Consider the following 143282-nt stretch of genomic DNA (forward strand, 5'->3'; position numbering starts at 1 on the left):
TCTGACTTGGTTAATGTTTGTTTTCTCAAGTAAGATTATGCATTATTTCCATCCTCTTTTACACAGGCAGGTATGGTTAACACATCACCTCAGTCTCTAAATGTCCTGAATTTTTTCAGCCATTTCAGAGATTAACAGAATGGGTAATGTTGGAAGAGACCCCAGGAAGTCATTTAGCCCAACTTTCCTGATCAAGCAGGGTTCCCTACATCACTTTACTCAGCACTTCCTAGAACTCTGACTGCAGCTGTTTCACTGTTCTGGCTTCTCTCTGGTTATCACTGCTGATCAAGACAGATACAAAGGAAAAACTGGATGCAAGTCTCCATTTTTTTCAATTTCAAAGAGAATGGCATCCTGTATGATTCAATTAATGAAGCATACATGCTACAGATCCCATTCCCATTTATTTTTTCACATTTACTTATGTTTTCTCTTTGTCATGCCATAACCTCACAATTACTTTCTACAACAGTGGATAAGCATTCCCTACCCAGTATTTGAGGAGTCAGTTGGTTGTGCCTAAATGTAGCCCCTGCATTGAATTTTATCTTATTTTTTTCTGGAGTACTTCATCAGTTCACTACAGTGCGCTGTCAGTAACAGAAATATTGACATTTCAGACGTATTTTTACCCACTTTTTTCCGAGGACACAGAACTTACTCAATCATACTGCTTGCTGCCACCTCCTTCCCTTCCTGACAAACATCTTTTGAACCACTTGGTTAGCTCCATCTAAATATGATGAAAGAGCCAGTCTCAAAGTTTGACTTCAGCAGGTGGGCAGAGAAGCAGGCTGGAACTGTTTCTGTTCCCCAAGGTCTCTGGCAGAGCAAGGCTGCCAGGTGCTGTTTGGCATGCCAGCTGGTCCATCCCTCCCCAGGAGCTCACGGGCCCCCTGCACACGTGGCACTGCCGAGGATCAGAGCCCGGGCCAGGCTTTGCTCAGCCCGTCCACCCGGGGAGGGGCAGCGCTGCGGAAGAGCCAGGATTACACAAACCAGGGCTAGGAGCTACAGCTGCTGCAGCTGCAAGGGGCCAAGGGCACACACAGACAAACGGGCTTGGCTCCTTGTGCTGCTCAAGGCAGAGCTCGCCTTCCGACTCCAGCACGGCGGCACTGGGATGAGGATATCCTGTTCTATTGTCTCCCTCCTGACTGACACGAACAATGACTTACCCCGAAAAAGTTGGGGTGTTTTCTGAGCTGCTCTCTAACATGTGTTTTGCTGTTGTGGGTGGGATTTTTTGATCATAATGAGTTGTGCTTAGATATCTACTGTACCTTCTCTTTCTCTCATCTGCGAAAGGAAGGGACTCAGATTTTCTAAGTGTAAGTAACTTCCCTTGCATTTTACAAAGGATTAAGAACTCTTAACTCCGCATTTGTTAAAACAGATTGCTCCATCACCCTATACCAACAGTAGAAATGCTTCCCTTGTGACCACAAGGGAAATAAAGTTTAACTAGAAAGAAATATTGACCCACACAAGGACAAGCTGAAGTATTTGAAAAAGCATTATTGAGCAGCATGCACTTTGTCCATACTCTCTGCAAGCCTTTAAGCAAATACCCTTTTTCAGTTTTTTCTGGTCCTCAGAGGAGTAAAATACTGTCTTTTTAAAAGCAGAAGCTAAAGATATAGTCTTATTTAATGAACAAAACACTTTTATTACACCATGCAGTTAAAGCACCCACAAGCAGGAAAGAATGTGTAACTACAGAGGGTAAAACCAAAAAGACTATTGCTCTAACACTTACTACTAACTTCTCTAGTACTAAGTACTTGAGAAACACATGAATGCAGGGCACAGCACAATATATTCCTGGAGAGCCTGAAGGTAGGGCAGCCTTGAGGCAGATAGAAAGGCATTACCACCACCTCCAGAGTGCTAGATTCAGAAAAGCTACACCCACTAGTTGCACTCTTCCCTAGCAGAAACAGTCCACTCTGATTTCTAGGACATCTACCACGTACTTTACAGAAGCAAATACAGAAGTGACTGTAATATTTTAAAATTACTAGATATGGACTTACTTACTCCTTTGGAATTCCTGAATTAGATTTCTCACCAAAGAAACAAAACAGTTTAAAGTGAAGGGTCCGAGTTCACTGTTTTTCCTTCAAGACTCAACTTTCATACCCCATTATCCGTGCTCACTTCATGAAAATGCTTTTGGAAACAAAAGCATTTAAATATTTCAGAGGGGAAGAATACCATACAGAATATACAATATCCCTTGCCCTCCACAGGCAGGGTGGCTGGTACGTCAACTACCTGGTAAGTCAGGAAGTGCAACAAGCAAACAGTGCTAGGTATCTCCAGTCATTTTACCTTTGGTTGCTGAGTAGTGAATTCCTCAGGGGCTTAAACTCAGGACTTTGCAAAATGTTTACAACTGAGTAAAAAAATGCAGTGAAACCATCATATAGTAAATTGTGAAGGGACTTCTTCAGTTTAAAGTAGTATTCTTTACCTATTAAACACACAATACCCATTCACTACTTTTTTTCTCTGTACTTCTATATTTACAGGGGTGGATATGTGTACCTACATTTTCAAGTCAGTATTCTAACACTTGTCTTAATTTGCAAGTGGCAGTCAAAAAAACAAACATTAACAACTGGGGACAAACTATAAAGGTCTGTTTCTAGGAAAATCTTAGTTCAAAGAGGAATCAGTTCAGAGAGTTCCTAGTGAACTAATGCAACATTCTTCTAAAGATCAATCCTTTGTGCAAACATATCCTAAATACACAAGGTCAGAAGCAGTCCTATATGAAATACTCTGGGTCTACTTGACTACTAAAACTTGACCACTCCTAGACCTAGAGATCTCATCTACAGGTTGCTGCTACAGAAGGCCATCATCTCAAATCCAGTACGGTAAAGATACATGGCAAGGTAAAATAACTTGCTTTCTGTTGCTCAGCAGGCCAAGACACAAAACTGTTCTGTGGCCAATGTGAGACCCAGGCTGAGGTTGCAAGACCTTCATCTGTTGTGTCTTAACTTACCACTGTGGGTGGTAAATAAAGAGCAATTCATCAAAGAGTTACAAGGTCACCGAAAGATCTTAACTACATTTGTCACTTGCTTCCTCCTCAATGCTATTTGTGCTTCATGGCAGTTCCAACCCATCATACAAAAAAAGCTTTCTGCATAGGATCCAAGCTAAGAGTAGCATACCCAGATACCCACAAACAGAAAAATAGAGGCCAAATAAGTTTTTATGCAAATTTATTAATTAGCTTTAACAATAGTAATACATAAATCAATACTATGTCCAGCATAAGGTTTTATAATAAAATATTCCGGTAAGATTGATTTCTAATGCGTACATTTTTAAGGGCAGTTTTCATCCAATTTGGACATTTTTTTAAAAAAATAAATAAATACAAGGCCAAAAATGCTTACTTAATGAAAGTCCTGCTAAGTAAGACTTCAGGCTCCACACTGCGTCAAAGCACTACTGAGTACAGGTGTCTGCACACATCTTGGACTGGCACACAAACGGGCTGTGCTCAAGCAGCATACATTTTTTGACATCCAACACAGACCAACACACAAAGTTTTGCAGTTGAAACCTCCTTATTCCTCTTCAAACTAGCATTCACTTTTCTATTTTAGGATTGTCTTGCCTTCCAGCTGTGATATGCACATATGAATCCTAACCATATAATGTTTACCAAATACAAAGCTCCAGTCCTCTCCTAATAGTACTGCATTATCTAGTGGAACTATTTATGAAACAAATTGCTACTCAAATTAAACAAGACTAAACTGTTCTTGGAGGGGAAAAAAAAGCCTTTGGGAACAGGCAGGAACATGGCATGCTGCCAGCTCTATTTATCACATTTTTGGAGCTCTCTAGACTTCAGAAATACATCCTCTCTGGGATATCTGGTGCTTAGTGCTACAGCATTAAATTTTAGGCACCCTGGGTTCTGTGCACTGTAGACAGCACAAAAAAAAAGCTGCATTTTCAGCTTTGTTTCCCTGATGGCCAGTGAGTCCAAGATATACAACGGCATTCAAATGTTTTTCGAAGTGCAGTATAGAGGCATTCACTGACATTTGGACTACCTTTATTTGTATTTAACAATATAAAAATCTGGTCCCAATTTAAATTTGATACACATGAGAAAATATATTTGGCAAATCAGAGCTATTTCATTTACTGATGTGCTTATCATATACCACATAAGGCTATCCTTTGGACATATTTACAAATCTAGATAAGCTTGTTTTATTTGTCTTCTGACAAATTCTGCTGATGGCAAAATTCCCTTTTCCTTAAGTTACACTCAGGATTGAGTCACAAACTTTAAATCTACTCTAAATTACATATTTTACTTTATTATATCAAAACAAAACTCAAATTCTTGGTCAAAGTACAAACACTTATAAACCTAGTGAAAACATCCCTGAGAAGCTTTCAGCAACATAGAGTAATTATTAGGTTTGGTCCATCAGAGGAAAATTGTTACATCCAGTTATTGAAAACTGTGGGCCACAAGTCCATTGGTTGTACATTGGATTCCCATTCATTCCATTTCCCACCTCTTGCACAACACTGCATCTGAGACAAAAGCCACTGGTGGTTCTTTACATTCTTTGATAGACAATGTAATTGTTATAAAATTTGTGATGACTGGTCTAGATTCAGCCCTGGTGTAACGCCTTTAATTTCAATGGAGTTCACACACATTCCAGGGTTGAGTCTGGTAACATATGACTGTGAAGGACAGTACCTAAAATTAAAAAAACCCTTAGAAGTTACAGAGGACACTTTTCACAAGTTGCTGACATTATGTTTTCGCATACTACTACTTTTGTGAACCAACATTTTATCAATATTTAAATTTAGAAATCAGATTGCCAAGCCAGAAGAAAACTCAGAACACCACCAGGTTCAACTCTACTGAGAAAGCAAAGTGCGTAGTTTCCACAAAAGTGCACAACAGGGTTAATGACTATGGAAGTACTGTGTTAGTACACATGCAGGGTAAAAAAAAAAAAAAACAAACAAGAACTTATTGGACAGAGGGGATGTATCATTTCCATTGCTCTGAAGTGGCTTTAGAGGGCCTCTCAGTCCATCATCTCATTGGTTTAGCAGTATTTTAGAACAAAGTCAAAATTCACATACACATCAGATAAATGCAAGTAATCCACCTTTTGCATGAAATATTAACTATTTCCAAATGCAATTGTTTTCAGAAACCCTATTAAAGCCTGATATATTGGAAAAGTAACTAAAGCTGTTGTATTCTGAGGCAAAAACTAAGTTAGCACTAGAATTTATCTTTCTCTACCAGTACTACTGACCTTAGCACTTTCTGCTACACCAAACCCGAGCAAACCTGCCATTTTGCAATTTAAAAGCCATGCTCTGTAATATTACATCAATAGCTTCTGCTAAATGAGGCTGTTTTACTCTAAGAAGTGCAACAAAAGTGTAATACAATATCTTGTACCTAACAGTTGTCTAATTTGTAAGGAAACATGCAAAAAACCTGCAAAGGTGTTTCCATAAAGTTAAACCAAAACATAAAATACTAAAAAGGTTTTGGGAAAAAAAAACTGAGCTTACTAGAAGAATCCAAGAAGGATCATAGAATATTGTAAGTTAGAAGGGACCCACAAGGACCCTCAAAGTCCAAAGAAAGGATGTTTATAATAGTTTAAGAACATAGGAGAGCAGAACTGTTCATGTAAAGGAATATTAGAGAAAAACTCCAACCAACCAAATACTGTATAAAAACTTATTCTGAACTAACTAAGAAGGACAAGACCTCACTTTACTCAATGAACACAAGAATTAGTCAGAATTCATGGTAAATTGAGTATGTATAACAACCACTTTACTGTGGGGGTCAGCAGTGGAACTTGAACAGTATTTTTGGGATCAAACACCAGACTTTAGACTTGTGGGGAACCCTTGATACTGCAGCTGTCAAGATGCAACCAGGCTGTCCTCTGCCAAACATGAAACATTTACAGGGTCACTGTAAAATGAATTGTCTCTCTTGGGACAGCTTCCCCAGACAGCTAAGTTATGCATTCAACTCTAGAGAAACACCTCAAACAGGGTCATAAAAGGAAGTATATGTGCTTAACCATGGTATTTGTGAAGCAAAGTTAGTAAGAGAAGTGGATCCTTTCAGACAGTAGATGTATTACCAGGTGGTGAACTGTCAGAGGCTGCTTTGGGATCAGGAGTGTGACAAACAAAAAGTTGTTTTCCCAAGCTTTTTTGGGCAAATCTGAAGTACATTATGTGGCCCATTGCAACAAAAGACACAGAAATAAGCACCAATAAGCCAAAAGCTTCAGGGTTTGGGGCCAAGATGACCATGATGAAGTGCAGCAAGTCAAGAAGGTAATTCATGGAGTTTTGGACACCGTTTATGATGCCTCTTTCAGATTCTATGACATTTTCTTGGAGTAACTGTGTGACAGTCAAATCAAAGGACCAAAGGCCTATGGAGAAAAAAAAAAAAAGTTATCCATACTGCTAGGCTTCCCATGGCAAACTCATCACTGGCACAATTCAACTCATCACTTCTGCCAAAAATGCATAGGATAAGATATCCTCTTGTCGACTAGAACTGATTTCACACTCACAGTCAGAGCAATTTACTTTCCTTTTACAAAAATTTCCTGAAATAATACATAAACTTGACACATTAAGTTGCCTGTCACATTCTGTTTCATCATTACTATCAAGCCAATGTTTTACTCATCCTTTCCTTATTTAAATACCTGGCTTACAGCTATTTACAGTATATTCATGCTAGGCACAATCACTAAAATTCTGCAAAGGAAAAAATCAAGCATCTTTTAAACTACGCAAAATACACGACTTCAAATGGTTGACATTAGCTTCCATTATGGCTTAGTCTGTTCATGATTCAAGTTTTAGAAGCTTATCTTGCAAACAAACTCAGTATATTGTGAATCAACTACTTTATTCCTCCAGAAATCATCAAAAGTTACAGAAACTGAGGATAATGATTCCACAGATGACTATTACTGTTCGTTACATTTATATGAGACTGCCTATTCTGTTATATATAAATATATACAGACACCTAACACTACGCTAACCACCAATGCCTCAAAAAATTCAGCTTCCCACCAAATCAAAGCTTCCCTTTCTAAACACCAAGACCCTTTTAATAATTGGATTAATTTAGTAAACTGGGAAATTTAAAGGTTTTCATTACAGATGTGTTTACTGTCATTTCCTAGTAACAAATGTTTTCATTTGGTTGTGAACAAAAATTTAGAGAAAGCTTTCCAAAAATACATTACAATCATGTCCAAGTGTGGTAACTTTTCTCCTGTTAGTGACATAAAATATTCCTGGAATTAGTGCTGCAGTCTTCACCCTAGTGATACTATCATAGGATCATTTCATTTTCATGTGAAGTATAATCAGCTGGTCCCAGAAACAAGATCTAACATTTCAATTTTTGCCCCTAATTCTACAATCAATTGTATTTAGTTGACAGGCAGTGTAATTTTTAGAATTAAAAGCAGATAAGCCAGATTGTAATAGAGACGTAATACTTACCAACTCTAGCAGCAATGACTCCTGCAAACAGGAGACTAACAGAGATTAAAGGCACGGGCTCAGGACTCATCTCTGGGTCACTGTCAGCAGGAGCAATAGACCCGTTTAACAAGTTGGGCATTCCAGTTGCAAAAATCATTTCAGCTTCTGGAGATGCTATAGTAGGCAGTGGTTCATTCTCAAACAGCCTGGCACTGATGTCAGCAAATGGGGAAACAGTCAAATCCATAGGACTTCCAGGCATAAAGACAGAGATGACGCATAAGATCAGACAAGCCAACTGAGCAACTCCAGAAATCAGGCCCGTGCGAATGAGGCCACATTTGCGCCGAAGCCAAGTGAAAGCTACTGTTCCCATGATTCCAGTGATTGCTGAGGCACCCATGAGGAGGCTTAGCACAGAGCCACTCAGCCCCTGAGTGTATGCATAGCCTGTAGTGATACAATCGAATCCCAGAACAGTCATATAGAGAAATGCAAGGCCCATGCCTGCAAGGAACACCGGCTGGTTGTAGTACGCAACCCATCCGTCCCGGAACGTTATGAAAGGTTCGGCAATCCGGGCAGCGCAGCCGACTTCCTTCTCCTGCTGGGGCTCAAAGGCTGTTACATCTTTCTCAATAATTAACTGCACTCCTTCAGCAGGTTTTGTGTCACTCTCTGTAAACAGAAATGGAGCTGTCAGATACACTCCTGCCTGCAAAGTGCACAGTGTAAAGCAACAACAGTTTGCCGTAAGTTCACTACTGCAGAAGTGCATCAGTCAAACTCCACTACCAAGCTTCCTCTTAATTACCTAAATTAAAATCATCTAAAGCACTCTTAAATCCTACCTGGGGAGTAAGATCAAGTTTATCTCTATCCATTTAATCAAACAGTGATAGGAGAAAACACTGCCTGCTTCTAGACTTGTGACTGAATGTTCAAGCTCCACACAGAAATTATTTGGCTAATGAATGCCAGCATTTTAACACAGCTTTGTATGCTAAAAGGCTCTGACTGAAAAAAGAAGGGAATATTTAAACATCTATCAGTATGTCATGTCATGGCAGAAGAACCAAGGTTAAAGTCTGTCCAGAGCAAAAAGTTCCCAAAGCCTGACTTAAAAAAAAAAAAAAATAGCCAAGAAATCCCACCACTGAAAACCTAGGCATTTCTACAATTCCATTCTCACGTAGTAAAGGAAAAAGGCACTTCCACTGATCACAAACAAAAATCCAAAAACTCACAGCAGTATTTACACTATTAATGAGGACAGAAATTCTACAAATATCTGGATGACTGAGCAGTGTTTTAACACTATTAAGTTCAAAGTTCCACATACAGCAAGCGAGACACATGAAGTAGTTCAGCAACCTTTAAAACCACAAGTCTTCTAATGAAACCAAAATACTGCAACAGCAAAGATTAAGAAGTGCTTCCTAAATATTGATATTTGCTAAATGCTTCATTCTCCAGAAGTATTTAAGAGCCTATGGAGCCTTCTACACTCTCTAATACTAACTCAGTTCTCTAATACTCAACTGCCATCAGCCTGGTCCAACAGCTTACTGGATTGGCTATTACCACCGTGGATCTGATGGTTGGGAAGATAGATCTCTTCAAGACTTTTAATAGCAGCTAACTCACAATATATTGAGACAAGATTGTGAGTTAGCATTTAAACAAAACCCAGGAATTCTTCATCTTTAAAAAATATCTAAAAATGCCAACAACAAAACCCAAATAAAAACCCACCACCTATTGTAGCTGGGAGGCCATAACATGAGCTTTCAGTAGTATCCATATACTAAAAAAATGAGGAAACACTTAAGTTTAGTATTTCAGCATCTGACATTTCTGCTACTTCACAATAAAAGGTCCGCTTCTGAATTTAAGCTTCTGATATTGAGTCTAAAGTAATGTTAATATTAAATTTAGTGCTACTTATAGTAATAGCCATAGTCATTAACACTGCAAATCCCACTTATACTGCTTTGCCAAGGAAGCAGAGCTGAAGGCCAAAAGAGTTGTTTTTTTCCTCCAGCACTTCCTGGAACATGTAAAAACCATTCAGTCACACCAGAACAGAAATATGACCGTCTATTCTATGACCTCCTGAAAGCCTCTTAGTACTATGTGTAAGGAGAGATGAGTCAGCAAGGAATAGTGTTACAGAGGCTGCAGACACTATAGAGCCAAGGGCCTGGTCCAGCTTATCAGCTATAGTATAGATGGATAGGAAGATTCCCTATGATCAGCCTGAAGTTACAGAGAAGACTTACTCTAAGGAGATAATGAAGAGGATAGAATTCATTCTTTGGTTGCATTTTATAGAATTCCTCAAAAAGCTGCACAAAGTATTGCTAGATTAGATTTGAGTCTCTGGTATCTATTCCCCAAAACTGCCATCTCCAAGCTAGGAGCAGAAAGCTACTTAGCCTCAAAAGCACTCAAAGCAGCGCCTGTGGAAGACAAAAGTCAACACTTGGCTTGACTGATGCAAAGAATATACAGTGAATTTGAATAGTCACTTCTGTGTTTTCAATACCTTTCTTTACATTCAGCTGTTTCAGTTCCGATGCTTCAACTTTTGCAGATTTGCGAGCCAGAGTAGGGGTTTTCTGATAAACCTTCCAGAGCAGCAGATATTCCACACACATCGACATCAGGTTCCAGCCAGAAATGAATCCACAGCCAATCATTGGGGAGCCAAATGTCATTATCTGACCAACAGCCATTGGGGCCAAGATATTGGTCAGCTGATCAATTCTTCTTATTGTGGCATTCATATCTGTCAGAAATTATTTGATGATATGAAATGACTGGTGAACACTTACAGTGACATATTCACTAACACAGTTGTGAATTGCACATGCATAAAGGTAAAGCTACAAGTCTTGCTCCAACTGGAACTGGTTCCAGGAATAACCAGAGCCACCTTCAGACCTTTTCAATGTTTAAGTTCACTGGCTTTCAAACACCTTGGTTGATTGCAATCTCCTACTCCTGCCAGTTTTGCCTGCATGAGGTCTTCCAGGTTTAGCATGCTGGGCTTACTGTGGCAATATAGTCCTGTTCAGCATGAGATCAGATCCCTTTTACACAGCACTGATACTGTAGACTCTGAGCTCTATCCCTGTAACACTCAAATCTAGCATGCTCAGCTCCAGGACTCTCATAAGGGTGGAATTGTGTCTTGGGAAGATAGTAATTTATCTCCCAACATGTACTTCTTAGCCTCCTCCATTTACTTCTAATAACTGGTGGCCATAGAACCACCTTGATAGCAGCAGAACTTTGAAATGGCTTTTACATTTCCTTTTTAAGACACATTGGTTGATAGCAGCTGTGGGCATCCTTAGATCTTACTGAGCAAAGTCCTCACTCCTTTCTGGTCCTTTGATGTTAACAGTCAAAACACGCAACCCTTTCTCAGCACAAATGCATCTTTGATTTGCTGCTAGGGAATGGCTCACCCTTCTCAGTCTTATCTACTTTACTGTCATTAAACCATCTGAGTTCCTGTAAGTTTCCAATCAGTAGTGCCACTCTTCCACTCCTAAAAGTTGCTAGACAGTGTTTTCACACATGAAGCCCCTTTTAAAGTCCTGTAAAATTCAAGCTCTTGAAGGGCAAGTAAGAGTCTATGTCAGTGTGAAGTTGCTTTATTGAATCCATAGAGAATTACTCCTTACCATTCAAAGAAACAGTTGGGTCACTATTTCAAGGTCAATTCAATGTTGACCTAGTTAACCCTCAGTCAAACAGGTTAGATACTTGCATAGTATTCGGCCTTAAAAATTCCAACTAACTCACCTTTATTTTTTGAGTTATTTGAGGAAGGCTAATAATTCCACTCAGAAAAGAGTGAATAGGAAAACTAATCAAGGGCAACAAAGGAGAAGTCAAGGTAAGCTTTTATTTCCCTATTCCACTAACTTGCATAATTAAGATTTCTCTTTGAGGAAAGGTAACCATGCAAAGATGGACAACAGTACTTGCTTCAAAGTCAGCATCAGCACTTTTTTTTTAAAGTTAAGGAATTACAACAGTCTCCAGGTTACATCATGGTTACACAGCAAACAAGGCTCTTCAGCCTGGAAAGGATGTTTCAGATAAATCTGTTGAACTAAGGTGCTTAATCCAGTGGTTGTTTGCACTCTCAATCAAGTCATAAGAATTTCCAGTAACCTCTTGCCTGACTTCTCAGTACAAGATGTTAGTGGTCATACAATTATGCCTGAGCTCATGAAGCAGTAAAGAGGCAGGACTGACTCCCAGGTAGCAGTTCTCTGCAGGTGTGGTCTGTACTTTACCTCATGTGTGCTATGTGGGCCAGGGATGGGGGACATTTGCTGAGTAAGATCTGACATAAGAATAAAGTTTTAAGAGTTCTCATTAACCTAAGACTTCTAAAGATAGCTGCTATTTTTCTACCTGTGATTCACATGGGTGAGTAAAGTTCACCTGTATTGCTGCTCTACAAAAGGCATGACCTAGAAAGGCACTGCAAGGTCAAAATAAAAGACTAATGAGGATAATTTGTAGACTGGGAAATAAAAGTATAACACTTTTAATGCACCTAAAAATTAGCCTTTCCTGGATGAAATACGTAAATAATATTCCTTCATTGGAGACAAACATCAAATAAAAATCTGGAATGCAGGATTGAAATTTCCAAAAGGATTCTGAACTTTATGGGCAGTTTAGGCAACTTTATACAAAATTAGTCCAGAAGCTGAAGTGCTGTCTAAGTCTGAAGGTATCCAAACTGTATCAGACTTAAACTTCAGTTCCAAAGTTAGAAAGTCTGGGTAATGTTAAGCTGTTCTGTGCCTTGTTTACAGTTCAGTATCAGTTCCTCTGTCTGAGAAGGCTTAAGTCCCCTTATGGGGTTGATTCAGAGCCCATATAGCCTGACCAAATTCATCACAAAAAAATGCTGCTTCCCACACTGTGTTACAATCAGAGGAGCAGCACAGCCAAAGATTTTTGTACGCCCTTGGTGTAAATGTGCCTTGTGCATCCTTGGTGAGAGTCCCAATTCCCTCACATCCAAAAAGTGTCATGACTGCCAAGCTGCAATAGGATATGAATGGGAATGAAATATCTCTGCTAATAGTATCAAGGTCACTGTGCAAGTGCAGGGTACAGGGGAGAAAGCAAACAAATATTTCCTAGGCAAAAGATGGATTAGTCTATAGTCTATGCTGAAAAGCACCAGATGTCAAAGGAAAGTGGAGCTTCCAATTCCAACTGAAGCAAAGTGTTCACAGCTCTGAGTAAGACATCTAATGCTAAGAAATGCAAAGTTTCAAATGTGCCTGCATGCATAGTATTATCTACTGACAATTTCCTAATAGACCTACTTAACTGTTCTGGACTTCATTCTCATGCATCTTTCTTTGATCCCTATGAGAGGAGCTCAGTTACGCAAGAGTTGTTTCATTCCAGGGACCTAAAAATAAAGTATTGCAACACTTGGCTTGTCAGCAAGACTAGTTTTCCTAGCAGAGCTGCAGAAGGACTAAGAGGAGAGCAAAACAAATTTGGGATGCCAAGCTGAATTGTGAGCACAACAGTAATTTGTGATCTCAGTAGCTGTAGTCCAGAAAGAGGAAGAGCAAAATAAAGGCTGTCTCTTTACTTGATATTTTCTCATAATATCTAGAAATCAAAGATGCACTAATCTCCATAAAACTCTAGTGTTAAAACAAAAATAAAATCAAGGCTGAAAAGTAAGACATGCAAGGTATTATAAAGGCAATATATTTCACCTGCCAGTTTGCTTCTGTCTTCCCCTGCAACCACAACAATCCAGTCCCTCTGAATTGTGATCGCTGTGGCAGTGCTGGCCAAATTGGCAATATTTGCTATTGTGATAACCAGGATATAGCACAATGTCTAGAGAGATGAGGGGAAAGAATTATAATGTGAGAAAACTGATTGAGATCTCCACTTTCTACACAAGCAGAAAAGACTTATATTTGATTCCAGACATTTTAGCATTATTCTTCACACAAAACAAAATCAAGTCTACAATTCCTGGCAGAAAAAAATCATCATCTCTGTTTACCTAAAAAATGCAGTTTCATTTGCCAGTTCTGGCTCCCAGAAATGTCTACACAGATTGGAGAAAAAAATAAAAATTCATCCATCTGCCATGCTTCCCGAAGTTTCTTCATAAATTAATTTCTTATTAATAAGTTGAAGTACTCACAAGGAGCCATCCATGGTATAATGTCAAAAGCTGTGTCTTATACAAGAAGATAATCATCAGGATAACACCACACAGGATGACAGATGAATTCTGCACAATCAAGGATGTCTGGGCCACTGTTTTAAACCAAACAGAGCAACAGTTATAAACATAAGAATGAGCTAACTCTAGCATTAAGGTAGACATAATTAAGGAACACAGATTTAACAAATAACTAATTTCCCAGTATCCCCCAAAATACAAGTGGCAAAAGTATACTTCATAGTAGATTCTGAATCTTGCATTGTCTTAGAGAAACAAAATAATGTCTAATGTAACTTTTTAGCTCTTGATTTACACTCAAAGTAGGTCTTCTCTCAATCTAAGTCCCTGTTTAAATGCTGATAGTATGTTTCAAGTAGTAAAAACCTAGCTCAAGCCTCCAAAATTCATCTTCAAACTACCATGGAAGGCACACTATTTTGAAAATTTTTGGAAAGTAAAAATTCATTTGAAGAACTTGATGCCATTTTATTTATAAAACAAACCAGAGCATATATACAATATGCATAATGCAAATGCAGTGTGTTTACACTTAAGTGAAAGATATTTGTATCCAGCCAAAAGACAACAAATGATACAAGTTTGTTAGTGTTTTAATGTAAAAAAGTTTGGTCTGTAGTCCTTAAAATTACATTTTTTTACCTTTTGCGTTTCCATACATCTCTACACACCACATGGGTTTAACCTGAGTAATAGACATCATGACTTAAAACTGTTTACCTCCTGTCATTGAGAATATTTTTATGTAACCACCACCACCACCACTCTGAAACCACTCTGCCCTTCTCAGAAGAGATAAGCAAGCCCCATTTTGATATTTGACTTGAGGAATTAACTCTGTCAGCTTCACCTTTTTAACATGAATTTGATCCATCCTTAAGTAAATAAGGTCCTCTAGGCATCTAACCTTTGAGCCTGGAGTTCTTGTCCACCCAGTCTCCAATAAGGGCTCCCAGGAGAAGAACAGATCCTGCCACAACCAGGCCATAGACTGCAGTCAGGAGTAAGCTGTTTCCATAGAGTTCCACCAGGAATACAGACACAGCAAAATGCCACATACGATCTCCCTTTAAGAGTAAGAACATACACAACATTACTGGTTGCTCTTTAGAAGTACACAGGTTAACTATTTGACTAAAGCTCTGTCAAAAGTCTTGACTAAATTAGAGGTTTGTTACACATAGAGAGGTGGTGTAGGGGTTTTTGTGGTTGTTGGTTTCTCAGAAGGTTTTTTGATTGCTATATGCTGTCACCACTGATTTTATCCCAGTATCATTAAGCTCATCTAGCCTAACCAAGTGGCTCGTTACAGCTTGTAATACCACAAATCAAGAACCCCAGATATTTTCTATTAGCATATTACTGCACAAAGTCTATCACAAGCCTCAAAATCTTACACAAATTCTCCGACACAGATCAAATATTAACAACAGACTTACTGATCACTATTTAAATAACTTTTCAAGGCAGCAGCGTGCTCTTAGATGATCAAAGCTTAAGTGCTGCTTTACAACACAGGAGTGAGTCAAGTAGAAACAAGTCATCATGCAATTCAGGATAGATATGGGTAAATGTTAACTGAAGTTTCTGAAATCAATGGACTTCAGCTGCTTTTAGTTTTCAGCACTGGCAAATTCCTCAGAGGAGGCAGAATAGTAATAGGTCATTTAACCTGTTCAAACTCACTGCTAGATCAGCCTATTTAGCTTATTGCTAATTTAACCTAGTACCTAGAACAAAACACATTCATTTTCTGATACCACTTGCTACAGGTACAAAGAGGACACACAAGTTGTTAAACACATCCAAGTGAAGTAATTTTAATTCTATTCAAAACATTTTTAGGTTTGCTAATAAGTACATGGAGGTTATTGCCATCACATCTCCCATTACTTTTAAACATATTGCAGTAATACAGAAAATGCTTTCTGTAATCAGTAACAAAGCAGATGAATAGAAATCATTCATAACATTCTAGGGCACACAGGTTGTTTAATCAGGGTCCCTAACATTAGTCTTCTACAAACTAAACATGAAACTGTTTTCTTCTGCTGCCTTATCTTAAATAAACAATTGCTATGTGATACAGCAAAGAGTACATTCAGAAGAGCTAGGGGAGGTATAACATAAAAGTACTTTTAAAAATCAAAGCCAGACAAATCTAACTTACCACGTAGCACAGCAATGAAGAGATACATAAAGCATACTATCTGGAGGGTTAAAATAACTGCAAAGTGCGATTAGTCTTCGGTATAGTATTGACACAAAAAGCACTTGTCTTTTAATGTTATTTGAGTTCACTGAAGGAGGTTTCTGTAAACATTGTAACATGTAAACTTTGATACTTGTTTCACACAGACTGAAAAAATTATGTTCTAATCATGGAAAAAATTATATCTGTTCAAATAAAAACCTCTGGGTATTTTGTATGCTTTTTAACTAAATCCAATGACAAATGCTACTATACGCATGATCTTATATGTCTCCTCACACATACTATAAAGCATTTTTCACTTAAGACTCTTAAAGCCTTCTGTAAGTATGTTCCACTTACATTCCATGGTTAGTTAGTAGAAATATATAGAAAATATCCCAGCAATGAATCCACACTCAATTCCCCAATTCCAGATTTCACTTAAAATTAGTATGACCTGAGGTGGTGCTTTATAGAATTTCACTTAAAATACATGCAGGTGAATTAACCCAGATAACTGTTTATTAAGCTAGAAAAATGAATAAAAAAATACACTCATATTAAGTTTGGGTTTTTCTTGATGCATAGATGTTTCAGTTACTGAATTCTGACAAAATGAAAACAGCATTTATAAAAACTGAGCATGTGCAAGTCAGTGCCAGTTCCCACTGTCAGAGTGAAAAAACAATCTCACTTTACACTCATGGAAAGGTTCTTTGGCCCCAGAGATATCATGATTTTGCTGTACACTTCATCTAAGAGCCTGTGTACACTGTTCAACTTTCTCCAACACATTTACCCAGAGTACTTTGATCAGGTCACCACAGAGAGAATTTTTGGGGAAATCACAGCTGTTACAACCTGAAAGTGTAATTTTCTTTCAATTTAAAACCATAAAGAACAGGCAAAGATAAAGGAGAAAAACAATATTAGTGAATTGCAGGGATTTGTAGCAGGTATGTCATTTCAAGCTAAGATCTATTGAAATCTGAACAGCAAATACTGTCTTCAGAAACAGCCAGATCCTTAATTACATACACTTAGTCCCACCTTAAAATGCCTCAAAATGTGGGTATTTCAAAACTTCTAAATAGCTACAGCTGTTCAGCATCACTATCTCTTTTTAAGACAGCTCCTCCCCTTCTGCAATTATAATTACCCTTATAATCACCTTACAGTGAATGTATACAATCCTACGTCAGAAGTGAAGCCAACAAGTTGATGAATAGCCAGGCTACCACCTACTGACAGCCTCCTGAGGCACACAGATAAGGCTAGGAAGTTAGAATCAGCTATCTCCTGGGAAACATTAGGCCTGACACCAGCAAGGTGAACCCAGCTCCATGCTGTTCCTCCTTTATTGCTGAGGGATAGACAGCAACAACATAAAAGTCTGAGACCTCAGTTCACCATTGCTGTCCAGCCTATTAAAATCCCTGAGGCCAGGCACACACACAAATACTTTACTGAGCAAGGGCCCCACAGAGTCTAGACTTTGCTCAAGTCTCAGTATTTCTGTAGATGTGACATGTTTAATCATTTACAGCTTTTCTTGGCATTTGGGAATGGCACAGTAACATAGAAACCTAATTAGCTCTCTCAGTTACAGCAAAACCCCATTTCTCTCAGGTTTTGTAGTGTGGACAGAGCCAATCTAAGACCAAGATGATCTATTACCTGGTGTTCTGAATATTCAGGCATTTTTTCATCATTCCTGGTAGCAAAAACTTTCACACTACAGGAACACCAAATCTTAGGAGATATAAAAGGTGAAGTCCTGCACCCAGTTCTGTCAAAATAAGCTGTTGCAGAATAACTTCTGTTGTTTGAGCAGATTGGCTGGGGCATTTTGAGGCAAGACTTTCAGCACAAAACCCACCAGGAATGACCAAGAGTATTCCATTAATATTGCTAAACAGACATATTGTAGTCTACCATTTGTTACTATGTACAAGATTGTTTTCTAACTCTGCTTTGTCACCTTTACTCAGGGACTCCAAGCAAGTTCATGGCATCACTGTGAAGCACTGGTCAGAGAGAAGTAAGCAGGGCTGGCCAAACCGCCAATGAGGCATTTTGTGGGCATGACTGACAAAAACTGGGCATACAGGCAACAGCCCTGACCTCTGAAGGAGCTGTTCAGCTCCCTTCTTTTCAACGTTAACAACTGCCAAAATATTGCACTTGTTTAAACAAACATTTGATACTGCTCAAAGACTTCTTTCACTAAGAGAAACATCAGTATGACCTTCCAGGTTAGCAAAAGCAAGAAGCTCCAGATTTAGGCATGCGCTGCATTAAGTGTAGATCAGCCATTTGTTTAACACATACATCAAGCCAGTCTAAACACAGGACCAAAACACAAAACAAGGGGGAAAATTTTCCATTTATCTTTGAACCAAGCCATTGTATGGAGACTTGTGATACACACATATTCTTAATTTTATTCTGTAGTACAGAACCAGACTGTCCATTTTTTAGTGCATATCTTAAGGAAGCTTTTTTTGGTATTCTTCATGTGAGTAAAAGCTGGTATAGTAAATAATATTAGCACAGAAGGAAAGCATTTCAGGAGGCAAGCGATTTTACAGAGGACAACTCCTTATGCTTTCAACAAGTTACCTAGTGAGTGGCAGTACTGAGTCCATTGTAAACATTGAGCATTTCCCATTATTAAGTATGTGAGTTCTTTACATAAAATGCTGGAATGGGCTGTCTCATTCTACTCCTCTATACGGAGTGTCAGTGGTTCTAGCTATTTAAAAACATTAAAAGGTACAGAATCAGTCCCTCCAAAAGTACTACACTACTCTGCACTAAAACTAAACCTACTGCAACGTACCTTGCAAAGATCATGAAGGTTTTTAATAAGCGTTAAAGTTAAGGTGTCATAACAAGACCTTTATGGTGGTGTAGCAATTTGTGAAGATTTTTGGAAAGTACCTAAAAAGCTCAGGTAAATCATAACCAGATTAATAAAACCCTATTTCTACCAGGTCAGTATTTTACTTACCCAAGTGGACAGTGCATGTCCAAGATAAAGAAGAAACTTTGCAGACGTAAAATAGGCAATCACAGACCCTAAATGAGAAATAAGAAACAGATGCTAAAGCAGATGCGGGCACATCCACCGCATTTCGGTCCAGCGGGCACAGTTCGCTGCCGCGGACACCGTTCTGAGAGCGGAGGCGCCGCCGGGACCCGGCGCGACTCGGTGCCCCCCACCCGCGGGCAGTCCCACCCGCTCCCCGCCTGGGAAGCGCTCCGGACGCGGCCCGTCCGCACTGACCGCCGCGCCGCCGGCCCTCCGGCTCCGCTGCCCGCGCCATGCCGGCCCGCTCCGCCGCTGCTCGCTGCCGAGAGAAGGGGGGACGCGCGGCTTCACTCCGTGTTGCCTTCCCCGACTTAGCTAGCACTGTAGCTGAAGTCGGAAAGCCTTGGCCTTATACGCCGCGGGCGGCGGGGACGCTCCGCCGCGGAGGGGCCGAGCGCCGCTCGACGCCCGGCTCGCTGCTCGAGGCTGCCGAAAGCGTCAGGCTGCAAGCGGCGGCGCACCGCCCTTTGTACGCGGCGGCGGCATCGCCCCGCCCGGCCCGCCCCGGGGGCGGCCCCGGCCCCGGCCCCGGCCCCGGCCCCGGCAGCGCCAGGGCTCGGCGGAGCAGGAGGGGCGGCTTCGCCGCTCCGGGCAGGCAGCGCCTGGTGCCGCAGCCTCGGCTCCCGGGCACTGCTGGTGAGACCCCAGCAACCGTGAGCTCCTTAGTCCTGCCTCTGGTTCAATGTGCTGTTGCCTTTTTGTTTTCTGGCATTTAAAAAAACGTGACGTCCTTGAATATGCAGATTCAAGAGGCTGGGGTTGTAAGAGGAGCGCCAAGTACCACCAGCCTGTGGTGAAAACACTGCCAAGGACAGTGCTCTCAATTCCAAGAAAAAAACCCTAAACAGGGTACCAAAATTTAAGCTATTTAATTGAAACAGCATTTCTATTCTAGTAAAGATGATGTAGAATTGACCCAGTTGCTGCTGGCTCAGGCTCTCTGCTTCAGCTGAAGCATCCCAGTTCCTACCATAAATACTTTTTTTTGCACACTGTGTGACCTACTTTTGCTATTGACCACTACAAAAATCTGCATGTTTCTAGAGCTTAAAAACAGTCTAAATACACAATAAGCTAGATCTTTTTCAGGATACTATGAAAATATTTAAGAATTATCTGTCCTCATGCGTTTAAATCATAATGATTGTTCCTGGCTGCCAGAGCTGAGATTATCTTTTCATTGTGTAATACTGTGAAGTTCCCTCCTCTGTGTGTAAAATTGCTTTTCGTTTGGGTTGTGGGGTTTTTTGTTTCTTTTTTTTTTTTTTTTTTTTTTTTGGTTGGTTGGTTGGTTGGCTGTTTTTTTTCCCCCAAGTATATAGGCCACCCCAGAAGCAAATGCCTGACATAACAGACCAATAACCTGTCCTGGTGTTGCCCCTCCTGTGATCTTGTTCAAAGTATTCTTACATTAATTAGATGAGTTTCTATGCATGAATCATGGATTATACTTTGCATAATGGGAACTATACCTTGGGAAAAAATAATACAGAAATAAAATTTCATATAAACATAGGAAGCTTAATATTGCTATTTTAATGGGATTGGTTACCCTAGGTGAGTTAAGTGTTTCTGCTTATGGTATATTCCTTAAAATTTTGCAGAAATTATTTTCTCAGATTGGCATCAAAACCAGAGTAAATTTTCTTGATATTTTTTCTTATAAAACCTTATTGTTTAAACTGTACTCTTCTTTACTAACAACTAAAAGGATAATTAGGATAATTTTCCTAAACCTTAACTATTTTAATATTATTAGCCCATGTTAAATAAAAAACCTACAGCATATCAAAACTGATATCTAGTGGTTTTAAGTGTCTTAACTGTCAGTTCTTTCACTTCTACTGACAAGGGCACTGTATTCCACAGGTAGACACAGAGGTGATCTCGGATCTAAGCCCTGGTTGGTATTTGTATCTCAGCAGGAAGGCAGCACAGCCTGGAGGAGCTCTGTGTGAGGGATGCCTGTCCTGCTCCACTGCAGACTATCATGTTGGACTCACATCTTTTGCAGCCCTGTCCCTGGTGGCACTTGTGGCTGCTGTTATGGTTTGGTTACTGGATTGATGGGATCTGATCTGGTCTGTCAGCTACATAATGCACACGTACATACATGTGATGGAGCAGCAGTTCATCCAGTAACACCAGCAACACTTACCAGCACAGTCCTGCTGGTTAGACCTTTTCTTGTTACTAGAGAACGATGTGGATGGATTAGAGTTTGAATAATCATTTCTGATTGAGTGTTCACTGAATGTTATACAAGTGCATTGGATTATATAGACGAAATCATCATCTCTGCTATTTTTTCTGCTGGTAATCAATTGGGTTTGGGTGATATTTCAGCTATGACAAGAGGCAAAGAAAACATGGAAAACATACTTTGAAATTTGAAAAGCAATGCTTGCTATATCTCTCTGGGATTTCTATCATGGAAGAACATGTGCTCTGTACAGTATGGCACAGAGTGAAGCCAGTGTGTGTCTGGATTGCTGCTGTATGGGATGTCAGGGGAGGCTGCATTGTGTGCATACAGTGAGGTCAGCCTGTCCTCAGTGCACAGTGTGTGACTGCTCAGTGCAGATAAACCATGCAGTTTGTGCACTGCAGGTCAGACATGTCCCATCCGCACCAGAGTCACTGCACACAGTGACACAGTGTGTGCACCTCAGTGCAGAGTGTGTGACTGCACAGTGCAGATAAACCATGCAGTTTGTGCACTGCAGGTCAGACATGTCCCATCCAAGCAGAGTCACTGCACACAGTGACACAGTGTGTGCACCTCAGTGCAGAGTGTGTGACTGCTCAGTGCAGATAAACCATGCAGTTTGTGCACTGCAGGTCAGACATGTCCCATCCACACCAGAGTCACTGCACACAGTGACACAGTGTGTGCACCTCAGTGCAGAGTGTGTGACTGCTCAGTGCAGATAAACCATGCAGTTTGTGCACTGCAGGTCAGACATGTCCCATCCAAGCAGAGTCACTGCACACAGTGACACAGGGGACTTGCTGCCTGCAGGTACCAGCCAGAATTCCTTCCATCCAAAGACATGTATGTTATATCCTTTTCTAGCAATTTCCCTGCCAAATGTCCAGAGACCGTAGACATACAGCTAAAAGGCCATAGCTGATTTGTGAGGCATTTCCAAAAGCAGGGGAGTTGCTTTAAATTGAAATAAATTCACATATTTTTCTCCTGAATTTGCCACACTTTGCTAATGATCTTCCCAATATGCTTATTAAAGTAAGTCTGTGCTCAGGATTTTTTCCCTTACAATAATGATGTCCAACATAATACAGTAGCTTAAGCACTTTGATTTTTATGTCTAAGATGCTGCTAAAAAAATACCTCAAATATTTTTATTAATACTCCACTAAATCCAAATTTTATTAGATTGCTTTGTGAAGCCCTTGTAAATATATTTTTAAAGATGCAGGTCTTTTTTCAGGTTGACTGGCTCACCAGAGTCTTTCCAAAACATTTACAGATTTCTGATGCATTTAGGGAGGAGTTTAATAGCTGGAAGTTGTACAAGAGGAGTTACCAGTTTTACTTGGTACACCCTCCATTCAGCAGTCTTGCAGCAACAATTTACACAATGGCACAGCACAGCAGCCATGGATTTGAGACCAGGCCTGACTAATGGTCACTGGCAGAATGAACATGGAGATTAAAAAGTGGGATTTGAATTAACAAGATATATATTTATGTTGTAGTCTTCCCAGCTAAAGTTTATTTCAGTGGATAAATTCCATATGCTTTCTTAAAAAATATTACTAATGTAATTTCTCTAGTTATTATTTGAATGAAGAAATATAAATACTAAATTAGTTTTTGGATTTTTAAAGTTTCTGATTAAAATATAAAAATTATTTAATTCAAAAGACATTATTCAAAGTATTTCTAATAAGACCACTGTCTAGAACAAAAACTTATATTTAGTTTTTCTGGCAACAAGGGCAACAATTAAACTATAAGATGTAAACAACTGAAAATATTTTCATTATTGGTAAGTGCATAACTATGATGTCAGTAATAGTCAAAGATACACTTCCAGGAAAGACACAGATTGAAAAATAAGAGAGGATACATTTTGGCTTTAAACAACTGCCCACATCAGTGGCAAATTCTTTAAGCACTGTGCTTGTAATAGAGCTGCTGAATGTAGAACAATAGCAATTTTACCAAATAATACTCACAATTGTCATCATGGTTTAACCAAAGAGACATGAATCATAGTGAGAGACCTCATGCACACTTGGATCTTTCACTCAGCCAACAGGTTTCATGAAATTTAATTATCATGCTGTTGCCATTCTTCATTAAGACACACCTCTTGGTGGGCAAAGTGGTTTTTTATTCATTTAGCTCACATGAGACCTAGCAAAACTGGAAAGAATATATATAATCTGTGCCTTTTGAAGGGTGACAGTCAGAAGCCTTTACAGCACTGCCCCCTGCTATGACTTAGGCATGGGAAGCTGTGGCTCTGCTGCTCATAAAAACCCCACACATTCAACTCTCAGAACTGCCATCTCTGTATCAACTGACACTCCAAGTTTGCAATGCTCTTGCACAGGGAAACAGGCAGAGATGGGGTAGAAAAGTCTCTCAGATTTTACTCCAGACCTGTTCATGTGACTTACATGTCAGCAGTTTGAACATCTATACTTACTAATGGTCATTAATTAAACATCTGCTCCCTCCCACTTATCGCTAAGATCCACAGTGGGATGCTCTTACAGCATTTGTTTCATTCAGACTTCGAAGTGACACCTCCTGTCTCTCAGGGCTAGGTGACAGATCAGTCATTTTAACCTGAAACAATGATTATTTTCAGGACCAGAGCTAGGCTCCTGTGACAAACTCTTGTGAGAAAATCCAGAACCTCTAGCAAATTCACAATTGACAGGGTTTTTTGAGAAGCTAGGATAATCTAGCTTATCCACAACTCCAGTTCAAGGAGCTGAACCAGCTCTGTGTTTACCTAAGCAAGCTAAACGTTTGTAACTGATAAGCAATAGCCTGACTAGTGACCAAAACAACTTCAAATCATGTTACATGTTATGCCATATGTTATAGGACAACTGGTTTCAAGAAGAGACTCCTTTTGTCCAATCTTTCTCAGTCATAAGAAAACACTGTACCCTAAACTCAATTAAAGAAAACATCTTGTGCCAAATGAGAAAAAAGTAATTAAAAGAAAAGAAGACACGACATCTACTTAGGGACAAGTGGATGTTTTGCACCCAAATATCAAGAGTAAAATTTCTGCAAACTGCCTATACCATACTGCACATTTGTTCTCAAGAGAGGAAATTATTTACTTGAACTGGAACACTGTGCTGAGGAAGAGACCTAAATGAGTCTGAAGGGTAAGATAACAACCTATCTTCAATTTAAGATCATTTGGTTTGTTTTCTTCATTAGAACTTACTGCAGTTTGTCTCCTATTGGGTGTCATTGTTCTGTGACTAAACAATGCAAGAATGCTTAATAAACAGTATTTTGTTTCCTGTGTGTATTTTAGTATAAAAGATGAAAAAACTGGGATTTGTTATTTTTCCCACAGCCTTCTAATACCTATAAATTTTTCCTTTGTTCCTTAATTCATTGTTAAGAAATTTTGATACGTACAATAAAATCAAATATAAAAGCAATTCAGACAGTATTTTTGTCCCTTAAAAAAAACAACTATTAAAAGTAAAAGGTATCCCTGTTTTAAATAACCCCTGTTGGAGGTTATGGTTGACCTCTTTAAGACAGTCATGTTTTGATATCCCTGTTCACCTTTCTGCAAATGTTTTATTCTGATTCTATGCCAAGAAAATACTTAAAATCACATTTTTAACTTCAGACACATGTTTAGTATCCCTTGATTTTAGTGAAACAAATAAAAACATTTCTAGATTTAAGACAATGTTGAAAAACTTCTTGGAATAGAGGTGAATCAGGGAATACAAATTCCTTTTGACCTGCCACTAGCTTGAACTGAACAAGCTGTTGTATCAGTGATCCCACAGCAGGAAAAGGGAAAAGCTTCAGTTGCTCTATCAATTTCTGCTTCTGGGTGTCTCCAGAACAGTCTTTATAAAAACATGTTTGTCTTTGAACACCAAGATACAGTTATGTTCAAACCAGCCACAACTTGAAAGCAATTTTTGGGAAGGCAAAGCATGAAGTACAAGATGTACTTAGAATCACGTGATGAAGTAAGCATATGCCAGCAAATAAAATCATTGATTTCAACTGTTCTGTGGTTACACAAATAACATGCACCTCAACAGCCCTCAATTGTGTAGCCATCCATCTTGCTGGTAGAGCCCTTCACCCATTTACAGCACCCTGTGTGAACAGGGCTCTGCACACTGAGCCAAATAGATCTTTAGAAAAGCCTGCAGAGGTGAGTTTGACACAGTTTTGAGTACAAGAAAAACCTCATACTACCACTTGCCTGCATTTGATGTTAGACAGTGATTAACTAAGTTGCCATATCTTATTAAGAATAATAAGTCAGTCTTTTTCCCTTTGCAATGTCATTATCATAACCCTTTGGTGTTAGTGCTATATTGATTATTTACAATAATAATAACATAATGATCTAGTAATTAGTCATAATTGTACACTTCAATTCTCATAAATCCTAACCTTAGCTTTCAAAGAACAGTTTACCCATCAGACTCAATCAGATACCTTCTTGTCACTGATGGTATATGCCTCCACTAACACAGCAAACTTCAACTTGTTTCAACTTGTTTCAGCCAGGGAAAGCTGTTCCCATAGAAAGCTTTGCCCATCTTCAGGTTATTTTCTTTAAGGGTGGCAAGCATAATAACCAATTTTAAAATTAAAAAAAAAAAAGCAAAACAAAACAAAACTTGAAAATTTAAGTTTGTTCTGAAGTTTCTTTTATAAGGGCTCTAATAGCAACATTCATATTAATATTGTTTTGTTGATTTTCTCACTAATCTGAAGTGAAAGTTAAGATACTACCTCAGAAAGCATCCTCTCTGTTTCATTAATGACACCCAGGGCCTGAATCATATTCCAGAGATATCGCCAGGGAGACCCTGCAATGTTCAAAATGGAACATGGAATCTTCTGGAAGCAGTATAATTATGTAGTGTGCTCAGGGACAGCACACAGACTCCTCTGCCTTGGAAAGTTTTTCAAAGCCTTTGGCCCTAGAGATGGTCTTAGCCCTCAGTTTCAGCTCTGTGCAAACACTGTTCTGTCAGAGCTGGAAACGTGGCTTACCTGTTTCTGCAGAGCTCTTATTTTTTGAAATATCTTAAGTACAAATCTACTCAGTACCTTTAATCAGCTAACAAGAAAACACAAACGTGACTGATAGCTTGCTGTTATCTAATATTTCTCCACCCTATTATTATGGCTAGCACTCCCAAATGGATGAAATGATCATTAATAAATTAAGGGAACTGATATGGAAAGCAACATCATGAAGTTCTGGTCATATGAAACCTGGCACGTGAGTCTTGAGGTAACAAGAATCCTTTCCTGACACATTAATGTCAGGGAAAAGGGAAAATATTTTCTAACAACTTATAACAACTATGAGAAGGAAAAAAATCTGAAGAAGACTGCGTATTACTGGAACTGCAAAGAACACATGTATAATAACTAAATTCTTAAACTACACCCCATGGGTTCACACACAGAAAATGTAAAATCAAAGGATTTCAAATTGTCTCAATACAGTACATTGATTTTTTTTTTTCTGACCTCAGCTGAGGCTGAGGGAGGGCTCTTGCTTCACTGCAGAAGAGGTTGACTTAAGTTGCTTTTCAAGGTAAATTTCAAGTAGCCTTTTAAATCTATGGGCTGCTCACTAATTATGCCTTCAGTCCTTTAAAACATATAACTGCCCATTACTGTATTCAGTAGAAATACTCAAACATTAATTATGCACGTGCTTCCAAGTGTTTTCAGGATGAGAATCCATGCCAAAGTCAATTAAGTATAGGGCTCCAAGGTGGTTGGGAAATTATAAAGGATAAACAGGCAGAGGATGTTTCTTAAGTGAAGGTGCAATTCTGGATGTCAGACATGGTCAGAAGCATTGTTGTGATGTGTTTAACCTTGCGAACAAACATAAGAGTTGTTCTAACCTATAATTATGAGAGACAACGTTGTCACAATTAAACCTCTAACTAATGTCTATTTACACAATATTCACATCCATCCTGGGGAGCACAGGTTTTTCATTTGTGAATTCCTTTCTTCTGTAGTCTTTCTATTTTGACCACATTCTTATTGCCAGCAATCGATTTCATCCCTCCCCTTGCAAAACAAGTGTTTTGTTTATGCTTTGTCTGTAACAAGTTTCAAGACAGTGATTAATTTAGATTAAAAACTTCACAGTGACTACATGTTATGTAGGGTCAAAATAAGTTGCCAAACATAGGCATCTAGCTCAAGAGACCCTGTGAAAGTAAAACACCCAAATGGCAACTACAACATAGGTCCTGTAGGAGACCTGAGCTCTCCAGGTATATTGAGTGGCAGACAGGATAACTTCTATAATCTCAGATGGTAGTAGATGTCTAAATTTAGAAAAACAGATCAAATTCCTACTCTATAATAACCTTACTCAGGCTGTGTATCTTTAGGACAGTATGTGTTGTATTAGAATGGCAAATTTTTGTCTTTTTCAGAGTACTTTGCCAATCTTTCTATGCTGAGACTCAGCAGCACTTCTGCATTAGGTTTTACACACACATTTCTGCACTAGGTTTTACACACACACTTCTGCCCTAGGTTTTACAGCAACACCTGGGAAGAACAGGTTCAGGGAGATTGAGAGCCACCTTCAGTTTTCCCGAATTTACTTCAGCTTTTGTGTCCAGTATTTTCCACTGGAAAACCCTACACACAACCAATTGAAACACTATCATTTAGTTGCAATTTGTATGGTCTGAGTTTGGCCAGCTTTCTCCGGGATGATCCCTTGGAGCCAGGAGAACCTTTGGAGGGAATTTTAGTGGGGAACCTGACTGTTTTTCAGGAGGCAGTCTGAGAGGTGAAAATGAGCTCTCTATAATATATAAGCTTCTGCTCTTGTAGTGAATTGTAGTTGCAACCAGATAAGGTACTGACTAGGAAGGTGAGAATCATCTTAAATTGCCCTAGGAAACATGCCTGTCTTCACAATCCTTATTCCTTAGATAGTTAAATACATGGATATAGGCTGTGGGAATCACTGTTTGGCTTAAAATAGTTCAGATCCTTAACATTTTGTACAGGAACCTAGACTTAGAGATTTATAGGAAACCATCAAAATAAGTATTTCATCAACTGATTCAAGACAGGAGATCGATTCTTGTGATTTTTTAGGTACAGCCATTTAATTAGAAAAATTACATCATTATGCTCTGGTATGTCAAATTAACAAATGTAAGATTCAGTCAATTCAAGATTTATTACTTTCTCTAAAATGCACAGTCTAAGAATAGGACATAAGGGGACAAGAAGGCTGCACGTTTACTTAAGTAGGAAGGATGAAGGAAGAAAGAAAAATGAAAACTGTACCTGCCAATTTGCACATGATCTGATCTCCAGTGAGGCCTGCAGGAAGCAGAAGGCAGATGGGAAGAAAGTAAGCAAAACAAAAAATTCAAGTCTTTGGCACACAAGAAGAAAGACTGAGAAAGAGACTAAATCCAGCGACTGACCAAGAGAGAGGGTGCCGGGCCCTTCTGGATTTTGATCTTAGATTCCGTGCTGACTCACCATGTGGCCGCCAACCGATGGCTCCACCTTCATGTTTCAGTTTCTCATAAGCAGGCTGGTATTTATCTATTAGCCTTATGGACTGTTGTAAAGATAATTAATAAATGTTTGGAAAGTACTTTGAAGATGAAAGGCCAAATTCACAGTAGGAGGCCATTGAACTGATTTGTTTATTCCTTTGCGGCAAAAAACTGTCTATGCTTAGAGAAAGCAAGCAAGAAATCACCATTTGGTATTGCCATCTACTCCCCTCCCTACCTATTTTCACCTATTATTATACTCAGTGTTTAGCTAATGTTTGATTCAAGTAAATCATTTGTGTACAACTATTTATCAGCTAATCATGTGCCCAACTGATTGTCAGATTGGATTCCTAGTATAAATGGTACAGACAGGATTTTCGATTATCCTATATATGACAAATATGTTTAGCTTTGGTCATCAGCTCTCTGAAGCTGGGACCATTTTTAAGGATTTTTCTACCTCAGCATCAAAGTAAACTATTGATGACAGGTGTTTGTTAAAATTTTGTATTATTAAATATATTTATCGAAATCACCACAAACTGACTTCCCCTAACGATTCCTCTGCTCAAGACTGAAGTCTTTCAGGAAGCCAAACAATCTTATCTGTTAGGCCATTAATGTTTTATGGGTGCCATAAATTGACTGCAATTTCTATCCAATTTAATATGCCTGTCTTTTCTATGAGTCTACTTAAAGTTTTGTGTGTCGGGTTTTATAGATTCAACTGTCTATAAAATCAAAACTTGACCTAATTTGGTAGTGTTGCGTAACAGAAGAAAGCTCACTTGAGAAAACTTACTAGCCACCCTGAAAAAAAGTTTATTTCTAAACCATTCAAACAAATGATTTCATAAATATTTTGAACTATATTTTTAGTTTCTTGACAATTAAGATTTGCTGCGTTTGGTGAGGTACTGCCACTGACTAAAGTATATTATCATGATCTAATATAGGAATAGAAAAGTCAGACATTCAGTGTGAATTAGTACATGAAATACCAGATATGTCACACTAAACAAGTGACTAGTCCACTTCTGTTTCTACTCTACATAATCAGTGAATAAGCCATATTTTTAATTCTAAGGAGAACTAGAAAACCTGATGAAAGGCCAAAATATGATTAAATTCTGAGATAAAATTTACTTATATAACTTCATACATTTATAGTTCAAGGCAACCCAGTGAAAAATAATTTGCCATCTCTGCAAGATGTTCAAATGGGAACACAATCAAGCACACATATAGGTTTTGTAAAAAAGACAGCAAGTTGTAGTTATTTAACAAACAGAATAACTGGCACTTTAAAAAATACAGGCTGCATTTCCCAACTATAGAAAACAATTGCTACTTTTCAAGAACAACACCTATAACATGACTTGAGAAGTTGCAGAAAGTGACATTACATCTAAACCTTCACATGTGAATAGGAAAGAAAAACAAGAATATTTTTGTGGCTTAACTGGTTTAACTGAAAGTTGGATGGAAGCACTGATAATTCACTGCTTTCTCCCTACTGATACCAAAATGAATTTATGCAGCAGTGTGCTAACCAGTAATCCCAGTAATCTTGGATTCCTTCTGCCTGGGAGGGTCTTGTTACTGATGCAGGGGACAGCTATAACACAGTCTCCTTCCAATCTTGTTCTGGCACCATGGAGTTGAGCAACAGCTACAGGGCCTGACTAGGGAAATAGGGTACACACTCAGAAAGCTCATGGTAAGATTTATGCTGCCAAACCTACTGGTACCAATGCTGAACTCACGCTGCACAAGCTACCAACTCCAGGAAAAGCACATCAATATCTTGTCGTATTTTCCTTTAAGTTTTATCAGCAGCTCAGTGTCTGCAGAGTGAGAATCCACTGGTCAGCCTACTTTTTGTTTCTATAACAAGGGTTTTTTGTGTCTTTCCAAACAAGTGTATGTTTTGTCTTAATTTCCTATGCTATAAAAAGAGAGAGATTTTTCTAAAGTCTTCTAAAATTTGCGGGTGAAGTGTCCTGCACAGTAAATTCAGAGCGCTGTCATATGCAGGCATGTCTAATTTTATGTCCTCCAATGTCAGTCAAGTATTCTGAAAACTTAAAATTTAAGATAGTATTCAATTAGCTTACTAATTAGTTTCACCACATGCACACTTCATAAAATTTAACTCTGCAGAGAGGCCAGGGAGCAGGAGACTGGGAACAGGGATGTTATGGTGAGCACGGTGATATTAAATTAATGACCATTACAAGCAGATGTTGTTGGCTTACAACACCTGTTGTTGGCTATTTGTTGAGAATTAGTTTTATGGGAAATATGTAATTCAGTTTACAGATCTACTGTATTAAAAATGAGCTCCTCCCCCAATGGTACCAGTCAGGATGCTGAGCCCTTCCTAAAATCCAAGCCACAAAAAAGTTTGCAGGCAGTTTGGGCAGTTTGCAGGATTGACATGTCATGATTCGTCACACTGTTAAAACCTAAAACATATGTTTGCACACTGTCCACATTACTGGGTGCTCCTCAGGACACAAAGCACATGGACAAAGTATTGGGGCCACCACTGTATTTTTCCTGACCTACTTGGTTACACAGCAACCAAAAACTACTGACCACCTAATATCCAGTATGTCTGACCTTATTGTAGTTCCTCAAGGAAAGAAGATCCTTGTGTAATGAGTAAAGAGGTGCTAAGTTTAGTCAGAATCACTTTCCCTGAAGGTTCTTCAGAGGCTTCTCCCCACTGCATGCCTTGCAGGTGTTTGCTGCATGCTTTCTGATATGCAACAGCTTTTAGGTGGGCAATCTGCACAGGAAATGTGGGATGAAATGCAGCTGCTATAGCAGTGACTGTGCAGCCATACTGCAAAGCTCATAGCTGCAGGATCAGTGGGGACAACAGGGAATGTGGAGTGAGTAACAGTAACATCTGAAATGCAAGATGCAAGCCATTTATTTTAGGGATTAGAAAAACATGGAAATTAAATAATGGCTGGAGTAGAACAATGGAAGTGGCTTCATCGGCCAGGTCAAAGCAAACAGTGTGATAAAAGCATGAAAGGAAGAAAAGCAGATTAATTGATCTCAGTAGTATTGTCAGCATGGAAGAAGAAAGGAATTACATTTTAGTAGTTAAGCATGCAGAAGAAAATAAGACTTAGTGCAAATAAAATGAATATGGTACACACTGTCCTTGTTCTCTCTCTCCACTATAACTTCACAGAAGTTAAACAGAATTTTTGTTGCAGCCTTGGGACCAACTGATACGTGTAATCTTTGTACTGGAGTCTGTGGCAGATCATTAAATAAGGCAAGTGGAGTTTAGGTGGCATTCCACACAGGTCACCTCGCAGAAGCAGGAGATGTGAGCAGGCTCATTGGAAAGAAGGGTCATCCATTAATGGAAGATCTTGCTGGTAAATGTTAGCCTACATTGTGGCAGGTTTTATGGACCTTGTGAGATGCTAGAAACTCCCAAGCTTTTCTCGAGCTCAAAAAATTTCAATACCATTCATATTGGAAAGAGCTCAGAAGGTCTCTTCCCTATTCTCCTGCTCCAAGCAAAGTCAGCTATAAGATAGGTTACTCAAAGCTTTATCCAGGTCCAAGGCTGGAGACTGCAAAATCTCCCTGAACAACCTGTTCCACTGCTTCTCTGTCATCATCTGCATCTCCTTTTATCTCATCTGAGAAATTAATGCTTCCAGTTACCAAATATCACCTATATCTGTTCCTGGTTCATCCGATAGTGACACCTTAGAATTTTTTATACTGCTAAGGAAGCACAACTAGCTGAATTTTTTTTAAGCAGTTCCTACACTATGGGCTGTGGCATTGTGAGGAGAATAAGAGCCAAGGAAGATGATGCTGTGCTATAAACTTAATCCCCCACCTTTGTTCAAGAGTAATAAAGCATTAGAGGATGACCATGTTAAAAACAGTCTCACAGTTGGTATATTTAAATTCTGTAGGCTAAAAGGCTCTAGTGTAGAGCTCTAGTGTAGAAGAACTACCTGAATTCTACACAAGCTGAAAATATTCTCACTGTCATCAGAAAAAAGATTTCAGTCCCCAGGGATGTTTTATGAAAGAAAAGAAGCAGCTGTACAACCATTCCTGCCAAAATAATCAACAAAACATAACTATCAGTAATTGGAGTACATGGCTGTATATTTTGCACCCTGAGAACTGCAGGGAGTCAAAATGAGAGCAACAGCTGTGGAAGAACAGTTAAATCATAAGGGAAATAGAAAAGGACAGCAAGATACTCCATGATAAAGATTTTTATTAATTTTGACATATGTCTTTGTGCCCTCTGAGACAGAAATCAGGCTGCTCATCACATCAACAAATTAATAATCGGCAACGTCACTTGGGTACCAAACCAAACAATGATAAATGTTCTTCCCACACCTATGCACAGGGTGTGGCACTCTGATCTTTCATCAAATCTCAGTTTGCAGGAAAACAGCTTGCTAGATAAAGCTACTGCCTAGTAAGGGCCTTTCATAATGTCCACTCTAAACCTGGCCACGTTACCCAGCAAATTTCCTCCAATGAATAAACCTTCCTGTCTGAAGTTGGTATGTTTTGTATAATTCTGCAGACACTGCAGGGTGCTCAAGGACAGAATATTGGCCTGATTACACCACACTCCCTCCTCAGACATAATGCAGAATTTTCAGTCAGGATGTTGCAGCTGTTCCACTGCTGTGCACTGCAGTGTTAGGCAACAATTAAGGCCAGGAAATGGAGATTACTTCATACCTAGTGCAGAGTGGGTGATGACTTTTAAATATCCTCAGAAGTAAAGTTTTATTTTAGAATTAAACAATAAGCAAATAAACACAAGCAATGGCACTGAAGTCAAGCAGGAAGGCTGCTTAATGACTTTCAAATATGAAGAACTGAAAGTACAGTGTAACATCAAATTACAGTAACACATGGAACATAAATTAACCAGAGCTGAGTTTACCAGAATATTTCACCTCTTGGGTCATACAGAAGATGCTCCACAGGCAGGGAGAGCTGCTTGATCTAAACACACAGTACACTGATGAGAAACAAAGCATAAAGAATTAAACAATAGAATGCTGCTAAACAATTTTGCTATGCATGAGCTCTGTTCTGAAAACCAGAAATTGACAGATATATAATAAATAAACCATTGCAAAAAGACCTATTTACTAGCTACAGATATATTGCAAAATCTTACTTTTAAAGATGGACTGGTTAGAAAAAAACAAGAAAAATTAATTATGTTAATGTCTAAGCAGAAGTCCCTGTAGTTGTATCTCAGTAAAAACCCTAGTAAATGCTTCAGTGGAAGAACAATGTTCTAATGCTAAAAAGCAAATGCAACAAACCTCAGGGAATCCAGTTATTTTTAATTAGTCATGCTAATTAGCACAGTGAAAGCCTCAAAAGTAAAGATGATAACCAAAGCTTAGCATTGCCAGCTGCCTATCTTCTGATACAAGACAACTGAGACTACCCTGGCATTTGTGCAATTGCTTGAATACTGAACAGCCAGCAGTAGTTAGTACAGTGCAACACACTGTGCCTTTTTGTTGTTGCTGTTCACTTGTTAACAAGAACATTTGACCCTGCAGTATAAGATCTCAGATTCACCTAAGTTCCTGACATTCTGGCCTGCCCTACAACAGCCAGTAGTACAGAGCAAATTTCACTAGCTGTGCAAGTCACTGCTCCTTTCGCACACACAACTACAGGAGACTTAGGGGCTTAAATTAATTCCCTTCTGACAATTATTGAAGCGTGAGATTTCATTCTCCTTATTTAACTGTAATCTATGACAAAAAAATACCATTAGTGCTCAGATAACTAGTCTATTTAAAAAATTACCATTTCAAAATTAGGAATTCCTGTGGCATTACATTTCACATACCAACCATGGGGAACACAAATATTTTCAGTTCTAAATATATTCAAGCCCTACCGCTCTGTGCTTTTTCTGTTATAAAATTAAATTTAAAAGAGGCAATAATCTCTACTATTTGGATATCTCTTTCAACCATTTTTCCAGGTCTGATAGAGTTGTAAATAATTTTCCCACATGTCAAACACACAGTATCAGCGAAGTGTCAGATCAGAAAGATAAATACTGTCAACACTGTCAGCAAACATCTTGCCAATCATCTAGCAAGTATTTCCTCATTTTTGTTCTGCATAGGGCTAGATATGTAGGCAGAATGGATGGTGCAACCTGTCATTAGAGGCTCTGCTGGGAAAAGGTTGAATACTACAAACCTTCTCTTCCTCCACTCCTCCAAATCACTTCCCTATCTACGTGTTAGAACACAAAACCTTTACCCTCAGTCGCCTCAGCTTTGTCCTCAGCATCAGAATATGAGACACACTCAAACTCTGCAATGGTTAGAAACTGAATTGTTCAGTAACTAGAGTCAAATGTTCAGTTTTCTTCATCAGCTACATGCATGATGCAGCCTGGTCAAAGAAAAATACCTTCAGTTTTGAAACTCCAAAAGCAGCTTGAACACTGACTATACTGTCAAGATAATATATTGAGGTATTCATTTAATGCCGAATATGCTTGCCAAGATAAATACTAAGATATCCTGCATGGTTTTGGAGTGGAGTAGTGCCTGAAAGAAAATAGCAAACTGCAGTGGTACCAGATGTATATTTAGGTCTGATTCATTACAGGTGAAATTTCTCCCTTTGCTGTTCTGTTTGTATGAATTTTAATTTTGTCCAAATGTTAACTCACCTGAGTTTAGGTGTTAATGACTTCTGTAAACTTGAAAAAATACTATTTGAGTTATCCATGATGACCTAAAAATCCTTTTCAAAACAGCATCTGGCATCCTCAGAGTAGTATTGGTAGGCAATTTTGTATCAGTAAAGATACCAATGTGGACCGATCAGATGTGGACCAAGAACAGCATCTCTTAAGGTGTAAAGCTATTTAAAATTCTTTCTGTTCTCCTTAAGTGTTACTGCTATTATTATTATCATCATCATCATCATTATTATTTGTTTGCAGGGGTTTTTTAAGTAGCATCTAACTTCTGTATTTGTCCTTATTCGACAACATAAATACATAATTCTACAATATAAAGAAATGCTACTAACAATAAACATAACAGAATCTAGGATTATTATCTAATAGAGCAGGTTTATGTGCATATATATAAACTTGTATTTCTGTATTCACAAAGTTCCACACAGTTAAATTTATACAGATGAGACCTGACATTTGATTAAATCTAATGAAAATCCTCCAGCAGCAAGATGTTCAAGACTTTGCTGCTTAAATTCCCTGCAAGAAGAATGCAATAACCCAAACAGTTCTTCACCAGCTAAACCTTGCTCATCTTGCTTTGTAATCAGGTCATTTGATTCAAATTACCTACAAGAGGAAATCAGCAGAATTTAGCTTTGCAGGTTAGTGTTAATTTAAACAAGCAAGATGCAGATCACATATCCAAGTTCTTCTATGATAACATTATAATGACTTTATTACAGTTTAAAATACTATATACAAGACTAAACAAAAAAAAACCTCTTTACAGCTATTACTCAGAACAAAAAATGCATTTCATTTCCAGTGTCATCTCTGAACAAAATTTACCAATTTTTCAGTCATTCAAACAACATATTTTATTCCCCAAGGTGTTAGCTGTTTTATTAAGAAGATGAAGGCAGAGCAATAATGGTGAAAGCATATGGTCTGCTGGTGTCCAGTTAAGTGCATGATTGAAAATAAGCCTGGCAAAGTCTCCTGGCAACACTTAATGGAAAACACAGTAAACAAATAAGTGTAAGTTACATGAACAGTAACTGAATGTTAGAGCCTTCATTTCTTAGCCAAAAATACTTCCAATGTCTCTATGTGCAGCTGAAGAGCTGTTGCATCCATTTCAGTAGGAAACAATATATGTTAGGCTGTATACAGTGGACTTACCTAACAGAGGACTAAAAGTCAATTAAATACTTCAGATGAAAAATAAAATTTAAAAAAAGCAATTATTGTCTTCCTCTGATTTTTAAAGAAATCATGACCTCCTTCTAGTTAATACAATTTTTAATCAGATACCTTAATGTAATCTCTGCAGTAGCTGTGTAAGTAATAGGGTAAATCTGATAGTTGCAAGGACTATGAGAACTTTTCTGCAGGTGTTGGCCAAATCTCTGCTTTAATTGTGCTAATTACTGTATAAACTCCAGATCAGTTGTGACAGATTTATCACTTTAACTCTGCTTTCTATTAAGCCAAGCACAGCATGTGACACCACTGTTCAGGGGCTCAGACACAGCGGTTTTTTCCTACTTGGACAGAGAACTCAAGAACCCCTACAGTCAAATCTTAACCATACTCTAAGAGTTGCTTTAGATTTTGAATTGTCTTTTGAGCTCTGAACACTGGCCATAAGAGGATTTTGACCAATTCAGTATCTCCTGGATAATAATTTTTCAAGACTTCATTGAAGGTGGAAACAGCAGAGAAGGCATAGAAGATACAAAGAAAGTAAAAAATAGTTGCCTGTTTTCCCTTCTTTAGAGAAAACTTTTGTCCTTTTGGACTGGAATAATTCCAGAAATGTATGTTCCTTCATAACAATTTATTGTCATGCCTCTCTGTTCTGGTCTGGAGAGAATCAAATGTAGTCACATCTTGTCCATGTTGCTTGTAAATTTACCATTTTGCTAATGGCCACTCTAAATTGCCCTCCTTAATGCCATGTAAACTGATGCTGACAGGACTGTCACTTCAACCTATTGAGACATATAATCAACTTATAAGCAAAATTTGGCAAAGCTTGTTTATTCTAAATTCATTATTTTTATTTCTTACTTTCACTGCTAACCAAGGTCTCTGCTTCTCAGTAAATTTGCCAAGTTACACTGATACTATCATATTTATAACCTTGTATAAAGGTTTTAAAAGTTTGCTTTAACAGTATTAACTGAACTTACATTGTGTCTAGGCTGAGACATCAATTTCCAGGTACCTAGTTTGGAGTTGTTTTGTTTTCCAGACAGCTACTGTACTGATTTCAGAAGTGCCATATACCACTGCCTTTCTTTAAAGATATGTCAGAGTATTAAAATAAAGGATGTTACTCAAATGTTCAATGCTACAAAATTGTAAGATTTATCTAGGCTACCTCTCTCACATGTGATAATGTATGTCAGTGGCAGAAAGACCTTAATTCTATTACCTAAATTAGTGTTAAATTTAGAGCCATGGGCAAAGTTTAGATAAATATTCAACAATCAAAATACATACCAGGAATTATGCAATGATACCTCTTCCTTCCTTGTGATTATTCTTGCTCCAAATGATGAATTAACATTTTAAAAATCAGCACTGAAAATACTAGGAATGCAGACAACATTACAGTATTTTAAGTAATTTTATCACATACAAACAAGGTAAACATTCAAAGCCTACCAGTATTTTCATTGTTGGTTCTGCCTTGAAAGAGAAGGAAATCTTTTGAGGGTTATTACACTACCTAAAACATTAAATTCTTACACCTCACAGTAGTTACAGCCTGCACTTTTTTACTGCAATTTTCCTTAATTGCAACAGCTGTAGTTACTCCAAACACTGTGTTAAAGTGGGAAAGAGTATAGGATCACTGATGGTATTTCACAGGAGAGTATTAGGGGAAAACAGTTAAATCTTAGTGATGTTTAGATTTTAAATAAGATGACAATCACAGTAAAGGTTAAGGCACAGCAACTTGCAACCAGGGAATTTTTAAATTTTATGTCAAATAGAAATGTTTTGTTCTGTGATAACCCAAAATAAATGTTTAATGAACTCTTTTCTGTGACCTTTTCTGTCAGAGGTAACCTATCTGTGGAATGCTTAGTCTGCTGCTCCATGAGAACTGGATCAGAATATTTTCTTTCCAGCTACAGATATAAAGGGTCTAGGTTGCCAAGAAAGCATGAAGGTTTAAAACAGTCAACATAAAAACTGTGATGAAAGTAAAATAGATACCCATTTGCCATTCAGTGCAGTGAATATTTCTGCAATGAGTTGTTTCCTGACTGTGACTTCATAAAGCAAAACCAGCCCAATTTTAAATATGGAAATAGTAATTTAAACATGGACATACTAATGCTCAAAGGTGGAATGTGAATAAAAGCCAGGACCTCCAAGTTCTGTTCCTCACCTGCAAACTCACACAGCTTTGGCTTAGGTTTCCTCTCAGTTTTCATCAATCTCAGTCGGGCATTTTGAGTTCTGTGGACTCAAAAGCACTAAGCACACATTCATGATAAAAGGATGGTAAACAAGTATAACCCTCAAGACTGAAAATCCTACTAGGGGTTCAGTTTCTTTGTGTCCCAGGTTGTTTTTCCATGTGTGCAGGCTGATTTGTACCAAAACTTCGAGTAGAGAGAAGAAAAATAAAAACAAAACTGGAGAGGAATAAGGACAGTGGGTAATGGCATAAGTAGGAAGGCCTCAGCACACCTTAAGACAGAAAGAATGAAGTTTAGAAATAAATGAAGTCCAACAAGCTGCTTGATAACATGGCCTCTGGCATATGAGAATTTGAAAACCTTAGTGCTTTCTTTCAAGTAACTCCCATCTCCAAACCTAGAAAAACAATCTCTCTTGTGGCTCTATTTGCCCAATAGCAGGAGCTAAGTCCAGATGTATGTGACAGTGAAAAGAAAGGCACAAAAAGCACATGACAGCAACACATTTAATACAATAACCTATGCAAGATCCTAATCCAGCTGGGCATCTTAGAGCAAACACCCTTACCTTCACTGTTGCCTCAGAGAGCCTTGCAACGGTATCATGCATTTCCCCCTTTCTCCAGCCTGCTCAGACATGTTCTGTTCTGCCCAAGCTCTCACTTAGGTGTCTGTTGTGTGCCTATGGAACATGCTTTATGGGGCTGTAACCTATCTCAGCCCAAATTACCAAGTCCCTGATTCCAGGAGACCCGTATCATGGGAGCAAAAGCAGGTTGCCACTTCCATACCCTCTGCCCATCCTGCTCAGGCCTGCCTACTCCTCCAAAAAAATCTAATCTCTGGGTCTTATCTTCCAGAAAATATCAGTTGTACATAGTATTAAACACAGTACTTACTGTCATGGAGGCACTCTCAACAGGAAAGAGAAGCAAGGTCATAATTATCCCTCCAGTCTTCTGTAGACTTCCTAACTCAGCTTCCAAAAAGCAGAATTACTGGGCAGGCTGACACTTCACTCAGCATGGTTTTGGTGCAGTTCTCCTTTCCTTTTCTCATTAAGCAGAAATATTAGCACTAATCTGATTTTATATCAAGATGTTCAATCCAGGATAATCCAAATGAGGCATCTGTCTATCCAGTGTTCCTGAGCAGTTCTAAGCCTCTCCTATACCTGCTCTTTGGCGGCACCAACAGAACAGCTTCCAACAACCAGGCACCAAGCTTCCATCTTCATACTGCAAACAAAATGTTTGTTTTGTAAGACAGAGCACTAGATTTTCTAAGATCCCTGAACATTCACTGCTCAAAATGTGTACCTGGGACTCTGATCCCATACTCAAAGTAGTTACTGCAGTAAACCTGTGTATTGATTATTCAGAGCATGTGAGGGACTGCCCTGCAACAGACAAACCCAAATCTTTTAGTTCCGCATGTCTAAGTGAAACTAGCACTAACACGAACTAAGCTCTTTTGAAGTCTAACAAATCATTCTGCACTAAGGAAGAAAAAATTATGAAAATTGAAGGTCAAACTGTCTTCTCAACTACAGCAACGTAAGACCTTGAAAAGGCTCTTGAATTCATTAGAGTTACTTCAGTTTTACATTGAAGAACAGAGTGAACTTGGAAAAGTCTCTTTTTAAATCCTCTCAAATCATCAGATGAAGGACTGATGGAAATATTTTACAAACAAGCTGTTTGGTTTAGCACTTTTAGAAGCTTTGAGCTAGGCAATCAGATTGTAAAGAACTAATGAGAGACTGATGATAGTTCTCAGCTATTTTGACAACAGCCTTAAAATCCTCCATGTGAAAGTGATAAAATTTTGCTTTTAATTAGAAAATTAATAATTTTATGCTTGTGAACTAAACAATTTTTTTTGTGCAAACGAGTTCTCAGATTGCTTTAACAGTGTATCAGAAGAGCTGAAAAAACTGACTGTACTTCAAGACCATAAAAGTGCTCAGACTTCTTGTTCTACTTGCAGTGACAGGACTTTTAAAGTAGAATGATTATAGGTTTTGCAGGGTTTCTTGTGTAATTGACAACCTAGGTACTTAACCTAAGGAAACAAACCACAACTCTGCTTAGATTCCTGTGTATATATCCAGATCCCTAGCTGTGTAAGTTAACCTAACTCCCTTCAAATCCTGATGTCTCAGACAAATTAGCAGAAGGATTACCATAAATCAAACCCAACAAATTTCAACAATTTGAATTTTCTTAGACTGGTATAAATTAGTAAATTATTAAAATCTAGGTTCAACTGTGAAAATAACACAGAGATTGATGTTACATCTCAAAATCTATTTATGTGGATTATGATGATATATGTGTGTGTGTATGGATATGTCTGAAGACAAAATAACCCAGGATGTTCCAAAACAGACAAAACTCTACATAAATACAATATCCTCTGACTGTGCTCTCCTCTTTTAAATAACTCATCCATCTTACATAGCTCATCCCACGCTCTCCTTGACTGTCTCTGAGCAGCCAGCGCAGTTTCGGCTTGCTCTCTTGTGGCCAACATCAGAGCTACAATTATCCTGGTGCGATTCCCCTGTGAGGACCTCTGTGACGGGTTCTTCTGAAGCATGACAAGTTTCCTTACAGCTGAACCTCATAAACCACTCAGACTTGAACCCACAACCGATTTATGGTGGCTTAACATGTTAGCAAGCGTCAGCTGTGAGATACAGAAGCGAGCACACGCAGATTTCCAGCCCGCAGCAAAGAACACGGAAACTTTGAGGCTGCTAAGCCTCCAAGGCACTATCAGTCCTACCCTGTGACTCTCACAGCTGTAAAATCCTCCAACACAAATGTACTGCCAGCATCATGAACAGAGGTCTTCAAGATTTGACAGTGTTGCCACAAGGATGGCCTCACCTCTTCAGCGTGGTTTTAACGGCAGCCTTTTGGAGCTTGAGCTTGGTTATTTAAAGATTACTGTTTTGGCCATGCATTTGCTAACAGGTGACAGCAACTTCAAAGACTTTCTGGCATCAGTAACTACTTCTGGCTTTTAGCTGTTTCCATTACTTGTTGGGTAATTTGTGTTATTTTTTATATTTTTAAAGATGCCAGATACTGAAAAGGTGAGGGCTTTAAAAGACTGAAATATTCTTTGATACTTTATTAACTTTGTGTCAAGTATTATTAATCTCCAGAAATAGTTTTATGCCAGTAAAAAGAAAAATAGTTTAGAGTACCAGAGCTGGCACAAGTGCGCAGACACAATCAGAATGAACAGAGATATGTCACTGAATGACACTGCCCACTTAGCTGTCAGCCAGATGAGCTCTAGGTGCCCTCCCAGCCCTCAGGAATCACCAGAACTGCAGCAGCCCTGAAATGAGCTCCAATGCAGATGACATTGCTCTGCACAGAGAGTGAAAAGGTACCAGCCTTTTCCTTTGCTGAGTTGCAAACACACTGCTCTCATTGTAGGTATGACTGTTATTTCAGGAGTGATCTTGTCACAGGAATTATTTCATTTTTAAAAGGACCTATCAAAAGCCCGCTCCATATCAGCAGAAGAATCATCAGTTTGTAGTAAGACCAGAAATTAAAACCATTCTACATTTGCTATTAGTCCTCAAAACCACTATCATCACTCTTCTGAAACAATCAGTAGCACGGAGTGATGGATTTTTGATTAATAAACATTAACTGCATTTATTACTGAACATAAAAAGGCTAATCACTACGGAAATTATACTTTGACTACTGGCTTACTTGATCATCAACCTTTGTAACATATGAACAACAGATAAAACACTTGGGCAGCAGAGGGTTGGGAGTTACTCAGATTAAACAAATTACTCAACAGAACAGTGACAAACTACAAAGCACGCTAAGCAATAGCACCAAAACTGATCTACATGACCTGGATATGTGTATTTCTTCTAAAATCCAAAGGACAAGAAACCAGAACCACTCCAAACCCTGGACAACAACTCCCCAGCAGCTTCAGCTGCTCTGCTTTGGGGCTGCCAGAATCACAGCAGCCCTGTGCACTGCAGAGAAAAACAGATCAGCTCCCTCGCCTGTCCCACCACACAGCCCCACGTGCAGCCATGGTGGGGCAAGGCTGGAGGCACAAGGGTGTGCTTAAAGGTGGAGGGACAAGCAAGACTGACCTTTCAGGAAAGTGTAACCTCAGTTTCTCTTTCTGTTAAAAGCAGATAAGCACAACTTTTTCAACTTAGTGGACTGCCAAATATACTTATAGCCAAATTGTCTTTTTCCATCCTTCTACTAGGAGCCAAAATCTTTGTTCTTCCTATACCGCTGCCAAAAATTTTGATCAACATCACAGGCATTCCAAGCTCATGGATACAACCAAGGTGCAACCTTGCTCACAAACTCCAAGTATTATCAAAATATATAATATGTATGATTATGTGAGCAAAAAAGTCAACATTCCTACCTCTCTTACTAAAGTTGCAAATATTTCAAATGGTTCATGAAGATTTAAACTACATTTGCAATGCAGTGAGTACCACAAGGACCACAAGTGGGCTAGAAATCTCATAAAATCCTAAAACTGAGCAATCAGTAGCAGTGTGTAAGTTTGGATTACTCTTGAATGTTTAGAGTAATTACACAATGTTTAAAAAGAAGGGATAAGAATGAGACAATGGTGTATTTCTAAAGATGGGTAGACATATGCATCACTGTGACACTTCTATAGTATAACAGAAGAGAAAGAGAAATGTTAAGATCATCTTAGGGGGCTGGTCTTAAATATCCATCTTGTATAATAATAAAATCATAGAATCCTAGAATGGTTTGGGTGTGAAAAGACCTTAAGGATCATCTCATTTCGACCCTCTGCCATGGGCAGGGACTAGACTAGGTGTCTCAGAGCCTAGTGCAACAGGGCTTGAACACTTGCAAAGATGGAACTGCCACAGCTTCTCTGGGCAACCTGTGCGAGTGCCTCACATCCTCCGTGTAAACAATTTCCATCAACTATCCAATTTAAACCTGCCCTCCGTCACTTTGAGGCCATCCCCCCTTGTCCTGTCACTACATGCCCCTGTAAAAAGTCCCTATCTTTCTTGTAGAAACATGTCCTAATAATGAATATAATGAAACATATGATCCTAATATCCGTAAATAGCGTATGATTCATATCTCTTCTGGAATACCTTTAAGCAAACCGCTTAAAGGAGTTTGAGGGCCCGCTGCCCGACAGCAGCCCGGGATCACACTACACCAAGCCGCTCCTTTCCTTTGCCGGGTGTTCCGACACACTCCACAGGGAGTACAGTTTCCGAGCCTCATTCCAAAAATCTTCTCCATCCTGGGCCTGTCCCGATGGCCTCCCGCACACGGCTCCCGAGAATTACAGCGCAGTCCCGGCTTCTCCCGGCCGGGGGCGCGAGCCCCCTCACGATTCGCGCTACCCGCCCCGCGCCCCGGCGCGTGCTCGGCGGTGCCTGCTGATTGGTGGCCCGTCAGGTGCGTGCCCGACCGCGCCTGCTGATTGGTGCTCCGGCAGGCGCGCGCTCGATCGCGGGCCCGTCGGGCGCATGCGCTCTGCTGCAGCTGGCTCCGGCGGCTCTGCTGTCCGAACGTGCGCGGCTGTCGCCGCCGTCGGGTGAGAGCGCCCGGTGCCCGCCGCGGCCATGTCGGGCCGCCCGCCGCGGCAGGAGGATGGCGAGAGCGCGGCGCTGCGCCACAAGGAGGAGCTGAGCCGGCGGGTGAGCGGAGGCGGCCCCGCAGGGCCCTGTGCCGGGGTCCGGGCCGAGGCGCGGGCGGCACCCGGAGCCTGTCGCCTCGGGTGCGAGCGGCGTGAGGAAGAGGAGGGCGGGTGCTCTCTGGGACCTGCATTTAGCGAGCCTGTGTTGGCTCGCTAGTCAGATTGGTATTTTGGGTCTTACTGCTTCAAGTTGAGTTTGAAATGTCAAGTGAGGCGCAGTGGGGTTTTTCGCTCAAAATCACAAGAGTATCGTGAGTTTCAAGAGACCCCCAATGATCGAGTCTCGCTCCTGTGCTGCACAGGACGCCCCAAGAATCACATCATGTGCCTGAACGTGTTATCCAAAAGTTATTTGCACTCTGTCGGGTTGGTGCTGTGATCACTTTCCCTGGGGAGTTCAGTGCCCATCCACCCTCAGGGTGAAGAACCTTTTCCTGGTGTCCAACCTAAACCTCCCCTGATCCAGCTCCAGGCTGTTCCCTGTGGTTCTGTCTGGTCACCGGGGAGAAGAGGTTGTGTCTGCCCCTCCACTTCCTCTCATAAGGAACTTTTAGACTGCTGTGAGGTCTTCCCTCAGTCTCCTTCAGGCTGGACAAACCAAGAACCCTCACCTGCTTCTCATATGGCTTCCTTTTAGTGCCTAGTTCAGCTTTTTCTGCCCAAAATGTCCCAAGGGATTTCAGCCATAGAGGTTGGTGCTCCTCATGTATCCGCTCCCTCTTCCCTGGTGCCCACACCTGTGTTCTGCCAAGCCCTGTGGAACCTTCACTCCAAAAAACCTCATAGTATCCATATCCCAATGGTGCCTACAGGGAAGCCAGAGAAGGGGCTCTTCATCAGGAACTGTAGTGATAAGACAAAGAGTAATGTGTACAAATTGGAAAAGGGCAAATTTGGGTTAGATACTAGGCAGAAATTCTTTGCTGTGAGAATGGTAAGGCACTTTAATATATTGCCCTGAGAAGCTATGGATGCCCCAACCCTGAATGTGTTCAAGGTTGGATAAGGCCTGGAGCAGCCAGGTTTAGTGGCATGTGTCCTTGCCCATGGCAGGGGGCAGGTTGGGACTAGATGATCTTCCAACCCTTTAACATTACATGATTATATGAAAAAAATTACTTCTGCAGGGCCATGTTGTATAGACACAGTGATGGTTTTGATTGCCTGGAAGCTGCAAAGCTGGGACATCACAGAGCTACAGGTTGTCACTTCTGTGACCTGGCGTAGTCTGTAGCAGAGGGTGGCTCTGCTGTTTTGCCTTGCTGGTGTTGTAGATACAAGAGATTGATGTAGCTGCTGGATAAGTTGTCTTTACAGTGTGCCATATTCAGTTTGGCTGACCTCACTGTGTGGCAGTTTCCTACTGTTGCATCAGTTCCAGGAGACACAGAGGAAGAGCAGAGAAACCCTGTTTGCTTCTAACAAAAACCATTGTGCCTTCTGAGCAGATTTTGTTTCAGTTTTTGACTTTTGCAACAGTCCTTCTGATTACTCTTTAGCAATCACAACTGCCACTGTAAAAGAAAGTAGGAATATCTGCCACATCTATCAGTGCAGAAGAGAGTGGTAAATTCTACTAAGGAAGTTAATGTAAAAACCAAGAGCAATAGAAAGCTCCTAATACAGTTCTAGAGTATTTGGATTTTCATTAATTTCATTTTGAATCTGGAGCATACCTGTGAGTATAAAGTGTATTCTCGATACTATGCTAATTTTTTAAAATGTTATTTGATGTTGTATTAGTTGTGTACATGTTCTCTTCTGAGGGGGAAAATGTGCTTTCTGATTATAATTAATACATATATATATATGTAATATTATATATATTATAATATAGTGCTCTGGCTTCCCAGCAGCTTTTGAGGGTAGGAGAAGTACCAATGCATGCAAAATAGCCTGTTTCTAGAGAAATAAAGTATGTAATTTTAAAGACTACATTGTCTTCAGTGATTCATTTGGAGAACAGCAGCTATACATGCTTGTTGCTGTCTTAAAATATCAGTAGACATGCTCACCACTGGAATTATAAATTATGTCTTGTTTTTATCATTAAATTTAAATGCATCCTTTGCCTTTCAGATTAAAGAGCAGAAGGTTGTAGTCGATGAGCTTTCCAATTTGAAGAAAAACCGGGTAAGGTTTTACAAATTTGCTTTTAACTATTTCATTTTAGCAGAGAAGTAAACATAGAGACAAAAGGGGCAAAAAAATCAGAGCATGCTGTCTTTAATTTGTTGTAATACAGATTTTAATAAACATGTGGTCTGCTGTGCTCAGAATAATTTGTCCTGCAAATTATTTGATTATGTATACTTGTGTAGGGTAGGGGATTTGCTTTTTCTGTGTTTTATTTATTTCATTAAGATGTTTGAGTTGATCACAAGGATTCATGGGGTATTCTTACTTTTTCTGTGGCTTTGTTTACAATAGAATGTTATCCCTTGTGGATGAGGAAAAGAGGAATTCAGAATTGTCTTAGGTTGAGCATTAAATGCTTTTGATGGTACAGCATTAGAATGCTGGTGTTGGCAGGGCAGAACTTATCCCTTCACTTTTATACCAGGAGTGTCTCTTTGGACTTACACCGACTTCTGCTGCAGTGTGGTTCCTGATGCTGCTGCTTTGACTTAAAACAGTGTGGGTTTTGTTTTACAGAAAGTTTATAAGCAGCAGCCCAATAGCAACATATTCTTCCTTGCAGACCGGACAGAAATGCTGTCTCAGTGCAAAAGTAAGTTTGCAGTGTAACAGTATCTCAAATGGTTAATGTTTAAATGCTGTGTTTGTAGCAGATTTCAAAGGTATATTGAAGTGAGAAAATAGCAGTGTCAAATACAAAGTAATAGGAGAATGGCTAATAGAGGTGATGATGGAACAAGCATTAGAAGAGTATGAATTCAGAAGTATAAATTTAATTTTCTGGAGTGAACAATTGCTACTTGTCTTTGATTTGGGTTAATAGTGTTGCCATTTTAATTGTCAGTTCCCTTTTCTTACTACAAATGTTGAAGTCATATTGATAATATAGGCAGGAGTTGGCCATTCCCCTACTGCACTGTGGCTTTCTTTGGAAAAAAAATTATCATCTTTATATAATTAAAGAGGAATATGCTACAGCAAGTTTAACTAGCTTGTGTTAGTAATATGGAACACAAACTTAGCACTTTGCTGAATTAGTGTTTTATGTTTATCATTTTAATTGAACAATTGGCTGGAATTTCTAATTTTGTAGATTACTCTTAAACTTGTCTATGCATAAACTTACCTTTTTATGAAACTGATTATTTGTCATTTTCTCTTACACAGACACATTAGATGAATTAAAGAAGGCACATCAGGAGCTGGAAAATTCAGAAAAGGCTAAAATCAAGAAGTAGTTCATGTGAATTCCCATTGCAATGTGTGGTATTTGCTGTGTTGTTACCTTGTGCAGCCAGCGTGCGATTCATGATTTCCTCAGTGAAGACATCTTCTGCCGTCTGAGAAGAAGAGGACCAGACAGTAGCCAACAGTTGATAAAAACCGTGTCTGATCTCTCTTATGAATGTCTCTTTTCAGGCCATGTACTTCACTTGAGGGGACTGGTGACTCCTCAGCCTCTGGAAGATGCCAATAACAATATTTTCCTTTGGAATGGAGAAATTTTCAGTGGAGTGCATGTAGGAAATCTAGAGAATGATACTGATGTAATGTTTCATCATCTGGCTTTATGCAGCAGTGAAATGGACATTTTGTCACTCTTCTCATCACTTCAGGGTCCCTGGTCTTTTATTTATTATGAGGCAGCCAGACACAGTTTATGGTTTGGCAGAGATTACTTTGGTCGTCGTAGCTTGCTTTGGCAGTTCAGTAATGAGGTTGACAGCGCTTTCTGTCTCACATCTGTAAGTGGTTGTTCTGAGTCAGGCAACCAGTGGCAAGAAGTCCCAGCATCTGGAATTTTCAAAATTGATCTCAAAGCTTGTGCAACAACTAAATCTTTGTCTTTAACATTGTTTCCATGGAAGTACAGCTGCAGAGAGAAAGCAGTAGAAGAAACATGCATTAATGTTCTTGACCAAGTATCAAAAGACTTACCAAACCATGTACATCTTGTGGTGAATGAATCAAAGCTGTGTCTTAGAGCACCAGTTATCCCCTTAAATAAAACAGTTTCTAAAGCTTCAGGTGCATGTCCAGGCTCTAATTCTAGCAACTGTGTGGTGTCTGTAGAAACCCTTCAAGAACTTCTTGCAGAGGAACACAAGAAAAAATTAGCCTGTCAATTTATCGATGTTTTAAATGAAGCGGTCAAGAGACGAGTCCTGTGTCTCTTTCGAGATCCTGATCCGAAAACAAGAGATGTTCCAAGCACGTCTCATAAGAAAGCACATGTTGCAGTGCTCTTTTCTGGTGGCATTGATTCTATGGTTATTGCAGCCCTGGCTGATAAACATGTGCCTTTGGAGGAGCCAATTGATCTTCTCAATGTAGCTTTCATGATGAAAGAGCAAGCTAAGCACAGGGGCACCACCAAAAGACATACCAGCCATGAAGTACAGCTTGATTTGCTTTGTCCTCAAGAAGGCTGTCAAGATCTTGATGCTGACCCTGGTACACATTTATCTTGCTTTGATGTTCCTGACAGAATCACTGGTAGGGCAGGACTGAAGGAATTAGAAGCCATTAACCCTTCAAGAATCTGGAACTTTGTGGAAATTAATGTTACATTAGAGGAATTGAAAAAAATGAGAAAGCAACGTATTAATTACTTAATCTATCCACTGGACACAGTCTTGGATGACAGTATTGGCTGTGCAATTTGGTTTGCTTCCAGAGGAGAGGGTTTCATTAGTAACCAAGGAAAACTGAAACCATATAAAAGTCCTGCAAAGGTACTGTTTTGTTGTTTTGTTTTCTGCCTTTTGTTTGACTTTGGCATGTAAAAACAGTTTTGTTGATTCAGAAATCAGCTGGGATCTTTGCTGTTCATAAGGCTTCTAAAATTCAGTGTCAGAATGTAGAATATTCAATAATTATAATATTTGTGTAATTCTAGAGTAAAAAATCATACTCAGTTCTTTTGTCATGTAATGTGCATGACTTTTCAGTGAACCTGGATATGCAATAATACGTGTAGGAAAAAAAAACCATCATCTATCATTTTTTATTCTAATTTCTCACTTCTCTGTTCTTGATGCTTTGTGTAGGGAAAAAGGAACTGTTTCATTTCAGCTGTTGAAGGCACAGTAATGGGCCAGATGTAATAAGTGTTTTTTTCTCTTGATAAAACATTTTACTGCAGTTACTGAGTAATGTAAGCCATTTTTACTTTGTGTAATGAAGTTGTTACTAACCCAGTAGCAGGTAAATTAATAATACACTGGGTGTACATTCAGGTAACTACAACATATGACATAATGATTTGGCAATAATTTTTAAAGGCTGGTGTTTAACAAATGCTGTTTATTATCATAGAAACTAACAAAGACATTCTTCAAATACACTGGTGTATTTGTGATACATATGGCATTGTTTTGATGTTTTTTCCTTTCTCCACTAGCAGTGTGTGTATACTTTGAGGTCTGCATGAACATAATTCAAGTTACCAGTGACTTTACTGGGAATTGTTTCAGGCTTTGTAAATGTGTAAGGTACAGCCACCCTAGAGGTAATATCTTTAGAAGATGCCCATTGAAATTTTTCACTTTAAGATGTAGTTAAACATTTAAGGGCTGTTACGTATTAACTTGCTTAAATACTAAGATTTCTAACATTGTTTCCTCAGGTTGTGCTTACGGGAATTGGAGCAGATGAGCAGCTTGCTGGGTATTCTCGACATCGTGTTTGCTTCAGAAAAGATGGCTTAGAGGGTCTCAATAAAGAACTTGAAATGGAGTTAGGTCGCATTTCTTCACGAAATCTTGGTAGAGATGACAGGATCATCGGTGATCACGGAAAAGAAGCCAGGTATTACTGTTTTAGCATGGAGCAAAACTGGTTTTGCTGGTTAGATGCAGTTTTTAACACCCCTAACAAAATCTTAATTGAAACTTCTACATGTTTTATTGTCTCTGGTTCTGCTGCAGTTTTGTTAATGTGTACTGTGTTGTGCAGTTTTTGGGTTTGTTTTTTAAAATAGTGGACTGTATCATATTGTGGAAGAGTTTACTTAAGGAAATTTAGCAACTTGATTTCCATCTGGAAGTTTCAAGAAGCAGCAACAGATGTTGAAATAGGCAAATTCAAGCTGATTTTATCATTTTAAGCTAAACAGTCTTTCATACAACTTTGAAGTGTTCTGGTGTGGACCTTCAGGGAGTGTCTGTGGAGAATGACAGTGTAACAGAAGCTGTGTATTCCTATCCATGCAGTAAAGGCATAGTCAATATCCACATTTCCTGGCTGCTAAGTTTGAAGAGTTGAAGAATCATTTTATATTTTTGTCTACTTCCTCCATGCTACCATCAACTTGAAAAAACTTTCTTAGGTGGTGTGCAGGAGCAAAGGCCACTCAGGTGCATGAAAGGCTTTTTCATGTGATCTTTGTGCCAGTGCTTTTCCAAATCTGCTCTTAGTTGCACATTTTCAGTTCAGCACGAGAATAGCTGCAGTGGTGGATGTGCAGTGCTCTTAACCATGCACATGATTAGGTATAAATGCCTGAAATTCAGAATTATGCCAGCATTTGTTGTGTAAATATTTTCATTTCAAAGTTACAGTGTAGTTTCACACAGTCTTTGCATGTAGTAAAGGGGAAAACCAAGACTAGTCCTATGGAATTTTTAAAGCGTCTATCCCCATGTAAATCTCTCTTTCAGATTTCCTTTTCTTGATGAAGATGTTGTTTCGTTCCTCAATTCCCTTCCCATCTCAGAAAAAGTTGATTTGACTTTACCTCGAGGAATTGGTGAGAAACTGATTCTGCGCCTTGCAGCCAAGGAACTGGGCCTGACAGCCTCGACTGTTTTGCCAAAAAGGGCAGTACAGTTTGGATCTCGGATTGCAAAACTAGAGAGCAACAGTGAAAAAGCATCTGACACATGCAACAGACTGAAGTTCCTTTCAGTAGATGAATTATAGAGCTCTATCTTGAGATGTTGCACTTACTCTGTATGCAAAGTCAGTAAATCTTTTCGAGTTTTCTTAGAATGTTGGAATTTTTTTACACACTTGAGCATAATTATTAATAATCAGAGTTGTACATGTGTACATGTACAAGGAGCTCACTATGAATGCATCCTGTGCTTTTAAGTCTTTTTCTTCTAATACTGAGAATGCTTAGTTTGGAATAGCAATTGGAATCACTGGTGATAGCAACACAGCATTTGTTTCTCTGACAGGTGATTTTCAACATTTGTAATCCAAGTATTGTCACCAAACATAAGAGCATTGAAACAGTTTTCACTGAACAATTTATAGTTGTATTTATTTTATTAAGTTACTTTTTAAGATGCCAACCATCGTATCTTTTTTAATTTTGGCACCTTGATGGACTCTTCTTCAACTCTTTTTGAAATATCAATTCCCAGGGGAGCTCTAGAAAACAAAATTATGTATTTGTTAAAAATTTACACTGTCATTGCCATATCACACAGATGTACAGCTTCACAGACCTTTTTTACAATTACCACGAGAGTCAAAGTACTTTGGTACATTCCCTGCGCTTCTAAGACTGTGACCATTACAACAGCCTATCTGAAGCTATAGCTGGAGACATCTTTACAATGAGGAAATATTTGCATTTGTAGCCATTCCAAACTCTGAAACACAGTTGTGATTTCAAAGCCATCTTCTGGGGCTGTTGTTTTATTTGGATTTTGGTTTTAGTTGATAATTCATTTCATGTCTTGCTGATGAATGCAAAACACACTAGAGATTCACAGGTATCTCCTATGATAATCTTAAAGATGTAGTGTCAGCATTAAACCTTAGCTTAAAACAGCAAGTAAAACTTAGGGTTTTATTCACTGAAATGTATACAGCAAATTTTTTTTTAAGTAAAATATTTTATAATTTTTCATGTGAAAACTGTAATACATTTTTTTTAATACTGAGACCATCCAAGTCTTTTTCTGAAAAGGGAAAAAAACGTGAAAAGAATCCAAAGTTTAAGACCAACTGGTACTTTTGAAATATCTGCATTTTGTTTGGCCTTAAGCCTAACATCTACACAATTATAGTAGGAAAACACGTAGAACTGTTATGATGCATGGTAAAATGAAATTTCTAGTCAAAATGAACATAACTGCCAGCCATGATCATTTGTATTTAAAGCTGCCTTGGAAGGTAACTTTTAAAAAAAAATTGTAAGTGCTGCAGAGATACTCCTCAGCAGCTTGTGCCTCTTTTTCATGTGACCTCCTCCCCTTCCAGTGCCCAGAGTCAGCAGTGAGGAAGGAGACTGGGAATGAGCAGTACTTACCTTGGCTCGTAGCGGATACCAGCAGTACTGTGTAGCACCCCCAGTCCTGCACGTAACCTTTCAATGCCATTCCTGAGCAGCAAAGCAATTACATAGAAATCTATGTCACAACAATGCATGCAAGATATCATTCAGTCAGCACAAAAATAGGTTCTGGACTCTCATGTCAACCTTGCATGTGCTCCTGTAAAGTTGTTTAAAGAGAAACAACCCTTACCATGCAATCATAACACCATTATCAGTGCAGAGTCTTGGAGGAGGACACAGTAAAGCAAAATCATTTGCATCTGCCAGATTCTGTAGACCTTTTCGGATATACTGATTACTTGCAACTCCTCCTGATACAACCTGACAGCATTTCAAAAAGAAAAAAAAAGGCATTAACTCAAAAGTACTGATGGGTCACACACAACTAGCATCATGTTTAAGAAAGGGTTATTGGTTGAAGTTCTAAAGACAGCAATAAATGCTGCATTTGAAGATTAAAACATACAAGAAAAGATTCTGCTAAGAGAGCTTATTATGCAGAAAGATATTCCTGAAGCACATCAATCTAATGGAAGGTGTCCCTGCCCATGGCAGGAGTGTTGGAACTGGATGGTCTTTAAAGTCCTTTCCAAGCTAAACTAGTCTATGGTTCTACTGTAACTAGAACAGCCTTGGGGAGCACAAGGTCAGCTTGTTATGGGAGGTTAGGTTAGATGGTAAGAAAATCTCTCTGTAGGTTAAAACCCAGCTGAATATTTATATGACTGTTACTTTCAATATTGTTGGTATCTTAACAATATAATACATACTGAGATCTTCCTCATATGTCAAGGTAGAAAGTACAACAAGGCATCTGCATCTTGAAATGATGTTATAGAGTCAGATATGAAAAGGAAAAACAAAGTATACCCACCAAAGTGGCATTTTTTGATGGTAATATGCTGTTTTTGATGCAGAAGAGCATGGCTCGATACGTCCTCTGGATAATATGAACAGTCACTGCATGCTGTACGGCAGCAGCAACATCCTTAACACAGGACAGGATCTCACCTTCCTGAATACCTATAAAAGTATATCATCAAAGGGGGTTCCTGAGGTCATCAAAAGTTCAGTTTGTATCTGACTGCCTAAAAATACCTTCTTCTTTCTCCTTCTGTGCAATGGCATTATTGACAAGGTTCTGAAGTCCGGAGAAAGAGAAGTCGCAGTTGCGATACTGCTGCATGGGCAGTCGGAAGGTGAGCAGTTCCTGGTTCCCAGTCTGAGCCAGGTGCTCTATGGCCTTCCCCCCAGCCATGCTGTGGCACTCTGGGTGCTTTCTTAGAGACAGTCTCCGTGCCACCTAAAGAGATGACAAACAACAGAATCAACTTGGAATCAGTTCCTCTTGGAACAGCATCACTGTGCTGTAGTCCATGGAGTAAAACGTGGCACCAAAAAATCCAATCCAATGTGAAATTACTAACAAGGCATGGAAAGGGTAAGACATAACACCAACCCAGCAGGATATTTTTTTTTCTTGGAGTATTTAGAAATGCAATTCTAGAACAATCTGGAAAAACAAAAGGATCAACAAATTTTGCAGAAATATTAATTCGTTTTTAAGCTATAGGAAGCACACAAGGACTGCCATACTGTATTACCAGATACACAGGAACAAAGTTGGTTTCAGCTTCTGAAAATCCCCTTTCTTACTCCATGCACTCCCCCAATTTTTTAATTAATATGCACAAATACTGTTTAAAAACAGTGTCTGAGAACAAAGCCATAAGTGACCAATTTTACAGACTGTACTCAGGGATCCAGAAAACTTAAGATTCTGAAGGCCAAACCATGCTTTTCAAACTCTAAAAACTAAAATTAGTAAGAAATGTTTTAACATGCATTGTTTAAACCTGACAGCATAATAATACCTCTATAAAATACCTCTATAAATCTCTAATTAATACAACTTCTTTGTGTAATCAAGTGTCAATGAAACATCCAACACCAGTTTTAGTTATGTTGCCTATTTGCTAAAATGTAATTAATGTACATGTGTTACAATTGATGTTTTGTGTACATTTTTAACATTCTTTCATATCTTAAATCTATGGCACTTCAGAATAGAAAAAAAATTACATAAAACTTGTATTGCATTGAATTAGGCTTAAAAAGAAGAGAACAACTAAGGAAAGGTAAGGAAAGGAAATATGACCTTATCCAGCATGTCACCCGGTGCGATGTCCATGGACTGCCCAAGCAGAAGGAAATCTGAAACTCCCTGTGCTACTGCCAAGAGACAGTGGCCTCCAGAGATCAGGAGAACTAAGAAGGGAAAGTCCAGGTGATGTGTGAGCCTGATGGTCAGTGCATGAGCCTCCATGTGATGGATGGGGATGAAGGGCTTCTGGTGCCTGTTGACCAAGCTCAGGCTGTACTGCAGCCCCACGCCCAGGCTCAGAGCGAGCCCGGGTTTTACTGTGGTTGCCACAGCCGCGAGCTCAGCCACAGAAACGCCGCTGGCACGAAGGGCCTCTTGAACCACTTGCTCGATGTTTTCTCTGTGAAGCTGCTGTGCCACCACGGGAATTATTCCTCCTGTTCTAGTGAAACCAAGGAGTTACAATGCATTGGTAGTTCAGAGCAGATAGAATGCCATAAAAATAGTTTTCAGGCACCTCTTAACCTTGTAGTATCCTGCCTGTTTCCTTAGTGCATTCTCTAATGCCTTGTTTAGTGTCAAGGGCACTGGAGAGAGCATAATTATCAGTGGAAGGCCAGAAAAGGATGTAACTTGCCTTTTTTTGGTTTATCTCAACACTGTTCCAAAAGAATGTAACATATTCACAACCCCTCATTTGTCCGCTCATGTTCTTAACCACCAATACTTATATTTGATTAATTTTCCCTTTAAAAAGTCAAGACATTTGGTGATTTTAACAGTAGCAATGATTTCATCTTTTATTCAAGCTAGAGCCATAATCTGTCTCTCTTTGAAAGAAAACACTGGAGGGAACTTGTTAAATGCATGGCATTTCTTCCCTCCCCCTTACTACTGTCTCAGGCAGTATGTGTTATGGCCCCAGTGCTGCATCTTCAGACCTACCCCACACTTACTGAGTGTTATGGGGCTGGGAAGACTTATATGGATGATAAGTAACAATAACAATAAAATTGTGATCAAGGCAAAAGCCTTGAGAGAAGTCTGTTCTTACTGTAAATGAACTTCTTTCTGACAGTGCAGTGCTTCTCCCAGAACACAGCCAGCTTCATCCACCACAGCAGCGCCGGTGTCGTCACAGCTCGTCTCTATTCCCAAAACCAGCCTGGGAAAACGCTGCTTTCCAGAGTAAGCAGAGCTGTTCCTCAGCCACGCAGCTCGGCCGTGCTTAACTGACTGCAAAACGCTTTTGGCAATGCTGCTCATAATCTACCTGGTGGTTATGTCTAGAAGAGAACTGTTATTATTACTGGAGGGTTTTCAAGCACGTGTTCTGCTCAGATTTTCTGAAGAGTTTTTGAAGTCACGAATGGCCGCACACGATATTTAAAAAATAGCTGTGAGGTCTTGTTTTACCTGAATTATGTGTGGAGAGAGTTCCTCACCACGCGTGCAGCCCTACCAGAGGTCACAGCAGCAGAAGCGCCCGCGGGTGACCGCTGCTGTGCGGGCAGGGCAAGGCAAATCCGGCCGCTCTGCCGCTTCACAGGCCCGGCCCCATCTCCGCGGATCCTCGTCCCGCCCCGGCCAGGGGGAGCGGCGGCCGGAACCCCCCGGCTCCGCCCCGCCCGAGTCGCGGAGCGCTGGCGTCGTCCCCGAGTCGCGATGTGTCACCGCCCCGCTGCCGGGGACACGGGGCGGGGTTCGGCCGGGACACGGGGCGGGGCTGGGCCGGGACACGGGGCGGGGCTGGGCCGGCGCAGCCGCGGTGCGGGACACTCGGGACTCCACCCCAGCCTCCTCACCCGACACCTGCAGTCCCTGCCGCTCGGCAGCACAGCCTGGTGATGGCCAGTATTTAAAATTAACACTTTCTGTGCAAGCCACACACAGAATTAATTACTTTCCATTGCTAAAGAAAATTCGTAACTGGTTGCCCCTTTTTTTAACAGCGTCTTTATCCATAAAATTAATAACCAGAAAATTACTGTAGCAAAAAAAAAAAAATAAGCACACCAGTGTTGGCTTGTCTCTTTTTATTTTTATTTTTTTTCCAGCTCACTGGCTGTCACTGCAACCAAAATGTAAATCAAGTCTTAAATGGAGTCTTCTGTTAAATCTGAGGTGGTTTGGGCTGGCAAACACACAGCAGACTTCAGAATTCATCCTTTTTCCACGACGAGAGAAATAAGTGCTCAGAGCAGTAGATGTACCTTCACTCTTAATTCCAGAGCTGATAATATACAAGATTACCCCTTACTACACAGTACCCCTAAAAAACAGCATTCCTCCACATTTCCAAGACATGCAAGTTATCTATACCTTTTTCTGCAAAAGCATAGTTAGTCCATGTGATTTGCCTACTCACCTACTTGTAGTTCAGCTTCTATTCTAGCTTACAACCTACAAAGCTTCCCTTACGTGTTCTGACACTGGCTCTGTAACAGAGCAGCTTCTCCTACGACAGCGGTAACCCTTTCCCCACCACCTCACAGGCCTCTCAGCTACTGAAAAATAACCCATCAGTGAGTATCAGAGAAAACAGCCGAAAATCCACACCTAAAAAGAAACTGCAATTTTTCAGGATGTCCCATTTACACATAGAAAAGTCAGTATCCTGGTAAGCAGAATGAAATAAACACAACAGTGGCAATTTGTAAAAGCGTACATAAACTGAACTATAGAGTTGATGAGGAAATCCCCTGAGCTGGCAGTTAAGGACTTTGTTCAGTCATTGTGACAAAAATAAATTTTTAAAAAATCACAAGAACAGAGAAGGCAGGAATTATACCATCAATTTATGCTCGCTGTCACAGTACTTACTGTGGGACAAACTTTTACAATGCAAAAACAAGCATAACCACTTACAATCCATTACAGCAGAAACTACCTAATTTCTCTTAATCTAAGAATGTGGCCTTACCAGTCCTTGGCATCAAGGATTCTGGATTTATATGTAAAGTTACCACTTGCATTATGGATGATGGGTATTTGTGAAACACTGCTCTCCATTTCAGCTGCTACTTGCACCTTCCTTGCAAGCCACTTTCATCAGCCACACGTACAGTCTTAGTGGGGATTAGGCTTTAGAGCTGGGCCTGCCCAGTTCTTCATGGAAATCTTTCTTCTACACATTTCCAATCCACATTGAAGTATCTGATGGCATCTTCTTATAAAGTTGATTTTCATCCCAGACAATGCTGCAGGAAGCAGGAATTGTACCTCAGACGTAAAAGCATCTCTCCCTGACTACGATGAGATACTCAGCACAGCAGACTACTCATTTCCTTCACCCAGGGAGCAGCAGTAGCCATGTCAGGGGCAGCCAGTGTTGAACCTTCTGCTTAATATTTATTGATGCCAAAGATTCGAACCCCATGCAACTGTGGCAGCTTGGGGATAAGCACGGTCAGGAGAGAGGCTGTGTTGAGGATAAAGTGTGTTGGATCATACTTTGTGTAGAAACTCGTCAGGAAGTACCTGCAGGAGCAAAGGGAGCAAGCTTAGCTGATGGCAGCCTTGTCTAAAACATATACAATGCATGGTTTTGATAAGTGCTTTAGTGATTAGTAAGATTTTACTGGTTAACATCTGTATCTGTATTAAATATCTCACCTGAGGTTTAGAGTACCTACAGCAAAATTATGGTCTAAGTCTCTTTTTCCCATACCTCTCAAGGTGCTAAAAAGTAACCCTCATTCTACTGTTTCCTTCCAGCACTTCTCCCCAGCTTGAGGAGTTATATATGTATTTTCTCAGTTTCTGTCCTTTATGAGCCAACTTTCTAAACATCATGCAGGATATTCCCTGCCCTCTCACTCTGCCACGTAAGTGGGTATGCAAATTTTCTTCAGGGACAACAACAGGAAGACTTTTAGAGTCAGATATTAAATATGTATCTGATTTTTCTTAGTTATACAACCACACGTTTGCCAACAGAGACAGGAGTATAGAATTCCTAAGCCATTTGCATAGTGTGAACAGAAGACAATATATACAAAGCAAAACTGACACCAGATCCTATTCACTTGAGGACTGACACACTTCTGGCTCACAAGGTGCAAAATGGTTAATAAATGCTGTCACAAAAGCAATTAGTTCAGATTTTCAATATTTATGACTTCACAATCTCTTAAAGAACTTCAAGAGTTAACAGTACGTTTTCTTTACAACATTTCTAATCTTTAAAACCTGCCCCATTAATAACTGTTTACAAACTTTGACTTCAGTATGTGGAGCGTCAAAAACAGAAGAAAGATTGTTGATTACATAGCCTGTAAGTAAATACTCTCTACAGCTGTGATGTAGGAATAAACAAACAAACAAGAAAAATAGAGAGACAATGCTTTTAGACTGTAAATTGCAACCCATTATGTTTCAGCTTTTGAAATCATGGCTTTATGTGTCAATTGATCTGTTACACATTTTTGAACTCACAGAATTATAGGAGAGATTGTGAAGAACTTCCTTGAAGATGTGAATTGTACTCCATAATCCAGTTGTTCCCAGTGTGTTAGTAGCCTAGCTTTGCCCTGATCAGGTGTTTCAAAAGGAGTTCCCTTTACTGCATGCAAAAACACATACATTCCCTGGGGAAAATAAAAAGTGAATAGAGACACACTTTAGTAATATTTTAAAATAATTGTTACATAGTTCAATGCATTATAATTTTTTTTTAAAAAGAAAAAAAAGAGAGTGAGTGAATTCTCACCCAGAAGAGCTGCTAGCCTGTAATGACAAATTATTGAAGACGAAGGAAGAGACAAGAAGTGATTTGCCTGAGACTGTGCAGAGTCAGAATTAAAGCCTAAGTCTGTGTGACATGCAATCTACTCCCTTACTTTTTTACACTAGTAGGCAAATGTTGCATGACTTCAACAGAATTTTAACAAGCACTGCAACAAGTGTGGGTCTGCTGATTTGCATCACCACTTTCCTAGCATAGTGTTAACAGTGATGAGTAGAGTGTGCACAAAGCACAAATCTACCTACAACATCACACAAGCTCCTGAAAGCTTTCTCAGCCCTCTACCAGCTTCAAATCCTTAGAAGCTGACTAAGCATTCTGCTGAATGCCATCTGTCCACCTCTTTACTGATTCTCCTTAAATAAGTGGACTTTCCTTGTAACTCTTCCTGTTTGATGGGAACATGCCATGTCTGATTTGTTCTGAAAGACCAATTTGGGCCTCTTGGTTTCAAACAGGTACACCCTCTTCCAGTTTTCAAAAACACTTGTTTTATATCAAAGAGAGCACACCAACTTCAAGGAAGAGTCTCTATGAGACAGTACTAAGGATTTCTTTCTCCTTCATATGCTTTATATAGAAAAAAATCAAATTTCTTCCAAATTTTTATAATGGAGATGAAACCTCAGCAAATCACTTCATGTCTCTTTCCACCTTTTTTGGGAACAGCCTCCAGACCAGAGCCCTGTGAACTCAGGACAATTGATTTGTTTAATTAATTTTTTGCTTCATGATGTTTGCAGTGCCTCAGTTTTAATAACTATAAAGACACCTTTAGGACAGATCCAAATGCTTACTCCACATTTTATTTCCCAGTGGTACTTGCAGAAAGAACCACCAAAAATGCTTTCAAGGTTAGCCAAGAGTTTTCCATTACTGGAAATCCACTTTTTTTTTTTTGTCAAACCATTTGAGGATTTGTTTCCAAAAGAACTGCCATTTAAATTCTGAACTATCCAACAGTGCAATTTATACTCATCTTCTAGTGTTTCACTACAAAACTACTTGCCAGTGCATGCTCTCATCCCTGTTGTTCATTACAGCTACTTGCAATGAGTTCAGTAAGGCATGTGGGAAATATTTAGTAATACTTGTCTCTGCCAACATCTTCTGAAGTCAGACATGTCTGATGCTGTCAAAGATAACACACAAAACGCTCTAATGACAGTTACAATTCCACCAGTAGTTTTAAACCTAGCTACAAAACCAAAAAGCTCAAATGAAAATTAGAACTACATTCAAGAGGGTATTACCCCTCCTCAGTGCACTATCATTTTCCTAAATAAGAAAGAAGCTATCTTATTGTCAAGTCTTCTTTGCAGGTAACGTTAGAAAACTGAGCTAGCAAACCTCAGGTATGATGTAAATTGCTGGGTTATGGCCCTCTTTCCTCTAAGCATGGCAGGACCAATATAGACAGCTGCACTACTTTAATTGATTACAAGAAAATGATAGCATCCTGGGGAGAGGAGTAGAAAGCAGCTCACAAAATCTTTTGCATACAAAAGTCATCATGCAAATCATAACCCTCTGAATAACAAATGGTTTCAGGGCTGGGGTCAAAGTCCTTCAGTTTTTCCCACTGCTTTCAAGCAAAATTTCTCTAATATCACGTATGGTGACAACATTGTATGCTGAAGTCATTCTGAGTTATATAGCTTGGCCAGAAATCAAAACTAGAATAAAATACAAACATTTCTCTAAAAGAAAACAGGCAAAGTGCTAAAATTAAAGATTTTGGGATACTAAAAGATTTATGTTAAAAAATTAGGATGGTGTCCAAGAATTAAAAATGTGATAGTTTATGGATTCAGCACAGCTCACTAACAATATATAGAACACTGTGAAAGTTGGTTGGCATGATGATTTTATGTCTGCAACCTTCCAGCCTAATTAAACACCGTTTAAAAGAATACATAACTACATAAAGAATATTTCATGTCTTTCATGTTTAAACTGAAAGTGGTCATGTATCACTCCTCCTCCCCAAAACAGCCAGTCATTTGTGGATAGGTCAAGGGAAGGAGAGGTGGTGTTTTGGATAGCAGGATTTCATTGTCCATACAGACTGGCTACTTTTCCCTTCCCTTGCTACTGAAAATAAATACATATGAACAACAACTATTGAAACTCTGTTCCAGGAGAGGGTACTCACCAGGTTGTGAATGACATTTGTTAAAGTCCAGGCGACAGGGACACTAAAGAAGGGAATGCTGAGCAGGACAATGTGCAGCATGCCGACTCCGAGCGCGTATGTCAGCCACATTCCACGGCTGTTCATCACTCGAGTGTTTGGATTCACCTCGCTGTGGGCAACTCCTACGTTCATTTTTACCCTACAAAACAGAGCTATTTGAAGGCTGAGACTATTGTTACAGAGGAGTACTTAACATATGCAATTTTCAAATGTGGGAAAAAGCTGCTTTAAAGAAGCAGGTCTGGAGAGAACACAGTGCATAAACAGGGATGTACCTCGAGATCTTCAAACTATGGTTTATAGAGAAATCAGTACAAAAGGACATCTGGGAACCGTTTGTTTAAAACAAGTCCAAGCAAATAAAACTCATAAGCCTGCTACAGAAGGGACATTTAAAAAATAATAGTAAGCTGTGGTGTCAGAAGCTAAAGTTGCGAAGCTGTTAAGAAACCAAGCTAATAACTTTTATTCTCTGAATTAAGTTTCTCCATCCATGACAAAATCCAGAGCTCTTTTCCACTTCCCACATCAGACAATCTTCCTCCTCTTTCTCATTCGTGTAATGGTTAGAGAAGAATTCTGCATATACCAACTGCCCAGCCACCTACTTCTAGAAAGAACAATGAAGAAGTAATCTATGCCTCTTTTTCGTGAGGCAAAGTGCAGATTTCCTCCCCTCCCCATCTGTTAGTTACCAAACAGACATTCCCATCTTTTAAACCCGGCTGAAATTAGAGAACAGGTTCAAGTTTTCTAAGCAACAGGCACATGCAGAGATACACAGGATCATTTCATATGCTGATATATCCAGGAAATTGACAGAACGTACCTAGAGTGCCACTCTTGTCCTATTGCAGTAAAATTTGTAATAATAATTTTTTTAAAAGTCCCCAAACTATTGCTTACTTCAAACTCACGTGATCTCTGGGACTATGGATATTAATTTATGGGAGCAGGATGAAGGTTTTTTAGCAATCATCTGAATCAGAATACAAAAGCACTGTTTATCCAGCAAAAACAAGCTTGCTTTTGGTAGGAAGTTTGTTTCTGACACTTATTAGTGAGGTATAGACTATAAAATTAAAACACCCGGGTATTCTGCAATATGAACAGCAGTAGACTAAAGAGATACGCTGAACCCGAACCGGGGCACCGCCGACCTTAACCTGAAAGCATTCCAAGCCGTGCACTGGCAGGGGACGCATTACCTGGGATGGGCGACACCAGCCTGTTCCTCTCCCCCGGGGATGCAGCACCCGCCGAGCCAGTACCTAGACAGACACCTTGACGTGACCCACCACCCCTTCCCACTCCACCCCACGACTCCAGCCCGATCCGAGGGCCAGCTCGCTGCACCGCCGCGTTTCCTCTGCCATCCCTCCCTCGCCGCCGCCGCCCCGGCCCCGCCGCAGCGCCAGGCCGGCCGTGCCCGTGGCCTTCTCTCCAGCCCCGGCGCGCAGGCGGCCCCGGCCACCCGTCCCTCCGCCCCCGCCGCGGCCCCACCTTTCCGCAGCCCCGCGGCCGCCGAGGAGCCGCAGCGGAGCGTCCGGCGCCGGCCGCAGGTAGAGCCCGCGGTGCCCGTGGGCAGGGCCGGTCGGGAGGGGAGCGGAGGGGCCGGGCCGGGCCGCCCGCACCGCCCACGGGCGCGGGGCGGGCGCGCAGGTAGCGCAGCCGCGGGGCGGGAGCGGGGGAAGCGCCGCCGCCTGGCTGAGGCCGCGCTGGGAACGGGGCCGGGGCTGGGGCGCTGAGGCCCTGAGGCCGGGGCTGTAGCCGGGGCTGAGGCGCTGCTTCTCGCGGGCGGCGGGGCCGGGGCGGCCCTGGGCCCTGGGCTGAGGCGGGAAGGCCCCGGGGAGCAGCGAGCGCCTCGCAGAGCGGGAGCGGCGCCCCGCCTCTCGCAGCGAGAACCGGGAACTGCGGACGGCTCCTGTGGTGTGGGGTAAACTCGAGGGCCCGCAGGGGTTGTCTGCAGCTTTTCGCCTGTTTTTTCGTCTCCTAAACCGAGGAATTGCCTCAGTGCGTGCTGGGGAGGGCGCCTGAGGAAGGCGGTGCTCGGAGGGGCGGTTCTCGTTGTGGCTCCAGGCGTCTGTGGGGCCGGAGCCATTAAATTTAGGGAGATTTTGTTCCCGGTTTAGGTGAGGATGTGTAGAACCGCAGTTCTACGCATATCGGACTTGCTGTAGAGGGATACAAGGGTTAGGTCGGTGATGGGACTCCCACGCAGAAAATGCTGTGCTTTCCCACAGAACACAGTTGTTCACGTCTGGTCCGTGAAGAGTTACAGTAGTAACGTGGCTTGAGATGAAATACGTGTCTTTTAGCTCGAAAGCATCATAGGTTGGATGTATTTCCATGGGTGGGACATGCCAGAGGTCCCTGTCTGCCTCCCAACAGGTGTTCCTGAGATGTGGCCAGCCTTGTGTCCCTCAGTTTGGGTCCAGGGCAGGGGAGGCCACACCGGGAGCTGATTCCTCTCCCAAACTGCATCAGTCACACCTCATAGAAAATTTGTCTGCAGCGTTCCTTTTAAGATCCTCCCGTATCTTAGTCAGTGTCTTTTGATGGAGAGACATCCAGTTCTTATCTGATTTACTCCCATGAGTAAATCATGGAAGCATTATACACAGGAGTCCTGTACAATGTGTGAATACCTCACAACCTGCTGCTCTGGACACGTGTGCATGATAATAATATCGGTTTGTCTTCTGCAGTGCACCTTTTCTTCTGCTCCTCTCATTTTCCACTTGGTTGAAAATCGATTTGTGGGATCCTTTTACCACATCTGAAAGGCAAACTCCCTTTCCAGTGTAAATTAAGAGAAAACCCCTTTGTAGCTGTTCTTAGAAAAGTTTCAGTGTTGTTTGTACTTGATAACACTATACTTCCTTCCCCCCCCCCCCCCAAGTAACCACATTTTTACTTTGTCTTTTATGTTTGAAGAACAGCTATCTTTAGAAGGATGTTGAGGAAGACAAATGTCCTGTTATGTCAGCTGCATATACCCTACAGGGCAGTGATGCTTTGGGGTGTTGGTTGCAATCCCTCACCAGGTCCTGGCTGTATCAGGAAGGAATCTGGGTTTGTTCCATTCCTCCACGTGTGCTCATATCCTTGGGACAGGTGCTGAGTGTGCAGTCTGTGCTCTTCAGCAGATACCTTGGACTGAATCAGTGGAGAAGCCTGGACTGTCAGGATTGTTTGCCTTTCAGTGTAAATAGTATTATATAACATATCCCAGAGAAGAAACCTCTTTGACCCATTCTTGAGGTGCAAGATGCTACCTAGCCCTGCTTTTTCCCCTGCCTTTCTCATATGCATATAAAACTGTGGTTGGATTCTTCTGTGGCAGGCTACAAGGATCAGCAAAACAGTTTTCCTGGGGCTTGGCTGTTTGTGTCAATGTAGGTACTTAAACAGAAATGCATGCTAAAATTCATAGTGCAATCTCCTAATGGGAGAGTGTCTCTATAATGTAGCAATAATGTTATAACCCTTTGTATTGTCAATAATTAAAAAAAGAATTCAGAATTCTCCCCTGGTTTATAAGGCATCCTCATTTTTAAGTGAGAAATAGAGTGACATAAAAATAAAATTACCTGTGTCAGGGCACACAGTATATTAGATCAGAGAGGCAAGACTAATGGAGAACTTTTTTGGGTTTGGTTTTCATTTTTGCCTGTAGATCCCTGTATGTAGATGCCTGTAGATGGCTTTTCCTCAACACCAATGTTGCCTCCCCATTTCTCTCCCAGCACCTCCTGACTGCAGAGGAAGCTGGGTGCTACTGTAACTCAAAAATTTCACTTTCCAGCCATAATGTTGTGTTTTTCTACATTTCAAAGTTCCTGTGAAACAGTTTCTTAGAAATGTGTAATCGCAGTGTTCCTTTTACATTCTTTTTCTGTTGTTTTTCAGCTTCCGTGAATCTTTCCACCATGAAACAGCTACCTGGAGAGACAATTCGGCTCCTTTCAAGTTCTCAGGTGATTACTTCAGTTGTCAGCGTGGTGAAGGAGCTGATAGAAAATTCCTTGGATGCCAGTGCTACAGGAATTGATATTAAACTGGTAAGTCTTTCTCGTAAAAAGAATTGGATATAAAACAAGATACCAGGCAAATGCTCCACTGCAAATGTGTTTTTTAGGCTATTGTGGTTTGGGGAATGGTGATGATTATTATATATTTATATGTATATATTTTTACCACAAATAAAAATGGTACAAAATTAGTTTCCATTTGTGTGCTTGAGGGCCTGCTCTGAAACAGTACGGGCATATTTGTGCTTCTGAGTGTATTGTGGGGGAAAAAACTGTCAGCTTTCTTAATCCTCCTTTTTCTACTTAAAATTTACATTTTCTGACTAATAGCCTGTTTTAAAAGATGTTGGACTTAGGTTTGCTGTTAGGCTGACACATTTAATGCTCATTACAAAGAATTGTAAGAAAGGTGAAAATGGAGACATTGGAAAAGCTTGATGGCCATTCAAAACAAAAGATAGTTTTGTAATGCAAATCATCACTCTGTCTCTAATTAGCATGGTGAACTCTGGCTACTTCTAACTCTGTATTTTTATAAGCTGTTCAAAAAAGTTGACATGTCACTCAAGGATAGTTTCTGACAATAGAAAATACTACTTTTAACAAAGGATTTGAGCTTTTTTCCCCAACAGATTGGGTAAAATGGGTAACTGGTCAGCTTTTCTTGCTGTCCTGTTTCTGATTTTGCAGTGTTTTGTCAGCAGCTGTATAGTAGCAGTATCTCCTGCTTAGTAAGAAAGAAGTGTTGTTATATCCTGTATAAATGTATGTATTCAGAATTGTATCCCATTTCCTTTCTGCAAATAACAGTGAATGTATAGGATATTCTTGAATTAGGTGTTAGATAAATGCTCTTCACTAGCAGGGCAAGCAATTCAGTTTCTCCTTGTTTCTTTGTCCGTGTCTGCTGTATTTTCTGAATGACTTTAGAGTTTTTTCCATCTGAGAATGGTTTCCTTCAGATGCCAAGGAGTGCATTTGTTACTGTTTTGAGTGAGCTGTTCTGTCTTTGCTATGATCTCTCATAATCTCTGTCTTCTCAATGTTAAGACTGCAGAGTATCTTGCTTCATGAGTAACTCCAATGTGAGTATTGTGTGCACAGTCATGGCGTAAAGGGTATTGGGATGAGATCCTGGGAGCTGATCAGTAACTGCAAGAAATGAACAGAAAGCTTTTGAAGTGTTCCAGAGTGGTTGGAGCAAGCCTTGAAGAGATGAGAGCCCTCTAACCACTGTGGGTTTCACAGCACAGTCCCCAGCTGTGTCTCAAATCAATTAAAAAGTGCATTTTTAACCATTTTCAGTTCATGAGTCATCTACACTGCTCTTACGTTCTTGTGTCTGTCCAGCCCAATCCAAAACACTGTAATTCCAAGCAAACAAACCTGGCTTTATGCAAGTTGTCACTGATTGAAAGAGATTTGATTATTGTTCCTCTGTGGGTACTAGGGGAGAAGAGAAAACCTGTACTCTGCACAATTCCAGATAGTAATACTGTAAAATAATGGAATTTTTTCTGGTATGTTTTCATAGGAAATTAAAATAATTCTGACTATGTAATGGAGGCCAACGACCCCATTAATTCTGGACTAATTCAAAAAGATAACAGAGAAGAGAAGCTTTGAAATTCCATTTTACAGCTTGATGGGTTTTGCCTGAAACTGCAGCATTTTCATTGTTTTAATCTTTTTCAGAGGGAATAGGAAGGCATAGTTTATCCAATTTGCCTGAACAGAGATAACAATTCATTTTTGATAGACAAACAGGAATTAACCTGAAGATGGAATGGGTCTTAGATGAGAGTCATGGCAGTGGTGAGCTGTAGTGGGAAGCTTTGGCTGATGTTTGTCTTGGCTGACCAAACGCCCATAGGTATATTATTTGGCATCTTTGCACTGTGTACCAAAGCTGAATCACACTGATTGGCATCAGTGACCTGGCAGAGCAACTTAAACATTTCATGGGTTCATAACCTTGGTAAGATTCAGCTCGTGGAGGAAGGTGTTGCAAAATACAAAGTTTAAGCACTGTAATAGTTAAATAAAACATGCACAAGTAAAAATGAATAAGATTAGAAGAGACATAGATAATAATTTATGTAACATTTTGATTTAAGATAAATCTCACTTTTCTTAGCAGCTAACTGATCTGAAAGTAAAAGTTAGAATGGAAAATAGAAGCTTATTGTAAAATTCTCAAACCTTTCATTAGCATGTACAACAGCAGGGTAGAGGGTTTCCTGCTTCTATTTCCTTATGTGTTTTTGTGCTCAGTTGAGGTGTATTCCTTAGTTCTCGTTTGCTACCCAGTAGGAGGCTGATTCAAACATGAGCAAAAGCACTGTTTTTTCACCTGAAGACAGCTTCTGCACCATTCATTACAGCAGAAAGTGACATGTACCCATATTTTTGTTGTGTTCTGTGTATTGTGGTTCTGAGCCTACCTCAGAGGCTTTTGATGTTTCCTAAAGCAGATTATGTGTGAATGCAGATGGTTTCTTTAGATACCTTTCTTTTGGTTTTGATTGGGTCATGTTTTTTACTTTCAAGAAATAACCTTGTGAGTACATTATAATTTTTCATTACTGTTTTCAGGATAGGCTCAGGTAGGACAGCAAAGTTTGTTGTGTTTAATCAACCTACTTTCAGTGATCAACCATCACATGATCTGTCTAACATCAGTTGTGGCAGCTGGTGTTTTAAGGTATCCTTTCTAAGCAAAACTAGTTTTAAGGTCACCTAGATGTATTACACACTACAGCACATTTTTTGTGCATTGCATCATAATCTTTTCAAAGAGCCAGTCTTGCTTTTGTGAAAGAAGCTTAGTTGGTGATCCTGCAGCTCTGATTACTTTCTCCTGGCTTGTAGTTCTTCTGGGTGCTGCTCACTTGTGCAGACTCTAATGTAGCTGGAAAGAATTCTTTGCTGCACTTGTTTGGGATGTTACAGAACCTACATTTTTTCTTTTATTTAGCTGTTGTAAATACCTGGGTTTCAGAGTCGTACCCTATTTGTGTTGGTGCTTACTGGAATGACATATTTGAACTGGAATTCAGTAAAATATACATCGCGTGTCTGTAAAGGTGAATCACAAAGATTGAACTTTACTTCCTTGAAGGCTGTTTTAGACGAGCCTCTAGGAACCTTTATTTCTTTTTGTAGAGTACTGTATCTCTTTACAAGCTTTTTTATTACCCTCACTGTTCACGCCTTGCCCCCCATTAGAATTTCAGCTTCTGTATATTTAATTTGGTAAAGAGAACTTGGAAAATGTGGTGGAATCACATCAGTCAAAATTGAAACTGGAAATGGTACGAAGTGAAGGTCTACTCAGTTCAATACACAGAGCTGCCTTCAAAAAATTGATACCAAGTAGGTAAGAGAGATGAAAAGAGGCAAAAAATCTTCAGCTTTCCAGCTACAGATCTCCTTTTGAGCTTAGGTTTTGATGTTTCCAAATCACAGGATACGAATTATGTTATTTAATTGGGAGAAACCTTCACTGTTATCCTAACATGGTGTATTTTTCCTTTTCTGTTTTTTTCCTTAAATAGAGATATTTAATGGTTTCTTAGTTCCTCCAAACAAGCAAAACTTCCACTTCTCTATGGGTAGTTAGAAACTGTAACCTTAGCTGCTTCAAACTTATGTCTTAATTTGGTTGTTCTTCTGCTCCTTTGTGGTTTGTTGTTTTTTTAGGAGAATTATGGGTTTAGCAAAATAGAAGTAAGAGACAATGGCAGTGGAATCAAGGTTGTTGATGTTCCATTTATGGCAATTAAACACTACACCTCAAAAATCAGCTGTTCTGAGGACCTGGAAAGGCTGACAACGTACGGTTTCCGTGGGGAAGCTTTGGGATCGATTTGCAGTGTAGCAGAGGTGAGCACTTGCTGTAAATGTGTAGCCTTTATGTTATGATTTTTGATGTCTGTTTGTGTTCATGAAAGTTTTATTCTGTGCAAAGAGTTTAAATGTTCCAGTGTCTGGCCAGGGATATGCTTGTGTATGCTGCCTTTCTCCCCAGCCCCAGAAGCCATGTCATAGGGATTTGTTGTTTGTGTCAGTCCTACCTTTCTGACACAAAGGTCACAGCAGTGCTCTGTTTATTTTGCTCAACCAGAGCAGTTAACAGACAGGTTGTGTTGTATTCTCTTTCCTTTTATATCACGGAGTATCATGTCAAAGAGTATGTCTGGCTTTGCTATTTGAATTGGGGTAAATCAAGAGAGGAGCAGCAGGTAATGGCCAGGAGAAGCAATTTCAGGGGACTGATGGCCCACATAGCCACCATTCCAGTAACAATTTCTGCCTCGTTATCTAGGTGATCAGCCGTCATAGGATCTTGCTGGAGCTCCTTATTACTCTTTGACATGTATGTGACTGCAATTGCACAAACTTTGTCCCTATGAGTAAACAGGAACCTGCTAGCTGACCTATCTGTGTCTGAGCCATATGTTTGTGTTAAGAGGATTGGCAGTGTACTGACATTTGCAACTTAATTTGTTGGCTAAAAGTAAATACGTTTGTTCAAAACCATCTGAAAAGTGTGCAGGCTGCTAAAGGCACAGCATCTGCCAGATCTCTTGTGCTCCCCCTTCCTGAATTCATGCTGCACCAAGGTTTGGGTTCAAGTCTGCCGAGGATTAGATCGTGCAGGAAGATACCAATGCTACCAGTGTCTGTGTCTGGTTAGAGCCATCATCTGTTCAGGTCAGGAGAGATAAATGTTACAGCTTCACTCCTTGGTGCCTTGGGCTGCATTCACATTGCACTAAGCAGGAGTGGGTTGTGTATTTGGATGGAGATTTCCAAACATGCTTTCAAAAGTGTTGATGTTTTGATAGATGTTGACAGACCTCAATCATTGGTTCCTTCTACTGAGCTCTCAGAGCAGAATGCCATCTGTTCAGAGCTTCTAATCAACTCTATGGTACGTTTTGTAAGAGATGGGAGGTGGCCTGAGTCTATGAAGTGCTTTAATAGGTATTACTCCTTGTATCAGTAATTATGTTAATTGACACTCCTGGCATTAATTGTGTTCTGCCTACCCAAACTGCCCCCTGAAATTTCAGTTTGAAGGTACTTTGCTATTGGCCCTTAAGTAGGTCTGCAATACTGTAATTTCCAGTTAATCACTTACTGTTTTTCTCTCCAGGGGCATGACTGAATGCTGAATGATTCATGGGAGACACTAAAATAAACCAAAATATCCTGAAACTCTGTATGTGTGTTAAACTTTGTCTTCCAGGTGGTTAAAGGGCAGTGGTTCTGTGCCACTGTGTTGGTACCTGAACTCTGATTTATGACTGCTATTGCTGAAGCAATCCGTGCATTACCCTAACAGCTTACAAAACTTGCTGTGACTGATTGCCAGATATGTTTAGCTGTAGAAAGATAATATATTGTTTGTTTGAAACTAGTCTTTAAGTTTGTGGAATCTCACATGAATTTAAGTTGGTTTAGTGTATTTGTCTCACAGAGGGCAAAAATGCATAACTGTCAATTGATAAAGTTCATTTAATCTGTCCTAGAATAGAAAATAGAGCAATGTATGTTGTGGATAATAGGAATTGCTGTGCTTTGTGAATTATTGTGATAGAAATGCTTTTAGTTAAATGGCAGGAAACATGCAGAAAAATGTGGAACGTTTCTGTGCCTGTAAGAAATACCTGTCAAAGTAAAATTTTATAAACTAATTAAGTGTAATTATGGTGACTAAAATAACAGAGTGGTGAGTGTGGTAGCAAAGCTTATCTAAAGTCATTGTGAACTTTGTCTATCCCTGATTAATGTAAGTTTTTTCTAAATCACTCTCTTCAGGTTTTAGTCACAACAAAGACAGCTGCTGATGATTTCAGCATTCAGTATGCTTTGGATAACAACGGGCATGTAACCTCTAAAAAGCCTTCCCATCTTGGGCAAGGTAGGCTATCACTATTCTGGTGCTGCAAGGTGACAGATTTATTTTGTGTTTCTCTGAGGCTCTATCTGATGTTGAAATACCTGTTGGTTACTTAAAGACTGAGTATGAAATCTTTGCAGCTGCAAATGTTTCTTACCTTGTGTCTGTCAGCTGAGAATGTGTTGTCATAGCATAAGAAATGAAATGTCTTGGAAGTTGTTCTGGATTGTAATTATAAACTAGTTTCTCCTTCTCTGACTCACTTCTTCAAGCTGACAGTGGAAATAAAACCTGTAAAAATTAAATGCTCCAAGTCTGTATATGAAAGATTTCTTCAGGACCAAAGGAATGTTTTCTGTATGTAGCAAAATCCTTGCTTAAAGGAGAAAGAGTTGCCCTGCTGCCGTACATAGGGATTGCTGGAAGCAGCATGGCTGTAGGACCAGACAAAGTCACAGCTGTTTCTAACCTGCAGGAAGGGTGTGTACTTAATTTTTATTAAGGATTATTTTTAAGGTTTAGTCTGTGTAGTGTTTTCCACAACCAGAAAGCCTGCAGGTTGCAATGCCTTGTATTTTGTTGAAATTGTTGAATTCTCTGACACATCTAATGTTTTGCAATATCCTTATGCAGTAGGAATTTATGTAGCTGTGTTGGTAGAAGAATATTCCTATATTCTTCCTCCTACTCTGTACTGTGCCTTGAGCTGAGGTATTTGGCACATCAGGTACTACCCTAAAGCAAATGCTTGTGAAGGCCCTTAATGAAGCACAGTGTTCCTTTGCCTCCAGATACCTGTGATTAGATTCTAGTCTGTTAATTAATCATTTTGCTAATGAGGGCTAACTTGTGCATTGAGACAGTCTTCAGCTTTATTTAGTGCTGATCCTTTCTATTGTTAGTGTGTATGAAAGAAAGCTTAATGCTGCAGTTATAACTAAATAAAGGAGAAGAGTCAGAATTCTTGAGATACCTTTCTTGGGGGGAGTGGGGATGGCTGCTGATGTGGTCTGTTTCTTCTCATGCTAATAACCTGATTTAGTGCAGCAGCATACAAAAGTGTCTGTTTAAGTAAAAATAGTTCCCTCAATATCCAGTCAGTGATTTACTTTCAGTGTCACTTCTACTTAATTTTTTTATCACCTGCTTGCAGGTACTACAGTAACAGTCCTCAACTTGTTTAAGAATCTTCCTGTAAGAAAGCAGTTTTACTCAACAAATAGAAAATGTAAGGAAGAACTGAAAAAGGTCCAAGATCTACTGACAGCATATGGTATCATAAAACCAGACCTGAGGATAGCATTAACACATAATAAGGTAATAATTAGATTTTTCTGTCAGCTGTCTTAGGGATCAGTTTCTGATGAATCCATGCAGTTCATGTAGTACTTACATAAAATATTTTATTCCTAAAATTTCTCTTTTATCATCTTTGTTTTGGACTTCCACTTACTTTTTCCATTCATGGGTGTATATTTATAATGGCTACAGATTTTGATGTTAAACTCATAAAACTCAGTGTTTTGGTCTCTTGCAACAGCTGCCTGGTTAGATAGATGAAGTATAAAAATTATTTTACTTGACAGTAGTTAGTAAAGATTGTGGTGATGTTTTGCAAACAAAGAAATGAGACCATACTAGATCACAGGGCCTGATAAAGTGTTAACCAAAGCCACCTGAAAAAACCTGCAAAACTTACTATTTTAGGCTGTCTACCTGGATAGAAGTTACAGTTCATACAGGCAGCTTGCTGTATTCTGAGTCATAAGAGCTCAGTACATAACACTGATTTTATTTAAAAAGGCTGGAAAGTTCAAAACAATTTGTGTCATTGGTGTAAGAGCAGTAACATATGTTATAACATCAAGCTTTAGTAGAGCTATTTTGCTCTTGGTTTAGACTTGGGAGGATGAATGCAGAGGTTACTTGGCTTCACTGAATGCTGAGGAGTAATTCTACATCACAGCTACAGCAATGACACGTTGAGCAGTTAGCCTTAACCTGACCCAGATTTAACATAACAAATTTCATTGGCTGTACGTTGGCTTTTTGTACCTCCGAGGGGGAAGCTGTGCTGATGAACTTCCAAGTTGCCACAAAGTAGAGAGTGACATCTTGTGGCCAGATCCCTCAGCAATTCTGTTTCTGTTATAGTGCTGTTTGTTGGTATTTATCATGTGCATTGAGACTTGATCAGTTACGCCATCAATCAAACATCCACACTGCAGTTCCTTTTCAGTGGGAGTAGGAAAAGGCACTGTGTGCTTCTCTGAAATGACAGGAGATTCCCCTTCCTTTTCCAGACTCGTTTAACATGCTATGATTGTATTTATGTATGTATTTTTAAATATCACTGTGTAGGTACTGTGAAAAACTAAAGCTGGCTACAGAATTAGTATTTCAAGGCTTGAGAAAGAGTAGCTACTTGCAGTCTTATTTCGTTGAGATCACTGAGAATTTGAAACCAGACATCTCAGGGGCTGTCTGCTTCCAAGAGTGTATTGAGCTCCTTGACATATCTACCACTGGTTCACAATACTGGTCTTAAATGTTGGTTAATAAAACTAACTTTGTCTTCTTGGTAGTTTGTTTTTGCCCTCTCCAGCAAATTACAAATGCTATTTTCCTAATGGTATTTTGATTTCATCCTTTTGATCAGACTGTTGAGTGTCTTGGGGTGATTTTTTCTCTGTTTATTTTAATATAGTAGCAGTAAGGTACAAGAAGATGATTACATGTATTTTTCCCAACACTTCCTGCAAAAATGGTGTGATAGTTGCCACTGCACAATGGCACCTCTCTTATTAGCTTCAGAGGCAGATTCTTCAATACCTAATTTGAGGGGTTGTATGAATGGGTAAAAAAGATTCATTCATTGTAATGACAGAGATGGTGCTGGGTTTTTGTACTCTTCATTTTGCACTGCCAGCCTTTTGTTAGTTTAATTTATTTTTTAAAAAAAGGAAAAGAAGTGAAAAATTGCATCACATTGCATTGCAAAACATTTCATCACAAGAGGTCGCTCAGTAGCTGTTGCTGAGACAGGAAAATTAAAGGCTTAAGTAGACAGTGTAGTCTATGCATGTGGAGATGCTTTAAAGTAGTCTGATAGTTACACACTGAACTGATCTTTCAAAAATTTGATTTGAGATTCCTGTCTTTCTACTGCCATTGGCATTCTGTGCGATATAAAAAGTCACCTGTTATATCACACCTTTAAAAAAATGTAAAATTCTGAATTTCCAGTGTGTAGCAACTTGCAGTATGTAAATGGTGCATTTTTTTACCTGATCACAGAATATGAATATTCTTTATTTCTTCTACCTTTATATGCTAATAATTGTTGTAATTACAATTATTAATTTGTATCAGGAACATGTTTTTTCTATACAGACACTACAGCATACCTGTGCTACAGTAATGCTCTGCTGAATAGTGTTGTTGGTGATTTTTGTGTGTCTGTTTTATTTTTGTTAGAAATGTACTAGGAGAAAGAATCAACTTCTTAGACTAGCCTTATTTTTTATGTAGCTCATAAATTATGTGTTCATTTAAAAGACAAATTGTATATGCAATTATTCAGAGGACTTCTTAGAATCCCAAATTCTTGAGGCTGAGCCAGTACTTCTGTTGCAATGGAAGAAGATACATGTTGGGAGTCTGATCAGGTTCCGGGGCTTAAAAGAGCAAGAAGACTGCAGAGATGAGCTATTACAGATTGAGACAAGGAAAGATGGGTTGAAAGACTAGGAAAGATAGTAAGTGAAAAAAAGTATAAATGAAAATGTATTTCAAGAAAGTTTTCTAAATAAATTCCAAAACCAGTACTTTTTGAAAAAAAGCCACACCAGAAAACAAGATCAAAAACAACTTGCAAGAAAAAACAAATCCCCCCAGTTTTTAGAGTTCTGTACTTTATATGAGGTTGAAGGAGAATGCTGGAGTGGAGGGATTTGAGCAGCTGGTCTTGAGAAAGGTGCCCATGGCTGGGGAATAGAGATGATCTACAAGGTCCCTTTCAACCGAAACCATTCTGTGATTCTTTGAAAGCATAGCCCTGGCATCCTGGGGAAGAATGTAGTAAGGCTGAAGCTGTCATAAAGTATCTGAGGTTAGGCATCTGAAAATGGTTGCCTGATTGATTCCAGCAGAAACTTACTTTGACAAGTCAGTCTCTTGTTGAGCTGTTGAAGAATAGGTGGTTTTAGGATGCATGCTGCATTGCATATTGGATTTCCACCATGTTTCATTGGTTTTTTTCAAGAGGTGTGTGTCTTATGCTTTTGAACAAAATTTCCAGAAATGTTTTCTTCTTCCTACATTTCATGTCTGTGTTAGTTTGGAAAATAGTCATTGCCATTAAGTGTGGGTCTTCACAGAAAAGAAATCAGACAATTCTATTCCAGCCTTTGGTTGATTTTTAGTGGGTAAGAAAATAGATATTCTCTATTCCTCCTCAGATTTATTTATTGTGGACTCTCCATCAGTGGCTTTCCAAGATAGGAAACACTCAATTTCTCTTTCTGCTCAGAATGTTTTGTTTGCATTAGCAATAAATAATGAATCACTTTGCAGGTCAACCCTTGAGGTACTATTGCTATTTTGACAACTTGGATTAGCTAGTGCTCCTTCTTTTTATGAAGGTTTATCCTGCCAAGACATTCTTTGAATACTGATAATGTTGATCCTCTTGCCAGTATGGTTATGTTAGAAAGAGGTATTTTTCTTCTTTCATCACCATGTTCCTTGAAAGCATATTGAATAATGAGACAGCCAAATGGAAATAATTTACATGAGTATTCAGCAAGTTTATTTAAAGTTAATGTTATCTGAAGGCGTGTTAAGAACATTTCAAAGTCAGCTACTGCTTAAACTGCCTCAAACCCTTCAGCCCCAAATGCTGTGTTCTAGCAGCCTGTGAGCTCTGGCTGTGTTTTACCCAAGGTGGTAAAACACAGCTTTTAGTAGTTCCAGCTCTTCTCAGTTTACACATTCTTCTCTGTTTAATATCATCAGTAGCCCTTGGCTCAGTCTCTGCAAAGAGCTGATGTTGAAGAATTACCCTTCTGTTTTGTAAGACTGATGATACAGAATGCTTAAATTGTTTCACTTGCCTTTATTCCACAAATGCCAAAATGAGCAAGGACACCCAGTATCTATACCTATTTTAACTATCAGATGTAGTAGAGGCAAAAAAATGTCAGCAACAGATGGTTTAGATGGTGCCTATCAGCAGGTCACACTATGCACAACTGGTCCCATGTCTTGTGCAAAGTACAGATGAACCATAAGTAGGCTCCATAAATTTTCCAGTTTCTGTTGAGTAAAACTTGGCATAAGTGAGTATTTATTTCCAGTGTTTTTCACACATAACATTTTGAAGCTTGGTCACACACACAGTTCTGCCTAGAACTGTTTCTTAAGAGAGTCACGAGTCAGAACTTTTGGGTGCAAAGTCCGTTTTAAAAGTCTTGTAATAATTGTAAGTAGTATTCTTCCCCAAACCCCTTTCATTGGTGGTGTTGGCTTAAAGGATTCCACCTCTATATTTTCTTTACAGTAAGTCTCCTCTATTTTATGAAGTTGCATGATCTTAACTGTTTATATGAAATAACCAAAGTCCAGGGTTTTTTCCATGTCCCTGTCCTTTGTAGTAAGTGTAGATTTTTTGAGATTGAGTGTATTAGGGTAAATTTATCATTTTTAATGATGTTAATATACTTTGCATTCATTCATTGTGCTTCCAAACTCTACTGTAGCTGTGTGTTCTAAAGAAGTGTGAATTGAGTAGGAATAGCAGCACATAAACTCTATCTTGTTGGAAAGGCTACTCTGTTTAATGTAATGATGATGAATGAAATCCCTCCCTAATCTGTGTGTCTTAAAATATAAAGAGGAATTATGATTAAGAATCTGCAGTGCTTTGCAGCCAGCGTGCTTCCATGCTAACCTGGAATACAGCTCAGTCTTTGCCTCTATTCGTTGTTCAGTGGCTTTGCTGAGAAAGCCAAACAGAGAGTTAATTATGGTGTTTTTTTGTGCTGAGGACACCTGTCCACTAGGAAATGCGCTGAGACCCTCAACTCAATTTACATCAGCCAGAGAACAGCTGCCAGATGGTAACTACTTTTGGTCACTACCAACCTGGTTGAATTTGAACTGGTGACCCAGAGGTGAAATGCTTTATATCCTATTACTAATTCCTTGAGGTTTCCAGTTTCTCATCCATCACTTTTTTCAAATGACAGCACAGTATATGTCAAAAATCTCAAAACAATTACTGTTTCACATATGCAGTGTGTGTTGCTGAATCTGAGCTGTGCCTTTGCATGGGTTTTGCACTCACACTGTCAGCTTAAAAAGGTTGGTGGAAAAAAAGGATGTTTTCCAGAGCCACATGGGAATTTTCCCTCTTCTTTAGCAATGTACTTTGTCACTGTTTTATATGTTACTTTTGTTATCTGCTGTTTTAAAAAAGGCTTTTAAACCTCCCTATATTTAAATAGAATTCACTGTGATGTTGTACATTTTCTGAATCACAGTTTTGGATTGGAAACTGGGTTTTGACAGTAGTTTGATTGTTTAGGAGGATTTTTCTATTTTCCCTTTTGCTAGAGAAGTGGAATTTAATAGAATCTTAGACTATCTGGAGTTAGAGGGGACCCACTGGGATCATTGAATCCAAATGCCAGCCCTGCACAAGATGCCCCAGGAATCCCACCATGTGCCTTAGAGTGTTGTCCAAATGCTTCTGGATCTCTATCATGCTTGGTGCTGTGACCACAGGCCTGGGGAGTCTGTTTCAGTGCCCACCCACTCTCTAGGGGAAAGAATCTTTTCACAGAATCAGAGTCATCAAGGCTGGAATAGATCTCCAAGAGCATCAGGTCGCACCTTTGACCAAATACCACCATGCCCACTAAAACCCATTGTGAATCCCACGTCTGCTCAGTGTTTGAACACTTCCAGGGAGGCTGACTCCACCACTTCTAAGGGAACCTGCTACAATATTTAACCACTCTTGCAGTGAAAATCTTTTCCTAACACCTAACCTGGACCTCCCTGGTGCACCTTGAGGCCATTTCCCCTTGTCCTTTGCTGGTTGCGTGGGAGAAGAGCCTGACCCCTACCTGGCTATGACCTGCTATGAGATAGTGACCAATAAGATTGCCTCTGAGCCTCATTTTCTCCAGGCCAAACAGCCCCAGCTCCCTCAGGCTCTCATCACACTTGTGTTCTAGCTTCATTGCCCTTCTCTGGACACAATCCAACACCTCCATGTCTTTTTTTGTTGTGAGGACGCACAGGACTTGGGATGTGGTCTCACCAGTGCTGAGTACAGAAAGACTGCCCTGGTCCTGCTGGCTGCACTATTCCTGATGGAGGGCAGGATGCCATTGTTCTTCTTGGCCACCTGGGCATATGCTGGCTCACGTTCAGCTGCAGTCAGTCAGCCAGCACCCCCAGGTCCTTTTCTACTGGGCACCTTAATAACCACACTTCCCCACCTGTAGTGCTGCAGGGGGTTGTTGTGATCCAGGGTCAGGATCTGGCACTTCATCTTGTTGAACTTCACACCATTGGCCTTGGCCCATCAATTCAACCTTTCCAGATCCTCTGGAGGGCAGGAAGACTCTGCCCTCCAGCAGATCAGCACTTCCACCCAACTTGATTTTGCCTGCAAACTGATTGAGGATACACTCAGTTCCATTCTCCAGATCATTGGTAAAGATGTTTAACAGGACTGGCCCTCATACTGAGCCCTGGAGAACACCATTAGGGACCAGTTGCCAACTGCATTTCATTCCATTCACCAGCATTCTCTGGGCTTTGCCATCCAGACAGAGTGCATCCAGAAAGAGTGCACCTGTCCAAGTCATGGGCTTTCAGTTTCTTCAGGAGAATGCTGTGGGAGACACTGTCTAGGACTTTACTGAAGTTTAGGTTACATCCACAGCCTTCCCCTCATCCACTACGAGTCACCTGGTCGTAAGAGGCTATCAGGTTCTCTGAACACCCATGGCTGAACATGTGTGATTAAAGCAGTCAAAAAGCATATGGCTGTCAGTAGTCTTTGGAATTCTTGAAAGGCTTTAAAGGCAGGTGTTACCAGATGAAGATCCTTGGCTTCTTGTAATATCTGTTAACTCCTGTCCTAACTTACCTCCTAACTCCCAAATTCAACCACTTCTCCACTGTGTCATGCTCAAGGAAGTCTTTTCATTGCGAAGATGCTCTTGTATCGTGAAAGGGAAATCTGAGTAAGGAATGCACTGGAATTTGTAGAATTAACAGTACTGTGGAACATGGCTGTCTCTCAACAAATCCCCTTGGTAGCTGTAATATCTGATGCCCATGGGATAGGTAGGTATGTAGCTGCATTTGATGAGGGAAAAACGGTGCCTTGAGTTTCTCTACTGTTTACCTCCACTGGTAATTGTCCCAGCATCATGTACAAAATGGAGGGGACAACTGATTCCTTAGGGGTGAGTATAAAATATATAAGAAAATAATTTATTAGTTACATAATTTTTTTTAAAAGCTAAATTGAAAAATTGTTGTGATTTCTGTTTTCAAGGGCAGTTTATATAAGGATTCCCTTTTAGTAAGGTAACTTACCATTGGTTTTGAAACAGGACAATCAGTTGAGGCATGGAGCTGAAAACAGCAGCACATTTCAAGGCTGGCATTCTAAAGAATGTGATGAAGACTTTATATTGATGAGTTTTGATCTTAGCAGATGGGTTTTCTTTCATTGCAGAGAATGTGCCAGCCCTTGGAGCTGGGTGTCTGTGCATCATTAAGATGAAGCGGTCATAGACATTGTACACTGGATGATGTGGTTTTGTTTCCCTTGGGCTCAGTTCAAACTTGGGATATTGCTACCTAGTTTTGTTCCTGTTTGTGTACTCTCTTAACAGGTAGGCAGCAATGCTTTCAATTGAAGCCTAATAAACTATTAGGTTTTAAGTCAAGAAGCTAAGGAACATACTGACCCAAAGAGTTACCTGCAGTGAGATCTCAGATGCCAGGGTGGCAGGATTTTTGAAGCATGTAGCACAAAACTAGAGAGACTGTGAAATGCAATTCCCTTTTAAAGAGCTAACTCAAGTTATGTTACCAGCCTGCAGCTCATGTACAACTGCTTGCTCAACTAGACTTTTACACCGTCAAAACTTTATTACAGGGTGAATAATATGACTGCCATGAAAAAAATAAAGAAATTAGGTAGGGTTTGGGTACTAAAAATCTACTTTAAGAGTATTGTCATTATGTAGTAATAAGGTAAATGGAATGAGTGGATTTAACTCACAGCATCATAATTGTGCTGAAGTAGCCACAGTTGGAGACAACATCCAGTCCCAGCTCTAATTAAGATTTTCCTTTTATCTGGGATTGCAAATCACTGTGGCTGCTGGTAGAAATTCTACAATATGAAGGATAGTTAGGGATGCAGAGCAACTGCTTTTTTTCTTTTCCCTCTGTTCTTCTTTGGGATCTTTGAAGAAACAAATACTGACCAGCTCTTTATTCTCTCTAGTGCTATATAGCAGGGACCCCAGTGGGAAGAGGTTGCACACTCTTTCTCCTCGCTTCACACATTTTTCAAGGAATCCTTCTGCATTATATGTATTCATCCTGAAACACAGATGCCTAGTCCATGTGTGCATGGAGTCATACAATCATTTAGGCTGGAATGTACATTGTCATCCTCCACAAAAGTATGCCTGTGTCCTAGGGCTGCGTGTGGTAGAGAAACAGGTACACACAGACCCACACATCATTATCTTATGCATATGTGCAACAGATTTTATATGTGTTGTGACATTTTGTAAGATCTGGATCGTGCAATCCCCTTCAATGAAACAGAGAGGTGGAATATATTTGGCTAGCTCTTGCAGAACCTAAGATGGGCCATATGTAATAATATATCTTTGAGTAGGCTGTTTCTGCAGCGTCATCATACTGACTAGAGTCAGATTCTTCCTTGGCTCATCCTAGACACCCGCTTTATATGACCTAGAAAAAAAATATGGGGGGTGTGTGAGGGGTGTATTTTTAGCTAAACTAAAGGGTATAAGCAAGGTTAAAAAAAATAGGGTATTGCAGGAACACTCATGGCAACACTTTCCAAAATAAATGAAATGGAACAGGCTTTTTTTATCTGATTTTTTTAATGCCTGTTGATACATCTGGGAAATCTAAAAAAATAATTTTCTTTAAATTATTAACTCTTCGTATTGGTTGCTTCTTCATAATGTGCAGTCAGGGCTAAAAATTAATACAAATTCTGTTGTGTCTTTATATACTATAGAAATTTAGGGGTTGCATGGCCTCTTTAGTTTGTGTCTTTAATTCAACCTACAGTGGTAACTATTCCCTAAAATTCTGTCTGTAGTACTGAATATAAGTATCTGATGAGTGTATGACTATTTTAAAAACTAACCTGAATCTATTACAGTATCTACTTTTAGCAAGTCTTCAGTTTCTCATTTTCTCCAGCTTTCTTAAAACCACCTTATTCAAGTGATCTTTTCATAGTTTTGAGTATCAGCCATTCTAGCAGGTCAAGCTGTGTAATAACCTTGCATTAATCAGCAGCTAAGATTTATATCTGTACCTGCAGCATCACACTAGGATACCCTAAAATAAACAGCATAATGTTTATATTAGTCATGTAACAAGTGTCTTTCTCCGTTTGGTCACATGCATTTAATTTAAAATATATCCAGTAAAGAAAAAAATCACTTGGCACTTTCTGTTTCCATTTTAAGTAATCAATTTTAAAATAGAAGCAGTACAGGATATGTTTTATAAGAGGAGCTATAAAGAAGAGGACAGATTCTTTCATCACTCCAGAATGTCTTTGAGGAGGCTTAGAGCAGGTGTAGAGGAGAGAGGCTGAGAGGCAGCCCCAGGCTGTCCTTCACCTCTGCCTGCTCTGGAGCACGGGGGGACTCCCTGCCAGAGCTGTGGACACCCAGCCCATGGCTCTGCTACTCCTTTCTCCTTCTCCCCTTTTTCTGTTTGCTGCCCCCTCCCCCCCACCCAGTGTAAATTATGTTTGATGTGTGAGTTTCACCTCGCTGTAGAATAAGTGAACTGTGATCCAGCATGTGCAAAGGGCTGTCAGGCTGCTCAATAGGAGATGAATTACATTCAGGCAGGACTAAAAAGCCCCGCTTCACAAATGCTGCAGAATGTACATGGAACTGGAAAATTTAAGATTTGGGAAATAGTTTAGGGTCAACAGTCTCAAAGCTTTACAATTCCACCTGTCCTGTAGGAAGGGAGTATCATGTTCCAGGAGAACCGTGTTCTTCTGTGGAATTCACCCCTGAAGGCCAGCAAATATTCCACTGGACAGGTGGAATTTTAAGGCTATGTATAGCATTTCTTGAGATGGGTGTATGTGTATTTTTTTGCTCTCTCACCATACTTAACAGTCTGTGCTTGAATACTGTGAGCTCATTTTGAATTTATTGGACACCTAGTACCTACTGAAAGTATAAATTTTAACAGCACTGTAACCAATTTAAAATGCAACATGCTGCATTATTTTTCCTTCTGTGTTTAAAGGTTGCACATCGAATACACTCAGGCAGCTAACAGTAGTAGAAATGAGGTAGACCTGAGTGTAGCAGTCTCAGTTGTCTAGAGGCAGAAAACCAACCAAGGATAACATTTTTATTGTTGATATACAGAATGAAAGTCAGCAGATTCAGAATTAAACTTGTGACTATTTGGCACAGGACTTTTCATTAGTGATAGACAAAACTTCACCTCCCAAAGTAGCTAGTATCTTCTGTATACATAAGTGGACTTGACAAGTAACTTCTGTTGCAAGTTGCAGTTCATATTGCCTCACTGTATTTATTAAGTCTTTGTAATAATATTTCAAGACATGTAGCTAATACAGCAGATGGTCCTTCATCCTTCTAACTTATACAGAGTTTTCATTAGATAAATAACTGATTTTATAATATATAGTTCCTTAGAAACTATTTTTCTTTCTAAATGGCAAGCTTGTCATAGGCCTAGAGTATCCAGGTGAGGGCTATGGATGAACAGCTAGTAGGCTGATCTCTACCAAAACAACCTCTTTCGCGTAAGTAACTTAAGCATTGCAGTGCCCACCTTCAGATATTGACCATCCTGTGAGAAACATGTCATAAATCCTCGCTTTAACTGCTCAGGAAAAGCACAAATCCCACTGCTGTATATCTAAGAGGAGAAGTAATACTTCTATTGATTCCATTTTAACAGTTAGCCTCAGGTGCAGCAGTCCGTAATAGCCACAAAACATGCTTGAATACAAGTTTTGCTTAGTTTTCCAATTGCTGTGTGTCTAAATAAGTAATACAACATGAGAAGACGTGTCAGAAGGTTTCATATTGAGTCTGTTAACACTGAAAGTTGTGATTTTCAGAGGGTCAAGGTACAGAATGTTACATATACAGTGTGTGTGCAGTTGCATATGCATGTTCATAGACATGACATGAGTTCAACAAATATAATGTCAAAAATTTGACTCTGTGCCATTTGTTTCAGGCAGTTATTTGGCAGAAGACCAGGGTATCAGATCACAAAATGGCCTGTATGTCAGTTCTGGGAACAGCCGTTATGAGCAGTATGGTACCTTTTCAACACGCCTGCGAATATCCTGAGGTGAGTTTAAACTTCCTTCTCCCAAATTCACTTCAGGTCTGTCAATGAAACAGAGCTAAAGAAATACCCAAGTAGAAGGAGATTTGAAAAAGAAGATGCATCTCCAGACTGACATCTGATTAATGCGTTCGATTCTATTACTGTCCTCTCCTCAAAATTAATTGGTTTGGTGATTGAAAATCCACTCCAAGAATCACCTCATCAGGACTCATGTGGCACTGATCAAATGGCAGTAAAAACAGTTGTGATGACAAATGCAGAATTGCTGATTGCTCAGAGCTGTCTCAGTTGGGATTCCTGGCCCACAGGCAGGTTGTGCTCTGATTAATACCTAAGCATTTAGATGGTTCTCATCTTCATGGCCTCTTAGCCTTATACCCTAAAGAGTATCCCCTCAGTTTCAGTGGGGGCACCTGAGCAGCAAAAGAAACACATACTTAGAAGGGCAAGTTATGCAAAATTTCCACCAAACACATTTCAGTGAAATACTTTCTGTTTTTCAAAAAATTCTCTGCTCTTGGCTTCTTTTACCCCTTCTGAAAATGAGGGAATTCCCCATTATACCCTCCTTTGTCTAATGATTTCAAAATATTTTACTGTGCTTCCATTTTTGTTGGAGACATTTTTATTAAAGGGTAATCTTGCTACCTTGGAGCCTTCTGAGTTGCATTTTCCTGTATCACGTAGTAGTAAACCTTGGCAGGATGAGGTGAATCACTGTAAAGTCACAATGACTCTTAGACACAACTTACCAATGCTGCATTCAGCATGGTACTAAATAATATCATTCAGACTTTAGTCTGTTTATATGTACAGCTTAACAGCATTATTCAGACTTAAATCTAGAGTTTGCCTTCGAATGCTTTTATACGTGCAGTAAAAGGAGGGACCAAAGCAAAGTCACTTCTTGTACTTTCAAATGTTTGAGTTGCTTATGTCTGAACAGAATATCCAGAACTGTTCTTACCTGAGTGTAGCTTGGATGTGCCCAGGATAAGTGCAGGGGGCTCCAAAGAGAAGATAAGGGGGTATTTAGAAGGGACTAGCTTGGAGGAGGCACTTAGGTTCTCACATTACTTCTCTGCTATATCGTGAGGCATCCATATTCCTTGAATAGAAGTTGGGGAACATTCCATCTCTCCCTCTGTCTCTAAATAGTGTGTAAAATACCATGTGCATCATTTATAGGTGTATAAGTGATCCATGCATAATGTCGATGTTCAGAAACTGTGGACATTTCTAAGCTAGGCAGCCAAATACTACGAAGTGACAGAGTTAAGTTGCCTGTGTAACCATTTTTCCCTCCCTTGTGTGCAGGTATTGAAACAGGTATTTGAGGAGCAAGGCATACACTGCTTTTTTCCTTCCCATTCAGTCTGTGTCTCGTTTGCTGTACAGACCAGAGGGCAGCTCTTTAATTCTTTTAACTCCTGTTTGTTCATTGTGTAGCTTCATGCTCCTTTGCTGCAAAGTCTACTGAAGACAAAACTAATCTTGCTGTTCCTTACTGCAGAGTTAAAGGCATTTTAAAGATTGGCCTTCTTGGAAACATATCCATTATGAGTGCTGAATAAAACAGGAACACATTTCAAATTAGCTTTGAGGCATGCAAACTCAGGACCTATTTGTAAAACCAAAATAAAACAAAAAAATAAAGAACTGGCACGACTTTTTTTACAATTACAAGACAGTATTTGCACTTTTCAGATCCCCAGTGTTGGAAATGGATAGATTTATTTGGGCTGAAAGGTTTCACACAGAAAATCTTCCTGGTGTTTTCCTATGAAGGTTAAGTTTAGCAACTTCATGTGCCAGTTGGAGAAAGGATAGGTATAAAGGGAAGGCATTCTGCTGTCCATCTATCACAGATATATTTTAATGCATATGTAAGTTGTGGGTTTTATTAAAGTATTGATCTTGAAAACAGTTGATCTACTATGACATCAAAGTACCGTTAGTATTTTCCAGTCTCTGTAATTTTGTCACCATACTTCATACACTCTCATATATGAAAATTCTACTAAGACTAGTATTATAAATTGTAGATAACTTTTAATGAGCATACTGATATTCTGCATGGCTGTAAATAGTAACAGCAGTCAGCCATTTCTAAATCTGGCAACTTGTTAAATGAGTTATTTAGAGACTTTCAGTTTTGCGTTAATGTTTTCTGTGTATAAAAATATTGTTTAAAGTGAAAGACTTGTGCAAATATTTGTGAATTAGAAAAAGAGCTTAAAGCGTAGAGGAGGAGCGTTGAGGGAGGATGTGCTAAAGTTGCAGAATAAAATCTAGAAGTGCTGCATGTTGTTTTCTGATAGTCATCCAACAGATACTTGACACCTCTTTAATTTGACCAGTGGTGTTTGGTTCTGTGCGACGTTGCTGACCAGAACACGCCAGCTTTAGCACAGAATGCTTGGTACAAGGTCAGGAGAGAATAAGGGAGCACATGAGCAGATAGCTGCATGACGTAGATGAATGGGAAGGATAGGCCAAATCCCATGGATCTAAATTCCATTTCAAATGCATGTTAATTTGGATTTTAGTAAATACAAGGGGTTCTGCCAAAAGCAGAGCTTATGAGGACTCATTTCTGTGTTCAGTGATCCACCCTGCTACCAGAACATTCTCCAGACTTTCTCATATTTCCAAAATCTCCATCCTCATGTTATCCCAGTGTTATTTCACCTGTTAGTTTGGGCAGGTGGAGGAGGGCAATGTGTGGGGCAGGATGTGGGCTGCCCATTATGTCAGTTCTTGAATGCTGCTGATTCCTGGCTTTTTTTATATATATAATTGCTTTTTTGCTTTAGTAAGGTCATTATCTTGAGGCTGTTCTTTCCAAACAGCTGTCAGTTATCACAGGAATTGTGGAAATACATCTTTGGGATTTCCGCTTCTTTATCAGACTGATTTGAAATCCATCCAACAGTTTCAAAGTTGCTTAGTGGGGAGAGGGGGAAGAGATTAGACAAGCAGCACGAGTCATCAGCCTTATTTTGACCTGAAGAACCTGTTAAAGAATCTCAACAGAAAAATCTTCAAACTTGGAGTTCATGTTAGGTACACAAATCATGTGCTGTTTCCAAGGCTCCCTGGCAGTGCTGTGCTCACAGGTTCTGCTGCAGCCTGCGAATCGTGGGTGCTCAGCACTTGAGAGTCAGATGATTTGGATACAGGTGGTGTAGGTAAATTTAGGTGCCCTGAATAAATGCCCTGTGACAGGCTATTTAAGGTGCTCTGTACGTAAAAAGGGAGGGATTGTGTGTTTTGGGCTTTCCCTGTAGGGGTGGTTCACTGCTGCCCTGGCCAGGTTGGGCAGTACTCTGTGCCTTTGGCTTGGACTGGGCTTACATTGGCCCTGTCAGTAAGCCAAGAACTGCTGGCCTGGCTCTCCACAGCCTCAGCTCCAGGCAGCATCCTGCTGCAACTGGCAGTCCAAATGGGAAATAAGTCAGTAAATTGATGAAGGGAAATAGATACAAACCCATCCTTCTCAGCCTCATTTTTTTTTCTCTAGATGCCTTTATCTTTGTATGTTGTGACTATCAAGAAGCAGTACATGCATTTGAACTACTTGGACTCCTGTACAATTCTGTTTTACTATCTCACCTCTATAAAAAAACATTTTGGGTTTAAAAGACTTTTGCACTGTATTTGTTTTATCATTGCAGATAAATCTTTCTGGATTTCTCCCAAAAGCTGAGTCAGACAGTTCTTTAACAAGCCTTTCAAGTTCAGAAAGGAGTTTCATTTTTATAAATAATCGTCCAGTTCTTCAGAAGGAAATACTGAAGGTAACATCCTCTAGCTTTAATTCAAGGAATAGAAATGTGGTTTCTTTGAGGACAGAGACACCTAAGTGATCTACAGCTTTTTTTCCCCAAGAAATAATTAAGAGTATTACAGGTGAAGATATTAGCATTTACAACAGAAAACCCTTCCACAAGTCTGGCATTGCTGGGGCCTCAGTTCTATTCCATTTGCTGCACTCAGACCACAGAGCTGGAGGTTGTGGCTTCACTTTGGCTGTCTAACAAAATTAATTTCAAATGCTCTATGCAAGACACCAGAATAGTTGATTCTTTATGTTAGCCTGCCTGTGGAAATCACCTGTGCAATTTCCCATAAGGGAACTTTGTCATTTCTTGTGTGAGAATTTTGTAAAATAGTTTTGATTTTGTCCACTTCCAGCTGTGAGCTTACCAAGCAAACACCCCTGCTTTTCCTTTAAATTTGTGTGTGCATTGGGTAGAAATGAAAGTGATAGTGCAGCAGCATTGGCTACAGCTAGGCATTGTGTAGGCAGAATTTGATACTCTTGGGTTTCTCTCACTACTGAACCTTGCAGCACTTCACTTGGAGCAGCCTTGCTGTCCTAATCCTTGTCATCACCAGAGAAAAAAGTCATGCTCATGCCAAAGTGTTCCTGCAGGTTTTAAAGTGGACACAATGGTAGTTTTCAATTGGCAGGCAAAGCTTTGTAGATGTAAATCCTGAACTTATGTTGTTATGTTAAGTGCTGAATAAGGGTAATCCATCTCCATGCATTATTTGATGTGCCTGGCTCTTCGGGGAGTTCAAAGCTTAGCTTGAATCCCATGACAGAGATGGTTCCTTATCAAGGGCTGGGAAGCCTGGATTCAAAGTGGGATTTAGCCTATAAGGTAAAAATACAGTGCCCTGCATGGAAAATAGGCTATATATCACTTCTGCCTCCTTGCTGTGAAGGCATGGAAACCACCAGGGACTGCCCTTTTGGTGATTATTCTGGCATACGTGTATATGAGGACCTTTTAAGCATTTCTTTAACTTGAAAAACCCTCAAACCCAGCAAACCGGTTATGCTTTTATAATGTCAGATTTTGTTTCTGTGCATTTTGTCTATTTTATTTGTTTATTTTATTGCCTTTACTGACATCTCTTAATTAAATCAATTTCTAGTTAATTCGCCAATACTACAGTCAGGTGATGCAAAAGGACTGTACTCGTTTATATCCTGTTTTCTTTTTGAATATTACTGTACCTGCCTCTGCTGTGGATGTGAATGTAACACCTGATAAAACACAAGTTTTGCTGCATTATAAGGTAATTAAGGTTTTACTCTGTTTTTGAGTTGTCAATCTTTATATAGGCATAATAAGGACCTTGGCATTAGCAGAATGTTCAAACATAAACACTGTCACTGAGTTTTCAGTGTTTTTTAGTTACATGACAGCTTGCCTTTGTCAGAGCACTGTTTTGATCTAAAAGTACTGAACAGTCTAACTGGGAGATTCTTCAAAATTAGTTTCCCAGTTTATTTTAAAAATTTTGATGCTGTAAGATATATACATGTACTACTTTGGTTTCAAGTGGCTTTACAGTGAGAGAAGATAAATGAAATTATGGTATGTGGCTCTGCATAACTTCATATTTAAACCAAGTAATCACTATTTAAACACCACTATTAAGGTGAGGGTGGGCAGGAGGGGAGTTGATTTCTCATCAAAGCACTTTTTTGTCATTATGTGTATAGATTATTGATGACATCAACTAAGTGCCACAGAAATCAGAAAGATTGCATTGGTGGTTATTCATGTGCTTATTCAAAGTGAATATAGGTAGTCACACCAGTATATTAATCCTCATCTTCATAAAAACCTTTTGTATTTGTCTTTGTTACTCTTATAAATGTAATGCCTGTTAAGAGTCACTGTATGAAAATTAATACAGCATTTTTTCATTTGATCTGGTTTTCCTTGGCATTAGAAAAAGGGTTGGAGTTTCTTTGCTCTCTTTTTTTTTTTTTCTTTATTTAATTTATTTCTGTTTCTTAGGAGTTTGGGGATTTTATCTAGCTCATTTCCATCACCTGGTGCAAAGTTGATTTGGAAACATGCACCATAAAAGCACTTAAACAAACACATTCACATGAGATTGGATGTTGCTGGTGCACCTGTTTTGGCTGTAAACTTCTAACTCCATAGTAGGTAGAAATAATTTTACCTAGTACTGGTTTGAGAAGTCAAAACCCTGTTGTAAAGAAAGCATTTAATTGATTTTGTGATATCAGAGTAAACTAGTGAAGCAGAATACATGTCACAAAATATTTGAGGCTGAATGTGTCCAATTCAGAGTCTTTTGGAATGTGTTAACAAATGAAATGCAATAATCTGTCCAGAGTTGTCTAAAAATTATTCCAAATAAGAGCACTTTGCATATTGTTCCGTATTCTTGGTATCTGGCAGTTACATTTTCAGGTGCACTTATGTGTGTGTATTTTCTTTTTTTTCCAGGAATCTGTCTTGCTTGCAGTTGAAAATGTGTTGAAATCACTGTATGGGCCACTACCTGCTGCAGTCCCTGGTGAAAGTAGTAAAACAGATGTTACCTCAGAAGACATGTTTGTTCATAGAACAGACCAAACAGATGTGGCTGTTAATGAAATGGGACCATCTGGAAATGATGAGCTACATGCTCATACTTCATTCCTTTCACTCAGCAGTGATGTGCAAAACTGTCAAGCAGGAAAAAACGCAGAGATCTGCTTAAATCATCAGACATTTAGTGGTGATAATGTACACAGTCGCCTGGACAAAAGAGAGGTTTCTAAGAGTGATGCCTTTCCAGACAGTTCCTTCAATTTATTGTGTGAGGAGGAACAGAATGGACAGAATATGGCTGGTATTCAAAGTAATAGTGTTCCTGTGGATCCTGAGCCTAATAAAGCCAATGAGCCTCTTTTGAGTTCTGAGAACATTGACAAAATAGGTAACAATAAGGAGGCATTAGTCCCTAAGGACTTACCTGAAATCTCTGCTGATAGTTGGAGTATGGGAAGTGCATTTAAAGACAGTCTGGGAGACAAGCTGGAACCTGTTAAAATCTTGATTCCTGAAGCTGAAAGAACAGCTAATAAGCAAAATGAATACACTGGTGAAAAAAGCAGTGGTCCACAAATCTCAAACCAGAGCATAAAGAAAAAGAATGTGATAAGTGAAAAATTTGGACATGTGACAGCTTATGACTTAATTAATAGCAGAATAATAAAGAAACCAAAGTCTGCATTTGAGTTTTTCACACATGAGTGTCGTCCAAAATTGATAAATGATAATCCAAAGACCAGCATGAATGACATCCTGCTGACAATTGAAGAGCAGTGGAAGAATTTGAACGAAGAGGAAAAACAGAAGTAAGTTCTGTTTCAGGCTGTGTCTTGCTTCTGAATCTTGGAACAGCTTGGAAGCTACCAAAGAGTGACTTGTAATGAATTTTAAAAATTGTAATGTTCCATTTTTTTTAATGAAAAAATGGATATTGATTTTTGACTTCTCAAGATCAGAATCAGATCAGTATTGTTAGTTGTCATGTTTTGCTGTGTGCAGTTGTGCACTACAGATTGGAATTACGTACTTATTTTGTCATTGTGCTGTGCAGTAGTTAGATTAGGGACAGAAGCAGTTAGGGACAGTTCTGCTGAATAGTTATTTAAGATAACAGGCAAGAAAGTGACTCTTTGAATCCTACAAACATCTGAGGGCAGCCTTTACAGTATCACTCCCAATGCACTCCCAGTGCACTCACCAGCATGGTGAGGGATGAGGCACTGTAGAGTTCTTCAGAGGTTTTTCAACTTTATAGTAATAAAAGGGAGAATTCTTTTTGGGAACTTTGTTATTTGAACATTGAATTCCATTTTTCTAAATTTCGTTTGTATCCCAACCTCAGAATTGTATTTACAAAACCCAATCAAATGACACAAGGAATTACTTTTTCCCCTAAAAAGCCATTCCAGTGCTGCTTCAGAGACTATAGCACAGTCTAAATTTTAATCTGTTTCAAACAAGACCAAGTCTCTTCCTAGTTTGCAATCTGAATAGCTAAATTCCATATTTTTCTAAAATTTTTCAAATTTTTTGAAATCCCATCTACAAGCAAAGGAATTATTTTAATAAGACATCTGCATTGTTCTGAATATCAGCTGTATCAGAGTTAAGTGAAACCTTTTTACCTAGCTTCTGGTTTACCTAACTTGGAAGTTTAGTGTGCATGCAACATGCCATGGTCACAAACCCATACATGTGAGAAAGTGTTTTGTCCATCTCTGTATAAGCAGAAATATTAATGTAATAGTAGAAATCTACTCCAATTATATTCATGCTTTTAATGAAATGAAACAAAAGGTTCTGACAGCTGTTTCAGAAAATTTTAATTTGCTCTGCTTTAGCTTTTGGGATTTCATGGTTGCTTTCCTGGTACAACTGTTATGTTAAAGAGTGTGCCTACAGATTAACTTTGCATTAGTTCAGGAAGGAGACCTCTCTGGTAATCAAGTTTTCCTTATATGTAGGATTGAATGCAATATATTATACACAGTGCATATGTATTTTCCTTATATGTAGGATTGAATCCCATGGCTGTAGAAGGAAATGAAGAATTCACCACTAGCTGTATCTATAGATACCAGCTTTGGTCTACCTTTCCACTTTTATGATTTTAAAATTGCCTCAGAGAATAGCAAATAGGAAGAGATACACAGACAACTTTTCCTGCAGAACAGCAATCCATAAGGACTTGTGGCAGAGAACATAAGTCTTGCCTCCAGGTACTCTGGATAAATTGGGCCACCTAGAGGTAACAGCAAATGTAAATACATCAGGGCAGCCAAGTGCCACAGCTCTGCTTCATGCATCCTTTCTGGCACAACCCCACATCTCCTGGGCTCCAGTCCTCCATCCTTATGTGATAAAGTCCTGCCTTGTGCAATGGGTGTGCATGGTTTCAGCATCAGTGTTTCTCTCTGTGGCCCCTCCATCGGGTCTAAATTAATTTAAATCCCTTTTGGGAGTAGTACAAGCACCAGATGTCTCATAATGACACAGGATGGCCTTTCCAAAACAAGCCAGCATTTATTACACAACCGGAATGTCAAATGTTATGGTCTTTAGGTTATAATAGAGGAGGAAAGCTCCATGCATGTCCATGCTGGCAGCATCACATATCCCCCTGCTTTGCAAAGGATTTCATTCCTTGCAGTCACTCAGCTCTTACTTAACACAGCCTGCATGTGTTTCTGGCCTTAATGTTTCCTGTGTATCAGGCTCAGGTAGGAGTGGGAGAAATCCCTCCAAGTGCCATAACAGTGGCAGGAGTAGTTACCCTGAAGGTGTAGGAAAGGTTCAAAGCTACACACGCTGTCATGGGACTAACAAATCACCTTGTCAGCACTCTGCAGTAATTCTTCATGAGTAGATTTGTACCTTGGGAGAAACAGCATGGTCTTTGCTGTCAGAGTTTGAAACAAATACTCAAGTTCAGATTATTTGTCTTATAAGGGCAGAGAGGCATATATTAAAAGTTTTTTAGCATGCTGATTATTGTGTTCAGGTTTATGTTGCAAAGGGAGAGGAGGATATATCATGGGTCCATTTTTCTAATTAAATCAAAGCTGCCTTTGAGTCCAGACTTCATTCTAGTTTTCCAATCTCTGCTTACATCAAGTTTTGCAAATTTTCTTGGCTTTAGGTTTTGTAGCACCAGAAAAAATATCCTAAATTTGCAGTCTTAATTCACAAAACAGAGAAGTGGTATTCTTGTAGCACTTGATTGTATGTTCCTCTGTGAAAGGATTTTCAGACAGGCAAAGGTGTTCCCTCATAGTTTTTAAATCTGCAGTTTTTCTTTGGTCAAATCACTGATATTGATGTGCCTGAATCTGGAAGATGCTCACAATCAAAGTTGTAAGACTAGAATTTTTCTGGTGGTAGTCTAAACTGAAAGGCAAATTGCACTTTGTTTGGAAGTGCACTCAGATTACCAGTGATTACTGAAGGCTCAGTTCTCTTACACTTAAATATTTTTCTGCATTACAGTTAGGACTATTCAAAACAAAGTATTTATTGATCTGGTCAAAGCTGTAAATGAATTCGGGATTAAAAAAAATTCTGTTCAAGTGATTTCATCCATTCATTTAAAAAGGAGCAGATGTTTTTTATCTTAATGTTTGCTCCATATTTTCTAGGACGTGATTTATTGCAAGAAACTATTTAAGCTGACTTTTTTAGTTAACTAAATATTGGTACCAGATGTGAATGCTAGCACATCATAATTAATTGCAAATGGTGACCCTTTTGTTGACCTTAATTTTCCAGCGTGCATACACATAATTGAATCAAACTGTTCCAGCAAGTAGCAATAAATAAATATGACCAGCTAAAATACTTATTTCCAATACTAACATATGATAGTACTGCTTTTTTTTTGTTTTGTTTTAATTGAAGATTAGACTGGTTTGAATTACCTTCTAGAATTCAGAATATCAAATAAGGGAAAAAAGAGGGAGTTCAACAAATCACAACCTTTGCTTTCAGAAAAGTAAAATTCATATGCAGTAGACAAGCATAAACCTGGGACCTATAAAAGTTTAGTTATCTCCCTGACATTTATAAACTCATTAAGAATCCATTCATGTTGTAGAGGTTTAGTATGTAGTAATGTTTTAACCATTTAGACAGCATTTAGGAGTAGTTTTTTATTGACTGTTTTTGAAAAATCTGTAAGATTGATTATTACTTGGAGAATTCTGTGATAATCATACATATTTGGTATTCTTCCACTTTATATGGCTAATTTTAGGCCATTTGAAATCAAATACACTTTTATTAAGTGAGACCTGGGACTTGAGAAATTATTCTACTCCAGAGTCCTGCCAGCCCCATGGCCTGCCCTGGAACGCTGTAGAGCTCTAGAAGCTTAAATTACTTTGTGAATTGAACTGAATGGGCCTGTGACAAAAAACTCCTTCCAAAACTCTGTTTGTGATTGCAAATTAAAGAAGGGACTCGGGTGAAAAGAACCTTGCTGTAGATCTTTATATGATGCACTCTCTTCCTTAAGTAATAGTTCCTCCCCCTTATAGTAATTGAGGTTTTGCTGGCTGTCATGATGAAGGAGAATTTCCAGCTTTTGTTCAAGGTGTGATGTAATACAGGCACAGTCACATCTTCATCACAGTGGGCAGCATATTTATGTGGGTACTTGGATGGATGTAGTTCTTGGCTGTTGAAATGGTTGCCTTTCGTTCTGCTTTAGTGTGTTAGGGGTTGGGGTCTGGAGCTTTTTATCTGCTGATGCTACTGGTTTGTTTTCTCCTTTAAGTTATGAAATAAAAGCCACTAAGGACCACGAACGGTACAACAGAGAGGTGAAGAAAGCCAATGCACAGCCATTGCACCGACCAGCCAAGGAGGCAGGAAAACACAAACCCAAGCTAAAGAGTCCTGCATCTGACCAGCAGAAGCTTGACAAGATATTTCATGACCAGATTGAAAAGAAGGGGAAACTGGAACAGCCTGTGAAAACTGTGACAGTGCCTTTTTCTCTGAGTTCCTGTAGACGTCACCTTCAGAGACGAGAGAGAAATGTTTCAGAGGAACACGAACTTTTCCTGATCCGGCGTCAGAGTTTTCCTGATGTCTGGATAGTTACTACTGAAAAAAATGTAAAGGTGCTGAATCCATATAGAATGGAAGAGGCCCTGCTATTTAAGAGATTGTTGGTGAACCATAAGCTTCCAGTAGAGAAACTGGACAATCCAGTTGTGTTAACAGACAGGTATAGTACTATTGAGCAAAAATGTCTATGTTACTTGAAACATCATTTGATAATTATTTACAGTCAACTCTGCCAAGGCCCTGTTTGCTAATGCTGTCCTTGTCTGTGCACTCACTTATTTTTGTTTTTCATACTTTGATCTTGAAGTAATGAGCACGCTCGGTCTTATTCTATTTGAAATAAACAAGATTTTTGACCAGTTTCATCGATAGTGCAGCAAATAGAAATTTCCTCCCCCAGAAGAAAATTAAATGCTCCATATTTTCACAACTTCACTGTAGCTTAATTTCCCCCCAAAAATTAGGAAATGGCTGATAGAATTATTACTGTATGTTTAAACTTGATCCCTTGCTAAGATAAGTGAATAGTTCTCATTTTGTTTCTTTAAAACAAATTATTTTTCAAAAATACTTTTAAAAATCTTGATCACTCCTTATCGCTTGGTACCTTCTGGGTTTTTGCACACTTGTAATTTTCACATAAGGGATGTTGGTTTTTAACACTTTGGGGATCTTTTTTTTTTGCAGTCTTATTGGTGGATCTCAGTATATGGCTGCTCTTCATAAAATGCAGAAGAATTACCAGGGTTTCCATGGATCAGGTTATTTGTCAGATCCAAGACTTGTAGCAAATGGATTCCAGATAAAAGTGATAGAAGGTATGATGGTTTTAAAATCTGTTAGTTGTATTGGAACTTGTTTCCTATGATCTAATGACTTAAGTTATTGTTAATGTGGGTCTTGTTATTCTGCCTCACCTTGTCTTTTAAAGCACTAGCATTTTGCTTTCCATAACATTGAGATTTTATTTCTTGGCAAATAATGAAATCTTCCACACAGGACATTGAGTAATGGAAACTGATGCCTGAACAGAAAACTTCAATAGTATTTCAAAGAATGCTTTGAAATCCGTGTCGTCCTCACTTCTTTCTTCTTTTCTCAAAATACTCAATGCCTGTATCCTTAATTGCCATTCTGACAGAGTTTAGATTAAACTGATAAGAATTCCTAAGCCCAGGCACCTTCTGCAAGTGTGTGCTTTAGCTGACTACTTTTGTACTGCTGAGCAGTTGAAGAGGTCCAGTAAGAAGCTGGATCCTGGTTAATGTCATACTTTTCTATTAAAATTGTAACCCAGAGCCCAAAGGGGCCAGCAAAGAGATGGTCAAAGGATCACCACACCTTTTCTCAGAGTTTGATCTGAACATACTTTGAAGGAGTATACTTTTCAGTACCTCTCTGTTGATCACAGAATAGATGCATTTTCTGCAAGATTCTTTTTATCAAGAGAGCTCAAAAGTATTTACATCTTTCTGAAGAATGATTTCTAGGGATGCATTAGGAACACAGGGGTGACCCAGTTGTGGTTCTGCAGATCACGAATTCTATAGCAGAATTCCAAGAAAAGCAGTCGTCTTTGGGGGTAGCACCTAGCTGACAGCTCAGGGAAAAGATTGGCCATAAGAGCTGTTAGAAATGCTATAGCTTCATGTGTTACAGATCCCCACATATGTACAGTGATGACAGATGTACTGTAACATATGGGATCTTTTAAGGGTAGGTACAAAAAAGGGATGTAGACCAACTCCTTCACTGAGAGGCTGGTTCTTGTGAAGAACAGAACCAGTGCTGTTTTCCTTACTGAATCATGCATAGCAAAATGAAGGAAACATCTTTCTGACTGATTAAATCTCTACATAAATACCAACACCTTACTAGAAGAGGTGTTGGTATTAATCATTACAATAATTACGGAGTGAATGATTAGGGAAATAAAGCATGTACTATAAGAGGCAGCTCTTAGATGCTTTATTCAGGTAAGCAAATCAAAAGCTGAGGAGGTCTATGATATGTCCCTAGGCAAGCATGGGATTGTGGCTTAGCAGTTTTGCTCACCAGCTTTTTCTTTTTTACCTTCTTATATTCTAAGTTTGCTCGAAATCTAGTTAATGTGAATAAATTTAATGTGAATATTTGAAGACAATTTGTTTTTCATCTTGGGTGAAGAGTTTAGTTTCTTTCTAGGCAGCAACAGAGAGTTGATGACCAATCTCACAGTACTGCAGATGTGTCATGGTTTAACCCCAGCCAGCAGCTCAGCTCCACACACCCACTCATTCACTTCCCTTTCAATGGGATGGGGGAAAGAATTGAAAGTGTAAAAGTGAGAAAACTTGTGGGTTGAGCTATAAAGACAGTTTAACAGGTAAAGCAAAAGTTGCGTACAGAAATGAAACAAAACAAGGAATTAATTTGCTGCTTCCCATGGGCAGGCAGGTGTTCAGCTATCCCCAGAAAAGCTGGGCTCCATCCCATGTAATGGTGATTTGGGAGGACAGATATCATCACAGCGCCCCACTTCCTTCTCCTTCCCCCAGCTCTATGAGTTTGATCCCACATGGTCTGGAATGTCCCTTTGGTCAGCCGTCCAGCTGTGTCCCCTCCCAACTCTTTGTCCACCCCCAGCCTTCTCACTGCTGGGGTGAAGAGCAGAAAGGGCCTTGATGCTGTGTAAGCCCTGCTCAGCTGCAACAAAAACATCCCTGTATTACCAACACTGTTTCCTGCACAAATCCAAAACAGCCCCATACTAGCTACTGTGAACAAAATTGGTTGTCTTGGCCGAAATCAAATGGGAAACTACTTTTAAGACAGATTGGTTAGTTGAAGAGCAGCATTGTAACGCTGTCATAGCAAAGGACTTGACACTGTAATTTTAATGAGAAAAAGTCTTTCCATCCTGTGTTCCTAAGATGTAAATTTAAAAAAACTAAACCTCAAGGGAACTGCTCTCATTTGGTTTACAGTTAGTGAAAGTGCCTTGTATGCAATATGGAGGTTGATGAACCATAGAAATAGCCCAGTAAAGAATGAGAATCTAATTCAGTTCTTTGTCCCACTCTTCTGTTTTAACTACTTGAGTGAAAAGTTAAAAACATCTGAGTCTTGTCAGTCATGTTTATAATCTTCTGCTGATGACATTATAGCAGTTACAGCCTCTTTTATTTAAAGAGCATACCACTGCAGATGAAGGTAGAAATACCAGCAAACAAATGGAATTTCTCCCAGCTTTTTTCCAACTGACCCAAGGATTTCTACTTAATCAGTTTCTCCTCTTTTTCTTCAGCTTGCCCCTGAAATACACTATCTTCTACAAAGACTTTGTTAGAGTTGATTTTTAGACACTTGGGTAGTAATTTTTAGCATTCCTAATGTGTCCTTCTCTGGGAATTTCACTATGAATTTTAAGGTTATTTAATTCATAAATTCTTGTATAATCTTTACAGAAGGGGACCTGCATACCAGGAGTGATTTGTCCAACTTAGACCTGAGTATTCTGTAGGATTTCTCAGCTCTGAGAGATCCGGTTTGTTTCATAAAACATCTTTTCACAATCCTTGTAGAAGCATTAGCTTTTTCACTGTCTGTATTCAGTGTCTGTTTTTTTGGAGTTTTTGAAATTCAGACACATCCTGAGAGGCATTCTGATGTTTTTGATCTAAAATTTCCTTCAGAAAAGTTTTGTTTCTTCAGGATATGTTAATTTTTTGGGTCAGAAGTGCTTTCTTTCCATGGTGGATGATAAAGTCACAGCTTGCTGTGGAGAGGTCCTAGAATGGAAATGTGCCATTAACCCATAGTAATTGGAGAGTTTCTCCTTAGCAGCATCCACAGGAGCACACCAGAACCCCATTCTCTGTGCCCACGCCCTTTGTAAGTAATTTTTTTCCTTTTTGGATTAATTGGATCAGTCCTAGTATTTCCTGTTTCTCAGCTGAGCTGAACTGTCAACTCTCCCTCTTTGTCTGGGTCCACTGCAGCATATTCAGGAGTTTGTGTTTTACTCTGGGACTTCAGCCCTGATGTGGTCATAATAGATATTCCTTTCTGACTGCTGACTGATTTCTCATTAATAGACTTATTAGCACTTGTTAATGTGCATGGCTTCCTTTTTCATCCTGAGTGAAGGCTTTTATTCTCTGTAGTAGAAAGTTTACTTTTTCTGACAGAGAAGTCCTCTTATGTCACAAGTGAATTTGTTGATTGATTGATTGATTTCTTAAGATTTTAATTTCAGCATGCTAGTGGTATTTCTGGTAATTACTTCTTGCAAAATAACAGCCCTTTCTGTTGATCCATGCAAATAAGTCTGTGCTGCCATCACTAGCCCTAAGATACCTCCCAAAACAAGAGCAAAGGAAATTTCGCTGCTCCAATTTGGCATTCAGCAGTTTCAGTCAAGGAAGAGGCTTTCCTTGACCCATGGTGGTCTCTGAGGAGGACTTTCAGTCTAGTAGGTTGCACTGATTATTTCTTTAAATCTCTATAGATATTATTCTACCAAAGAAGAAGAGAAGGAGACAGAGTATTGCTGCTCATTACCCTATATTAAGTCTACTCATAATACCCAGACACTAATTTGGAGCACTGGACCTCTTGCCTTTTGTATTGTGCACCCCACTAGGACAGTTTCCTAGATTATTATTATGATTTAAATTAAAATATAGGACCAAATATTTATTCCTAATTTCTGTGTGGTGTTGCAGTGTTTTGCAGAACTGCTTATTTATTTTAAAAAAACCCTGAGCAGCTGCCTTAATTTGGAAAGTGGTAATTCCTGTGTTGCATTAGGCTTGTATATCAACTTGATCTTTTTTAAAAATGCTTCTTTGCAGTTCAGAATCTTAGCTTCTGTCAATTTGTGGCACAGAGGGGCTTTGTATGAAGATTTTCATTCATATAGTTTCTTACTTGAAAAAGAACTCACCATGAAGTATTAATTTTTCCTTATTTGGATGACATGTTAGGGACAGTGTCATTCATAGGATAAAAAATGAGTTATTCATTAATCTTCCATTAATCTCAGGATTAATACTGAGAAATTGAACCTTACTCCCTTGCAGTGCTTGGAATTCATAGAAACACAACTCTGTTCTGTAATGGTCAATATGTTTCAACTAGTGGGGTGGTTCTGAGCTTTATTTACCCTCTTCATTTACCAGGAGTCTTTCTCACAGGCCTTGCTCTGAACCCCACAGCACCATGTGGCACTAGATACACTACTCCTAGTAAGTTTTTGAAAGGTCTAATCAGCTGTTTTCTTCAGTTCCACGTGGAGTTCTGGCTCTTTGGTGGGAAAACTACTTAAATGTCTGTATTTTTACAAATGCACCTTTGGATGTTAATTTTTGCAAGAGTGTGGGAGTTGGAGGCCTTAGTTGCCTATTGTTTCATTTGAGGATAAGTCTGCCTTTTGAATGTTTTCTTGCTAGAAGACAGAAAGGTAATCTACCTTTACACTCTTCAGAGACTCTATATGACTGCAGCCAGAGTTGTTCCAAGTATCCTAGATTTTGGAAGTGCCCCATCTACTTCATGCTTTTGGTAGGCTAAGATCTTTGTATTGTCTCCCTGTTTCTCTCAGTATTAGCTGCTCATCAGTCTAAGGAGTTTTCAACTAGATTTTTCTCTGGATAGCTCACAGTGAAAAACATGTTGTGAAATAGCCAAGAAAACACTTCTTGCTGTCAGTGTGTCAGTTAGGCAAAATCAATGGTTTCTTTGTGGAATGTGCCAGTTGTTGTAATTCGCACAGCTCTGACGCTGAGCTCCAGTCTGTCTTCCACTGCCCTCCCACCCCCTCATGTTCTGGCCTTACTGAGGCTTCAAGTGATGCTACCTTTGGGAGAGCAGTCTGTTTGCTTTTACTTAATAAAGCAAATTACTTAATACTCAGTGTTCTGGGACCTGCCAGGCATTTGTTTGCTCACAGTGACCCCTACGTGCAGGGAACATTTCATGAAGTAAGATGGATTACTTTCTGTCCAATTCTTCTTAAGATGTGTTTATTATAAGTGCCTTCACTGCACATCTGTCTGTTTGCCTTTGGGAAAGGCCTAGAGAGAGATGGGAATTCTTGGCTAGAGAGGAACTGAGACCAAGGAACACACCTTAGCTGGTCGAATTGTATCAGTGCTGGGTCTTGGGCCGCGCTCCAAGGCAGACTTTTAGGGTAGAATTGTCTGCCTCATGTAGTCAACATGAGTGTGTACAAAGAATGTGCTTATAAGGCCCCAAAGAGCAGTAATAGGTAAATGACCCATTATCCTTGGTGGTATAAACTGCCTCAGCTCTTGTAACCCACCAGTGCAAAACCATGCTGCAATTCATTTTCAGTTTGGTTTTGACCTTAGACCGGGAGATAGATAGTGTTATAGTGTCACCTAATCTAGGTGGCAGCTGGAAGGGAACAGTTTTTCCTGGCCATCAAGAAGGAATTACCCAAAGATGATTGTCAATGCTTTGTTTGGAATGAGAAGGGGGGAATTTGTAACAATGAGAAATCCACATTTTTACTCATTTGAAAGCCTTGTTTATTTGTTCATGGAAATTCTTTCCTTGGAAGTTGCAGAGTATTTCAGAGAAACTACTATGGCAACTGTTGGAGAACTGCTGTTTGAATACTCAAAAATCTTAATATATATTTTGTCAAAAATTTACAAGTACACTGAGGCTTGGACATCTGCTTATATCATCAAGTGTTGCCAATATCAGAGTTCCTGCAGAGACTTGCAGATAAATACTTGTTAATCAGCATGCAACTGGGCTACTTTGCAGTCTAAAGAATGTTAGCAGAAAAGGAGAATGGCACACAAACAGAATTACCAAAGAAATAAACCTCCCTTAGCCAGGGTTTGTATTGTCTGTTAAACTCTTTCGAGCCCACTTTGACTTTCAGATGAAAGAGGAAAATGGTGAAGTCAAATCTGGCTGTCAAAATTTGCAGATGGAACAATGGCTATTGGTGAAGCTTAAGAGTATATGAGGAAATGTTTTGCAAATCCAGAACCTCACTGTCATAAAATTTTAAAAGGAAGCCAAGGAAATACAAGTTTTTAAACTGAATGTTTAAATACTTGAAACTTTTAAAAAAATTGTGTCCTGTCTTTGGTAGCAAATAGAGGGGTCATTATTGAAAGGTTTTCAAATAGACTAAATTCTCATTTTAGAGAGAAAACTGCATATGGGCTGGAATAGTTCCCCAAATCTAATCTGTAATTAAATCAAAAATAGGACAAAAATTAAGAAAAAAGAGGTGAAGGAGATTTTAAAAAGAGGCTTTTCGTCCTGTCCCTTACTGACAGGCTTGCCCATGGGGAAACATTAGCATAATACATCATCTTCTCTCATCTTTGTATCTGGCAAACTTTCATATAATTTAACATTTTGCTTTAAGCTGAATCTGAACACAGGTTTCCAGGATCATATAAAAATATATTTCTGCTTGCTGGCTATGATTAGGGAAAGGCAGCTTGAAAAAGAGAAGGAAGACAAGGCTGGGTGAAAAGGAAATTAAGTTTCAGATGTAAAGCAGTGTTTAATACATAGCTGAGAGAAGGTTATGTGATTTTTTGGGGGGAGGGGGGATGAGGAGCTGTTCCCTATATCAAATTCCCACTGGTCAAAGTATCTCATGCCATGAATCTTAAAAAGCCCAAGAGCATTATTTACCCAGTGACACACCCATATTTAGGAAAAGTTTCAATCTGCACGGTTATCCTATTCGTCTGTACTCTTACTTAATGACTTTCAAATAAACAGTGCCTGGACATGGATAACTCAGCTTCATTCTACCATCTAATGAAAGTACATCTTACTGACTTACGTTGCATTTGTATTTTCTCTCCCTTCTGAAATATTTCATGTTGTTGTTTGGATGAGGAGCAGGAATTATCCCTTGTGATAGTTTGTTAGTTTAATCCACCTTGGAGCAGTCTATTTGTCTCCAGTTCTTTTTGCTTTACAAAAACCATTTGTGACTTGAGCCAAAGGTAATTTGTCCTACCTGGAGCCATTACACGAGAGTGGATTTATTTTCATTACTAATTCAATTTTTCTATGCTGTCTGTGTCAAAGTTTGTACTTGTTAGACTTGTAGTGGAGGAAGAGGGAAGGTAGCTGGGCAGGTTGGGCTGAGGTTTCTGTGCGCCCAGTATGAATGAGGATATTCTGAAGGACTGAATGAGAATTTATGTGAGCCTTACCACCAGAGAACTTGCTTCTAACTGGGAGTGGGAGTGGGAAAAAAGTCACTGTACAGGAACTTCAATCTTTTTTTTTTTTCCCCTGCAATGTGAATAAGAAGGGAAATAATATAGACCTCGGTGCTTGAATAGATACTCTGTTAGAAAGGCTGTTTAATTTTTTATTTATCATTCCTACTCGGAGTGTTCCCTGCTCCAGCAGTGATACCATATGAATGATAATATGCAGGGAGTCACAAAGCCTCTAGTTTTATGGGTTTCAGTTTTTCCTCAGATGTGGTAGGGGAAAAAAACTGCTTTTTATTTCAGTGGAATCAGAATTTCTTATGATAACATTTGAACTCTGCAGATGTTTAAACCATTTATATAGGAAATAGTGCCAAGGCTGTTTTAGTTTTTTTCAAACTAAATTGTGTTTTACTGCTAGCTTCAACTCTGATTTATATATGTTTAATTAAAGTCACAGAAGCTTTAATTAAAACTGTGCTCAAGACTGGGAATGCTGCAAATGTTTTAAGCATTAAAACAGTGCCAGCTAGGATTTGGATTAATGTAAGCTGAGACATTTGTGATGTGAATAAACACACATCATCATAATGAAACATTGTGCAAATAAATGCTTTTCATTCCAAGGAAGGAACAAAAAAGTTGCCTAATTGTATTGGACTAAAGTACTAAATGACTTTGCATTAGTTTAATTTTCTGTGAATTGCTGTAGAATAGAAATCAAAGAATTGCATGAATTACTGTTTTGGTTTTGTATTTTCAGGTGTTTCGGCTACAGAAAGTCATCTGGAAATAGAAGGGATGGCAAATTGTCTGCCATATTATGGAATTTCTGATTTGAAAGAAATTCTGAATGCAGTAGTTAACAGAAATGCAAAGGAAGTATATGAATGTAGGCCTCTCAAAGTGATAAATTACTTGGAGGTAAGACAGAAGCTTTCTTTTAGTATTAGCCAGCTAAATGTGTAATAATTCCTGAAACAGCTTGAAAATCTTTCTTCTACTGTGATTTAATTAATTTCATTGTGTTCTAAACAGAAATTACTCTTGAAAAAGAGAGTGTCATATCCTCTCTGAGTTGTGTATTCTTTACCAAAATACTTCATCAGATATGCCCAAAAGCAGTCACCCAGTGTGATGTAACACATGCCAGCAGCTAATATTCACAAAGTGTTTCCTCTGTAAGGCACTTCTCAGACTGGAGAGGCATTTCTCCCTGTTAGGATACAAAACTGCCACAGAATAGCAGTGACTTACCTTAATGTTTTCTGTGCAAATAAATAAGTTTTCCATCCAGAGACAATAATGGCATGAAGTTTCAGAGACAACTAATAGATGTGGTACTAGTTAAAACTGGAGTAACCAACAGCAGTAGTAATGGCTTCTTGGCCTAGCTGTTTCACTAATGCTCTTTAATACTAATTCTCTTCAAAAAAGTTACTGAAATATATTTAAAGTCTCTTCTTGTTTAAGCATTTATTACATACCTTCCTGAATCAAGTTACTTCAAACTGGGACCTAGACACATACTTACACAGGGTATGTGTTTTATCTCTTAAGCAGTGTTACACAAATCTTTCCCTGTCTTTTGGAGGTAGTAAGCTGCCTTTGCAGCAAGTGATTCTGTTATGCCCTACTGAACCACTCTCATGCACTCAGGAAAGAAGCTTAAAGAAAGGATAAGTTCAGTATTGAGACAGGAATGGTTTGTAAAGAAAACCCAGACTGAATTTTTTTACCGTTCTGGGAGGTGAGCACTGGAAATGCATTCACTGTCATGTTCAGAATCACAGCTTTAATAATTCATTTCATGTTTGAGCAGGCAGCGTGTGTGCAGCTTTTGCTGTCAGTAGATGCAGAAGAGAGAACAGGGTAATGGTTGAAGCAGCAGCCTTCCAGGGTATAGAACAGTCCACAGTCATCTTTTCCCACTTGGAGGAGTCGGAAGAAATTTCAGACAAAGAAAATGAGATGATTTAGATTGAATCATGAATGCTGCTCAGGTTTGCACAGTATGAAGGGAGGTTGTGTGCCACATACATTCCTGTCTATGCAACATGACCAGTACAGGAGAGAAGGCAGTGGCAGGAAGGTCCATCTTGGAGGAGGAAACAACTTCTTTTTCAAGTTCCTTGGTTCTTTGAGGGTGGGTGCTTTAGCAGTCACTTCTGCTTTCTAGTGTTAAGTGGATGCAATAGGTCATAGTAAGTACAAATTAATCTATGAAGTTTTGCTATAGTATCTTTCAAATTTTACTTACTGACCATTTAATTTATTATACTGTTAAAATTTGTGGTGTGAAGTGTGTCTTGTGAACTGGTAAACATGTACAGGTGATGCTGGTGACAACAGGAAATAAGAAACGCAAAGCATCTTGCAAAAGTAGGCTAAAAGAGTGCAAACATAACCAAGGGGCTGTTGTGCATACCTCCATTGTAGAAATGTCATGAATTGACGAGTAAGACATGTTTAAAGTTATATTTAGATTTCTGAGATTTGGGCTATTTAGCAGCAGAAAAGGATGACCTTTAAACAGTGAGTGCTTATTTCTTGCTTTCTGGTAGTTCTGGGATAATGTGCTAAAAAGTGGTACTTTAAAACTACTGGGGTTTTGTTTTTCCTTTCCACAGGGAGAAGCAGTACGTTTAGCTCGGCAGCTGCCCTTACATTTGTCAAAAGAAGATGTGCAAAACACAATTTACAGGATGAAGCAACAGCTTGGAAAGGAAAAGAAAGGCTGTGTTCATGGTCGTCCTTTTTTTCATCACTTAACAGATATTCCAGAAGTTGACAAGCACAACTCCATGGAAATTATTCAGTAAATGGAACATTTTGTTTGGGGTTCATACTTCTCTTGCTTAATTTTGGTTATTACTCTGTAATTTCAGTATGTTTTGTGCAAAGCTTTTGTATAGTGACTTCTCATTGTTACACATTCACCTCCTAGACTTTATTAAAATAAAATATGCCACTTGAAGACAGGAAGTAAATACTGTATAGAAACAACTCACCACTATTTTTAAAAAATAATTTATTAAAGAAATGTTCTCAACTGGTTTCCTTCTTGTCTTACTGCTGCAGGTTTAAGAAATACCAGTATGTCAGAATTTTTTAGATGTGAGGTGGTTAGAAGTTGCTTTCAACAGAGCATGGCAAAGTTTATTATACTAAGGACATCAGCTGTTAATTTTCAAAGGAATGCCAGATAGCTGTAAGTATTTAAATATGGCATTGCCATATGCAGTTATATAGTTAGACTCCTATGGTGTTGTATTTCTGTTTGGAAATTCTTAGCTCGTGTAAATGAGTGTTGACTGTCCTAGTGTCCAATCTGTAAAAATTCTACACTTACAAAAGTGTGATTCTTATAAACACAGTACAAAAGTTTTAAAACTTCAGATCAACAAAAACTGGCCAGTTACTTGAAAGCAGAATGGATGTGAGTCACAGGAACACAGGTTAGCACTGAAATCAGGTGCCCATGGATGTTTATTGGTGCAGTGCTATACACACACTGTTTGGGGGTGGGAAACATAAACTGTCCTCCCTCAGGGAGAATGTGGCATAACTAGGGCATAGTCTGCTATATAGAGAGCTACTGATTTTGGTAAACTGGTTCATTCTCTTTCTACCAGAACACAATGTTTACTCCTCTATTTCAAGTAGTGGCCTACTTCTGTAAACCTGCCCCCTAGTCCTTCTGTGCACAGCACTCTGGAAGAGTACGTTTTAAAAGTTTCACGCTCACCTGAAAATTCCTGTCTGTCCCCAGCTGTTGTTTGCAAACCTTGGCACTATGCAAATGTGGTGGTAGGACCAAGCTTTGTAGTGTTTCTTTGTCTGCTGGGTAGATGGTTGAAGGTTGCTCAAAGACCCAAGTGCAAGTTAGTTTGTGGACAGGAGTGTTGGACCAGACAAGCAAATGCGGTGTTTGAATAAGTAAAATCACTGGTGCTGAACTGGTGAACTAATTTAAGAAATCAGATTAGAGCCATACGTCAAAACATGTAAATTCTAACCTGGAAGGCAATGATTATCTTTTTCACAGAGATGTTGCAACAGAACAAGAGGTAATTTTTTTAAACAAAATGTGGATCAATCTAGATTAGATATAAGAAGTTTTTTACAATGAGGGTGGTAAAACACTACAACAGGTTACCCAGACACACAGCAGGGGTTCCATCTGTGAAAATGCTCAAGGTCAGGTTGGATGGGACTCTAGGCAACTCAATCTAGTGAAGGTGTCCCTGCTCACTGCAGGGGAGTTGCACTAGGTGACCTTTAAAAAGTCCAACTCAAACTATTCTGCAATTCTATGATTATTTCTTTATGCCATAAAAGTAACTTTGTCCTTTTCATAAAGAGCAAGGATGATCAGAGGGCACAAGCTGGGTATCTTTCCAAGCTTAATGGTAGCAAGGCACAAAATGAGAATGTCACTTGCAAACACACTTGGCTCTAAATGTCACTCAGTGCAGAAGATGTGAATTTTTAGAATCGAAGTGAGAAGGTGGATGCAGATAGAGGAAGGAGACGTGACCCTTGGCTCTGATGGGGAAACAGGATCCCAGCCTTGCATGGGATACAGAAGGTTATAGTTTGTTTATTTTTATTCTTGTTGGAATACAAATTCTGAGAGTTTAGAGAGATGCTATTACAGTGAGAAAAGCCAGAAGCAAGCTGCAGAATGGAAGTTTATCTCCTGGTTGTTGGAAATTAAATTAATGTGTGGCCCACTGTTAGTCAGTTTGGAGTATAATATACAGTATTTAATGAGGTTAATAATTGCTGGTTCTTTTTCAAAAGGTGAGATATCTGTATCCTGATTATACTGAAGCCAGTGGTAGTATCTTTGGTAAGACTGAGTCTACATCAAGAGGACAAGTTTTAATAGGTATTCAGGCCCCAGACTGAGGACAAAACATGATTGGCAAATGGAATTCACAGGTGCCAGGGTGGGTTTAGTTGCTATGGAAGTAAATTAGCATCAGGATTTTTAGTGGGTGCAGGTGCACCAGGTTAGATAAATGAGAGTGGCTCTTCTCTCCTTTCCTGGCTGTGTTTGCTGGATTTGCACCTCAGAGAGCTGCTCTGGATTTCTTCCTTAGGTACGTGTACATACAGTTTGTTTTCTGTCTTTGGGGGATACTGGGGGATGTGTGGCTGGGTGCCAGCTGTGAGTGTTGGAGCATGGCTTTGGAGCTGTCAGTCTGGGTGTCTTCCCCACCACACTACTCGTGGTTGGGACTGTAAGCTGAAATTGGGAGTTAAACTGATGTTTTGCTAATGGGAGGTGGCTTTAGATAGGACAGGGTGGAGGTCTCTCCTTGCTTTATCCGGTGTGAACAAAAAGACATGTTACTTTCTCTTTGTAGAGATGTTCTCACTGATACCTCTAGTGATGCATCCATTTTGTGTTTGTTTAAACAACAGAAGTACCCGAGTTCTAGGTTTACATGTTTGAAGAAGTTAAATGGTGTGCCTGAGGCAGCAGTTCTGGGGAAGACAGCACATCAGCTTGTGCCGTGTCATTAGCACAGGGTGCAGAGAGTGACGGTGGTGTCCCAGGGACCAGCGAGTGGCAGCCACCTCCTTGTGCCCCACGAGTGGCCGGGCCGGGGCACTCCAGGGACTTCTCGTATTTGCGCTGCCCTCTGCTGGCATTGCGGTTTTGTACAATTTGGACTTAAATTGAGGGCTGGGGCTGACCATGGATGGGCATCACTCCTCTTCTGTTTACATTGCATCCCCAGCAGGTCAAAGCGTCATTGCTTACCTTGCTGCTCGTGCTGTGCGTGCTAGCGGTGTTCCCTAGGGGACAGTCAGGAGCTCTCCAGACTAAGGCATGATCTTGTCTAAAACTTTCAAAGCCTCTTGGTTGTACGTAGCTTTGCATTTTTCAGAGGATCGTTTTTATGATTGGTTTGGTTCTGGAAGTATTTGCTGCTCAGGTGTCCCCCCTCACCCAAATTCTGAGAAGTTGCACATTCCTTTAATGGGAAGCTGCTGAATATCAATATATCTTTATAAATACGGGAAAATCTCATTGAAAAGAAACTTGCTTGCATATAAATAGGGGTATAAACATGAAATGGAGGTAGCACCTTTTACAAGTGTCTTTTCTGAATGTAGTAGGAATCTAATTAATCAAGTTTCTGTTTCAGTTAACCAGTGTGTGTGAAGGAGTTTGGATTATTTCTTGTTTGGTTTTTTCCTTTTATTATGAATAGTATAGTTCAGAGAACTATAGCAAAACCAGAGGAACATTGAAATGATTTCAGGAGCACCTAGCAGTCGTTGACAACAGTAAAATCTACATGATGGGTTTTGGGATTTGTTAGAATGGATTCTTCTCTATTTTCATATTCTGATATGGGATATTTAAGATATCTATCAATAGAATCAATATTCCCAAGCACTTTATGTAGTTATACAAACAAACATTCCCTAATCTCAAGGATTTCATTCCTTTTTTTTCCCCTGCAAACTTACTGGTATTACTTTAATGAAAGCTAATTTAAGCAAACAACTTTTTAGGTTTTTGAAAAGGTTGTAATATTTGGCCTTCAGAGTTTGCTTTTTCTTCTGTAAAGGCAGGTCAGGTTTTGGTTTTGTATTGGGGCCTGGTTTCTTTTGTTAAATAATCTTATAATTCTGAATTTATTTTTTTGATATAATAGAATATCAAAGGGTTCTTGAGAATTTTGTTTGATTTGTACCCAGAATGTAACAGGATGGGTTAGCAATTACAAGAAATTTCAGGTACATGCATTTAATTTTGCAAATGGAAGGCTGTCAGAACTTGCTTTTATTTTTTTCCCCTCTCTCCCTAAGTATGGAGTATCATATTTGAAATTATGGAGAGTATAAATGTGGAAATGTTAAATCTTTTGTTAATGGCTTCGAATTAAGCACACATTGTTGCAGATGATTTGGAGGACTTATTTAAAGTAAATATACAATTTCAAGCTCAATTATCATTCATAGTTTAACTGAACATAGTGAGATATTCAGTCTGTGAATTTGATACAGTGTTACTTCATAATTACAATGCTTTTTTACAGTAAATTTGATATAGAACAGTTGCTAAAGGAAAGCTGCTGAATAGTGTGACCAACCATTTTATGGGACACATCTGGTGCATTAGTTCAGGATGTGCAGTGCAGGAGAACAGAGCCTTTTGCCCAAAAGGAGAAGGAAGCTAACTCCACATGTATACGTTTTGGGGACATGCAGAGAGGTTAAACAATTACGAGTTAATTGTGTAAGCTAATAGGAGGGGTGTTTGTAATGTCATTTCAGAATAACTAAGGAGGAAACAGAGGAGAATTATTGTTTTAAAATCTCAAATGAATGGTTTACACCTGTTAATGTTACATTTAGAACAGCTGTTTCTTTTATTATCAGTAAACAGATGCAGAAAGTAATGGAATGTTTTAAAGCAATATGTTAATCCTGTCTTCCACTACTGAATATTCTCACAATGTCATGATTAAATATTAACTGTAATGCTGCTGTCATCTGCAATTAAAGAATATTTACTTATTATTTTAATAACTTTTTATCTGAAGTTGTAAATGTTTATCCAAAGTTATTGTAGTCTTTCATCAACCCAACCCAAGTATTTTTTCACATCAGTAATTTTATTGATTATTTCATTGGGCTGAACTACTCAAAGTAACCCTGATACTGGTTTCACTCAAAGGTTTTTTCTGTATTTGAAACTTCACCTGAAATGAAACAAGCTATATTTTTAAGGCTGGGAAATTGCTCTTAAGGGCCTAGGGTAGCACACATATGAACTCCATATGAAGTTGGTTATAGGTAAAGCTTTCTCAGAGTATACTCAGGTTAAGCACTGCAGTTGGAATAGTACCAGTCAGGTGAGAAGAGGGTTGTTTTTTGGTTTTTTTTGTTTGTGTGAAAATAATTTTTAATTCATTTATTTTCATATATGTTGTGCTACCTCAGTTTTAAAAGAAAGAGAAGCTATGAATCTGACAGTCTCTTGGAAAGAAATATCTCAAAACTGCAGACACACTATTGTGTACTTAGAAAACAAAACCAAAACAAGTATTTCAAAATATTTACAAATTAGTGCCTAAACCGACCTGAAGTTTCCTAGAAACCTGTAGTGGCCAGGTGCTCAGAGGTGACAGTAAGAGTTCTTCAACTGAAAGATGCATGTCTTCATTTTCAAATTGCAGTGTGTGTAAATGTTCTAAAGCATGTAGCACGTCAGTGACCTCACATGTGATGGTGGAGCATTACTAACTCACCCTCGAAGAACGGAAGCGCGGAAGATTCATGCTGTATGACTTGTTTGGCAGATTAGTTTTCAGGAAATGCAGAGACCAACGAATATGGCAGCTGCATTATTAAAAATGCTGTATTCAAGGCCAGGTCAAATTGTTCATTCATGCATGGAGTAACTCAGCATTAATTGAATCATTGCATTTTTTACATATTTTAGATCACCAGTATTTTTTGCTTCAGCACTTGAAATGCCTGATAAATTACTATATTCACAAGGGGCAAGCATTTTGACAGAGGAATGCTTTATAAAGCATTTATGTCTGAGTGTTTGCTCATCAGGTCATTGCAGTAATAAAACTGCATTGGTAGAACTAAAGATTCTGCCTTAATTCCCATGTCAGGCGGTCTATTTTTCAAGGATTTCAAGACGCTTAGATAAAACTATCTAAAATTATACAAAATAATTAAAAGGGAATGTCTTAATTTGTTCTTATTAGCTTGATACTGCTTAAATTAGACAAATTAGAGATGTTCCTGATAAAAGGTAAGAGCTTTTTCTCAATTAAAAAAAAGGGGGAGGGTAGGGAGAAACCCTCTCATTTCTGTTAAGTTGATTTAATACTCCTGTCATCTCATTTCAGTAGAATGGAAAGGAAAATTCTTACTGAAATAATTTGAGTTTTCCCTATAAAATAGTTTTTGAAAGGCAAATCATTCCAGCTTGTGAGGAGCAAATCTCTAGGTATGATTCTTGTTGGACTTTGCCAAAATGGAATAGTAGTAAATGGATTATTTGAAAGGAATGTTTTGTTGGAGGTCTATTCTTTCCTTAAGCAGGCAGAGTAGAAATATTATTTAGTCAGTTGACATTCCTCATGTTCCCTGACACCTTAGGTGTGTATAATTTAGAACAGGAACCATTTAATAGTTACTAAGGCAAGTGGAAGTGTAGAAAACTGTTCCCTCATCAGAGGAATTCACTCAGTTACTCTCCCACAAGAGAGTTAGAGAACCTTTCCCTAAAGCTTCACATTGAACTTCAAAATGCCCTTTTCCACAAGTGGTTGTTCCAGATCCCACTGCCATTTAGGAGAGTCATATTTTCTATGCTTTATTTACAATGACCTTTGAGCAACTGAAAATGCTGCCAGCTCCTTTAGAAAGTGTGAAATTTTGATTTTGATCTATGTTTGCAAATGAGCAACTGTGATTATGCATCAACTACAACAGCAATAAAATGGATACTGACCTTTTCCGATAATAGTGTTTTATACTCTTAGTGAGCTTCACTGTAGGATCTGAAAATGCTTAATAGTGCACCAACCATTTGTAGGTTGTGGAAACTGAAGAAACAACTCAGTCAGCTGTGAGAGGGATGCAGAGTTTTCAAGGGTGAAAACTCCAAATGCTGCAATTCAGATTTATACTTGTATTTTTACTGTAATGAGCATGAACCTAATGGTTAATGAGTGTGTGCAGTTCATTCTTGCCTAATTGCAAGCTTCTTGTGAAGTCTTCTGTATAATTTCTTACTCTGTAGTAATCCAAGTCATCAGAAATTGTGCATCTTTTCATTATTGTTTCCTGCTTCTTCTGAGTGTATTTAGGTGCTCTATAGCAACAAAGCATTGTGTTAAATTCCCTAATCATATGAAGTAATGAAAGTTGCAAGCACTACAAGATTTATTTTTATTTTTTTAAGCCTGTGTGGATGCAGAACTAATTAAAATTAAGTCCACATAAAGAAAGGTTTAAATGACAAAATATAGTGCAATAACTCTCTTGCCAGTTTTCTTCTGGTTACCAGTCTAAGTCTTAACTGTAGCTCAAAAATCTGGAGCAAGTATTTTGGCATAGCAGTTTGTTGTAAGGAAGATTTAATAGCTTGTTATGTCCTATTTCTATAAACAGAAGTCATTTAGAGTTCAGCAGATATATTTAGAATCAGCATTTGTGCTGGTAGTTACAAGCTGAATAAAATAATCTTTGAAAAGCTCAATATGCAGAAGGGAATATTCAGGTTCAAATTTACCACACAACTAACTCTCTTTTAGGAGACTTAGGGTTTTCAGAAATAGGAACCTACAAAATTGAGTATCACACTTAGTACTTTATTTTAAATGTTTTTAAGAATGAGGTTTTGTTGTGTGAAAATGTTAATAGTTTTAAGAGAACTATGTGGCTACTGCTGTTCAAGAGGTCAGGTCCTGTACTCTTTACTCTGGCAAAATTCCCTAACCTTCAGAGGGAGAGGGAGGTACTCTGTCTCAGGCAGTACAGAGTATGGCCTGATAAAATGGACAGCCAGAAGCTTTGGAGAGGTCTTCTTTACTCTCAGCTGGTTTGGGACAGAATATGAATACAAGTTTGCGCTGAGTGATTTGTAATCTAACCTCTGATTTGTTGACTTCAAGGTATGCGTGATAACTGAGAAACACATGCAAAGTCAGTTTAAGATACAAGTTTTATAGCAAATAGTAAATTAAAACCATAGTGACCTTTTAGTCTTGCTGATCATGTGCAGAAGGATGTTCATGTGGTGCCCTGTACTAATCACAGTAACAGGGCTCTTGCTCAGGGAACAGCAGGCACAAGTAGTGCTCTTGTGTATTTGTTCTTTTACTCCATTTTTTATTGAAAAAATTTTGCAATTAAAAATGTTATTATCGTACCTCGATGCAGTTTTTGCATATTCTGTTCTAGAAAATATAACAGTTCTTTTCTTATGAAAAAGGTTTTTACTTAGTGGTGCAAATAGTCATCAATACCCTAGTTCAAATTTCAGTTGTTGTTGCTGTCCTGATTACTGCCTCTGGCCATGCTTGATGTAAAGTCTAACAATTTTTATTATATCAGTTATTTTACAGATTTTGCCAAATACTCCAGGAGCTTGAAAACTACTAATTAAAAGCATATTAGATATTTAACTTAAATATATTTTTCCTCCTGTATTTTAGCACATTAATGACTGCTGTAATTTGTTTTATATTGAGTGTCCATGCTTTCAGCATCACAGAAAGTTGCACCCAATCATCAGCCCATCCTTAAAGAAGTGTCTTGTAAGGATGGTTTTGCAAACAAAGCATCTTCATTCTCTGTTCTCATATCTAAGCAGGTAATGTTTCAGTTTTATCATGCTTGAATTCTGATTGTTTCAGTAGAAGCTTTCATGTAGGTCTATTTTTTAAGTGTCAGTGCTGAAGAGAGAAAACAATACTTTTTTTTTTCATATTTTCATTCTTTACTATGTTGGTAGCTCTTCATCCCAGTGTCAGATGCATGAAGCTGTGTACACAAATGATCCTTATGCTGCCCCTTTGTCCCCTCATCAAACTGGAGTATTGGGAAGAGGACTGGCAGTGTGGCTGGACCTTGGCAGATCTGGGAACTGAACACACTGATAAGAGTTTCCCCATTTTAATTATGTGGGGATTCTACTTGAGGGGAAAATTACATGCTGGTACCAAATGATCTATGTGATGTGCAACACATAAGTTTTCCTGTTTTGGGGGGTTTCTATGACATGACCTGTGGGCTAACTGAAGAAAACATCACTGAGAAAGTGCTACATATACAGATACAAGTGTTCCTATTGATACATTATTTTTCTAAGATTTTGCTGAGTAAAGCTCTTTCCATACATAAGCGTTTTGGCCATCTGCAACTGCTTGTCAGTGGGGCTGGTTTGAGAACACTAGCTGTAATTGTAACCTCAGGAATGTGTGACCAGCTCGCAGCCAGCTGTGCATGCCCTGACTTTTCCCAGGTGTTAAGATACATGGCCACTTTTGTTCCCCTTAACCAATGGGGCAAAATACAGTCCTTGTTTTTCTGCACCTTGTATTAAGCCTAAAAACTGCTGGGTTTTGTTATTTTTTCAATAGGTCATAGCAAACAACTACGTGAAGTTGTCCATGTTGTTTCATTACTGAGCATCTGTGACACAATGAGCTGTGTCTGTAGGATAGCATGTATTTTGAGAAATACAAAAAGGGTACTCAGTTCACCATGGTCTTGCTATAAATTAGCAGTGCTGACCCTGCAAATCACATAAGTGCTCCTTTTTTATTGTTGTTGCTTGGAAAAGATTTTACTTATGTTTCGATGGCATAGCTGTTTCTGCAGTTTAAGCCTCTTGAGCCTGAGCGAGTTTTGATGCATTTTTCAATTGGTTTTCAGTTGATCTTATTTTAATGATCCATTTAATGCTCAGAGGAGCACTTATTAGCTGTTTTCTGCACAGGAGCCTAATTGGAACTCCTCCTAAATCCATCCTGGGGTAGTTTGCATAGAGTGTTCTGATTTTGTCCTTACCTGTGTAGCACTTTCTTTGCTTGTGTAGCTTTTAGTACATTCAAGATGAGGCACTAATAGCTTGAAAGCAATGTGTATGCTCACAGATCTCCTCCTTAGAGGTGCTGGCAGGGACAGTGTCTCTAGTAATCATGGGGACAAAAATTGCTCCATGGCCTGTGACACTTTAGTCAAGTAAACAGTGAAAACGTGAGATAAATCTGTGTACATGATAATTTGCAGTGTGATCGTTATAAAGGGATAAATCCGTGTCTCAAGACACTGCTTTTTGCTCTTATTTGCCAAGAAGCTGACATGATCTCCACATTCTAGATAAGGAAAAGGAATTAGTTTTTAATTAAGACCAGTTCTTTATATGGTCGAAGTTACACATATCATCCGTAAAAGTAACCTACCCATTTGTATCAGTTTCTATGTCCATGGAATGAACTCAGACCTCAGAGCAGATCTTTATTCTGTAACACGTTCTGAAGTCTTGAATTACAAATTTCTGCCTTTTATGGACTTCCAAAGTTTGCACTTTTGGGTTTGGTCATCTTTGAACATAGGAAGGACACCAAATTCTAAACTAGTACTGGAGGTTTCCTAAATGCTCAGAAGTCAGGCATGAGCACAAGTGAAAAGTTTCATGAGCCTAAATGCTTTTCAAATCTAGCTCTTAGGGACTCAAAAAAGATTGTGAGATCTTCAGACTCAGTGAAAAATATTAGGCTCCTATACACTTAACCCTGGAGAAATACACCAGAGCTGTTTGGGGAGGAGAGGAGCACACCAATCCGGTGCCAAGACCTGTTTGAACAGCAACACCTGTAGCAAGACAAGTTCTCCCTATGGAATAGTCTTGCATTATGGGTTTGCATAAAACGCTGAAGGATGTGCTTTCTCAAAGGTTTTTCTGCAGTTAAAAGTCCTGGTCTCTGAATCCTCTTAAAAGAGCAGGGACTGTCCACCCTTCCCCAGATCTGATAAGTCCTGGGATAAGACTGCATGATACAAATCACTCATGATTTGTGCCTCTGACTGACGTTCCTCCAGCGAGGACTCCCAGATACGTACCAGCATTGTGAGATTCCTGTAACCACTGGTCTTCGGTATTTCCTGTGAAACTTAAACCTAATGTTGGAAATCTGCATCAGCACTGAACTGTTCTGCCCTTTGTTTTCTGTTCGTCAAGGTGGCTTTTCTAATTAGCATAAATCACAAAGCTCCTGCAGCAATAGTGTTGTCCATGTGATATACAGCATCTCTGCTGTGCCTAAGGAATATTTACAAGCCAAAGGACTGTGCTTGGCTTGATTAGAAGAAGCCTCTTGTTTTTTCAGTTTCTCATTATAAGATAAAACATATAAGGGGCTTTAAGAGAAAATAATGTAGAATACCATGATACTTTCATTATTCTGCATGTCTGAAGTGAACAAAATGAATCAGTTAAAGGCAAAGGAAATGCAACCCTGTGGACATTCAGAAGTTTAAAAACGATGAAGCAACACTATCTGCACTGCATTACATTAGACTACAATAAAAAAGTTAAATTACTGCGAACTGTGTGTAACCTAGTGGAAGAAATAAGGCACTTCTGTGGGGTATGGACACATAATGTAAACAATTTCCTAGAGTGTTTGGCGGTCTCTTGGAATTTGCTCCAAATGCTTTTGGTTCAATGACAGTGAAAAGCCATGCTCCACTATAGCCTCTCTTGTTATTTTATTTTAGAGGAAAGAAGCTTGGAAACAAGTCTACTTTGTTTTTAAAAATTACTTGAAAGTGGCAGTGGCGAAAAAGTAACATGAATTGCATTCTTATATTTCTTTTATCTACTCCTCTTTCTTATTTTCATTGTTGCCTTTAATTTTATTTCACTTAAATGAAAATGTACATGCATCAGATATATTAGTTAGAATAGTTGATGACAACTGCTCCCTTAAATTAAGAAATTAACTGATCCATACCCATGCTTTAGTTTCAGGCTTTCTCAGAGGCTGATGTTGGAGAGGGAATAGGTGTTTCTGATGTTGTATTCCTAACCTGTATATCTTGATAATGCTTATTTATTGGTGTTCCAGCTGAGATGATCTCAAGTGCTTTGTGTATGAGGAGTTATGACTTTTTGGAGTAGAGAATGTTTTTTTTCCTCTATGGCTTTTGAGAGATCAATTGAGAACAACTCTGATTCTGTGCAGCTTTTATTCCTGTTGCTTTCTGCTGCATTTTCATGAGAAGTTGCAGCCTAAGTAGCATTAATCTGCTTAGTAGTTGGGTGGAAGCAGAGAACAGCTAGAAGTTGATTTTCCCCATTTCCTGCAGCGCACAAACCCAGTTGTGCAAAGCAGTTAGCCTTGCTCCTGAGGGCTAATATAAATTAAAGGTCCTGAGCACTAGGGGTTGTTAAAATTCTCAGAGGGCTCTTTATAAGATGTTAACCCCCGTGGTCTGGCCAGGCTCCAAACGGGGTAATTACATTCTTCCTACCTAAATTCCCCCTGCAATTGCAATTCGATGTGCTGGTATTCCTCACTTCCTCTCCTCTGCCGTGCCCCGTGGAACAGTTGTTGCATTTCATCCCAGAGGTACTTGCTTTCAGTGACTGATGGAGTGATCTGTGTGTAGAGTCTATAAAGCATTTTAAGAGCCTTTTGGATGAAATTTAATTTATGATGCTTTTTTTTTTTTTTTTAATTATCTCCTGTTTAAAATGAACTGGGTTAATCTGAGCCCTGAATGAGTGTGAACTGTGTGCAACAGACCTGGAATGAGAAAGCATCGACAACTGTTCTCATTCCTCATTGAACTTCTTCACAGAGCTATTTTAGATTAAAAAAGGTAGAAGATCAAACTAAAAGTATAGGAAGCTTTTCTAAAGGGTTCATTCGTTACAAAATAAGAAGAATGTGAACTATATAAAATGTGACTTTTGCTTTAATTGAAGTACAAATTGAAGCATACAGATATAATATTCCTCCTGCGTAGGGATTCTGTTGTAACCTGAAAAGCCACAACTAAAAACTCATGTTCTGAAAGTTACTCTCTTTCTACCTCTTTTTATACAAGAAAAGCTTTTTATTATAAGCACACTATAATTTTCATTAAGATATTGCATCCTAATTGTAAGTAGGCTTGTGTAAATTTAAGTGTTGCTCATAAGCAGAAAATTATGTAGTTAGCACTCAGTGTTTAACAAGATAATGGGGGAATATCTGCATATTATACAAAATATACAGAGACTTCACATACAGTCTTCTCTAAATGTGGGATTTGCATGTCAGATATGTGCAGTGCAAATAGGCTGAAGGGTGACTGGGGACATCTTTTTGTTCAGTTCCTGGAGTGTCTCATACCAAGCTCAACTGTACTACATAGGAAACCTTTGTTCAGATGCTAGCCTGTGCACCTTTGTACAGGTGCTCAGCTCTCCTTCCAGGTGGTCACTTAGTCTGGTCTAACAGCCAAAAAGGTTGTTTGTAGCAGGTATTTCTCTCCTAGAACATCGGCAGATAGAAACAAAATAGCAGTGTTGGTCTGTGCTGTAATGTCCTCACCAATGCCTGAAGGTGAGCTCCTCACCATGCTGCAGGGCAAGTTATAGGTTTTGCAGGTGAATTTTCTGGTAGCACAGGAAATGTATTTCCAGTCCCAGATAGGAAAAATAAGTGTATGAACCTACACAAGTAAATATGATGCTACCTGAACTCCTGAGGGGATTCTTTGAATTGACTTCTGAGTCAGGATGCTTGGAGATCTGCACTGACCCTGACGTTTTCTGGTGCTGCTGAGGAAGGTTAAAAAATTAAAAACAACCAATGAAGAAACTGAAAAAAAACTCTTATTTACATTTTTAAAAATTATAATATGTGTCTAATACAATACAGATAGTTTGGGAGCCCAAAGTTTGCAAGGTCTTCGCATTGTGTTTTAGTGAAAAACTACCCTATGACAAACGTATCTTTCTCTCTGATCTGTGATAAAAGCTGAAACAAATTTAAATATTTGACACTAAATTTAGGTCAGTGTGCTCTGCTGCTTGTTGCTTAGAATGGAGCCTGCACTAACTACGTAGCCAGATGTTCTTATGAGTTTTACCTGTGAAATCCTACTCGGTGTGGCTTTAATGAATTTTAAGTTAGAATAATAAATTTAGTTCTCTTGCCTGTACTCTGTTCAGGCATATTCCTGTTTAAAAACAGATTGCCATTTAGAATGCAAATAAGCTATTTGTTTAGTTTTATTACTGTGACCAATGTGCTTTTTTAATTGCAATGTGTGATAGTAAATATTTGCATAAAATACGGCTGTTCTGTGAAGCATTTCTCTTATGATACTTTCTAGTTGCTATTACCAACACACTTTAAAAATAAGTCTAGTTTGTAAATATATTACACAAGGAAATGTGTTATTTTTAGTTTGTGTAAATAAGTATAAATAGCTTTCTTCAAACTGATTCTCTCTCCTGACAGGCACAAGAGCTCTGTACTCATTCTTCACTTTACCACTCACATGTCTTCACATCTTCTAAGCATCCTCAAGTGTTTGGTATTTGTTAGAGCTTTGGCAAATCAGCATCCTTTCATGTTTTGTACTAGGTTCTGTTACCAAGACGAGATACAAATTGCTGTAAACTTTCATGCGGAAAAAGAAATCCATGTATTTTAATACCTGAGGAATGTTTAATTTATTTAATCATGTTTTTAGGTCATCTGTCAGCATAAGATGGCAAAAGCTTTATTTAGATGGAAGGTGACTCACAGCAAGATATTGCAGAGATGCACAAACCATAATTTTGTGCATCTGTGATCTTTCTAACTCTTTCATGTTAATTTTTCAGAAATAAATATTTTAAAATTTAATCAATTTAATAAATCTGTATTTTGAATTATTTTTAATCCTGATATTCGTTCAGCAAATAGTCTCTGCTGTTTGTGCTTTGCCCCTCAAAGCTATCACACTTTTTCTCCAGTAAATTCTCTCCTTTGCCTTCTGTTGGCTGTTCCTGCTTCTTGCATCCTCTCCCTTTGTAAAGGAGGAATGTGTTCTTTTTTCTCCTACTCATTCATAACTTTTTCACTTTCTTTTACTCTTTCCTTTTGTTACCCACAACTGTCTGCATGTTCTTTTAAAACTCTCCATCTACAGCTTTGTTTCCCATAGCATTCTCTGACCTAATTAACTTTAATTAGAAATTCCTTTTTGTTGCACTCTAAGTTCAGTTTTATAGCACTCAGTAGAAGCTTTCATATCTAAGGTTGAAAGAGAAAGGGCTTTTCCTATTTCACCCAGTCTCCTACCTATTTCTTCTCTCTTTTCATTTTTTTTTTCTTGATTGATACCACTGTCTTGTTTTTCAACCTGTATCTTTAGTACTCCAAACTCAAATTTTCTTCTGTGGTTGTATTAAATTAAATTAAAATTAAGTCTGATAGTTAAATATTCTAAAATATGTTTTTTTTAAAGTGAATTTTCATTAAAGGGTTTGGATTTTTATTTTTTTCAGTTTTCAATACTAGTGTCCTAGTCATTGCAAGAAACACACTTGAGAAATTTAAAAAAAAGCATTAAAGTGAATTTTCTCAGACCCTCAACCTCTTCATATTTAGGAGATTATGTAGTCTACTCAGAATAATAGATTACTATTGCAATTCATTAGAGTGAAACTGTAGAAGTATCTGTAGCTTCTCCAAAAATTCATCATCATTATGGGATGTTGTCTTTAATGACTGCTCTAAATTCCATTTCTTTACTAAGTATTTTGTTAACTTGGTTGTGGAGACAGGTGGATTTTTACACAAAAATTTTGTTGTGCTCTTGGGGAAACCAGCTATGCCAGCAATACTCACTTTAACTGAAATTGAGATAAATTATCTGAGGGTGACTTACTTAAGGTTTGAAACAGTTAACACTCTCTTAGGAGGAGATGAGGAGTAGATAAATGGTGAACAACTGGGAAGCTGGCTCTGAAGGACATGCTCATGAATCTGGACACTGACTAATCTGTTTTGGCTGTTGTTGGCATGGCAAATAACAGCATAATGCAAAACCTTCCTGTTTCTTCCCACTCTGACGTTTTAACTTTCCACTGAGGGCAAGCAGTGGCCACGGGCCAAAGCCTTCACTGGCAGAAGTGGGAGCAGCAGCCTCCCTCTCTCCCCTGTGCTGACCAGTGCCTAGCAGAACACAGACTGGGAAGGTTTTCCCCCCTCTTGGCCAACCTGGAGTAAAGCTGGGGCCCCAGCTGAAGAATATGGCCTGGGACAGATGTAAGATACAGCCACGTGGCTTATGTGTGGCCAGGAGCAAAACCAGACACCTGTAACTGTAATAGGTTGTTCCATCTTCCCTGTTTGCCTTGGCAGAGCTGCTGGGCTCATAAAATCACCTAAAGAGAATTGCTCATGTGGAGATGTTACCATTCAGGATTATCTCTTGCTGTGCTCTTGTTAACTTTTCTCACTGTAGAGTACTGTCTGTTTTAGGGGGTGGGTGGGTGTTTTTCCTTCTGATTGTCAATGAAGATGGTAAACTGTGTGACTTGTTCAAAAAACTCATTCACTGGAAAGAGTATTAAGGGCTGCCTGGCCCTCAGGTCTGATCATCTCCTTAATGGTCATATTCTTACCTTAGTAGCATCAAATCTCTTTTTAGCACTGCATACTCTTCTGACTCTGTCCCATGGAGCATCTAAAGGAAATGTTCACTGAACAACATATCTTCCATTCAGCCTGGTTTGGTGGTTTTCTCCCCCTCTGCTCAGTGTAGGTAGAGGACAGTCTCTGTTGTCCATGTCCTTTGCAGATGCTCCTGATGGCAGCTCTCTGCAGAGCCAAAGTTCCATCAGAGTCTGGCAACCTCTGAGGACTCTCACATGTCTCTTGTGTCATTGGACTGAGAAATCACCTACCCACTACTGGGAGTTTTAGACAAGTAGAGTCTTCTACATGACCATTGCTTCAAATGGGAGTGATGTTAAGGAAAGGATCTTGTGGAAAATATCTCATATCCTATGTTGTGATAAGATTCAGCAATGTTCTCAAGTTTCTTTAAAATATAGTTTTAGATTTTCAATGTGAACAAATTATTTATCTTTTCCCCACCTCTCAAAGCCCCTGTTTTATTCTGAACCATGCTAAATTTTGTGCTTGCTGTGTGAAAAGATTTTTGGTTTAATGTAGAGAAAAATGAATTTATTTTTCTTAGAACTTTCATACCCTCCATGTCTATTGCCTACTCCATAAAAGTAGTAATTTTTACCAAACCTGTCTTGATAAAGTCAACCTTCATCTGTTTCAGACTCTTCTAACTATATTAAGACTAGCTATCAAATAACAAGGAACGTGTTAAAGTCATGTTCCTCTGAGGCTCAGACAGTCCATGCTCCTTCTCTTCAGCAGTTCCTTGGAGTTTTTGAGTGTTGCTGTTTAGGTTTGTGCATGAAATTTTTACCTCTTGGTGCAGAACAGTAGAAAGGATTTTTAGTCTGCTCTCTTCAGTCTTCAAATTTCGCTGTTTTTTTTCCTGAAACTCAGTGTAAAATGCTTTTGAATCCAATAGATGAGATTCTGTGGGTAATAAGTTTCGTTTATGCTGAAACGTGCATATACCTTCAAAGTAAATTTGTGTGTATTTGCAATGATCTTTGCTCTGTGTCCCACCCTGCCCCATCATACCAATTAGCTGAAGAAAGGTTAAAAACCCTGAAGTCTAAAAAGAGTCTGTATTGTTAGAAACAAAATAATCAGCCAACCCTCCTGAAGTGCAGTTAAAGCTCTGCTACCCTTATAAAGCAGACAAAGTACAGTCACACCCAAAAGAATATTCCTGCCAAGAAAATCTAATTTCAACCATCTAGCAAATATATAGCTTATGCAGATCAGTGTAGGCAAAACATTTTCAAGACCTATTCCTCTATAAATTATTTAGGTTTTTTTCTTAGCACTTCCCTTAAGAACAGGAGATATTCCAGTGAATTAAGGGAAAATAGATTGATCATAGTGGTAAATTCTTACTGGAATTAATCAGAATCTTGGGGTGGTGCAATTCCTACACTTGCCTTATGGTCCAATTTGCTCCCTCAAATAATCTCCCATATTATTTTGTTTTAGCAATGATGTCAATATTTTGGACAAAGCTTAGCAAAGGAACTTTATCAATTTTAAAATTCCCCAGTAGTTCCTTACATCATATCATGGCTCTAAAATAACTGAATTTTGTCACCATGTTTGGTTTGTACTTTTGATTTCAATTCCCAAGTTGTATAACTGTCAACTGTATAACTGAGCTTGATTCAAACTTCTAGAGCAATTGTGATTCTAAAAATGAGGAGGGATGGACCAGTGTTGGCAGAAGCAAAACCATCCTTTGCCTTCATGCCTGTTCTTGGAATGATGCTTGTGTTAGTTACTGACACTGACAAGTAAAATCAGTAGCAGAAGACAATCCTCAGGGATGAAGTTTCTGTTGGAAACGGGCGGCTAAGAGAAGTTTGCTTATGGATGTTTGGTGTAGATCAGCAGATGCGTGGCTTCAAAGATCTTCAAGTAAATGTTAAATGAATGTGTATAAAGGACTCTTTAAATCACTTTAGATCTTTAAAGAAGATTGAGTTTGCATGGCAAGGTCTTGTTAGTGGGGGGTGCAGCAGTGTCCTACTCTGATTTGATTGGTGACAAATTCAGCTCATTTCCTCAAGTCCTGTCTGCTTTGCCTGCGATGGCAATGGGTGAGTGATCTCTCCCAGCCTTTCAGACGATCAGCCTTTAATTATAATTTCTATTACATGTTCTCTCCCCTGTCCAGATGAGGAGGGGAATGATAGGGCAGAATTGATGGGCACCTGGCATGTAGCCAGGTCAACCCACCACACGGATACAGGAAAAGTAAAATGGCAAGGGCCTTTGGGGGTTCCCTGTCTTTACAAAGTGGAGACCCAGGACTGTAAGAGGGCATTGAAACAGCCATAAAGCAAAGTGAGTCTTGCAGGAGTGTATTTAGTCAGATGTAGAGTCAAGGTAATGATGAATAATGCCTAAGTACATTTGTAAACATTTGCAAAACACTCTTTTCCCCTGCCTGGAGAGCTGCCACTGTTATGTGATAGCTTAATATTTCAGCTACAACTACAGCTGAAAGGCAATGATAGAGTGATTTTTGTTATCCATTCAGTGTGGTTGAAATGAGCATAACCATGTAAAATACTACTAAAATAAACCCATCAAACAGGCTTTGCAAGACTGGAATTATTTTACTTTTTTTTTTTTTTACAAATAACGTGTGCTTGTGGAAACGCCTCTAAAATGCTCTGGGCTGCTGATTAAATTTTCAGGTAATGTTTTTAACTTGTTTAAGACTCTGAGCTACAGCTGTAAAAGGCCTTACCCCTGAATTTGTAGCTGCTGCTCTCCCATGTGCCAAGTGGAGTTTGGGAGTGGATCACTTACCAGGACAGTGTGACAGCGGCTCGTGATTGCATTCTGGTATTGCTCTTACAGCACTGGCACTCTGGTGAAGATGCAGCATAAGCTTGCAGCAGAGGTGCAGCCCCTAATACAGGACAGAGCAAAGCTAATTATAAAATTAGCAATAATTTGTTTTCAAACTCCATTTCTTGGCTTTGCTAGGTTTATGCTAAAGGTTCAGTTTTGGTGAGATCATCACATTGACTTGGATTTTCGAGTTTTTTGTACTTATATTCAGAGTATCATTTTTTATGTTTGAGCATGTATAAGCCTTATACAAACTTGCACACAAGAGATTATAATATTCCTGAGGCTAGAAGAAATGTAAGAAAGCAAGAACATCACTGGCTGAGGATTACTATTTTAAGTTCAGTATAACTTACATAAGTAAACTTGAACAGAGCCATTGGTTTAAATGTGTAAGAGAGGTTCTTAATAACAAATATTTCTTCTAGCCTTGGACTTTTGGATCTGGGAAAGAGATGACTGTTCATGTGCTAAACATATATTGTAGTTCAGTTTTCCACCCATGTTTTTAGTTTCTTAGCTGTTTCTAAATATTTGCTTAAACATGTAGCGGTGTGAACAAATGAAATAGAAACATCATCTTCTGAGTGCAGGATATTATCTTGCCTTGTCTGAGTTGTGTTTCTGTTTGAATGGTAGAATGTCAATCTGAGAAAGCAGGTATCAAAATACAACTGACCAATTATCCAGGCATGTAGAAAGCTGTATACTTAATTTTGTAAGGCCAAACTTGTAAAAAAAAAATCTTATGTTAATAACAGATAATTTATTACCTTGGAAAATCCATCCTGTATTTTAAATAGGATTACCACTGGATTCATAAGGATGAAAACCACTGCTGAAATGTATCAGATTATTCATGGCCCATAAGGGAACTGTGCACTGTGGAAAAGCAGGTGTCTCCTTTCACTAGGAAGGCTTCCCATTACAGGAATAGGATTCAGGAGGACTCATGGATCTTTGAAGAATCTTTAAAGTTTCTACTTCCTACCCCACTACACGTTTTTCAACAAGCTTTTGGAAGGATGAACAAAAATTGTGTTTACTTGAGTTTTGTACTTACATAGCAGAATTTCATTGTCTGTCAAGTAATTTTATTTTGCTAAGCTGCTTTTTTCTACAAGTGGTTTAAAAACTGATGTGGTTTGGTTTTTTCCTGTCACTTTTTATTATGCACAGTGTAGTGATAAAACCATGCAAACTTCTTCCAAGTTAACCATATTCAAATAATTTCGGTCGGTATTATATGAAGGAAAGCTAAAAGCACCAGATCACTGTTGAGTGTTCATCAGTGCTCAACACAAGACAAATTGTGTCTTTGTGGAAAGGCAAGAATTACCAAACGCTGTGTGAAGGTCCTGGAGGAACCAGGAAACTGGCAATTGTCCAAAAACATGCCTGACTGCTCTTAGGGTAGGTCATGGTGGGTGATGGTGTATTACCCATCCTTGTCCCATCAAGGAATGATTCTTATTTGCTAGATATTCTTCCCTTTATTCTGTATGTTACATTTGAAAGGAGTAGTTCTTCCAGAATTAATCTACACTTTGTCCTAAAAACAAATGTCCATGTGCAGAGGTTATACTGGAATGGCTCTGTGGGAATGTTTTATACTGAAAAAGTGTTGGCAGTTTGTCTTCTTGATGAGTAGAACTAATTCTCTGCCATTAATAAGTTGCTTACAGTGTTCTTGAAGCAATGAGTTGGTTTATCACCTGATAGGTTTTGAGCTCAAGGGATGAAAATTGAATTTCCAGTGGAATATAGGGGTGGTAATCACCTGGTGACAAAAAGAGCTTCAGAGAAAGGACAGATTGGAAAATGTCTGGAGCTCTATGCTGTGAGATTAGGTGTCAACAGCATTCTTTTGAGGTGATGTGAAGTCTCGGAGGAAACGCCCTGGCAGCTTTTTCTCCAAATCATGGAGGAGTGTTCGGAAACAGAGCAATTCCTCAGGGAATCTTCACAGTGCTATGCTCAAAGTAGATGTGTCCCTTCAAGGTACAGTACTGGGTTTACCCCTGCCATGATTTATTTCAGGTTATTTGTTTGGACCTTGGACTTCCACAGCTGGGGTCCCCATTGTACACTGATACATTGGCTCTACAGAATAGTTAAGCTGTGGTAAGCTATAATGATGGTGGAGGGAGGAGGAAAAATATGTTTTAGGGTGTTTCAGTTTCCTACTGCTTTTGGTGTCAGTTCACCTTCTGGAATAGTGCTTTCAAAAGCAAACTGTATTTCCATTAGTACTGTATCCTCACGGAAAGGCATAAGATATTCTAAGCTTCTCATTCAGTAGGAAATTTTGTTTGGTCAAAGGCTTTTGGTGTTGTAGAATCCTGTGCACGTTATATACTACAGGAGTGTGCACATTCAGTAATGAGTCTTATTTAATCCAGGAGTATAGACCCAGTTAAAGCTCAAAAAATCTAATACATGCTTTAAGTAGTACATATTAGGAATTGGAGAAATTATTTAATATTTGTATCTCTAGAATGTTCAATAATCTGTGTGTGTTGCATACCTGTGGTGGTTTTACCCTGGCTGGATGCTGGGTGCCCACCAAAATTGCTCTATCCCTTCTTCTGGACAGGGGAGAGAAAATAAAAGGCTCATGGATTGGCATAAGGGCAGGGAGATTTTACCTATTGCGGTCACAGGCAAAACAAATTGGACTTGAGGAAATGAGTTGAATTAATCACCAATCAAATCAAAATAGGGCAATGAAAAAATCCTAAAAACACCTTTCCCCTGGCCTCCGTTATTCACAGGCTCAATTTCCCTCCCAGTTTTCTCTGCCTTTTCCCCCAACAGTTCAGGGGGGTGGGCAATGAGGGTTGCAGTCAGTTCATCACATTACTCAGGGAAACACTGAGTGTATTACCAGAAATTGCAGGAAGGTGAGGCTGTTTTTGTCCCCCCAGTGTCACAGTCACCCCAAAAGAGCAAGACTGGGGCATGGATTAGCTTCTAACCCGCCTTTCACCGTTCTATGGTCACGGTAGTTTTGAGTGTTTTATGATTTAGTCTTGAAGGTAGATTTTTACATGGTTTTGTTTTAGGAGATAGCTGGGAACTGAAGTGTGAATTAGGCTAACGCAAAGGTTGCTTCTTCAAATTTCATAATTCTACTGATGGGGTTAAGAACAGCTACTGTAACCAGATCTCAGCATTTCATACAGGTTTTCCTTTAAAGGGGAATGGAAAAATCTTCCAGTGACTGTATCATTACTGTAGGATTGTTCTATTTAATTGGGAAGTCTTCAGCTCTTTACAGAAGCTCTCTTATGCGTCAATTTTTTATTAAAGTTATTTTTATTAGTTCCATCTTCTGATTGGTGGTGCATGTTTGTGTTTACAATACACATTTAGGAAGGATGGACTTTCTGGTTAAGTAATTTAAAAACATTCTATAAATGAATCAAAATTGATGTATCTAATGGTTTTTGTTTTCAATGGGGAAATTACTAGATTAAGTATTGGTGAAGGGAATATTATTATTGTTGTTAAATAATCTGTGCTTTTTTTAAAAATAATGTTTCTGTTTCTTTGTATGGTACTTCATGTGGCTCTACTATGATTACTACAAGCCATGAAGTCTACTTTTAGCATCTGGCAACAGTCTGGGGTTTTTGAGCAGTGGCAAAGAAGACAACAGGGTATCCCTTTGTGAGAGTGCATGTGTATCCCAGTCTGTGGCAGTCAGAGTTCATGCTCATAATGATATGAAAACGATTTTTGAAATGCACAGCTAGTTATGGTTTTGATTAAGGAGTAATCATTCTGCTATATGAGTCAGTTTTGGTCCAAATGTTAATTGTAAGCGACGAATACACAGTAGAATTTTCTTCCACTATTCATTTCAGCTGATGGGACTTTCTCATTTCTTCATTTGTGTAGTATTAGTTAGGAACATAGGGTTGTTGTGCTGCCCTTTTTTAAAGCAAGCCTGCCCTGTCCTGCTGAGTGAGGCCATGCATTAGCTGAGAAAAATCTGCTGTACTTCCCAAGGGTGCCAGGTCAACAGCCTCATGATAGGGTCACTTTGTGCATTGAACAACACAGGAGTAAAACTGTCAGAATTTTGTAGTCTTAAGTGTAATTTACTATAAATTATAGCCTGCTCTGTTGAACTCTCAAGCAGGAATGAAACTATGGAATAATGCTGAAGTCAAAGCTGTGTGTTAAAGCCAGTTTCTCACCTAAAGGTTTATTCACGGTCAGATTGTCTTTAAACACAAATATGCGAAATAGAAAAGAAGCATTCAGAATGTCCAACTAAAAATTTGCCTGTGAGGAACCAAATTCTACTGTCTTCCTAACAGTGAGAGTGGAACTTCTTTGTTGTTAACAGGTATAGCCAAAGGAAAAGGGGCTAAGAACACATACACAAAAAATCCAAACAGAAGTCTCAGCTCCTGCTTTCTGAATAGCAGTCCAAATCAAAGTTTGTGTGCTCCCATCCATTTGCTCATGTGGGTTTCCTGGAATTCCCAAAAAATTCCTGGGATAAAATACATCTATTTGTAATAATCTCTGTAGTGTGTTAAAGCAAACCATTGCAATGGCAATATTCTCTTACATTCTTTCCATGTGTATAGAATAAAAATTTCTTGAGTATTTTAGCACAACTGAAATCTGGAATTTAAGACTTTTGTCTCACTTGTAAAATAATGGTCATGAAATTCAGATTCCAGTCCAGGATTTTGTTTTTGAGTCCAAGGGGTTTTTATTCTTTTTTTTTCATTATTCTACTGGTTGTTTAAATATGACCATCTGGGCAGAGGGAAAAATAAATAATTTTTCTGTGACTTTTTTTTAGTAATAATGCCAATAATTCTTGCAATTATTCATGCTGGTCAAGCATTATGGGAAAAGGTGATTTTTTTTTTTTAATCACTAAAGAACATAATTTTTACAGAAAAATTTGCATAACTCTCTTTATTGTCTGCAGTCCACACAGCTCACAGAGTTGAGGTGCTTTTTGGGTGTCTCATGATCTCCACCACTGAAGAATGGTGACAGAAGATTTTGCAATTAATTGGAGCAAAGCATGAAAGTAATATTCCTCCTCCAGTCCGGTGAATGAGGCTGTACCATTCTCCCATCACCCCAAGTACCATGTAATTATTTATCCACATTAGGTAGTAGTATTTTTTCAGAAGAGTCCTCCCATAGTTTGAGAGTGCATTCATCCAGAAGAAAAGAAATACAGAATTTAGAAGGCTATTCCATACTTTAAAAAATATCAAGCTAAGAGAAAAGCAAACAGAAATTTATTTCTCTATGGAATACAAGATTAAAGTGAGATGTTTCAGAGCAGTAGGAGAACCAGTGGAACAGTGGAACTTTTCAGATCCAGTAAAGACTTATCTTGTGTCATCATTGTAGCAATAATCAAAAATATTGGCAATTCAAGGAACCTGATTCTGATTTCCATGCTGATGCCACAGAACCTTATTTTTGCCAAAGCTGCTGCTCTGTTATTCTGCCTCCCTCATTTCCATACTGTATCAGTTAGAGAATCACAGAAAGGATTGGGTTGGGGCAAAGCAGTTACCCTGGGTCATCATCTTCTTACAGAGGTGAGTAGCAGTGCCAGTGAAAAGTCTCTTGTGCAGCACATCCCAGCTATCCTCCAGAAGTCTCTAGGAATGCTGGTGCCCTGCTGCCTTTCCAACAGGTGCTGGGGGTGGTTAAAGTACCCATGTTAACCTGGAATTGTGAATCTTCATCCAGTTCTTTAAAGGAGACTTCCTGATTTCTTGGTTAGATGTTCTCTAACAGATACCCATGATGTCTCCCTTGGTGGGGACATCAGTTTGATCCCAGTGGCTCTGCAAATGCTTAGAAAATCCTAATTCCACCTGCATGTTTATCTTTATGTATGACTTTGTGTTTAGGCACTTTCTGTTGTGAAAATGCAGTATCAGGTACAGCTACAAGAGCTCAGTCTTGTGTGGCACAGCATTCCACCCTCCCTGTCAGGTGTAATGGGTGGGATCTAATATGGATAACTTCCAAATTATGGTATAATCAAGCTCTGGGTGAGCTGCAGACGTTGGTGTTTGCTGTAAGCTGGTGGAGAATGTGTTGCTAAATCTCTGAGTGAGATCCATGGCAACGCTGCCAAGGAACAATTGGCTTCCAAACCAGAATTAGGGTCCGTGGGAGCGGATCTGGAAAAGCCTCGTGAAGGCTGCGTGGCCAAAACTGAGTAATTGCATTTTGTTGTAACTAAGCTCCTTCTTAATCACAGTCAAGAGAAATTTGTGGAACCAATTTTCAGTTGTTTTTCAGCTGAAGACCTGAAGTTTAGCCATGTCCAGCCCAAACAATGGGTGCTGAGGGTTGCACTCTGCCTTCTATAGACACGATTTGTTTTATCCATGAGGATTGTCATTCGTGTTCATGTGGTAGTAGTAATTACTACAACTCTCTTCAGATGAGGTCTTGTACAAGTGCAGTGGGTGTAAGGAAGTGGGCAGTCAAGGACAGCCACAGATTTCTGAAGCATTTTGTTAAGACCAGCAGTCTTCACACAAGAACACTGATAAAATCATTAGGGGTATCGCTGTGATGAAAAGAATGTTGTGGTAAAAGGCACCACTTGATTTAGGATCTGTTTCCAGAGCAATAGCCTGCTAAGAATGATGGTTACGATAGAAAAGTGCTTTTATTGAAAAGTACCTTTTTCTAATTTTAAAAAAAAATGTTCCTAAACCTTCAGTTTTAAAATATAAATCAATAAATTCATCCCTAAGATGATAGTCAGCTTTGGGCTTATAATTTTGTGGTAATTAGAGCTTGAGTCTAAATCTGCATTGGTTGAAAAGCTGAGACAGTTGTTTGGGAACAGGAAGAGTAAGATGCTCTTAGAAAGCAGAGGAAAGTTCTGTGAGGATGCTCTAGTAGTATTCCCAGCTTTGCTAAGGTATTGGAGAACTGAAAATACAGCAGTACCAAAAAATTGGTTAATAAGTAAGTCACAAACTATTAAAAAAAAAAGGTAAGGCAAGTATGCTGAAACTATTTCAGAGACAACACAGTGGCCTCAAAAGAAAATATTTTGAGTAGCTGCCTTTTCTATCTCCTTAGGCAAACGGGGTAAGTGTAAATGGGGTGTGCTGTGGTAGCAAAAAACAGGTTAAATAAATATTATTAGTTTGATTTATCAAGTTTGTTGGTGACTGTTGATACATGGTGTTGTGAGGACTCAGGTCTGTGAGATCTGGCTGCAGATCAGAGTACAGTAATTTCACGAATACAAGCCGCACCAATTTGACTAAGATTTTGCTCCTAAACCGGAAATGCGGCTAATAATCAGGAGCGGCTAATACAACCTCAGAAGTGCCTGCCAGAGTGCTGAGCCGAGCAGCTGCAAAGTCGGCATTTTGCGATTGTTACAAATCGCTACTCTGTTGCACCGCGGGTGGAGCCTGGCTCCCTGTAGGCAGCACGGGGGGCGGGGAGAGAGGCGGGAGAGCTCTCTTTCCTCCTCTGCCACAGCCCAGGGGAGAGACGGGGGTGGGGGGGGGGCACCGCCATTGCTGCAGCTCGGGGAGGAGAGGGGGGACCCGGGCCGCCCCTACCGCGGCCCGGGGAGGGGGGTGGAAGCCCGCGCCGCCATTGCTGCGGCCCAGGGAGGGGGGGGAAGCGCGCGCCGCCATTGCTGCGGCTCGGGGAGCCGACAGGAGCCCCGCGCAGCCATTGCCGTGGCCCGGGGAGCCGACGGGAGCCCCGCGCAGCCATTGCCGCGGCTTGGGGAGCCGACGGGGTGCTTTGTCCCCGCCTGCCGCCGCCGCGGCAGGAGCGGGGAAACTCCGTCCCTGCCCACCGCCGGCGCCACGGGCACGGGAAAGCTCCGTCCCCGCCCGCCGCCGCTGCCGTAGGAGCAGGGGAAGCTCCGTCCCTGCCTGCCACCGCGGGGCAGCGCCGACCCGGGGTGACCGAGCCCAGTGGCAGCGGCGGGTGGCCCCGAGCTGCAGCACCGTGCTGGCCCACCTGGCCCCGTCAGCGGCCCCTAGCAGGCCGAGCCTGCACAGCCTTAGCTCAGCCAGTAAACCCCGCCCTCCCGCGGTTCTGTTACTAATTGCACGTGGGTCCTCGCTGTGAACGACAAAGCGGCTTATATTCGTGTGCGGCTTATCTATGGACAAAAACCAAAATGTTTGCCAACACCCAGAGATGCGGCTTATAGTCAGTGCGGCTTGTATTCGTGAATTTACTGTATAAAATTCTGATGCTGCCACTGCATGCTACGATATGATGGAAGGAACACATCTGCATTGGGAAAAGCCCAGTTTTAGGGTGCTCTTAGAACAATTCCTTTCTAGATGGAAAAGACTCAATTACAATGAAGTGCTGCTGCTGTTTTTCAGAATAACCCATGTTCTTTGGTACCTCTAGACACACAGTGATCATGACTGGAATCCTGTGAGATCTGTTGTCCCACCGCACGGTGGGTGAGCAGCACAAGCGAGCAGAGTACTCTGGCCAGCCAGCAGCACATTGTGGTAGGTGTCACCTACAGCAGCCAAGCAATGGGCATTTTGCCCTGGACTAGCACCTAGGCTGAGCTTTCCCACATGACAGCAGCATACAGTAGGCAGCTGAGCTCAGCCCGAAGGCATGTGTTTGACGTGCCTCCCACTCCTCCGACCACCTGGCGCTGCAACCTGATGCCATAATGCGTGACAGCCAGGTGTTCAGTTTGCTGCTTCGTGTGTCAGCATTGCCGGGTTTGAGGGATAACAACGGGGGAAAAGGATGATGAAAACGTTAGTAGGAGAGAAGGTTGCTGTTTGAATCAATAAACCTCCTCCTCAGATGCTGAAGTGTAAAGGAAATCTTTGCTCTACGTGCTGTTGTGTATGATGCTTAAGAATGCCTAATTGGATGCCATGAAGTACCCTGAAATAATGCTCTAACTCCCTGATACTATGGCTTGGTTGGGAAGATAATTGCTCCTCTCCTAGGTAAAAAACTAATAAGCATTTCTGCAGAAAGAGTGCATGATTCATGAACCTTAACTGCAAGCTATTAGCCAAGTTATGAGTAATTATATTTTGGATTGCTGCATATTCGAATTATGATGCGACAGATTATACTTAAGTTAGTTTTGCATTAAAACATCTTTTTATTTTGGCAAGGAGTAGACCTTTTCAGGTTAAGTGTTCTTAAGACAGAGGAAGTAAAAGTTTAGCAAATGCCTTTGATATCATCCTGGATTTGAGAAGATAAAATCTTTCTTGCTGCCTTCGTTACATCCCTAAATTATTTAACTGCTTTAAATTTCACTTATTATATCGTACTCAGCTCTTTGAAATGCATAGAAGCAGACCATTGTTAGCACATGTCTGCTTTACAATGACTGGTACACCTTATATGATTTCAGTATATTGTCCTGTTTGTGTTGCTGCTGTCTCCCAAATTTCCTTTTTGTCAGTTTAGTGCAAGCTGTCAACCAAGTAATGCCTCTGTAATGCTTTCCCAGGTATTTTTCCCATACTATCATAACCTGTAAGTGCTCCTGGTAATTTTACTGGTGAAACATTATGGAACTTAATGCCAAAACCAAACATTTTTGTTCTTTCATAACCAGAGATCCTTACAAGATCTCACCCAAGACCATACAGGAAAGACGCTGCTGAGCCAGGGCTTGTTCCTCTGCATTTCCACAGGTAGGATTCATTCAAACTGGATACTTTCAGCTCTTGAGAGATTCTCTCAACTTGCACAGAGGTAGTACAATAAATATAATGGAAAAGCCCCAAGTTTGAAATCTAACTTGGTTATTGACTTGTAGGTGAAAGGCATTTCTGTGGGGAGAAATTGCAACATTTTTTAGGACCACTGATTACTTTAAATTCATAATTCGATTTAGAGCACAGGGAGCCTCTAAGTTAAGAGCACAAGTTCAAGATCACGAGCTGACTGGTGGGCACTAAACTATTTTATATTTTCTGAAAGCATGTATAGTGTGAGAGTTATGTCCACTTGTAAAGAAAAGTGTAGCCTCAGAGCCTTAGTGGCTAAGGCTGGTGAAAATCAGCCAGATTTACATCCAAAATGCTGCAAAGCTTTTTACTGATCTTGTCACAGAGGGCTTCATGACTTGTTCTCATCTATATTCTGGAGCAATATAACAGTTTTTTCATTTCATGCTCACTGTAGTAGTTTTTCATCACTCAAATCACCCTGTCTAACCACTAAAGAGAACAATTCTGTTTAATTTATCAATATGACTAGTAATTAATTGGAGTTATTCACTGTTGAATAAACTACACATTTGCACTTCTCCATTTCTTTTTGTTTTGCAAGAACTCTACAACAGATGTTAGCACTATCCCTTTTTTTGAGATTATTTGCAAGTGGCCAAGAGTAAGCAGAGCTGTACTTCTTGCCTATTCAAACTCAGAAGTTGGCCTGTGGCCCTAATTTTTTCCTTTGGATTTTGTCAGGGCTTTTATAAACTAAATAGAAGAATTGGAGCTTTAGTGTTTCCAGAAATTGTTAACATCTTATTTTTATGGATTCAAATGTGTTACATTTCAAGACAGAGTTATAGTCTTACTTCTTGCAAGAGAAAACTTGACAGGAAAGCAGATGCAGTTGCATTACTGGTTTCATTGCTGGTGTTAAGACAATTTATAAATACCTACTTGCTGCAGTTAACATTGTTGGGAGGAAGCTAAAGTGGAAGCACAGAGCTAACTTGAGTCAGTTAAAGCACATTGCTGTGGTTCTTCCTGATAATTTTGCTGAGTTACATAGGTACAGCATTGTTTGTAAAGCTTCTAGCTCATGCTTCTCATAATGTACTATTTCCTAACTTTATATTTTTATTGAAATGTACTAAATTTATAAGTTGAGGTGGGATATTTTGGGTATTAAGTTTGTCCATCCAGTAGTTCAGATTATAATAACCTGCTTTGTTTTACTGCAGCTTTAATAAAATCTATCTGCCTGAGCTGAGCTGTCCAAACCTAATCTCAAGCAGATTTATTTTTTTGAGACATTTAGCCAAAATAGGTCATTCACATCCAAGAACTGATTAAAAAAGAAACCACCCAGAAAAACCTTCAAAAAACCCCAAACTTCCAATGAACAACCACAAACCCCAAACCTAAACTCCACAGAATCGAGGAATAGCTACCTAAAGCTATGAATGGATTTGGCTTTTAGTTCTTTCTTTGAAATCTGCTCATGTTTAGCAAAACAGTCCATCTGTGAAAAATTGCAGTGCATTTGTGCTTAGTGGTGATGACTTCTGTGTTCAGCTGTTAAATTCCCCACAGGCTCTGTTGAGCATATTGGAAGGTTTCTCCCCTAACTGCAGCTTCCAGCAGAAGCAGGATGCACTGGATCTGCTTAAGGGACAGGAGGGCAGTACTGCAGGGAGGCTGATCCCCCTGCAAAAGGGACTGTAGGGCAAGAGTCTGGGGTGTGCTGGGGATGGACATTGGCTGGGATGGGAGATGCTCTGAGAAATAGGAGGGGAAATGCTACTTGAGTTACAGCGTAAATGAAACTGGGTAGCAGGTAGGGATAGAACAGCTCTGGAAGAGGACTGGCTCGTGTTGGGAGGGAAGAGGAAGAACTGAAGCAGTATAGAGATGAGGGACTGTCCTGTTGCAGGTGTGCATGTCCATCTTGGGGCACTTGGGCACTATGTTGGAAAGCTGGATTCTACCTGGTTTATTCCTGTTGGGATTCTTAGGATGCCAGGCAAGGAAATGATGCTGTTTCTCACACATTATCCCTCATTGGCTATTTTCATTGTTCTGAATATACAGCTTAACAGTGAGGTTTGAGAGCCGTACAAAATATTCACAAATGTTGCTGAAGTCTCTCAGACCTGAGCCTAGTAAAAATAAGAATGCAGCAAAAAGAACAAAGGAATTATTGATATCTTAAATTGGTTGTCAATAAACACATTAATAATGAACTATTCAGGAGCTAAAATCAACAAGAAAGCCCACAGCATGTTCCATGAGTAACCACTTATCTGTAATGTCAGTATTATACCATGGGAGCCAAAATTGCTCTATTGTAATTTCAGGTTGGGCAAAATATAAAAGATGCATACTGCATAAAATTTACATGGAATAAAAGTTGTCTGAGTGTCAAGATGGCATGCTGGTTGGAGTAGCTAATTTTTGGAATTTATACTAATTTTCTTGGTATGATTTTGTTTTCACTGATTCCAGGAATAAAAAAATTCCATCATTTTTGCACTGCCTTTGTGTAGGGTACAGTTATTACCAGGCAGCCAAGGATGTCACTTGTGTGGGGGTAAATGAATTTGCATTAGGTCTACTTTGCCTTTCATGAGAAAAAAAAATCCTGCAGGTGTTGTAACTGGACTTTGGTGCAGAGTATGTTTTGTTCCCTATCAACTGCAAAATCCAGGCTGCTGCATCTCTGCAGCTGTTGCTATATGAACTGGCCCAATTAAAGCAGTGAATGTTTAGCTACAGGGTATATGGAAGTTAATTGGAAGTCTCTGAATGGTTTAAAAGCCTCACACAAGGAGATGCTATTGATAGTTCACATGAGCAGGATGGCACTGCTTGGTGCCTGAATGTCACGAGTTATAAGTCAGAGGGCAAAATGTTGGTCTCCATTAAAGCCAGTGGAGGTTTTGCCATTGACTTCAACAAACAGAGGATTTCTCCCTTAATTCTGTAACTTTGGTTAGGAGGGGAATTGTGTTGTACTTTCAATTCTTGTGGCTTCACTGAGAGTCTGTATTCCAAAAGTTTTTAGATTTTTATTTAGTGTGATGGTATTTTGTGGGAAACTAAATTGAAAGTGTATTTAAGGGCCCCAGGGACCTGCTCTGCTGAACTGCATCGGGAGAAGCTGAACATCTGCTTGATGCTCGGACACAGCTTTAGCAGAACTCCTAATCATTCAAAAGAAATTGCAGAAAATCTGTTTGCTTTTAAATTTCAAACCTCATCACTCAGACTTTAAGTTTTAATGTCCTTACATACAAATTTTTAAAAAAGTAAAAAACTCAATACAAAATATTTACCACTGAGGCAGAAAATATATAAAAGAGGAAGGGAAAGAAAAGCAGTTTTGCAATTTTAGGGTGGTTTTACACAAAGGAAAATTCAAAACTGAATTCTGGAATATAACAAAAACGCGCATCACACTAACATGAAGATGTTTTAACAGTGATTGTGTTGTCTTAACAAACACCTGGTTTATCAGTTCTATTTCACATGTGAAATAAAATGGAGTTTATAGTAAATAGATCTTTTTAATTTCAATTAACAATTTTTTACTATAAAGTAAATGTACAGAATTTGTGTGGAAATCCATGTGCTATGTTTACTCAAATACAGAAAATACTTTGCTGCAAACTTTTAAATATAATAAAATGCATTTAATAGCAATCTTTTGTGGTATCATCATTATTTATGAACGTAACATTCAAAATATGGAAATTCAGTTGCAGATCAAAATGACCATAAAAACAGTGACCCAAAGAACCTTATAAACATGTCAACAGCCATCATTTATCCTAGTTGACTCCTACCAATGTAAAAAACATATAAAATGTAGAATAATTATCAACATATGGTTTACTTTGTTGCATTGTTCCTACATATTATTTGTGTTAAAATCCAGAAAATTGTATTATGAAGAGAATATTGGGGTTTGCTTATTAAGCTAAAGTACAGGTTAAAGTAATTATTTTCTTGTGATGAACATATACCAACAGTGATTAAAAAATAAACATTTATTTACAAAATATTGATGCATACATATTACACAAGTCAGTTATATCAAAGTGGTTTTTAAACAATATCTGTAGCAACCAACTATTTGCATTGGTTTACCATAGTGCAAATGGTAATGTTGCAAAGGCAGGTTAAAATGTGTGATTGCAATTTAAGTGTTGTATTTCTCTGCTGCCTTCTGTTTTTCTGTCTAGAAAACTATTCCTTTTCATTTAAAAAAAAAATCTATTTCTTGCGAATGTTGAATAGTTGAATACCTGAGGATAGGGCAAATTTGTTATTAAGCCTAAATTCTTTCACTTATATAACTATCTTTCTGTTTACTCAGCCTGCTTACGTAGCACCATTGCCATTGGTTACTAACATACTAATGAGAAAAAGGAATGGAAACACGCTAAATACACTATGCCATCCCTAATTTCAGGGTTTGTCCATCTATGTGGAATTTCATCTGATACATTTCACAAGTCTGCACTATATATTCAAGTGTTTAAGGATGATTCTGGTGGTATTGTATAGTGGTGTATATGTTACCAGTATATATGTTTCTGTAAATATGATATTAAGTGGAACTGTGAATAAAAGAACCTAAAAGCCTGCTCCTTCTGTCCTCAGGTGAGAAGGAGCTTGCTTTTGATTACCAATATGTACTGAAACCTGCATTTAAATTCGCATCCAAATGACTGAATATTGATTCCCTCATAATGTAAGAACTTGGATTAAATCCTGTGATTTTGATTGTAGCTTTTCTCTTTTGCTGGCTCACAAGCAGCCATCAGGTAATTACATTGTCCTTTAGTTCACGTTCTGTAGCTGGTGCTGGTAGCACACAGGAGGTCGGCAATGCCTTGCGTACGTAACTTCACAGTTTGAAAGACTGGTGAGGGGGTATAACCTTTTCTCTTTTTTCCTTTTTTTTTTTTTTTTTTTTTCCTTTTTTTTTTTTCTGATAGCTTTCATGATTTGTGAAGCAGAGAATCCCACGAAGGAACCTCATGAGCACCCGCAGCGATCTACAACCATGGCAGGTATCTTGCCGTAGATGATTTGTTCTTTGCCGTTGAAGTACAGCATGTTGATGGGGGACATCTTGGTGGGCGTGCAGCAGGGGCCCGCTGAGCCCCTGGGGTTGGCTTGGTGCACGAGGTGGGTGTGCGGGTACTTTTGTAAAAACACAAATTCACATTCTCCGGAGCAATAATTGGCTTTGTATCTTTTAGGAGCGATAATCCAATCCCACCCGAACGCTTCAAAATCCACCGTCAGCGGGTAGCGGCAGCATCGGGATTCTGTCGAGTGCTCGTCACAGTCGAGGCCGAAATCTCTGCGGGACCGTTTTGGTGTGTCTGTAACTCTGACCTCTAAAAATGGGTTCTGTGAGAAGAGGAGAAGAAATTGGAATCATTTCTGAGGTAAGCCCAAGTTCACTAAAAATATGCAAACAATATCTTATTGTTCAAATTTATTATTCAAGTTAATATTCTGAAACAAAGTTTGCAAACAAAATTTGACCTACAATTATGTTTATAGTTATCTCTGCATTTCTCTGCTGTTTCTCTATACAGAGCATTAAGACCTGGGTATTTATCCCTGAAATCACCACTGTCTCAGTGCTAGCATCCTTTAACTGCTAGAAGAACATTTCAGAAATTTGAATGCTGGATTTTTACTTTTGGTGTGGATTTTGTTAGTTTGTTTTAAAGTCCATAATAAGAGCTTTTGTGAGTCCTTCTGAAATTCCCTTAATTAAAATCATATTTAATTCAGCTTTCTGGATATCAAGGAAAGTTTTTTGTCCAGACCAAGGAGGAGCCAAAAGTGGGTCCGCTATTGCTGCCAGGCTTGAATGACTCCACGACTGAATGAATTTGGAGGGGCAGCTAAATATTTTGACTCCTGGAAGAGTCAAATATGGCCAGGAATGTACTTCTGGCAGATCTCTGAGCCATGTGCTTCCTACCAAAGGTGTGTCACCAACTGAGACTAGAAGGAAATTGCAACCCTCACAATCATGAGTTTGAAGAAGTTCACAAAGTTGCTCGCTTCCACACACTTATTTCTGCCCCATGTGTTGGTTTGGCACTGAAGGGGCCATCCCACAGAGGCCATTCCTCAGGAGTAACAGCCCAGCTAACTTTCTCACACAGGTTTCCCTCTCCCCAGATACCTGAGAGCTTTGGAGCTGCTGGAGGTGCCCTTTCCGAAGGTAAATTAAATGGGGAGGTGTTTGTTGAGAAGGACACCCTTGTGCTGGGAGGGGAACTGCTGGAGGGAAGAGAGAAGAGATTTCCTCTCCCATTTTTAGCTGTGCCTCTAACCCTGCTCTGCTGCTGAGATGTTTATTTATAGATGATGATAGCCATGGGTTATCTGTGTCTATCATCATTTGAATGGATGGAGATGGTGAGGACATTCCTGATCATGATATCCAGCTGGCCTGTTTCAAATATGGGGGATCCACATTTATATTGGATGTATAATCAAGATATCACAGAGTTTTTCTTTTAAGCACTTTTAAATTATAAAATACTGCTGTGAAGTTAAATGTTGCATAAATATACTTGGACACAGTGGTCTTTTCCAACCTAAATATTTCTATGTTTCTGTGATCAACAGATTTATCTACTACATAGAGGTAAAAGTAGAATAATATTCTTCATACTTTGTTCTAAAGGAGGTATCACTTCATTGTGATAAATTCAGAAATTTGTATAGGTTGCAGATGATTAGTGATTTACAGAAACAAATAGCGAGGGAAATGCTGTAGTTTCACTTCAGGTGGAGTTGTAGGTACACTTCAGATTTAATTTTTTCATCTACTCTTATAAAAACAAACCAGATATTTATTTTGTACTCTTTCTTATCATCATGACTCTATTTTTGTATCAAGCAGAATTTCTCTATTCAGACATTTCTAATAGGTAAAGAATTTAACATTATGA

The 143282-nt window shown here is 39.3% G+C and overlaps 7 protein-coding genes across 11 annotated transcripts in view; 3 read left to right on the forward strand and 4 right to left on the reverse strand.

Annotated features, from left to right (window-relative positions):
• Window positions 1–3225: 3225 nt before the first annotated feature.
• Window positions 3226–19533, reverse strand: SLC40A1 (solute carrier family 40 member 1). The gene is made up of 8 exons (XM_033064974.2): window positions 19312–19533; window positions 19036–19103; window positions 14736–14895; window positions 13787–13902; window positions 13344–13470; window positions 10115–10357; window positions 7585–8244; window positions 3226–6488 (listed from the first exon to the last, which is right to left on the reverse strand). Exons 1-8 carry the CDS (start codon window positions 19349–19351, stop codon window positions 6169–6171), a joined length of 1734 nt encoding a protein of 577 aa, XP_032920865.1. The 5' UTR covers window positions 19352–19533; the 3' UTR covers window positions 3226–6168.
• A 25138-nt stretch (window positions 19534–44671) lies between these two features.
• Window positions 44672–48705, forward strand: ASDURF (ASNSD1 upstream open reading frame). Its single transcript, XM_033064880.2, has 4 exons — window positions 44672–44803; window positions 46882–46935; window positions 47458–47533; window positions 48109–48705. Exons 1-4 carry the CDS (start codon window positions 44729–44731, stop codon window positions 48177–48179), a joined length of 276 nt encoding a protein of 91 aa, XP_032920771.1. The 5' UTR covers window positions 44672–44728; the 3' UTR covers window positions 48180–48705.
• On the forward strand, window positions 48201–51930 carry ASNSD1 (asparagine synthetase domain containing 1). Its single transcript, XM_033064876.2, has 3 exons — window positions 48201–49676; window positions 50570–50751; window positions 51603–51930. The coding sequence occupies exons 1-3, from the start codon at window positions 48201–48203 to the stop codon at window positions 51862–51864; spliced, it is 1920 nt and encodes a 639-aa protein (XP_032920767.1). The 3' UTR covers window positions 51865–51930.
• A 252-nt stretch (window positions 51931–52182) lies between these two features.
• Window positions 52183–57004, reverse strand: OSGEPL1 (O-sialoglycoprotein endopeptidase like 1). Of its 2 annotated transcripts, none has more exons than XM_033064878.2 (7): window positions 56392–57004; window positions 55392–55779; window positions 54332–54536; window positions 54108–54256; window positions 53424–53554; window positions 53207–53278; window positions 52183–52320 (listed from the first exon to the last, which is right to left on the reverse strand). In XM_033064878.2, the coding sequence occupies exons 1-7, from the start codon at window positions 56601–56603 to the stop codon at window positions 52230–52232; spliced, it is 1248 nt and encodes a 415-aa protein (XP_032920769.1). In that variant the 5' UTR covers window positions 56604–57004; the 3' UTR covers window positions 52183–52229. The 2 variants fall into 2 exon arrangements, with proteins under 2 accessions (XP_032920769.1, XP_032920770.1); XM_033064879.2 differs by having other exon boundaries at window positions 55392–55774; window positions 56392–56532.
• A 354-nt stretch (window positions 57005–57358) lies between these two features.
• ORMDL1 (ORMDL sphingolipid biosynthesis regulator 1) lies at window positions 57359–63857 on the reverse strand. Of its 2 annotated transcripts, XM_033064444.1 has the most exons (5): window positions 63785–63857; window positions 63490–63552; window positions 62240–62420; window positions 59775–59926; window positions 57359–58817 (listed from the first exon to the last, which is right to left on the reverse strand). In XM_033064444.1, the coding sequence occupies exons 3-5, from the start codon at window positions 62411–62413 to the stop codon at window positions 58682–58684; spliced, it is 462 nt and encodes a 153-aa protein (XP_032920335.1). In that variant the 5' UTR covers window positions 62414–62420; window positions 63490–63552; window positions 63785–63857; the 3' UTR covers window positions 57359–58681. The 2 variants fall into 2 exon arrangements, with proteins under 2 accessions (XP_032920335.1, XP_032920334.1); XM_033064443.1 differs by lacking the exon at window positions 63490–63552 and having other exon boundaries at window positions 63785–63850.
• Window positions 63786–107598, forward strand: PMS1 (PMS1 homolog 1, mismatch repair system component). 3 transcript variants are annotated; one of them, XM_033064439.1, is made up of 13 exons: window positions 63786–63843; window positions 66194–66345; window positions 70018–70200; window positions 72142–72244; window positions 73377–73540; window positions 84776–84892; window positions 88570–88692; window positions 89840–89983; window positions 91174–92069; window positions 96035–96490; window positions 97018–97148; window positions 105304–105464; window positions 107171–107598. In XM_033064439.1, the coding sequence occupies exons 2-13, from the start codon at window positions 66214–66216 to the stop codon at window positions 107360–107362; spliced, it is 2802 nt and encodes a 933-aa protein (XP_032920330.1). In that variant the 5' UTR covers window positions 63786–63843; window positions 66194–66213; the 3' UTR covers window positions 107363–107598. The 3 variants fall into 3 exon arrangements, with proteins under 3 accessions (XP_032920330.1, XP_032920331.1, XP_032920333.1); XM_033064440.1 differs by lacking the exon at window positions 63786–63843 and adding an exon at window positions 64075–64294; XM_033064442.1 differs by lacking the exon at window positions 63786–63843 and adding an exon at window positions 64075–64217.
• Window positions 107599–141264: 33666 nt separating this feature from the next.
• The window catches only part of MSTN (myostatin), a 5127-nt gene continuing 3109 nt past the window's right edge, over window positions 141265–143282 (reverse strand). Inside the window, exon 3 of the mRNA XM_033064241.1 lies at window positions 141265–141714. Within this exon, the coding sequence (XP_032920132.1) occupies window positions 141334–141714 (381 nt within the window). The 3' untranslated portion in view covers window positions 141265–141333. The remainder of the gene's footprint in view (window positions 141715–143282) is intronic.

This window comes from Catharus ustulatus, chromosome 7 (assembly GCF_009819885.2).
Source record: "Catharus ustulatus isolate bCatUst1 chromosome 7, bCatUst1.pri.v2, whole genome shotgun sequence".
In the NCBI taxonomy this organism is placed as follows: Eukaryota; Metazoa; Chordata; class Aves; order Passeriformes; family Turdidae; genus Catharus; species Catharus ustulatus.

Bases quoted from the DNA above. Each gene is read 5' to 3' on its own strand.
- SLC40A1 (XM_033064974.2), bottom strand. From the start codon at position 19,351: ATGGCGCGGGCAGCGGAGCCGGAGGGCCGGCGGCGCGGCG. The intron at 19,104-19,311 runs GTCAGTGCGGAC...TTTCTCATTTAG, and splicing joins GGAGGGCCGGCGGCGCGGCG to GGTCTGTGATTGCCTATTTT. The intron at 10,358-13,343 runs GTGAAATATATT...AATTTCTGACAG, and splicing joins AGACAGAAGCAAACTGGCAG to ATATGAATGCCACAATAAGA.
- ASDURF (XM_033064880.2), top strand. From the start codon at position 44,729: ATGTCGGGCCGCCCGCCGCGGCAGGAGGATGGCGAGAGCGCGGCGCTG. The intron at 44,804-46,881 runs GTGAGCGGAGGC...TTTGCCTTTCAG, and splicing joins AGGAGGAGCTGAGCCGGCGG to ATTAAAGAGCAGAAGGTTGT. The intron at 47,534-48,108 runs GTAAGTTTGCAG...TCTCTTACACAG, and splicing joins AATGCTGTCTCAGTGCAAAA to ACACATTAGATGAATTAAAG.
- ASNSD1 (XM_033064876.2), top strand. From the start codon at position 48,201: ATGTGTGGTATTTGCTGTGTTGTTACCTTGTGCAGCCAGCGTGCGATT. The intron at 49,677-50,569 runs GTACTGTTTTGT...TTGTTTCCTCAG, and splicing joins CATATAAAAGTCCTGCAAAG to GTTGTGCTTACGGGAATTGG. The intron at 50,752-51,602 runs GTATTACTGTTT...TCTCTCTTTCAG, and splicing joins GATCACGGAAAAGAAGCCAG to ATTTCCTTTTCTTGATGAAG.
- OSGEPL1 (XM_033064878.2), bottom strand. From the start codon at position 56,603: ATGAGCAGCATTGCCAAAAGCGTTTTGCAGTCAGTTAAGCACGGCCGA. The intron at 54,537-55,391 runs GTCATATTTCCT...TCATCTCTTTAG, and splicing joins CGGGTGACATGCTGGATAAG to GTGGCACGGAGACTGTCTCT. The intron at 52,321-53,206 runs GTAAGTACTGCT...TTTGTTTTCTAG, and splicing joins GGTATCCGCTACGAGCCAAG to AGCTCCCCTGGGAATTGATA.
- ORMDL1 (XM_033064444.1), bottom strand. From the start codon at position 62,413: ATGAACGTAGGAGTTGCCCACAGCGAGGTGAATCCAAACACTCGAGTG. The intron at 59,927-62,239 runs GTGAGTACCCTC...TATTTTCCCCAG, and splicing joins CAAATGTCATTCACAACCTG to GGAATGTATGTGTTTTTGCA. The intron at 58,818-59,774 runs GTGAGTTCAAAA...TTGCTCCTGCAG, and splicing joins ACAATCTCTCCTATAATTCT to GTACTTCCTGACGAGTTTCT.
- PMS1 (XM_033064439.1), top strand. From the start codon at position 66,214: ATGAAACAGCTACCTGGAGAGACAATTCGGCTCCTTTCAAGTTCTCAG. The intron at 72,245-73,376 runs GTAGGCTATCAC...ACCTGCTTGCAG, and splicing joins GCCTTCCCATCTTGGGCAAG to GTACTACAGTAACAGTCCTC. The intron at 105,465-107,170 runs GTAAGACAGAAG...TCCTTTCCACAG, and splicing joins AAGTGATAAATTACTTGGAG to GGAGAAGCAGTACGTTTAGC.